The sequence below is a fragment of the Neofelis nebulosa genome, chromosome 5, assembly GCF_028018385.1.
Source record: "Neofelis nebulosa isolate mNeoNeb1 chromosome 5, mNeoNeb1.pri, whole genome shotgun sequence".
Classification (NCBI taxonomy): Eukaryota; Metazoa; Chordata; class Mammalia; order Carnivora; family Felidae; genus Neofelis; species Neofelis nebulosa.
This window is the reverse complement of record NC_080786.1, coordinates 148,707,645-148,850,719: the sequence shown is the minus strand read 5'-3', so window position 1 is coordinate 148,850,719 and position 143,075 is coordinate 148,707,645. Positions and strand designations below refer to the sequence as shown.

At 48.0% G+C, this 143,075-nt stretch overlaps 1 protein-coding gene and 1 long non-coding RNA gene across 4 annotated transcripts; both read left to right on the top strand.

Annotated features, from left to right (window-relative positions):
- Positions 1 to 24,401: 24,401 nt before the first annotated feature.
- On the top strand, positions 24,402 to 127,780 carry RCAN1 (regulator of calcineurin 1). 3 transcript variants are annotated; one of them, XM_058731924.1, is made up of 4 exons: positions 24,402 to 24,763; positions 119,204 to 119,377; positions 123,038 to 123,197; positions 126,010 to 127,780. In XM_058731924.1, exons 1-4 carry the CDS (start codon positions 24,521 to 24,523, stop codon positions 126,180 to 126,182), a joined length of 750 nt encoding a protein of 249 aa, XP_058587907.1. In that variant the 5' UTR covers positions 24,402 to 24,520; the 3' UTR covers positions 126,183 to 127,780. The 3 variants fall into 3 exon arrangements, with proteins under 3 accessions (XP_058587907.1, XP_058587909.1, XP_058587908.1); XM_058731926.1 differs by lacking the exon at positions 24,402 to 24,763 and adding an exon at positions 95,418 to 95,435; XM_058731925.1 differs by lacking the exon at positions 24,402 to 24,763 and adding an exon at positions 115,816 to 115,993.
- An 11,633-nt stretch (positions 127,781 to 139,413) lies between these two features.
- On the top strand, positions 139,414 to 142,736 carry LOC131512809 (uncharacterized). The gene is made up of 2 exons (XR_009262320.1): positions 139,414 to 141,053; positions 141,964 to 142,736. It is a non-coding gene; the product is annotated as an uncharacterized LOC131512809 (long non-coding RNA).
- The last annotated feature ends 339 nt before the right edge of the window (positions 142,737 to 143,075 follow it).

Sequence of the window (143,075 nt, the reverse complement as noted above, 5' to 3'; positions counted from 1 at the left end):
TTTTCTTTTGAGTGGATGTGAGATTATTTTAAAAAATTATTTTTTTTAAATTTTTTTTTAACATTTCTTTATTATTGAGAGACAGAGACAGAGCATGAGCAGGGGAGGGGCAGAGAGAGGAGGAGACACAGAATCCGAAGCAGGCTCCAGGCTCCGAGCTGTCAGCACAGAGCCCGATGCGGGGCTCAAACTCACGAACCGGGAGATCGTGACCCGAGTCGAAGTCGGATGTCCAACCGACTGAGCCACCCAGGCGCCCCTACAAAACTTTTATTTAAAAAAATTACTTAAAAAATTAGAAAAAATATATGTTGGCCTCTGCCCCCCCGTTCCCAAAGCTCCTAAAACCTTTGTAATTCCCTAAGTGATAAGGGCACGAGGAGCATCTCTTGTTCTAATATTTGGTCTTGGACCCCGGTTCCTGACACAGGGCTCCTGAAACACTTGCAATTTCCTGGGTAATCAGAGTGTCTTTTGTTCTCACGAGGTGACTCTGGATGGGCTCCTGCCTGGGCTCCTGGATGAGGGCTGGTCACCAGACAGAACAAGCCATGATTGCGAGCTTGCAAGTTTCAACCTGCACCCCACCCCCCCCACCCCCCCACCCCCCGCATTCTCTTGAGAAAGGAGAAGGGCTGAAAATGGAGTTAATGATTGACCACATCTCCTGGAGGAGGCCTCCATAAAACTCCCAAGGGGGGGGGGGGGTTCAGAGAGCTTCTGGGTTGATGAACATATAACACATCTGGAGGGAGCATGGGAGCTCTTCCCCTCCCATCTGGAGGGAGCATGGGAGCTCTTCCCCTCCCAACATTCCTTGCCGTGTGCACCTCTCCTGTCTGGACGTTCATCTGTATCCCTGATCGTAGCCTTTGCTTACTGGTATACATAAGTAAACTGTTTTCCGTGAGCCACTCCAGCAAATTAATCAAACCTAAGGAGGGGACTGTGGGAACCTCTGATTTATAGTCCACGGGTCAGAAGCACAGGTGACAACCTGGATTTACAATTGCCATCTGGAATGCGGAGCAATCTCATGGGACTGAGCCCTTCACTTGTGGGGTCGGATGCTATCTCCACGTAGACAGTGTCAGAACTGGGTTAAATTGTAGGACACTGGTGTTGCAGAATTGCTTGGTGTGGGGAAAAGCCTCACAGATTCGGTGACCAGAAGTGTCAGAAGTGAAGTGTTCTGTGTGAAAGTAAAGTAGGCAGGCAGTGGGGAAAAATAAGAGATTTTTTTTTTCTTGACTCAATAGGACAAGCCAGTAAGTTAAATATAAGGCTTCTGGTTTGACGTAAGAGAGAGAGAGAGACATAAAAACTTGTGACTCAAATGGTATAATGCTATAGAGGAGAATCGACATTATCTAGCAAATTTATCTATGCATTTGCCCTTTGACCCAGCAACCCCACTTCTGGAAATCTCTCCCAAAGATATACTAGCAAAATGCAAAGGAGACATATGCACGAGGCTATTCACAGAAGCACTGTTTTTAATAGCAAAGGACAGGAAAAAAACCCAAATGTTCATCAAAAGGGAATGGCTGAATAAATTAGAAACTGGTTGAATAAACTCAGTTACAGGTACACAATGCAATGTAGAAGTGAATGAGGAATAGTTCCCTGTGCGACTCTGGGGTGACTTCCAAGATCTAGCATTAACCAAAAAAAGCAAGATATAGAGAAGAAAAAAACACCCATGTATGAATAATGTTAAACATAAAAATAAAAACTGTCAGTTATTTTCCCAGCCTTCCCTCCCCCCCCCCCAAAAAAAGGGGGGTTGATTCAGGAATACCAAAGAATCACAATTCAGGGCAGGCAATGTACGGCAAAGGCATAGCAAGCCCACAGCACAAGAGAGAGGACCACTGTTTTATAAAGGAAAAGGGCCTGTTCTCAGCAAAAAGTCCATTGGAGCAAACTGGGGAGTTTGAAGTGTAGTGACTTCTCATTGGCTGAATTGTAACTATCTCTCATTGGCCGGGCTGTTGCCGGGGCGGGAGGAGAAAACCTTCCTTCCTCCCCATTGGTGTGATAAAGTAGTATCCTGGCAACCAGGCACCTCTCTTCTGGTTGGAGTCAGTTAAACACACGTGGGAGGGCGGGAGAGCTCCCCCTGCTGGCGTCACGACTCCACTGCAGCGCAGTTTGCCTTCATTAATTTTCACTTTAGATCCCTGTTCCTCGCCCTGGGGTGGGACTTGCGTGTAAGGAGTTCTAGGGTTCCCTGAAAGGTTCCTCTTTTCCTAGGCTGATCCTAAAGCCCTGAGTCCCTCGGTGGTCGTCTACTCTGACCGTCACCTCCAGGTTCTGGTCCCAAGGGCAGCCATCTAGTTATTTATATCGTGGTGACATGTCGCTTTCTTTTGAGTGTTATTGAACCATCCAGGGAGCTCTTCAGAGGAAAAGTTATAAAGGCACTGATGGTGTCTTATTATCCAGGCTTGTTCACTTGGGGCATTTTATAAGACCCTAAATGGCAATAGGCTGGGAGGATGAAATAAATGAATATATGTACAATTCTTCCACTATAACATTTGCAGCCTAAAATCTATCTGAACCCCTTACCATGCATCTGGAGGGAAGTGTGGTGTGCCTTGAACCTGTGGGTTGAGCGCTGTGAGCTCTTGCAAACTCTAGGGCTGGGTTGGTGCTCTCCAACACAACTGCAGGACTCTGGAAATTTCTAAGCTGTGCATCTCTGAAAGAGGGCCACCGGTCACCAGATTGCACCAGAGTCACAACATCCCTGTCCACCAGCCCCCGGGAATTTCAGAAACACACAAAACCAGCTTTGCGTCAATATCCCACCTGAAACCCAGAGCCGATGTCACCAGGCTGCTCGCTGAAACCCGAGGCCTCTGCCTGGCCCCCAGCGTCATCCTTGCACCTGTAACACCGTGAAGCTCGCATTCCACTCCTACCAAGGCGCTTGCTCAGGTGCCCTTGTGGTTGTTTATCCCCTGAAGTCGTCTCATCCCGTGCTGTTCTCGGCTCACTGAGTCGCCTTCCTGTCGTTACCCTCAGGCCACTGTGTCTGCGGGAACCGCCCCACTTTGCAGACACACCCCCCCCCACCGTCTCGCCCCGTCTTCAACGGGTGAAGACACTCCACCCCAGTGGAGACACTTGACCTCTACAGCCTCGGGGAGCTGTTCATCTTCTCGGGTGTCACCTGTGCCGCGGGTGTGACAGCCGCCATCTGTTTCAGGCAGGGTCCGCTTGCGGTTCCAGGAGCCGGTCTAGCTATTCTAGGCAGAAATGGATTTCGTAACAGATTTACGTGCTTACAAAATCTTCAGGAAAGCAGGTTGCAGCTGGGGCTTCCGGGAAGGACTCCCAGAACAATACCTCAGAACTAACCCACCAGGGGAGGTACCACTTTTTGTTTCTTCTTAGTTTATTTAATTTTTGAGAGAAAGAGAGACAGCAGAGGAGGGGCAGAGAGAGAGGGAGAGAGAGAATTCCAAGCAGGCTCTGCACCATCAGCACAGAGCCCAATGCGGGACTCAAACTCACAAATCTGAAGATCATGACCTGAGCTGAAATCAAGAGTTGGATGCTCAAACGACTGAGCCACCCAGGTGCCTCTTTTTTAAAAAAAATTTTTTTAGTCTATTTATTTTTTGAGAGAGAGAGAGAGAGAGAGCAGGGGAAGGGCAGAGAGAGAGGGAGGGGAGCTGCCACTTTTAACCAGCTCCACAGGAAGCTCTGAAATCAGGAAGCGGCACAGCCCTGGAGTTTCCAGTGACAGAAGCTTTGCCTTTGGGGCACCTGGGTGGCTCAGCGGGCTGAACATCTGACTGTGACTCAGGTCACGATCATCAGTTCGAGCCCCGCGTCGGGCTCTGTGCGGACAGCTCAGCTAGGAGCCTGGAGCCTGCTTCGGATTCTGTGTCTCCCTCCCTCTCTGCTCCCCCCCTGCTTGTGTTCTCTCTCTCTCTCTCTCTCTCTCTCTCTCTCTCTCTCTCTCTCTCTCTTAAAAATATATAAACATTAAAACAATTTTTTAAAAAGAAGTAGGCACCTTCAGATCCACCAGGCACCCCGAGTCAGCAGGCACCCCACCAACCTCCCCCTCCCCCGCCACGCTCCAAGGCATCGATGTCCTTCCGCGAGCACCTGTGACACCCTCTGAAGACTTCTCAGCCCCGAGTGCTGGGGAGTCGACATCTCCAGCAATTGCCTCCACTGGCAGTCGGAAGACTCACTCCCCAGCTTCCACACCCGTGGGTGGGCACCTGAGAGGTATGCTCCAAGGAGCGGTCGAGCTGACCACAATCACCCGCTCACTGATGCATCCAGTGTAAACTCCTTCCCCGCCTCGTTTCCCTACTCCCCCCAGTGTTTCCTGGGATCATTTCCTTGTCTTCAGGGCCCGTTATAGGGGGGACGCAGGCAGATCAAGGTGCCTGACCCCATAGGGGGGCCAGGGGAGATAGTGAAGGAGGACAAATAGGGAAATGACATTATCACATTTGTATTTTAACAAGACTATAGACCAAAATTCCTGTTATTCCTGCAGAATAGCGCCCCCCCCCCAAGATGTTCACGCCCTAATTCCTGGAATCGATGAATATGTCATATCACGAAGGGGAATTAAGGTTGCAAATGAAATTAAAGCCACAAATCAACGGACTTCAAGAAGATGGGGGCGCCTGGGTGTCTCAGTCAATGGAGCATCCAACTTCGGCTCAGGTCATGATCTTGCAGTTCACGGGTTGGAGCCCCGCGTCGGGCTCTGTGCTGTCAGCGTGGAGCTGGCTTCCGATCCTCCGTCCCCCTCTCTCTGCCCCTCCCCCAATTGCAGGAGCTCACACATGCCCCTCTCTCTCTCTCTCAAAATAAATAAACTTAAAAAAAATCCCAATGTGGGAACCCCCAGAAGTGATACGACCACCATCAATACCTGCTCGCCATCCAGCGGGGAGAACGCGTTCAAATTCATCACCGGCAGTTAAGGAGCCTCTCTGGGGTGGGAGGGCAGTCCCTCTCCTCCTGGAGGACCCCACCCGGCATTTGGGAACAGAACGACACCAACTTGCGGTTTTCCGTTTTAGAAGAACCGTTCCGATTACCAACCAGGTTTCAGGGTAGCGATGGAACAGGCTGCAGAAAAGCAGGCTTCCAACACCCGGCCCTCTGCTGGGACAGAAACATCCCACCAGAGATTCCCCTTAACTCAGAAGAGCCCAAAGTCACAGCACACCAAAGGGCCGGAAACACCAGCACCAAAAACCACTGTGTTTTCTGATGAGGTTTTTTTGGGTGACAGTGGGGTTCGTGGGGTCCGGAGCTGACGGCCAAGCAAGAATTCCTGAAGACGTCTTTGGTGCAAAAAGGTGGTTTTTGAGTTTTGTTTGTTTGTTTCTTTTCTACCAAACATTTATTTTAGTGATTTTATTTTATGTTTCATTTTTTAAATTTATTCTTTTTTATTTTTCATTTAATGTATTTTTTTAATTTACATCCAAGTTAGGGGTGCCTGGGTGCTCAGTCGGTTGGGCGTGTGACTTCGGCCCAGTTCATGATCTCGCAGTTTGTGGGTTCGAGCCCCATGTCGGGCTCTGTGCTGACGCCTGTCTCACTCTGTCTCTCAAAAATAAATAAACATTAAAAAAACTTTTTTTTAATTTACATCCAAATTAGTTAGCATCTAGTGAAACAATGATTTCAGGAGTAGATTCCTTAATGCCCCTTCCCCATTTAGCCCATCCGCCCTCCCACAACCCCTCCAGCAACCCTGTTTGTTCCCCATATTTAAGAGTCTCTTCTGTTTTGTCCCCCTCCCTGTTTTTATGTTATTTTTGCTTTCCTTCCCTTATGTTCATCGGTTTTGCATCTTAAAGTCCTCGTAGGAGTGAAGTCGTATGCTATTTGTCTTTCCCTGATCGACTGATTTTGCTTGGCATGATACCTTCTAGTTCCTTCCACGTAGTTGCAAATGGCAAGGTTTCGTTCTTTTGGATCGCCGAGTAATACTCCACTGTATATATATATACCACATCTTTTTTATCCATTCATCCATCGAAGGACATAAAAAGGTGGTTTTATTAAGGCACCACGGGGACAGGACCAGTGGGCACGAAGGAGCTGCCCCGGGAGAGTGGTTATACACCATAGGGCCGAGGGAGATATAGTCCAGGGGAAGTTTCCAATGAGCCTTTCATATGCTAAAGAAGACTCAAGGGAGACTGGAGGCCTCAGGATTGTCAAGCTAAGGTTGTTTTCTCCTCTAGCGAAGCATTAGCATTAAGATGGCAAGGGTTCCTGGAGAAACATTTTACTTTGTCAGTGGGCTACAGGTTCTAAGGAAATTTCATTTTATCTGCCATTTCCCTCTGCCTTTGTTTCCCACATCATTTTCCTGACATCACACACCGAACCATGCGCGGGTCTGGCACGAGGGGAAAGAACACAGTTCTTGGGGGATTATTCCACAACGCAAATCGGGCAGGAGAGTGACCCCAAAATGGAATGTTGGGGTCTTACCTCTCAGCCCTTGTGACTGTGACGTTCTTTGGAAACAGGGTCTTTGCAGAGGCAATCAACTCAATATCCGGTCACATTGGGTTGGGGCAGGGGGGCGCCTGGAATCCAGTGACTGGTGTCCTTATAGGTGAGGGGAATTAAGAGTCAGAGATGCCATGTGACAACAGAGGCAGAGGCAGCCGGGAGCCAAGGGGCAGCAGGAGCCACCAAAAGCTGGAAGAGGCCAGGCAGGCTCGTCCCCCGGAGCGTCAGAGCTAGCAGGACGCTGCCGGCACCTTGATTTCAGACTCTGGGCCCCCAGAACTGGGAGAAAGTACCTTTCCGTTGTTTTAAGCCTCCCAGTGCCTGGTGCTTCACTTCCACAGCCCTAGGAAACGGATACACGGGCTAATCTGGGAAAGAGCTGCGGGGCTGAAACTCTGCCTGGAGCCCCTTGTAATAGGGATTTTCCTCCGTGGAGGCAAAGCCTCCTACAACCAGCAGCTCGGCCAGCTAAGTGTTTTACTGGAAGCTGCTGAATCGGCTGGTCCCCGCAGGCCTGAAACAGAGCCAGAGAGGGGCTGACTCATTCTCCCCTCCTCCCTGCCTCTTGCCCTGTGGGTCTCCCATGCACCTGGCAATTGTCTCTCTAAATATACCCAGGGACTGCCGGGTGGCTCAGTCATTTAAGTCCAACTTTAGCTCAGGTCGTGATCTCACGGGGCATGGGTTCGAGCCCCGCATCGGGCTCTGTGCTGACAGCTCGGAGCCTGGAGCCTGCTTCGGATTCTGGGTCTCTCTCTGCCTGCCCACCCCTGTTCTCTCTCTCCTCTCTCTCTCAAAACGAAATAAATATTTTAAAAGTTTAAACATACCCTCTTGACCAAGAGCCCTAAGCTCCCACTCCTCCAGCTCCAGAGTCACACCCCCAGGTGTCCATTCCTGCTCCCTTTTCCCAGTCAGGGCGTCTATCTCTTTGCACCCAGGAAAGAGCTAGAAAGCTGCTCATACTTCCAGCCGACACGGGCAGTCTTCCGGACCTCCCGTTCCTTCCAAGCACCCATAAGAACGCCTGGCCCAGAATAGGCCCCCACTAGAGACTCAGTGAACGAGGGTATCTCTGCGCTTTGGCCTGTTGTATACAGCAGGAATCAACAACAAGCAGTGTGTACGAGCAGGATTACGTGGCAGAGATGCTTTTAAGCAAACAGAGCCTTCAGTGCCTTTTGAATCCCTCTTACACCTGTTGAGCGGCCTTCTGGGCTCCCCTCGTCTCACCCCTTCTGCCTTGGTGGGTCTATCAGATGGACAATGTTAGGTACGTGGCCACGTGGACAGCCAGGCTCTCCTTATCCCTCCCACTGACCTCCCTCCTTCCCCAAACCTTCTTTCCCCCGGCTTTTTTAAAGAAATGTGGGCATAGGGATAGTATCACCGAAAATGAACTGTGCAAAGCCGCGCTTTTGAAAGTCTGACTTCCACCACTAGGGGGTAGTGTTTCCACGGCTTGCTCGCCCTTCCCCTGCACCTGCTAAGAAAGGCTTCAGCAGAGGGAGCGCTTCCCTCTCTCCATATTTAAGTAGCTGGGGGGAGAGGGGGGGCACCCCTTTACAATGAGCCACTCTAAAACCAAATCATAATTTTTACACGTTTTCACCAATGCTGCCCTGGAGAGGTACCATTTGCAACTAGTTTGTTCCGGCAAGTTTCCCTGACTTTCTTTGGTTTCCATCAGGTGTTCCGTGGCCATCTTATTAGATGCTTTTTAAAAAATAAGAATTATAAAAATAAATAAATAGTAAAATAAAAAACAAAGTTTTAAGATTACAGGAAAAACTGAGCGCGAAGTACGGGGAGTTCTCATCTATCCCTTCTCCAGACGCAGCTTCCCCTGTTGGTAACATCTTGCCCTAGTGAGGCGCATCTCCGTTACCATCCCATCGTGAACTAAAGTCTGTAGCTCCCAGGGGTGCCTGGGTGGCGCAGTCGGTTAAGCGTCCGACTTCAGCCAGGTCACGATCTCGCGGTCCGTGAGTTCGAGCCCCGCGTCAGGCTCTGGGCTGATGGCTCGGAGCCTGGAGCCTGTTTCCGATTCTGTGTCTCCCTCTCTCTCTTCCCCTCCCCCGTTCATGCTCTGTCTCTCTCTGTCCCAAAAATAAATAAAAAACGTTGAAAAAAAAAATTTAAAAAATAAAGTCTGTAGCTCCCATTAGGCTTCATTCTTGGTGTTATATATTCTATGGGTTTGGACAAATGGGTAATGGCACATACCCCTCATTATAATGTCAGACAGGGGGCGCCTGGGTGCTCAGTCGGCTGAGCGTCCGACTGCAGCTCAAGTCATGATCTCACAGCTCATGAGTCCGAGCCCCTCATCCGGCTCTGTGCTGACAGCTCAGAGCCTGGAGCCTGCTTCAGATTCTGTGTCTCCCTGTATCTCTTCCCCTCCCCCACTCATGCTCTGTCTCTGTCTCTCTCAAAAATAAATACACATCAAAAAAAATTTTTTTTCAATAATAATAATGTCAGACAGTATTTTCACGGCCCAAAACATCCCCTGTGTGACCCCTGTTCATCCTTCCCCAACATTCCCACCCAGACCCTGGCAACCACTGGTCTTTTCATGTCTCCCTGGTTTTGCCTTTTCCAGAATGTCACGTCTTTGGAATTACACAGCATGTAGGCTTTTCAGAGAGGCTTCTTTCCCTTAGCAATATGCTGTTAAGATCCCTCCCGATCTTTTGTGGCTGGAAAGCTCGTTTCTTCTTAGCCCTGAGTAATATTCCATTATCTGCATGTCCCAAGTTTGTTAAGCCATTCACCTGCTCCGGGACATCTTATTGGCTTCCAATTTGGGGGTAATTATGAGTAAAACTGCTATAAACACTCCTGTGCAGGTTTTTGTGTGGACATAAGTTTTCAACTCATGTAAATATTAAGGGGCACAGTTGGAGGATTGTACAGTGAGACTGCGTGTTATTAGGTGATTTTTATCAAGAAGTTTGGCTGGTGGAAAGGGCTGGTTGGAACATTTTCATTTCAACACATCTATGACATTGGGGCCCTTGCTGTTTTCTAGCAAAACTCTTGATTCTTCCTGAAACAAGAAAGAAGTGTCCCAGGAAGTCTAAGAAAGGGAGCTTCCACCGTGTAAAAGCAAACCCCCAACACACACACACACACACACACACACACACACACCCCACTCACTCGGTCTGCCTTCTATTGACCTCAATCAATGGATCTGCCTTTTACATGCTAAGTGGGAGTCCACATTCAGAGCAAAATTAGCTTCTGACTCTCCTGGCTAAAGCTAAATTCAAACTTTCGGATGAAGTGGTTTTAATAGAAGAAAACACTTTTTTTTTTTTTTACATAAAACAAAATGGCAATGGTGCCTCCAGTTTTCAGAGAGAGGGCCTTGGTCCCACAGGGGACCCAGAAACACCCCGATGGGCCCTGAAGAGTAGTTGGGGGTGAGGGACAGGAGACTCCCTGGGCATGCCCACTCCCCGGGGCTCAGCCTGCCCCTCCTCCAGCCAGTTTAGGAAAAGTAACAAACCCAAACAACAAGTGTGGCCTTGGAGGGAGTTTAGAATCTGTACGGAGCCTTGTAGCCCTGAGAACGGAGAGGGGCCCCAGGGCCAGGATTCCCAGAGGATTGGGATGGAAGCAGGGATTACTTGAAGCTTCTGTATAGGGAACAGCCTTCCCAGTCAATGCACACGGGCATGGACACACGCACATGCACACATGGGTATGCATGCACACGTGCACGCACACACACGCACACGTACATATGACACACACTCATGCACGTGTGCAGATACACCTGCTCAGATATGCATACACACACGCATATGCACACGCAACCTATACGAACACACACATGCCTAGCACGCACAGACACGTACCCATGTACAACATGCATGTTACACCCATACACACAAGTACATGTGCTCATAAATACACATGCATACATGTGCACACACACATGCAAACATGTACATGCGCATACACACCCATACAATCGCACACACACGTGCACAGGCACGCACACACAGCGAACAGAATACAGCAAAAACCCAGATGCTTCTTCCAGTAAATGGAACAAACTCTCCGAGGGAAGCAAAATCTTGACTCGTTAGTATTGGCATCACGAGTGAAGGCCTCTCCCTCTGGCAGTTTGGAGGTCCACGGGCCGATAGCCGGCTCCATCCTACATCACAGGCCAACAGTCACCTCACCCAGAACCCCTGTCCCCCTTCGCACAGAACTGCCACTCGGCATCCCCACGGGGTGAGAGACCTTCAGAAAATGCGTCATTTAACAGCAAAGAAAATGAACGCTGTCCACCTAATCCTTCTTCCTGAAGGAAGTCAGGCTCACTAGACATCAGAGGGCAAGCATGATAATCATCAAAGTAAAATTGCTTGGGAGGCCACCGAGGTCACCCAGCAGACCAATGAGCTTTTGCTTAAGTTTATTTATTTATTTTTTGAGAGAGACAGAGAACACGAGTGGAATAGAGAGAGAGGGAGAGAGAATTCCAAGCAGGCTCTGCCCTGTCAGTGCAGAGCCGAACTCAGGGCTTGAACACACGAACCGTGAACACACGACCTAAGCCGAGATCAAGAGTCGGCCACTTAACCATCTGAGCCACCCAGGCGCCCCCTCTTCTAACAAACGTTTTTACTTGAATTAAAACTCTGGAGAGATATCAGGTAATAAAGCAATAATTTAAGAACAGGGAAGGTATGGGGGCACCTGGGTGGCTCAGTTGGTTAAGCATCCAACTTTGGCTCAGGTCATGATCTCGCAGTCTGTGAGTTCGAGTCCCGCCTCGGGCTCTGTGCTGACAGCTCAGAGCCTGGAGACTGCTTCGGATTCGGTGTCTCCCTCTCTCTGCCCCCGCCCCCCTGCTCATGCTCTGTCTCTCTCTGTCTCTCAAAAGAATAAATAAACATTTAAAAAATTACCAAAAAAAAAAAAAAAAAAAAAAACCAATGGGGAAGGTATGTAAAGAGAAGACAGAACAAGGAAGCCCTTGAAGATTAAGGGGCAGGGGGCAGGTCAGGGTTCACCTGGGGGTGCCCTGGGAAGGGGGATTACCAGGGAGTTTCCTCAAACTCCCTAATGAGCAGAGTAATGTACAGAACTGTTGAATCGTTATATTGTATACCCAAAACTGATACCACCCTGTACGTTAATTACCCTTCAATTAAAAAAAAAAAAAATGCTTGCTCCACAAAAAGCCACACAAGCACTGGCAAATGAAAGCAAGTTGGAGGAAACTGATTGGAAACAGACCCCTTTACCATGTTTAGCTGCCCTCTAAACTGGGCAGGGGGAGACGTGAAGTGGATGTATTGTCTGCAATACATCCACTGCGACTGTTACTGTGGAATAGTTTATTCTACGGGATGCATTACAAAAACGAGCTCCTGGATTGAGCCAGACTGTCTGAGGGCTACAGTGTCTGCTTCCTCACCAAACAGTGTACGAATCATACCCATCTTCGTGTACTTTGGTTCGTGTCCCCCAGCTTGCAAATTGATGGAAACTCTAAGAAGCAGTCTGATAAAATGTGCTGTTCTGTTTGGTGGAGGGATATTGCCGATCATCCATTCATTCCTACGGCAGTCACTCAGTGCGTAGGGATGGGATTCACAGATACTCACAGGAAGGTGCTAGAATTACGGAGTATTGAATACCTGTGTGCCTGGCATCACACAGCATACAAGGAGAACCCCCACTCTTCCTGTTGCTTGCAATGCAATGGGGAAGAAAGACAATGAAGGTGTTGTAATGCAGTACAATCACTGTATTTGATAAAGACGATAAAGAGAGTAACTTATAGGGGATGGCATAGGGACACCAGATCTCCTCTGAGGCAGGGGAGAAGAGGGAGGGAATTTGATGATCCTTATTTGGATGCCTGATCCTTGGAAGTTCCCAGTGATTGACTCATCCAGGAACAGAGAAGGCTCCCAAGTCCTTGGCTCTAACCTACCCAGCTTAGGCGATCCACATAAGAAATGCTGTGGTCCTGAACTAAGAGACTGGAGGTAGGGATAAAGACAATGGGGTAAACTGAGCCAGTGTGATTCCGCAGGAAGCGGTGGCCTGGACAGGATGTGGTGACTGGCCGTCCGGAGTGGCAAATGGGGGGGGGGGGGGGACGGGAATGTAAGTGAGAGAGAGCAGTTTACAGAATTCCCGCTTTCCTGGTGGCAGAGCAGATTGTAGAGTGCAAATTGAAACAGAACAGAGTGAGTGAGCTTTGATGGGAAAGATGATGACTTTCACTTTGGCCTTTTGATCTGAAGTGGTCTTTGAAAATTAGCCTGTGTTTTGGACCCCAGTAATGGGCTGGGAAGGTGGAAGGGACAGAGCTCGGTAAAGCCCGGTGCGCCCCACAGCCAGAAATCAGTCCCAGGTCAGAGTGAGACAGTTCAGGTGGAAGGAGCCGTCCCTGATAGAGTTTTATCCATTCTGTGTATTTGCCCTACTAGGTCAAGGTCACTCAATGGATAAGTAAAAAATCATGGGGACTCTTATTTATATTGGTTTCTATCTTTAAAAGAAAAGAAAAAGGGAGGAAGAAAGGAGGGAGGGAGGGGAGGAAGGAAGGAAAGAAGGAAGGAAGGAAGGAAGGAAGGAAGGAAGGAAGGAAGGAAGGAAAGAAGGAAGGAAGGAAGACATTATGCCCTGCCGCTTTGCCATGTGGGTTTGTCCTGGTGTCCACTCTTGCTGCAAGAGCCAGACTGGCAGGTGTCACAAGGATGCTCAAAGCACCCTGAAGGGACAGCGGGAGCTCCAGGTGACATGGGGGGTGACACAGCCCCACACACCTTCTTTGCTTTCAGAATCTGGCCGTTACTGTAGATCCCAAATTCCCAATTAGAGAATTTGCAGACTATGTTACCTAGCTTTTAACGAAACTAATCCTCATGAAAACAGACAAGTGCCTTACAAAGATGCCTGATAAACAGCAGTATGAAGCTATTTCTAAGGAAGCGAGCAGAGGTGGACAGAGAGAAAGGGACGGAGCTATCACTTCACTCCGGGTGTGACCAACTGCCAGCCAACTTGTGAAATTTGCACTTCATCAGTAGTTCAAATAGATTGACTTAACCTGGCCCTTCAGGGTCAAGACAACATTTACCAGTGAATGAGAAAGTAACCACTTTCTGCCAGAAACGTGTACTACGGGGAGAACACTTTGAAAACACTTTGAAAGAAAACTTTCTATCATTAGTGATTTTATTGCCAACAAACGGTGACATCTATCAAACCTCTCGTAGCTCACACTTTAAGACTTGGAAACTCCATTTCCCACCCTGTTAAAAAGCTTCCAGGGGATTCTGTGCATTTAAAAACCCATTTGTGAAACATATAAAAATGAGTAACTTCCAACTAATTTGCAAGAACAACACACGGACACCAAGGAGCATGGAAATTTACTAACTGCATCACAATAATAAATAGTAACAAACACTCGCATGTTTGGGATTGGGAAATGAATATCCTGATTTAGTAAGCAGAGTGAGTACATAACACCCACCAAGTGGCCCATCAGGATTTCCCGAAAGGATGAGGCCTGGGTAATCACATCACTCGCAGTAAGACATCGTTAATAAGTAATCGAGAGTTACAGAAGAATTTTGAGAAAACAAAAGATTTTTGATGGTTGATAAAGACTTTGACTTTTGGATCTTCCAAGCTGGAAAAGATGAGGGTAAAAACATAATCAACTTGAGGCTCCTGGCTGTGTCGGCTGCTGGAGGCTGCGACTGTTGATTCCGGGGTCAGGAGTTCAACCCCCACGCTGGGTGTAGAGCTTACTTAAAAAAAATAAACATGTAGGGGCGCCTGGGTGGCTCAGTCGGTTAAGCATCCGGCTTCGGCTCAGGTCATGATCTCATGGTCCGTGGGTTCGAGCCCCGCGTCGGGCTCTGGGCTGACAGCTCAGAGCCTGGAGCCTGTTTCAGATTCTGTGTCTCCCTCTCTCTGACCCTCCCCCATTCATGCTCTGTCTCTCTCTGTCTCAAAAATAAATAAACATGAAAAAAAAACTTTTTTTAAGAAACATTTAAAAATTTGTATTTATTTCTCTTTTCTTACACTTTTAATATTTCTATTTCTATGTATGCTTTATAATAAGCATCACATATGAATAGAGTGAGGGAGATAATTTACAAATGAATGTTTTTTCATTGTATATAGCATAGTTTATTAATGTTATTACATACATATCTGCATATATTTCTATATTCATAGATGATGGATGAACATGTATTCACCTACCATATTACATATAGTACATATTAGATATTATTTAAAAATTTTTTTTTAACATTTACTTATTTTTGAGAGACAGAACACGAGTGGGGAGGGGCAGCAAGAGAGGGAGACACAGAATTCGAAACAGGCTCCAGGCTCCGAGCTGTCAGCACAGAGCCCAACGCGGGGCTTGAACCCACGAACTGCGAGATCATGACGTGAGCTGAGGTCGGACGCTTATCCGACCGAGCCACCCAGGCGCCCCAGATATTATTGATAGTAATTATTTTGTGGTATGTTATATTACACATATTGTATACAGATATATTTGTTTACATCTACTAATGCATATGCATGTATTATAATCACACATTTACATATTATATGCGCGTATTACACTCATGCCACATTTGTGTGCCTATGTAATCACCCTACCCTCCCCTACTGTACTGACTCCCCTGCATTCCTGGAAGACGGCTTCTTGTTTTCTTCTCTTGCCTTAAACTCTGGATGCCATGTGGGATCTGCAGTAACGGCCAGATCCTGAGAGCAAAGAAGGTGTGCGGGGCTGTGTCACCCCCGTGCCACCTGGAGCTCCCGCTGTCCCTTCAGGGTGCCTTGAGCACCCTCGTGACACCTGCCAGTCTGGCTCTTGCAACAAGAGTGGACGCCGCAGAGAATTCCTCCCGCCTCCACCACACCGTCACAGCGCCCCCCACTCACTAGCACCCGTGCCCCGCTTGCTACCTGCTGCCTGTGGCAATAAGTGGGCTCCATTCTTCCGGCCGGACCCGCTCCCCACTCGGGTACCAGGTGCCCGCCCCTCCCATCCCCACAGAGATGGCTCCAGAAATCCCCCGTCCCACTCCTCTGCCCGCCTCTATAGCACAGCTGCTTGAAAGAGTTGCTGCGACCCATTGGATCGGATTATTCCTCCCGCTGGGCATTTATCTCCTGTCGTTCCATCAAAATTTTTCTCGCCAAGGCAGCATCGCCTTCCAAAGTGTGACATCCACGACTCCGTTCCCAATCCTCCTCAGAGCTGACTTTCTGGCAGCACGGGACGCAAAAGACCCCTCTGTCCTTGGTGAAGCCCTTCCGTCTCTGGTTTCCAGGATGCCCCCACCTGCCCCCGGGTTCCCTGGCCTCTCAGCCCACCTCTGCAAGCACCACTGATGACCGATGTCTGAGCTCAGGCCCCTCTCCTCACTCGGAAGGGGACCTCTACAGCCTCACGCCTTTACATTCCATTGAGAGCATCATCTCCTACATGTGTACCTCCAACCTTCTCCCCTAAACTCCAGATTTTCCACCCAACTGCCTCCTGGATGGCTCCACTTGCGGTCTAAGTGGTCTCTCCAGACTGAGCAGCCCCACTGTGAGGTCCTGATAACACCCCCTCCCAAACTTGCTCCTCTCGGAGTCTTTAACTAGGTAAGAGGTGACTCCTTCTCTGCGACTGTGTTGGCCCAAGACTCAGAGTCAACCTTGACCTCTCTCTTTCTTTAAGTATAGTAGATACAATAATGGTCCCCCCCCACAGAGATTTCCACATGCTACAACCTTGAACCTGTTAATATGTTACCGTACAGGCAAAAAAAGGACTTTGCGGATGTGATTATGGTCAGCCCCCTGACCTTAATCTTAGAGATGGGGAGATTCTCCTGGATTATTTGGGTGGGTCCAGTTGTAATCATAAGGGTCTTTATAAGAGAGAGGCAGAAGGGTCAGAGTCAGAGAGAGAGAGAGGCAATGGTGGAAGTGGAGGTTGGAGAGATGTGGGACCATGAGCCAAGGAATGCAGATGCTTCTAGAACCTGAAAGAAGACAAGGAAGTGAATTTTCTTCTGGAACCTACAAAAAGAACACAGCTCTGCTGACCCATTCTAGACTTCTGACCTCCAGAACTGTAAGTTAATTTTTTGTGTGCTGTTCAGCCACTAAGTTTTTGCTATTCTGTCATAGTATTGATAAGAAGCTAATACACGAAGGCAATTCCGTTGGCTAAACCTTCAAAATAAAGAGAGCATCTTACCACTTTGTTGGGTTATTGTAACAGACTTCAGACTGGTTTCCCACGCAGTGTCCCATGGGCACAGCTCCTGAGTGAGCCTTCCTGACAGTCGTAAGAAAGTCAGCTCGTGTTAGTCGGTCTCTGTTCAAACCCTCCACTGGCTCCTGTCGCAATGAGGGTAAAAACCAAAGTCCTCCGTGTGCCCTACAAAGCCCTGTATGACCTGACTCTATCATCTCTCTGACCTCAGCACCACTCACCGCCCTGATCACCTGCTCCAGCCACACTGGTCTTTGAACTATTCCTTCAACAGGCTATGGCAGCTGCTGCCTCAGGAGCATTGCACTTGCTCCTCTGCCCGGAATGCTCTCTCCTAGAAGTGAGCATGGCACTCTCTCCCTCTCTCCCTTCCTCAGGTTTTTACTCATGGTCTTTCCTGGCTGACCTAGCTGAAATCCTTTTCCCCGTACACACACACACACACACACGCACACACACACACACACATCCAATCCCTCTTCCCTGCTTTATTTTTTGCTCCTTAGTGTTTATCATCACACATCTACATTTTATATTTATTTATGACCCACATGTAAATGTTGCGTAAGCACTAAGCTATTATTTAATACACCAGGCACTGCTCGGCTATCAGAGGCAAATAGGGCTCCTATGCTATAGGGTAAAATCAAAGAAGGAACCCATCACCACGGTTAAAAAACCACCCGTGAGGGGCGCCTGGGTGGCTCAGTCAGTTAAGTGTCTGACTTCGGCTCAGGTCATGATCTCACGGTCCGTGAGTTCGAGCCCCGCGTCGGGCTCTGTGCTGACAGCTCGGAGCCTGGAGCCTGTTTCCGATTCTGTGTCTCCCTCTCTCTCTGACCCTCCCCCGTTCATGCTCTGTCTCTCTCTGTCTCAAAAATAAATAAACATTAAAAAAAAAAAAAACACCCCTGAGGAAAGGCCCTGGGAGAGGTACCAGTGATATCCTACCTCACTCCCTAAAAGGAAATCTCTCCTGTTGGAATGATGACAGTGACTTCAGCTAGATCTCAGAACAGGCTAGCGGAATGCACGCAGGCACCTTCCAAGGACGGGCTGTCGGTAGACCGAAGGGTGAGGGGCGACTAGTCATCAATGTCTCATCCATCCTGCAATCTGAAGAGAAGTGCTCACTGGTCTCTAGACCCTGTTGGTTGGCAATCTTCTTGGGAGCTTCCCAGGCGTGATCTGAAACCCACCCCCATATGCAGAGGGAGGGGAGAGACCAAAGAAAGACGCGGGCCACTCTAGGCTGGGAGGTGGCAGGTTTAATAGGCAACGGAATTTACACGCGAGGCTTGTCTTGGGTGGCAGCAAGAAAAATGGATCCCCGCACCTGCCCACCAAATCTTAGAAGCAGATAAAGAGGCCCTAACCAGCTTCAGTCATGTGTACTGCATAGGTGTCCTCAACACCGCATCACCATCTCAAGGTCGTGTCCTTGGAGCAGTCTCTGAGAGCAGGAAAGGCAAGGGGAACCCACATTCCAAGGAGAGGGGAGGAAATGAGGAACCTCTGAGTGCCTGGGGCCGGCTCACAACTCAGTGGGCAGTTACATCTTTTCAGTGACCTTCCCTAACTGGTGCAGAACGCCACGCCCCCCCACCCGTGTTCATTCCCTAGAAGCTCGCCAGAGGGGATCATCTTGTCATCCTACTGTTAAAAGACTTTAACACAGAAGAGAGAAGGGGGTCTTCAAGGGGGAGACCCAAGACCAGGAGTGTAATTATAATCGTCCATTCTGAGCCTCTCCTCTGTGCCGGGCAGATGGTTTTTTAACCGTGGTGATGGGTTCCTTCTTTGATTTTACCCTATAGCATAGGAGCCTTATTTGCCTCTGATACCCCAGCAGTGCTTAGTGTATTAAATAATAGCTTAGTGCTTACGCAACATTTACATGTGGGTCATAAATAAATATAAAACGTAGATGTGTGATGATAAACACTAAGGAGCAAAAAATAAAGCAGGGAAGAGGGATTGGATGTGTGTGTGTGTGTGTGTGTGCGTGTGTGTGTGTGTGTGTGTACGGGGAAAAGGATTTCAGCTAGGTCAGCCAGGAAAGACCATGAGTAAAAACCTGAGGAAGGGAGAGAGGGAGAGAGTGCCATGCTCACTTCTAGGAGAGAGCATTCCGGGCAGAGGAGCAAGTGCAATGGTCCTGAGGCAGCAGCTGCCATAGCCTGTTGAATAGTTCCCCAAGACTAGCTCCCCAAGACTTCTGTCAGGAAGCTGTTTACATCACCTTTCTACACAGGAGGATTTGGAGAGTGGGAGAGGGCGAGTGATCCCCCAAGGCCACAGTGATAGAAGGGACAGAAATGAAACATAGAACACACGTCCCTGGCTTGTGAAGCCACGCAGGAGATTGTGTGATACTATGACAGGACTCGTGATTTGAGCTCAGTGCAAAGGAAGACATTTTGAAAAATGAGTGCACACTGCAAATACGTGGCTGCCTGTTCCAGAAGTGGATACCCCTCTTCCTCTGCACCCATCCTCGATCCCTGATGGCCTCAAGATGGCCCAAAGTGACAGCCTGGCTTCTGGATAGCCATTGAAGTCCGGTTTCTAGGACCTTCCTGCAGCTTGCCTGCATGGCTGCCCTTAGCTACCACAAGGCACCTATATCCTTAGTTCAAATTCTCTCCTGTTTAAACTGGTCCCAGATGTCTCAGTTACTTGCAACCAGAAGAATCCCGACTCACGTAAAACCACACAAGGGAGGGGCGCCTGGGTGGTTCAGTCGGTTAAGCATCTGACTTTGGCTCAGATGATGATCTCATGGTTTATGAGTTCGAGCCCCACGTCAGTCTCTGTGCTGACAGCTCAGAGCCTGGAGCTGCTTCGGATTCTCTGTCTCCCTCTCTCCCCCCCACCACGTGTGCTCTGTCTCTCTCTCAAAAATAAATAAACATAAAAAATTAAAACACACACACACACACACACACACACACACACACACACACAGGTGTCAGCTACCCTGAAAAGAGAAGTTAGAATGATGTGGAAACCAGGGAATTTTCTAAACCTGGAAAGGCAAAGGAACCAAATTCCAATATCTCTCTTAAAACCTAGTTTATAACTCTAGCTTTCTGGTTTAAGAAGCATCAGAAAATCATAAAAAAACGATAGGGATTTTTTTTTTTTGAAGACAACAGGGATTTTAAGAGTAGATTTTAAGGGGTGCCTGGGTGGCTCAGTCTGTTAAGCATCCAACTTGGGTTCAGGTCATGACCTCACAGTTCGTGGGTTCAAGCCTCATGTCGATCTCTGTGCTGACAGCTCAGAGCCTGGAGCCTGCTTCAGATTCTGTGTCTCCCTCTCTCTCTGCCTCTCCCCTGCTCGCAATCTATCTCGCTCTCTTTCAAAAATAAATAAGTATTAAAAAAAAAAAAGAGTGGATTTTAGAATGAAACTTGATTAGGCTTGATCAGGGCAAAACGTTCCTTTCCCCAAAAAACAAAAACAAAACAACAACGAAGCAGCATATATTTTTATTTGTTTTATGGGGGGGGGGGGTAACAAAACAGAAATTTTCGAATGAGTTATTTAAGGGATTTACTCCTCTGAGCACTCTTTGGAAGAGTTCATTCTTTGTGACAGCAAACTCTCAGAAAGTCAGCTATTTGCCTTCTCTCTTAAATAAAATGTTTAAATGTCCGTAATGTCTCAAGAGCGTGCAGAAATGCCACTGGTTCATTTAAGAGGCATTCAGCGGAAGCCTACTGCACACAGCCCCCTCTCATTTCCAGAACAGAATAGAAAGCAATCAAAAGTGTCACACAGTGAAATTTTCCCACCTGGCAAAGAATATGCTGTCATCTCCGCGCACAGGGATGTTTGCAGAACTGGGCTGCGTTAACTGTAAGAGACAGATGCTAAGAACAAAAATAACCAAACATGGCTTTCTGAGTGCCTCTTCTTTATAGTCGGTGATGACAATGGCTGACACGAAGGAAGGGTTAGGGGACGAGAACGAACAGGAAATGGTAGGATATATTAATGAGAATTTTTGTCCCCTCCCTCATTTGAAAAAAGAATCCCCGAGAGCAGCTCTTCACGCTCGTTGCTTCCTTTCCCTTCGGGGTATCCGAGGATCTGGATCAAATCTGCTCCCACAAGCCAGGGAGAAGGGAAGGCTCTCTATCAGATGCCCCACCAGGGAGCAGGGATAGTTGTTTGATTCCGTTGCCACAGTTAGAAAAAGAGGGACAGGTAAGAGTTCCCAGGCACACTTTTGGAATTTTGTACATGTTGGATGGTAGGCCAGCGCTTAAGAGATTGCCCCCGAGTTTGATTGACTTCACCCCTAAAAATGTCTGCAGACTTAAGCAGTGTGTTTTGCTTAGTTTCCACCTGTGCTGTGGACAGCACACTTTCCCTGTTTTTTGCCTCCTTGGGAGAGGCCACTGATCATTAGCATTGGTGTCCGCGAGAGGAGAAGACACAGGAGTCTGCCTTTTTGAAATTTATAAGGCATGACCAAGATGGCAGTTACTGTCAAAGTTTATTTTCTTTTTTTATTTGATTATTTTTTATGTTTATTTTTGACAGAGAGACAGAGACAGAGACAGAGCATGAGCAGGGGAGGGGCAGAGGGAGAGGGAGACACAGAATCCGAAGCAGGCTCCAGGCTCTGAGCTGTCGGCACAGAGCCGGACGCGGGGCTCGAACTCACGAACTGCGATATCATGACCTGAGCTGAAGTCCGACGCTTAACCCACTGAGCCACCCAGGCGCCCCTAAAAGCTTATTTTCTAAGTGGAAGAAAGAATCTGACATTTTATTACGAAGTGTGCTGCCTGCAATAGGGCAGGAACCCCGCGCATGCAGCTAGATGCGGAAGGTGTGATCTTAATGCCCTTCATCGAGAGAGTCTGTCTGTCTCTCAAGCATCACGGCCAGGGTTGGCCCGGAGTATCTGAGAGTGTGCCCTTAGGATTGTCACCCTGTCCCAATTTGAATCACAAGCACCTTCTACCTTTGCTCTCAAATTCCTACCTCTCCCATCGCTTCATTTCTTCTCCTCTCCTTTTCCTCTGCTCTCTTTTCCCTCTCCTCTCCTTCTCCCCACTGTTTTTCTTTGGTTCCTTCCCCTTTTTCTGCGTCCTAGAGTCCCAACGGGCGGAGGCGGCACAGGATGAGAGCCGGGGCCTCTGTTCTGCTTTGTCATTTGCTGCCTGTTTGCTCCTGGGAAGGTCATTCAGTCTCTCCGAGCCTCAGTTCTAAGAGTCGGAAGTAATAATACCTGTTGGTGGGGATTACGTCAGCTGGTTTATGGGTACACCCATTAAGTAAAAGCTGCCTAAATGAAATCGGTATTATTATTGGAATCGCACAGACAACCAAGAGAAAATGTCGCCACCTTTACTTTGCTGCTTGGAGAGGGAGATACGGTGGTGGGAATCCAAAGTCACCGAAGGAATATGTGACTTTGTCTGTTGAGTCTTAGAAATGACGGACTCCTTTCCAAAGTCAATTACAGGTAACTTTGTCTTTATCACTTGCCTGAGGTTGAACTCCTGCTTTTCTCTCTTAGCTCAGCACCTGGCCCGCTCTGGGTACATTTCAGGTTTCTTTTTCTTAGCGTGCTTTCCCCTCCTACGCATTGCATTGTCCGCAGGCCCCCTCTGCCTGCTCTGAGTGGCTTAGGGTTAAGCCAGGATTCAAAGAGCATCCTGTCCTAAGGGTGATGACAACTTGGACCCACCCAGCAACCGTTTGGCTGGGTGTTGTTTTTCCAAAACTGGTGCCTCACCCCCTCTGTCATCCTTTTCATAATGTCTGGCCAAGTTTACACGGTTTTCGACTCTGCAATGTCACCCACTCTGCCACGATCCATCTAACCCCTTGTGGCCTTTATCACATTCTCTTTTCTGTAAATTCTAGCTTTATGGAGATATAATTCACATACCACAAAATCCACTCTTGAAAATACAACTCACTGGCTTTTAGTATATTCACGGAGCTGTGCAAACCTCACCACAGTCCAGTTTTACAGCATTTTCTTCACGCACGCCCCCCCCCCCCAAAAAAATACCCTGTAGCACTCGCTGTGTCTTCTCTCCTCCCCCAGCCCCTGACCACCACCCATTTCCTTTCGGTCTCTATGGATTTGCCTCTCTTGCACATTTCATATAAATGGAATCATACAGCAGGCGGCTTTTTGTGACTGGCTTCTTTCACTTAGCATAATGTTTTCAAGGTTCATCATGTTGTCGTATGTATCAGAACTTCATCCCTTTTCGTGGTCGAATAATATTCCATTACATGGCTATCCGGCTCCCTTACCCATTCATCTGTTGATGAATGAACATTTGGGGTTATTTCCACTTCGGGGCTATTTTTAATAATGATGCTACGAACCTTTGGATGTTGGTTTTGTGTGGACATGTTTTCATTTCTGTTGGGTTCATACCTAGGAAAGGAATTGCTGAGTCCTGCAGTAACTGTGTTGAACTTTCTGAGGAACTTGCAAGCTGTCTTTCCAAAGTGGCTGCACCATTTTACATTCCCACCAGCAGTATAGGATGGTTCCTAGATTTCTCGAATCCCGTATCGCATTGTATTTTATGAATTATCTCTGCATGCGGATTACTTACCCCACTTGGATTTAAGCTCCTCCTGACCACAAAACGTTCGTAAGATTGTCACAATGGCCACCCGGTCTAATTTCACACCTTCCAAAGAACTCTACACTTGAACAGAGTTACCAAGTATTGGGCCCTTACTGGATTCTTACCATACATGACTTCATTTTACAGATGAGGAAACTAAAATTCAGGTTACTCGTCCAAGCAATTAACAGCAAAGCTGATATTCAGACCCAAGTTTTGACTGTACCACGTGGTCTTTCATGGTGAAAAAAAATCTACCTATTTTGCAGGGGGAAAAAGAGAGTCTTAGTTGAGAATTCGTGCTTTCCCTCTATAAACTCCCCAAAGGTAGGGCGCAATGTTTTGCTTCTTTCATTATCTCCTCTTGTGCGTAGCACAAAGGGGTAACTCAAAAATTTACTTCTGATTACATAAACCTTGAACAATGATATTATGACGAATAAGCTGAAATATAACAGTAAGGTATTGTCGTCATGGTCTAGTTCAATCCTTACTGCGACTATATGTGATAATATACGGTAAGCATCTAACCACTTGCCAATGCCCTCGGAGCCACAGCCACAACTGAATCTCGCTTAAATCCCCCAAAGTTGGCCTTTGTGCCTCAAAGCGTCACCGCCTGGGAACCAGAGAAGCGCTGCCTCTCCAGCTACCATCCCGGCGCCCAAGACGCAGCCTTGCGCCTTTCAGGTGACACCAGCCGGCTGCAAAGCGGCACTGGTTGACGAGGCCCGTGCCCCTAACCAGCATGGCCACCGTAAAGCTTCGGGGTGAGGGCGGCCGAATGAGGATCACGTGAGGAGAATCCCGTTCCTTTATTGGCTTTCTCTCCTGGGAGGGCGGGATACAATCACCCAGCGGGGGGCCGGTCTTAAAGGGCCCCGCGGCTGTGTCCTTCCCGAGCTCCGCCCCCGGGGCTGGGCGGGGCCGGCGCGCGGAGGCCGCGTCCGGGGGAGCCGTGGTGACCGCCGCCGGCGGAGACGAGAGCCCGAGGGGGTTAACCGCCGAGTCGGCGCGCGGGAGAGCGCGAGGGGCGCGCGCACGAGCCCGGCTCAGCCGACGGGAGCGCGCGGGCTCGGGCGCGGGGATGGAGGACGCCGTGGCCGGGCCCCGGCTCCGGGCGGCGGCCGAGGCGGCCGAGGCGCGAGCGCAGCCGGGGGTGACGCTGCGGCCCTTCGCGCAGTTCTCGGGGGCGGCCGACGCCGACGAGGGCGGCGGCGACTGGAGCTTCATCGACTGCGAGATGGAAGAGGTGGACCTGCAGGACCTGCCCAGCGCCACCATCGCCTGCCACCTGGACCCGCGCGTGTTCGTGGACGGCCTGTGCCGGGTGAGGGCCGGGCCGGGCGGGCCGTCGGGTGGAGGGCGGACACTTGTTGCCCGGAGGAGGCGGCGCGGTTCGCGGCGCCCAGGTCCCGGCCGGCCCGGGGCAGCCTCTCCAGCCCGGGCCACCGGCGGGGCCGGGAAGCGACCCTCGGGGACGTGGCGATGCCCCCGGCCGCCCTGCCGCGGTCCACTCACGGCCCGGTGGGGCGGGGGCGCGCTCCCGGAGGGTCCCGGGTCCCTGAGCACCTGCCGGGCCGCGCGCGCAACCCTCAGGGGGGCTTTCAGCGCCTCGCCTTTGACGGTGGCCGGTCACCACCTCGCAGACAAGCTCCTGCCCCCGGGTGTCCACTCGGGTGGGGAGAGTAGGGGTTGGGGGGAGTGAAGTAAGAGACAATCTCGGGATGAATTAGCACCCGGCGTGTCCGGGAGCTCGCAGGGCCACCCCTGGGGCACGTAAGGTAGCTCGGGCGGCACTTACTCCTTTGGGGAAGGGGCTCCCCTCATTCACCGGGAGGAGGAAACAGACGTGGAGCGGCGACGTGACTCACTGTTCATAAATAGGACAGCGTCTCTGCATTCTCAATCTGCACTCTTGGAAGAAAAACCAATGTTTGGGTGAGGATCTGTGGTTGCTCATTATCCTGTGGCTGGCCAGTTTCGGTCGAATGGTGTTGAGGGGAAGGGACCCATTCTCTAGGCCTTTAGAACAGTCGGGAATCTTGCTCTCTGAAGGGGTGACTTGCCACCATTGGGACACGCTATACATGGGGAGTTGATTTTTTTTTTTAATCCACCCAGTTTAGAAATTTAGGAGGGTGAGGGGGCAGGTATGAGTAATCAATGGTGGTGGCAGGGAGGAGGAATCTATTTCCAATCTACAATTAGTGTGCGGAATAGGATTTGGACAACGCAGGCGTTGCAGAATAAAGCCCGTCTCTAAGAGATATGTCTCAGGAGGAGAGCAGCCGTCAAAAAAAGCGATGCTTTCCATGCTTGGCTCTGGGTCTGCGTATACTGTCTATGAACTTGTAGTAGGAGGCTGTTGCCAAGAGGTACGCCACTGTGGAGCCGAGAATGGTGTGCTGGAGTCCCATTTATTTGTAATTTATGTGCCCATCCGCTTTCAGAAAGGATTTACAAGGGCCGTGTGCTTAGGCAACTTCCTGTGCATGCTTTCTAAAGCAACAGTTGTCGTAAGTGCGGGGTCCCGCTCGTCTTACTCTCAAACCTTGTCTCTTCCCGCGGCCAAGGTCTAACTAGCATTTCAGGTCTCTTTCCCCGGGGGTCCGAGGCTGTCCTTCTGACGGAGCCAGGTCAGGTCATGTGAGACTGCGTTTATTTGCTTGGGTGTCTAGCAATTTGTAGTTTTCCAATTTTCCCAGTAAGTGTGGGGGACATTCCTGAGATCGCTTTGTATGAAATTTGGTCCGCTTTGCTAGCTATTCATTTATAACAAATGTTGGCAACTCTGCTTGGGCCAGGCGCTATTCTGGGCTCTGAGGGCACAGCAGTGAATGGAACAGCAAGTCTGCCTTTCGGGGCTGACCTTTTTGTGGGCGGCAACAGACAGTGAACAAATATTGAGTCTGTCACGAGGCGACAGTGCTATAGGAAAAAGTAGGAAGGAGGAGATAGGGGAGGGAGGAGTGGAGGTCTGGGAGGGGAGGGAGATTGATGTTTTAGTAATGACGATCGGGGAAGGGCTTACTAAGGAGGGGATATTTTGAACAGGCAGTGGGCTACCGTTCATTCCTTCATTTATTCTTTTGCGGTTTATCGAATGCTTACTACGTTCCAGGCACTGTTTTGGGCCCAGTGAGTAGAGGGGCGAACACAGTGAGCTTCCTGCTGATGTTCTAGCGGTTGAAGGGGGGGGGGGGGGGTTAGGTAGCAGAGGAATATAAGGGAACAAGGTCATTTCAGATAGTATGAAGTGCAATGGAGAAAGTAACATAGGATTGTAGGCTAGAGAGCCACCCAGGGGAGGATGGGGGCTGAGTCAGAATCAGTCCTCACGGGAGCACTGTGGTGGTTGAAGGGGTTTTAGTAAAGAACTGATTAATCGCAGCAAGACTAAGAGAGTCCACTGGGGGGGGGGGGTGGTATCGAGGGGAGGAAGTGGCATTGCTGGAGCCTGGGGAGAGCAGCGGCCCGGCAGGAGAGGCAGATGTGAAGGGATGGAATTGAGATGCTGTGGCAGGGACTGGCAGGGAGGAAATACCCCCCGCTTGCCCTGGCTTTCTGATCTCCTTGGCTGAAGCCAGCTGGCAGCCAGGAGGCAGGGGGGCCCCGAACAATACAGTCCCATAGGTGGGCTCAGCCTTCCAGAGCCCGGAGAAGGGGAGAGAGGGCAGAGAAGGGCCCTGGGGACGATGCAGGCAAAGAGGACGTGCAGAGGGGAGTCAGCATGGGGCCACTTTAGATGGAGTGGCCCTGGAAGGTGTCTCTGCACAGCTCGGACTGGGCCGGCAGGAGGAAGCTCCCGGTGCAGATCTCGCGTGGCTGGCCTCCAGGCAGAGGGAACAGCCAATACAGAAGTTCCAAGGCAGTGGTGGACTGAGTGAATTCAGAAGGCGCAAAGGGGCCCTCGTGGCCGAGTGGGAGATGGTAGGGGGAGACTGAGGTTCGACACAGCGGGGGGAATGGTTCCATGAGGGGCCTTGGTGGCCATGGGAGGGATTCAGATGTTATTCTAACAGCCAAGCCAAGTGGAGAAGGTCTCTTGGACAAGGAGAGTGGGGGGGTCAAGAGAGGAAGCAAGGAGACCCCCTAGGCGGCTCTTGCCTTTCCTTGTCCCAGGGAGCTTTGGAAGTGTTTGGACTCTGATGGGGTGTTGCAGATGGACCAAAGGACAGAGACTCTATTTGAGTCTGTCAGAATGGGGGTGGGGGAGCTTTATGAGCTTTGGTTGTGCATCCATAGGGTCCTGTAAGATGTCAAACAATTGGCGAAGACGCAAAATTCACTGGGCTAGTCAGAGGCTCGGAGGGCAAATAGTTCTGGCAACCGAGGCGGTGAGAGCAGAAATCCCCGTGTGGCCTTTGGTGAGCCTTCCAGTAAAAAGAGATTTCTCCTTTAGCTAAAACCATCCCTCTAGGTGGGAAGGTGTAGCTTCTGACAGCCTTATTAGTTTAAAGGCTTTTCTCTCTTCCACTGGGCCAGATCACCCAAAGGTGGTGTAATGAATATGTCCTTCTCCATCAGGTCAGTGTGGTCTGACCCCTAGTGGGCATGCCGCTAACTGCATTGCTGACAGAAGCCGCAGGGCCAGCAGGGGGTAGGGTGTCTGGTGGTCCCCTCTCATTCAACAGCCTCTTGGAAGGCCACCTGGATGAGTGATGGTGGCTTAGCTTGTTAGGGGACGCTAGAACAAAATGCCACAGACTGAGTGGCTTATAAGTAACAGACATGGGGGGCCTGGGTGCCTCAGTCAGTTAAGCGTCCGACTTTAGCTCAGGTCACGATCTCACAGTTCAGGAGTTCAAGCCCCGCGTCGGCCTCTGTGCTGACAACTCAGCCTGGAGCCTCTTCAGATTCTGTGTCTCCTTCTTTCTCTGCCGCTCCCCCGTTCGCAGCCTGTCTCTCTCTCTCTCTCTCTCTCTCAAAAATAAAATAAACATAAAAAATTAAAAAATGAAATAAAATAAATAAACAACAGACATTTATTCCTCACCATTCCAGAGGCCAGCACGGGTGACAGCCCTCTTCTGGAATGCAGACTTCTCGCTGTGTCCTGAAGCCATGGCAGGGATGGGGAGCTGGGGTGGGGGGCTCTTTCATAAGGGCACTGGTCCCAGCCAGAGGGCTCCATCCTTGACCTAAATACCCCCTAAAGTCCTCATCTGCTAATACCATCACCTTCAGGGGTTAAGATGTCGGCATGCAAAACTGGGGGGACCACAAACACCCAGACCATGGCAGATGGTGGGAAGGAAAAGGGCTGTGTCGGGCTGTTCACCCAGGCTCGTATTATTCTCTTAGTCCCGAAAGAAAGAAATCGACCTGAGGCACCAATTCATTTGGGAATGTATATCAGAGGTCATTTTCTAGCCCTGACAGTTAGGTCTGATAGGTGAAATCTGTTTCTATTAGCTGGGTCATCATCGATGCTGTAAATAATTTATAATGAACATGTTCATTAAATGCTTATCTAACACCTAACTGAAGCTGTATGGTCATTAATTTCAAGTAATATTACTGGAGATTTGCACCATTACAAATGAATGAAGACTTTTATGAAAATAAAATTAGTTCCTGTTGTACAAATATTAATGTAGCATATCCTATTACCGTCCTCTTTCTGCAAGACTGTTTTTGCTTTACTGAGAAAGCAAAGCAGCACTTTGAAGCAGTAATTAGAGGTGCTTTGGCTTGTCGGCAGTGGTCCACTGGTTCCCTAGAATAAAAGCTAACTAGAAACTTAGAGGAGTTCTCAAAAAATGCTCTGTGAGTTTCCCGGCAGCAAATATAATTCCATACGGTAATAGAAACGAATACCGCTTTATCTGTTGTCTGCAAGATGAATGCATATTTGATTCTTTTTAATGTTTATTGATTTTTGAGGGGGGGGGGAGGGGCCGAGGAGGGGGTGTGGGGAAACAGAGGATCCGAAGCGGGCTCTGTGCTGACAGCAGCATACAGCCCGAAGCGAGGCTTGTACTCGTGAATCAGGAGATCCTGACCTGAGCCAAAGTCGGATGCCCGACCACCTGAGCCACCCAGGCACCCCTGTGTGTTAGGTTGCTAGCGCTTTGCCCAAAGGCTAAGTCAGAACATATTAATCATCAAAAAAATGACTCTTCTCTAGTGAATAAACTCACCTTCCTTAAAACAGATGCCCACTTAAGATCTGTGATACAGACATGACTTTCTTTTAATAACAGGAAATATTCCGAGAGCCCTAAAAGGAGTTTGAGTGGTGGCTTTGATTTCTCTCTATCAGAGACGACTGATCGCACCTTAGCTACATACACGAGAGTCCCTGGGGAGCTCTAAAATCGTCCACAGACCCGGGCCGCCCTGACCAGCTGCAGTCTCAGGGACTGGGAACCGCCTGGAAAGAATTGCCCAGGGAAGCTCCCCCAGGTGATTCTAATGGGGAGTCCAGGTTGGGGACCGTTGTCCTACCTGGAAGGGGTTTTGCCTGACCGGAGGCGTTGTTGGGCCATGAAAAGATCCTTGAGTAATTGGCCCCTGGGTTCCATTTTGAGCCAGATCTGTGCCTCGATTGCCTCATGTCTAAACTAGAAGTCAGGCTCGTGGTCTGACGCCTCCCTTCTCTGAGTGGTGTTTGACCTCGTAGCTGGAAAGCAGGGTGATTGGCTGTCTGCCCTAGAGCCCTAGCCTTTGGGAGGTGACACGTGGGATTGGGGTGTGTGCTTTAACCTGGGGTTGCCTCCCTTCGCCTCCGTGCGCCTCCCTTTCCGCGGCTGCTCAGTCTCCAGATGTCACATGCTGGACTTGTCTTCCCAGAACCGATTTTTGTAGACAGGATACCATTCAATAGGAATTGGATGATGGAGATGGTTTTAGTGTCCGTGTCCGGGGTAGCACGGCTGATGCTACTTGGGGGCTGACTTCTGCTCCCAAGACTGTGGGCCCTTGGCCGTGTTTCTGCCTCTTCCTGTTACAAGTCAGTCTGTGGCAGCGTGTCGTGAGATGCGACATTCCAGCTGGACAGCGGCAGTCGGCTTCCTCTGCAGTGTCAAATCCAGGCATTCTCAGGCCATTTTTAGCCTCACCCGAGTGTCAGAGGCATGTGGTTTCTCAAACTTGAACCATGTGTAAACCGGCCCCGACACCCACCCCCAAAGAGTAGAGTGACGGTAAACCAATATGGTATGGTTTAATTTCTTTGGAAATGTTCAGCATGTTCTATGTTAAAAACAAAAAACAAAAAAAGCCCACAAAAACCCCAACCGTGTGTTTCATCCGTGCAAAGTTTATTTTAGAATTTATTCACTATATCCCTAATTTTAGAATTTCTGACTCTTACATGAATCAAATGATTTTTTATATCCGTGAGGTTCCTTGGACCCCTCCCCGTCACCCGTCGTGGGAGCAAGCGTGTGGGTCGCTTTCAGCTCTGTCCCCTACCACCGGGCACTCAGCAGCGGTAGCATCCGCTGTCACTGCCCTGCAGCCAGGACTTTGCGGGCCCCAAGACAGTCCCCAAAGGGAACAAAACACAAACCGGCCTCGTGAGAGGACAGAGTGGCTAAAGCAGAAGCTGCTGGCGTCTGATTCCTGTGTCCATATTTCAGGTTGTGTTCATTGCCTCTTGACTTTTGAAAAAGGTCCTCAGACAGTCCAGCCCACGCTTGTCATCCCCGCCGCCTGAGGGGACCCGTTTGCCGGGCTGCGTGACTGCATCACTCCTGGGGGGCAGCAGCCAGCTGTGCACACACAGCAGCGTCGCACATCAGTGTGCGCATTGAGGGTGGCAGCGGAGATAGGCCCCCGCGGCCCGCATTTTCGGTGCCGATCGTCAGGACCCCTTTCAAGGGCTGGGGGGGCGAATGCCAGTCATTTGAAATACAATTCGGCTGTGACAGCAAACTTTTTTCTTTTTTCTTTTCTTTTCTTTTTTTTTTTTAACGTTTATTTATTTTTGAGAGAGAGCGTGAGCGGGGGAGGGGCAGAGAGAGAGGGAGACGCAGAATCCGAAGCAGGCTCCAGGCTCTGAGCCGTCAGCACAGAGCCCGACGCGGGGCTCGAACTCACGAACCGCGAGATCATGACCTGAGCCGAAGTCGGACGCTCCACCGACTGAGCCACCCAGGCGCCCCTACTTACGTTTTTTTTTAAATTTTTTTTTTTCAATGTTTTTAATTTATTTTTGGGACAGAGAGAGACAGAGCATGAACGGGGGAGGGGCAGAGAGAGAGGGAGACACAGAATCAGAAACAGGCTCCAGGCTCCGAGCCATCAGCCCAGAGCCTGACGCGGGGCTCGAACTCACGGACCGCGAGATCGTGACCTGGCTGAAGTCGGACGCTTAACCGACTGCGCCACCCAGGCGCCCCGCTACTTACGTTTTTTTAATGTCAAAAGATTTGATGGGGTTTAATATGCTCCCCTCCCCACTGAAGTGTGCGCGAGAAGAGACAGTGCCGCCTGCTAGCAGAGGGCACGGGTCTGAAGCAAACCTTCACCACGCGGATCCACAGTGGGAGTCTGAGGATGCTGTTTCTCCCACCGTGCCTTAGTTTCCCCACCTGTAAAGTGGGGGTGGTGACAGTACGTGTTACGATGTACATAAAATGCTTATCACTGACTAGGACAGAGTAAACATAACCACCTGCGTTGGTGTATCAGTTATCTACAGCTGTGCGACAAACCGACTCAAAACATGGTCGTTTCTTTAGAGAGAGTTGGGGAGGGGCAGAGAGAGGGAGAGAGAGAGAATCCCAAGCAGGCTCCTCGGTGTCAGCACCGAGCCCGACGTGAGGCTCGAACCCACGAACCGTGATCTTGACCTGAGCCGAAAGCAAGAGTCCGACGCTTCACCCACCGAGCCGCCCAGGCGCCCCGAGACCTAGCGCTTGAAAACAATACATTTCATTATCCCACGGTTTCTGAGGGTCAGGATTCCAGGGACGGCTTTGCTTGGCGCCTCTCCCTCCAGGTCGCCCTCCTCCAAAGGCCACGCAGAAAGAGTGTCTGCTTCCAGCCTCCCTCACGTGGTTGGCCGCAGGATTGCCTTTCTGGGGGGCTCCTGTGCTGAGGGCCTCACCTCCTTGGTGGCTGTTGGCCAGAGGCCTCCCCGGTCTCCTTGCCACGTGGGCGTCTCCACAGGGCACCTCCCGGCCTGGCAGCTGGCTTCCCTCGAGCGAGCGAGGAAGGGCACGTGACAGGCGGGGGATCCGCAGTCCTAACCTCAGAGCGGAAGGAACCCCACCACTTTTGCTCTGCTCTGTGGGTGAGAAGTGAGGCTGTGCCAGGGGCAGGGGGCGCCCACCAGGGCGGGACTCCCGGGAGGTGGAGGTCCCTGGGCCGTCTCAGGCTGCCTGCCGCGGGAACTCATCTGTTAGGACACTGTTTTCTTTGTAAACTCTTCTGACTTCTTGGAGCAGCTAACCCTCAAGTGCTTATGAAGGTTTTTTCTAATCTGTTTTTTTTTTTTTTTTTTTTTTTTAAGCTTCAACCCTATAAAAGTCCTTTTCTCCACAGTTTTAGGTGGCACCACTGAACATAAAATACCCCATTGATAGGATTATAGCTCGGTTATTAGGTTTCTACAGTATCAAAAGCTGTTAGCCACTCCGTTTCTGAAAGGAGAGCTCGGGAAACTGGACCCATTGACGTTGGGAAGGGTCAGGACAGTATTTTTCCTTTCGGTGCTAATTTCAGCAGGTGTGGGGTGAAACTCCTGTGTTAGTCCTAATCAACGCCATAGGAACAAGTATTTGAGGCTGGCCTGAATTCAGATTTAAAAAATGAAAGTGTCAGTTAGTTCAGATAGCCGAGTTTGGATTAGTTTTCACTCAAAGTAACAGTAGCGTGTTTTCCTTCCCCCCTTTATATTTTTTTGTTAAACTTCCTGCTTTATTTATTTACTAAGTTTATTTCTGAGAGGGAGAGAGAGAGAGAGAGTGTGTGTGTGTGTGTGTGAGAGAGAGAGAGAGAGAGAGCTGGGTAGGGTCAGGGAGAGAGAGAGAATCCCATCCCATGCAGGCTCCACGTGGTCAGCGCAGAGCCCAACACAGGGCTCAAACTCACGAACTATAAGATCATGACCTGAGCCGAAATCACACGCAAGGGGCAGGGGGCTTAACGGATCAGGAGTCAGATGCTTAACTGACTGAGCCACCCAGGCGCCTCTCTGCTTTATTTTAAAGATGATAAAGTAGTTCCCATTCATTACGGTGAAGTTTTTTTATGTGTAATATATTTCTTTTCATCTTCTTATAAGAACTCTGCACAATAGGTGCAATAACATCCCCATTGCACAGATGTGGAAACTGAGGCCAGCAGAGGCCAAGTAGCCTGTCCTAGGTCGCATAGCCAGGAAGTGCTGGTCCTCTGATTCAAGCCTCGTTTTGGCAACCTCCAGAGCTTGGGCCCTCGTCATCTTACAGAGTACAGCTCTGCACATGAATTTTTCATGTCTTTCACATCTTATTGAAACCCCAGGGCTGCTCGGTGAAGAAAGTATTTTTATCCACAGGAAACGGAGGTTCAGATGAGTTACAGCTCTGTTACTCCTTCAGCCATTTATTTATACTTAACGGTGTATCCGAGTGCTCTTGGTATATCAGTGACAGCCATAGTGATGTTCTTGTGTTCAAGCAGAAGGCAGGGCCTGGGCGCTGGAGCCAGAAAGACCTGGATTTGAACCTTGGCTCCATCACTTCATTCATTCATTCATTCATTCATTCGTCTGTTCGTTCATTCATTCGTTCATCCATTCATTCAACAAACGTTTACTGGATGCCTATTCTGAGCACTGTGCTGGTTTCAGAACCAGTCCTGGGACCCCAGGTGAGTCTCCCACCCACCCTAAGGCCCCGCCTCCTTGGTTGCAGAATGAAGACAGTCATCCCCACCCCACGGTCATGGTGACGTCAGCATGAGGGGGCGCAGCCCTAGACAGCCTTTGGTGAGTGACAGACACCAACCATCCCCACCTTCGTGGGGCTCACAGGTTAGCAGCAAAGACACAGAATTAACTTTTGATTCCTGTGTGTTATGGTCAGTTGGTCAATGTAACCAAAGCACTTAGTAGATCCATAAAAAACCACATGTCGTTGGGCAAGTTATTTAACCAAACCTCAGTCGCTTCCTCTATAAAGTGAGCAGGTTGAATTGGATAATGTCTGTGAGGCCATTTCTGGCTCTCGAAACGATATGGGTGGCTTTACACTCTTACATCAGTGGCACATGGTTAGAACAGAGCCCATTTGCCCTTTGCTCCCCAGCACGCCCACATGTTAAAATCAGACTTTTCCAAGCAGGAAGTTGCTCAAGAAGGGAATTTCTCTAGTGTGAATGTAATTTTCCATCCGGCTCTCCCACCTGTAGGGGAGGCAGAACCTGACCTCTACTCATCCTGGGTTTTCGGCTGCGGCTCTTTAACAAAAAGACAGATTAATAAGAGAAAAAACAGACCGTTATTACTGGGTGCCGTGCATGTCACAAGGGAGAAGCCTCAGCGGAATGGAACTCGGCTTATCAATCCTCTTGAACAAAGAACGACATACTTGCAGAGGAACGACAGGGCGGAGAAAAGCCATTTCAGGCTTCCAAGGGCAGCCGACTGTGGAAAGGTAAAGATGTGGGAGGAGTAAGGTTCCTCTGGTGTCTTCTCTGGGCTGATAAAGAGTCTGGAGTTGTCTCCAGTAAAAGGAGACTTTACATGCTGCCTTTAGGCAGAAAAAGAGGGAGGAGATAGAACTTTATTGCCTTCAGCTCAAAATAACTTTCATGTCAAAGAGGGATACTTGGGGGGGGTGACATATTCTGCTTCCTTCACACCCATACTCGAGTCCTACACTGGTCAGTGAGAGGCCTGTCTGCGGGTTTGTAGCTGCAGAGGATGTGAATTTCAGTCACTTAGAAATTTACATGGGGCTGATGTGAAAGAAACCTGTGTCAGAGAGCGTTTAACTGACCACCGCATTGATTCTGTCCATTCAGCATTGGAGGGTCTGCCAAAGAGAGCCTCACAGGGCCGGGCCACTTATGTGAAATGTTTGTTCTTACAGTCTCTTGCTTACTTGGGACTTTTCCAAATCTCCTGATGGCTATTACTTATTGACAGGTGACAATATGTCCCATTTGCACGTCTGATTTATGCCCGGCGTCCCGGGAAAGTTATCAGTCATACCCCTTTGGCTCTTAAGTTTGGATGATAAAGTACAATTAATGATAGCACCCTGTTTATGAAGCACCATTTGTTCCAAATATTTTATGCACATCATTTATTTTTTTTAAGTTTATTTGTTTATTTTGAGAGAGAGAGAGGTAGGGAGAGAGAGAGGATCCCAAGAAGGCTCCACACTATCAGTGCAGAGCCCGACGCGGCGCTCGAGCTCACAAACTGTGAGATCATGTCCTGAGCCCAAGTGAGGCGCTTAACCGACTGAGCCCCCCCCGGGGTACCCAGCACATCATTTAATCCTTCTTACAACCTTCTAAGAAAAATACTATCTTTGCCTCTTTTGTAGAAGAAGGCTTCTTCCCCCTTTGCAAAACTACTCAGCACATAGAATCCTGCAGCAACTGGGCCTCTGACCGTGGGCACTCTCGCAGAACCAGGGCAGGAAGGGCCCCTCAGCCCACACCCTGCTTTTCTCTCAGGAGGAATCAAGGCTCAGAGAGGGGATGATGTCTCCTCAGGGGTGCTCCCGGGACATTGGCTGGAACTAGAACAGGTCTCCTGGCCCCTACCCGCCGCCTTTTGTACTGCCAGTGTAATTCCCCGGAAGTAACATCCTCCCCTCTCCCACCCCCGCCCCACCCAAAGAACCCAGAGCACATGAATAATGAGGACAGCTAGAGACAAGTCAGCCAGGACAGGCACAACTGTCCCAGTGCCACTGTTAGGGGGCTGCCACAGAGCAGGGTATCCAGGGCCTCTCCTGGCCCCGAAAGGCAGAGAGCTTTGCCCCTGAGCCAGTCCCATGCTGTTCAAAACACCGGCACTGGCCACCAGGGGGAAGTAACTTCGCGTATGTTCTGCGATGGAGCCTGTCTGTTGACTTAGACTTTAATTCAGGCATCAGGACAGAAAGTGCATTTTCAGCAGGAAGAAGTCACGCCTGTACCGCAAAAGAAGCTATTTAAAGATTAGTTTGTAGTTGAAACTTTCACGCGGAAGGACCGCCTCCCCTGCCCACAGAAGACCAAGGGAGCGAGAGCCACCTCCCGAGTGGCCCCTTCCCTGCCGCTGGGCCATGCCGGGCCTTCGGTGGGAACAGGAAGCACAGGGGCATGTGGTCCTGCTACTCCAGCCATGCCTGGTTCGAGTTTGGCACTTCCTCTGCCTCAGGCTCGGGTTTGAGGTTTGTCGGGACTATGACTCCAATTATCAGCGAGGGGCACCTGGGTGGCTCAGTCGGTTAAGTGTCGGACTCTTGGTCTCAGCTCAGTTCATGATCTCACGGTTTGTGGGATCGAGCCCTGCATCGGGCTCTGTGCTGACAGTGTGGATGGAGCCTGCTTGGGATTCTCTCTCTCCCTCACTCTCTCTACCCCTCCTGCACTCTCTGTCTCTCTCAAAATAAATAAATAAATAAACTTAAAAAAATAATAGTTAAAACAATCATCAACAAAGGGGCACCCGGGTGGCTCAGTCGGTTGAGCATCTGACTCTTGATTTCAGCTCAGGTCATGATCTCAGGGTTTGTGGGATCGAGGCCCGCATCAGGCTCCTTGCTGACAGTGTAGAGCCTGCTTGGGATTCTCTCTCTCCCTCTCTCTCTGGACCTCCCCCACATGCACGTTCTTGCACACGTGCTCTCTCTCTCTGTCTCAAAATAAACATTCAAGTTATCAGCATAAAGAAATACAAAGGGAACTCATTCAGATGAATCAGACACCATTTCAGAGATAATGGGAATTTTCTGAGCTGGCTTCCGATTTTAGGTTACCACATAGACTACTTATAAAAGTAAAGCTTGTGCTGGCAGATCGGTCTCCAGACCTGTGCAGCAGGAAGTGTTCTCTCACATGGGAGCCCCTGTCCTGGGGTGAACGTAGCCTTCAAACTCAGCCCCCTGTTGATCCCGACACAGGATTTCCAGACTGTTTTTATTTTTAAAATCAATCCTGGAGTGGTGTATTTCTTTGAAATGGCCAATACATTTGCAGGGGGCTAACACTTTGACCCTGATTTGCTCTGTTTTGTCAAATATTTATTCTTGACACGTACTGGGAAATAACTGCTCATCGGCAGAATACTTTGTAGCCTCCCCGTTTGGAGCATTTCAGTTGTGTAGAGCAAGTTGGGGAAAATGACCTGGTCCTCCACGTGGTGAGCCTGCCTGAGACGGTGGCGTGAGTGAGGCGGGGTGGGAGGTAGAGACATTGTATGGGGGGGATGACTCCCCGCATTTGCTGGGGTGGGGGGGCCATCGTGCAGAAGACAGAACGGGGCGGTACATGCCTCAGTAGCGGCTTGGTCACCTCGAGGGCTGTGGCTGAGATTCCAAGCTTCATCTTCAGTCTGTAAAAGGAGGGCGAGGGGGTGTGTTCACCTTTCCTGGATGCAGTGAGGTGTTAAATACAGCACAGCAGTGTCTGTACTAGTATCTGAAGGCACGAGATACTCCAAAAGTATTTGTTTTGTCTTTATCAACGACCCCACTTTAACAGCCATGATTATATTACTGGATGATGATTCGTGTTGGGTTGCCATTTAATTTGTTTGTTAACTCATTCCCTTTTCATTTATTTCCTTTTCCTCCTTCGTTTTCTCTACTAGATAGCACAGGGGCCACACTGGCAGGATCACCTGGTGGCAGGTTCCTTTGCTGCTTGGTATTAATCTTAACTCTTATGGCTCCGCTGAAAGTGGAAAGGTCCAGGCGTGTGCGCCTGGAAGATCCTTAAGTGCCATTTGTTACGGGCACATGCCTACCTTGCTTTAGAGTCCTGAGTGCTTAAAGGTGTTATGATGTTGGGAATAGGAGGGTGGGTCCCAAAGCCAAGTCAGCCTGAGTTCAAATCCCAGCTCTGCCAGCAACTGGCTGTGTGACCTTGGGCGAGTGACTTTTTTGTGCTTTGGTGTCTTTAAGTAGTCCTCACTCCCAGCCCAGAGCCCGGTGCGGGCCTTGAACTCATGACCCTGAGATCAAGACCTGAGCTGAGATCGAGAGTTGAACGCTTAACCAACTGAGCCACCCAGGCATCCCTGGTCTCTTTGTTTTTAAAGTACCTACCTCCCGGGGTTGTGAATATAGGGAATAAGGGCAGGCCACCCCAAAATGTGCCACTTTGGCATACTGACTATTTTTAAAAAAGGTTACTTAAGAGACGGCTCGTGCAAGAAGACACTCAGACTGCCCTCTGCCCCTGTGAAGGCAAGATATAATCCTCCCACGCAGAAGGTACCCTCCCTGTACTAGGAGGTAAAGAGAAGAGACATCCTTACCATCAGAGAGAAATTCGGGGCTGAGAAAGCTGTACAAATAACCCTGTTACTTTTTACTAACTTATGACCCTAGTCCAAATTCTGATTAGAATTCCTTACTAATTAGAGGCGACTGGGTGGCTCAGTCGGTTGAGCATCGGACTTCGGCTCAAGTCGTGATCTTATGGGTTTGTGGGTTCAAGCCCCGCCTTGGGCTCTGGGCTGATAGCTCAGGGCCTGGACCCTGCTTCCGATTCTGTCTCCCTCTCTCTCTGCCCCTCCCCTGCTCGCACTCTCTCCCTTTCTCTCTCAAAAATAAAAAAAAAAAAAAGAATTCCTTACTAATTGAAGCTCCCAAAAGTTAAGTTTTTCTTTGTCCTGTCAATTCCTTACAGATGTATTGTTTCTTTGCCTAAAAAGTATGAAAACTGTATGCCTTGGTCATTTCTCTGGGTCTCAATTTCACTATTGGGTCTCCATGCACACATAATAAAACTTCTCCTGTTAATCTGTCTCAGGTCAAAGTAATTTTTGGTCCAGCTGGAAGACTTTAAAGGGTAGAGGAAGAATTCTTCCTTCCCTAAATAAGGATAAATATAAATTGTTAACCTTAAAAATAAAACTCCATATTAGATGTCAAGCGTACTTCAATTAAAAAAAAAATAAACAGTGGTGTCCAGGTAACTAAAAATAATAAAATTAAAAATAAAATAATGTAAATAAAATAAATTAAATAAAGCTGTTAGTTATTTTACCAACAAAAATGCGTTAATTCCGGAATAACAATTGCAATTCCAGAGAAGCAAACTAAGGCTAAACCACAGAAAAGCCTGGAGAACAAAGGAGAAGAATGTTCCTTTATCAAGAAAGGGGAGGTTGGGAGGGCTATGTAAACAAAAAAGCCATTGGCCTAAACAGGGAATTCAAGTATTATGGCTTCTCATTGGCTGAGCTGTTGCTGGGGCAGGAGAAACCCTTTCTTCCTCCTATTGGCTGTGATCAAGTAGTATCCTTGTGCAAGGTTCCTCCCTCCCTCCATTTGATCGGAGGTAAGGTGTTAGCACTCCCCCTTCTGGCCTCCCATTTTGGCGAGGTTTCCCTTGATTAATTTTCACAAAATAAAGAGCTAAGAATAACACCAGGCTCAAAGTAAGTGTTTAGTACATGCTAGCAATTTTATTAAAACTAGTCTTAAAATCTAAATACTACGGTGTCTGAGTCGCTCACTGCTATTTATCCTGTGCCTAGGACAGTGCCTGCCACACAGTAGGCACTGAATAAATATTAAGTACGGCGGTAGAAGTAAAACACTAACATAAAAATGAAAGTATTGCTCTTTTAAGTCCATTAAATACTAAGCCTTATTTTCCCAGGAGGTTCCCGCACATGGGAGCATGTGTATGAGATTAACTGGGTGAGGTGCTGCTCAACATTAGGAACACTGTAGCAGGATGTGTCACACCAGGAGGCTAGCGTGGCCTGTCATCACTTGTAAAAGCTTAGATCAAGTATGCTTTACCATGAAATGAACTCAGCTACAAAGTTGAAAACAACTTAAACAAAACGCGGTGGGGCGCCTGGGTGGCTCAGTCGATGAAGCCTCTGTCTCTTGATCTCGGCTCACGTCATGATCTCACGGTTTGTGGGATCGAGCCCCATGTGCGGCTCTGCGCTGACAATGTGGAGCCTACTTGGGATTCTCCCTCTCCCTCTCTCTCTCCCTCTCCCCTTCTCTCTCTCTCAAAATAAATAAATAAACAACAGCAACAAAAAACCCCCGAAACACTGTAAAAACAAATCTCAAGACAATGGATGTAAAAATCCATGAGCCCTAAAGCATAAAATCATTAATGCTGATGATGAGAAATCCTAAGGGCGTCTGGGGAGTTCAGTCAGTTAAGTGTCTGACACTGCCCAGGTCATGATCTCGCGGTTTGTGGGTTAGAGCCCCGCGTCGGGCTCTGTGCTGACAGCTCAGAGCCTGGAGCCGGCTTGGGATTCTGTGTCTCCCTCTCTCTCTGCCCCTCCCCTGCTCACTCTCTGTCTCTCTCTGCTCTTAAAACTAAATAAACGTTAAAAAAAAAAAAATCCTAGACTTCCCAGCACAATTTTTATTCTTATTTTTATTATTTAAAAAACTTATTTTTAGACATTTATTAATAAATGTTCGAATTCGGAGTGACAGATTCCAAAGCAGGCTCCAGGCCCTGAGCTATCAGTACAGAGCCCAACAAGGGGCTCGAACTCACGAACCGTTGAGATCGTGACTAAGCCGAAGTCGGATGCTTGACCGACTAAGCCACCCAGACGCCTCTTTCCAGCACAATTTTTAAAAAAAATTCTGTAATTGAAAAGTAAATACCATGTTTGCTTGGGAGTCTTTCACTGTCTCTTGCCCTCCCTCTCTTCTTTCCTTATATCCTTTCGTTTTCTCTCCCTCTTTTCTCTTTCACTGTTCTTAGAATGCCTTTTAGGAGACACATCTTTTCAGAAATTCACTGTCATCTGCTAAATCTCCACTTACTGCACCAGCCAGACTCTAGCACCCTTGATGGAAGGTGGCTGGTCATTCTCTGCCAAATCTTGTCCCTAAGAGGGCAAAATCAACTTGTGATCTTATCTCTGAATGCTGCCCTGGTTTCCATTACTTCGTGCCAGGAAAGATGACCTTCCTTAATGAGATGCATGCTGTCTGCTTAGTACTCAGCGGCCTGCTGTGCTTTTAATTAAATGAACCAATCTTTAAAAGCTTTATGGTTAGCCCCACAGCAGCCTGTCACCCCGCAGTCTGTCCCCGGTTACAGTAATTCCAGATGATTACATCATAGGGTGGCACCAGTGGGGACTGAAGGTTGGACTTTAGCACTGTATGATCTGGGCTCATACTTCTTAGAGCTAGTTCTCTGTGCTTTGGGTCCGGGATAACTCACCCCTTAACCTTCTTGCCAGAGAGCACTGCCATTCTAAGCTGGCTTTAGCAAAGAGTTTACGCACCATTGCGTTAGGTCCACAGCGTGCTGGTGTAACAGTATCTAATGGCATTAGGGAGAACTTTCTGAAGAGCACAACTCATAACACATTTGTGAGTACCAACCATGGGTTTTTTCATTCGTCTAGATTGCTATTTGATCTGAAGAATAGTTCATTATAGAAGTAATAGTTGGCCATAAAAATAAATGAAGGCACTTACTAAAAATTCCCCATCCTCTTCTCGCAACCTGTTTCTTAAAGATAGCTTCTGTGAAGTTTTATGTATACTGTTTCATGCATGTTCTATGCATGCATCAATGTGTATGTGGTGTAGATAAAGAGATAAATGCACTTAGATATATATACCATGTATATATATTCATGGAATGTCATACTATACGCTCTTTTCCTACTTGCCTTTTTAAAATACTGTGGCTATCTTTCCAATAGACTGCATTTCTTTTGATGGCTACCTGGCATTTCAATATAAGAATATAACATTAAAAAAAAAAAGAATATAACATTTAACCACAATTCCTACTGATAGACATTTACGTTGTTTGTGGGTTTTCCCCCCTATATAAACATTCTTACAAGCAGCTCCTTATACATATATCTTTGTTTACTTGTGCAAATGTGTATATTACATTTCTAGAAGTGGAATTTCTGAGTCAGAGGGTTTAGTGATTTTGCGTCTCAATAGATGCTGCCAGCTTGCTCTCCAAGATGTTTACACTCCTGTATATTAACCCCTACACTGCATCAAACTTCCTCTTTCCCCACATGCTTGCCAACAAAAGGGATTCTTTTTTTTTTTTTTTTAATTTTTTTTTTTTTCAACATTTTTTATTTATTTTTGGGACAGAGAGAGACAGAGCATGAACGGGGGAGGGGCAGAGAGAGAGGGAGACACAGAATCGGAAACAGGCTCCAGGCTCCGAGCCATCAGCCCAGAGCCTGACGCGGGGCTCGAACTCACGGACGGCGAGATCGTGACCTGGCTGAAGTCGGACGCTTAACCGACTGCGCCACCCAGGCGCCCCAACAAAAGGGATTCTAAAGCATTTTAGATCACTGCCAAGATCGTCGTTCAGAGGTGAAAAATAGTATCTCTTTGTTTGAACCGGTTTTTCCTAAAGTAGGAACAGGGTTGATCATCTTTTATGCTTCTCGAACTCTTGTTGGGTTGTTGTTGTTGTTCCTGTGAGTTGATTGTTTATATCTTTTTGCTACTTTTCTGGTAAGTTTGTGGACTGAAGAATGTGTAAGAATTTCCTGTATATTAAAGAAATTGGTATTTTATCACGTATATTGCAGACATTGCCCCCAGTTTGCCATTTGAATGTATGTGGTTTTTATCCCACAGAAATGTTTACTCTTTTTATTTGTAGTTCAGATGTGGAACTTTTTTTTGCCTTCCAGTCTTCTGGGTTTGTCTCATACCTACAAAGTCCTTTCCTGGGCTTTGTATATATATATATATATTCTGATGTTTGCCATTAATTCATTGGGTATTTTGGTATAAGGAGTAAGGCAGATTTCTGGTTTTCTTTTTGCATGTTACCTGTGCATTCCAAATCCCACAGATTTGAAATACACGTCGGTATTAATCAGGGTGTTAATCTTTTTTCCCATTTCTGAACCTATTTCATGCTATTTTAGTGGCTGTGGCCTAACATGTTAGCCTTCTTTAACAATTAATGGGTCTAATTCTCCCCCATTCTTCTCTCTCAGCGTTTCATTTTCCAGCCAGTTTCATTTCTTACTGTTTTTTTTTTTTTCTTAATTTTTATTTTTGAGAGAGTGTGTGTGTGCAAGCAGGGGAGAGGGGAGAGAGACTCTCGAGGGGGCTCCATGCTCAGCGTGGAACCTGACGTGGGGCTCGATCCCACGACCCTGGGATCGTGACCTGAGCCGAAATCAAGAGTCCAGTGCTCAAGGGGCACCTGGGTGGCTCAGCCTGTTAAACGTCCTACTCCGGCTCAGGTCATGATCTCACGGTTTGTGAATTTAAGTCCCACATCGGGTTCTGTGCTGACAGCCCAGTGCTGACTGCCTCGGATTCTGGGTCTCCCTCTCTCTGCCCCTCCCCTACTCATGCTCTGTCTCTCTCTCTTTCTCTCTCAAAAATAAATAACCATTAAAAAAAAATAAGAGTCCGGGGGCGCCTGGGTGGCGCAGTCGGTTAAGCGTCCGACTTCAGCCAGGTCACGATCTCGCGGTCCGTGAGTTCGAGCCCCGTGTCGGGCTCTGGGCTGATGGCTCGGAGCCTGGAGCCTGTTTCCGATTCTGTGTCTCCCTCTCTCTCTGCTCCTCCCCCGTTCATGCTCTGTCTCTCTCTGTCCCAAAAAAAAAAAAAAAAAAAAAAAAAAAAAAAAACGTTGGAAAAAAAAAATAAGAGTCCGATGCTCAGTTGACTGAGCCACCCAGACCCCTCAAACTCAGCATTTTTTATAAAACAATGGACTCTTATTATTTTATTTTGGTTTGGTTTTTAAATGTTTATTATTTTTGAGAGAGAGAGAGAGAGAGAGAGAGAACTCGCGCACACACGTGGGTGAGAGGCAGCGGTGGGGGGGGGGGGGGGGTTGGCACAGAGGATCCCAAGCAGGCTCTGTGCTGACAGCAGAGAGCCCAGTGGGGGGCTCAAAGTCAGGAATGACGAGATGGTGACCTGAGCCAAAGTCGGACACTTAACTGACTGAGCCACCCAGGCGCCCCTCAGCACCTTTTAAATGACAGTATCTCACTTGATTTACGTAGCTCCGTCAAAACTTGCGATTTTGCTCAACCAGCTGAGCCACCCAGGTGCCCCTCATTTGCTTATTCTTCCTAAACTTCAGAATCATTCATTCTGTCACGTTCAAACTCTCCTCCACCCCCTACAAAGAATGGAATAAGAAGTGCAACAAGCAAACCTGTTAGGATTTGGAGTGAGATTGCTTTGGGCTTATCGTTATTTAAGTGAATATTCGCATCCGGAATGTTCCGTTTCTGTAATGTTCTACCTATTTGGGCCACCTTTTTGCCACCAATAGAGATTTGACATTTTCTTCATGTAGATCCTGTCTGTTGTTTGTAGTTTGTATTCATGTTTCAGATTGTTGGGTGTAAATATTTTTTATGCAAACGTAGGAAATGTATTAAAATGCGAGCTCTCTTTTACTATTATACTGACTTCTACTGTCATATAAAGAAAAGTGTTGTTTCTATGGATTAGCTTTGTAACTAACCACCACACTGAGCCTCTTACTGTTTCTAACAGGGGTTCAGTTGATTCTTTTGTATTTTCCAGCTGTAAAGTCATACCCTCTGAAACTAGTGATAATTTGACACGTGCTTTACAAAACTTGCGGCTTAATTTCTTAGCCACATGGCACTTTAACAATGATTATAGTGGTGTCAGATGGCATGTTTATCTTGTACCGAACTTTTTTTTTTTTTTTTTTTTTTTTAATTTTTTTTCAACATTTTTTATTTATTTTTGGGACAGAGAGAGACAGAGCATGAACGGGGGAGGGGCAGAGAGAGAGGGAGACACAGAATCGGAAACAGGCTCCAGGCTCCGAGCCATCAGCCCAGAGCCTGACGCGGGGCTCGAACTCACGGACCGTGAGATCGTGACCTGGCTGAAGTCGGACGCTTAACCGACTGCGCCACCCAGGCGCCCCTGTACCGAACTTTTAAGAGGAGTGTGCTCGTATCTTACCATTGACCATAACCTTGGGATGGCGGTATGGTAGTTTAACTCACCTGCAAGTTACTTTGATGAATATGGTCCTTTCCTGGTCTAAACCTGCTTGTGCACAACAAACACATCCAGCTCTCTTCTTGCTGTTTTTTTTTTGTTTGTTTGTTTCAATGTTTATTTTTTCGTTTTTGAGAGAGAGAGAGAGAGCAGAGGAGAGGCAGAGAGAGAGAATCCCAAGCAGGCTCTGCACTGTTGGCCCAGAGCCCGACGCGGGGCTTGCACCCACAAACCATGAGATCATAACCTGAGCCGAAATCAAGAGTTGGATGCTTAAGTGACTGAGCCATCCTGGTGCCCCAAGTTCTCTTGTTGCTTTTAAGTAGACTTGATCCTCCTTTAAAGAAGTGACTGGAAGGATGTTCTATGAACCATATGTCTCTGCCCAGTCTCGACACTGCCCAACCCACCAACTCTGTGTTGATGGAAAGGTTCTTTATCTGTGCTGCCCAGGGCAAGAGCCACTGAGCCTAAGAAACGTGGTGGATACGATTGAGGAGCTGAATTTTTTATTTTATTTCACTTAGATTACTTTAAATTGTCACATGCTATTGAGCGCTCAAAATGTGGCTGGTGCTGCTGAGAAACGGAATTTCTTATTTTCTGTGTAAGTAACTTTAACTGAAATAGCCACACACGGCTTGTGGCCACAGAACCGGGCAGCACGATTCCGCCTTCGTATCGTGAGAGGATAGGACGCGAGCTCTGGAAACCACCTGGTGGCCCCTCGGTGCGCTCAGAGAGGTTGAGATTGCAAGCAGTCTCGCGCGGCAAGTTCATGGCTAATGGCAAAGAGACGCCCAGGCAGGCGCCTCGTTCTCGTCTCAAGCTTTTCCCGCTAGGCCTGACCCCCACCTTCCTCCTCACTTCCTGTTTCCCTTCTTGAAGTGACAACCACGTCGTGGGGTGTGCAGACCAACAAGCGGTCGGTGAACGTGCCAGACCCCGCTGACTTCTTCACCGGGTGGGTTGACCCTGAGGCTTGCGCGGTTGGTGAGTTTCAGCTGAGTTTCCCTGCTCTGCTCTGCACGGTTCCCTCGAGGTTCGGGTGGTGCGGTGCTGGAGCCCATCCAAGAGCCCATCCGGGCCCTGCGCCTGGCCTCTCGGCAGGTGGGGTTGAAGGCAGCCCTTGGCACCGTGTTCTAGCATCCTCAGGAGATGCTAGTAACCGTGCCCTCTGGGTCCACATGTATTTTCTAGTCTTCTTCCTTCAAGGCTGTAAACATGCGCACTTCAGCAACACAGCAGCGTGTGGCTCCTACCCCTGTGACTGATCCAAACCGGAAAAGCAATTCGCGTCTGCTGAGTTGGGGTGTGGGGGGAGAGAATAAAGAAAGGAGAGGCTTTAGGAAGGCCCTCGGGGGGCGCCTGGGTGGCTCAGTCGGTTAAGCGTCCGACTTCAGCTCAGGTCACGATCTCGCGATCTCGCGGTCCGTGAGTTCGAGCCCCGCTTCGGGCTCTGGGCTCAGAGCCTGGAGCCTCCTTCCGATTCTGTGTCTCCCTCTCTCTCTGCTCCTCCCCCGTTCATGCTCTGTCTCTCTCTCTCTGTCTCAAAAATAAATAAACATTAAAAAAAAAAAAAAAAAAAAAAAGGAAGACCCTCAGGCCAGGGCTCCAGCCCAGGGTGGGTCTCCCGGTGACAGAGAAACCATAGTGGTGCTCACAAGTCACTTGGAATTTTCCTACTTGAGCCGACCCTCCGCCTCTCCCCATGGAGATTTTCTAGGCGGTCACTTTGGGCCACAGCTGGCATTCTCCTGGACTTTCCCTTCCTGCCGGCCACTCATTGACATGAAGCAGGAGTGACCTTACCCCATGAGGGACTCCTCACTGTTTCTGGCCGAGAGGAAGACCCGGCGCTCACACCCGGAGGTTGTTGGTGGGAGCTTAGTGGTGACGGTGCCGAGTGCTTGCCCTGCCACTCACTCGTCGTGTGACTCTGGGCAGCTTGCTCACCCTCTCTGTGCTCACCTTCTCTGTGCCTCGGCTCACTGGCCTGGAAGATGGTAATGGCCACCTCGTGGGTAGGGCCGCCGTGAACATTCCACGAGTCCGTAGCTGGAAGGTGCTCAGAGGGCCCGGCTCCCCAGTATGCCCTCCACAAATGTTAGCTCTCCACACAGGGGACACTCTCCCTGCCCCAAGGGCAGGTGACCTCTAGGCTCCGTCTGCCCCTGCCCCTCGGTGAGAGTCCTCCGTGCAGGCGTATTGAGAGCACTGCTTGGGTACGTGTGGATGGCTGCACCAGTGGCCCCCAGGGAGTCCCCTTTCCTGGCCGGGTCACATGCATGTCTCGGCGGGGCAGAGGGACAGCTGCTTTCTGACAGCAGGGTCCCAGGGCCCTGGGGGCGGCTTGTCCAGCACCAGCGACCCCACTGGAGCTGTCAGGACGCTGGCTCACGGGCCCGTCCGGGCGGTGCGTTGGTCTGGGGAGTGATGCTGTCCCAGGGGCCGGTGAAGGAGTTTGCATGTCTGAACCTGTTTGCCAGCTGGGAAGTCAGCTGCCAGCTAGGAAAAGGACCCGCCTCCCGGGAGCAAGCAAAGCCCAGGGGTTCTGTTTCTCCCGGTTTCCACAGTGGCTGAGATAGCAGGGCCTACCTGCAGAGCCTGGCCTTCGGACCGTTCCCAGACGCTGGAACTTGTGGCGAATAGACGGCTTGTGTTCACTCCGGGCCGAGTCAGTAATTTGCGAAAAGGTCAAACTCGGCTTGAGCAGAACACAAAGTCACTAGGATTCTAGTCTTCTGCCCCAGGTGCTCTTTTTTTTTTTTTTTTTTTTTTTTCCCCATGGTCAGGCAAGACCTTGAAAGGTCTTGGTGTACTTCCTTAGAGCTTAAAAACTAAGTCATTGTCCTCCGGCTTTGGTGACTCTCTTTTCCTGTCCCCGCCCCCAGCACATCCAGAGAAGGGCTGTGGTGACTTTTCCCCAGCCACCCGCTCAGCACCTACCGTGTGCCAGTCCACACAGCAGCTGGCTCCTCTGTGTGTTGTGGCCAAGTAAATGCTTCTAGAGCCTTTGTTCTGTGCCAGGCACTGTTGAACGTGCTTCGAAATATGGACACATCCTGACACAAACACACAGAAAAGCTGCTCTCGTCTCCATTTTATGGATGGACTAACTGAGGCCCCCAGAGGTGAAGTTGCCGGCTCCGTGTTGCACAGCTAAGTTGGGGGCGGGGCAGGATTTGAGCCCAGGCTGTTCTATCCCAGAGCCCAGAGTCCTTGACCACTGCCCCCTGCTGCCTCTTCATTCTGGTCCCCCGTTTAGTTTGATTCCAGCATCCCTGTGAGGTACACACTGTCGTTACGTGTGGCCTGGAAAGTTCCTGTGAAGGCCGGTAGCCGGCCTGGGATTCAGAAGCGATGCCCGTGGGCCCAGATCCGAACACTGCTGCTCCCCGGGCACCCGGCTGCCCAACCATCATTGCCATCCAAGTCCCTGGACTTTGTCTCAGCCCCTGCCCTCACGTTACACCCATCAGGTCGAATGCACCTGACAGACTCTCAGGGGCTCAAGGCTCCCCTTAAAGGGCACCTCTCTGCTCATCTTCATGAAACAGTCTCTTCCAGCTGTGTCTCTGACTGCAAAATCGTTCTGTCTCCCCATGTGCTTCTTTACTGGTTCTGTTTCCTCTGGGCAGTTCGTATCCTTTGCCTGATTCAGTGATCGGACTGTCGATTTTAGGTAGATCTAGTTTCCGACTCAAGGGTCAAGGTCCTCCAATCTCATCACTCGATACGTAACATTTCAGTACCATTTCTGTTTTGCCACGATTCTGAAAATAATCACTTGCCTGTCGTGCTAAATAAGAGCCTAAGAATGCAGATGTTACCCATCGCCCAGCCCTCCAGCCTCAGAACAAAAAATAGGTGTCAGCTAGCAGTTTTTTCCTACACGGGCGACAGAATTATAAGCATGCCTGGGGCCATGGTTGCCCAGAGCATGAGCCCCTTCTGTAGTCTGTACACCTGCTGCTTGAGGGCAGGACTCTCCCTGGTGGCCACCCTGTACCCCGACCTGAGACCTGGTGTGCAGGAACACTCCATTGGTGTCTGTCCAGGGAATGACAGCAGGCAGCTCACACATATTTGGTGGGAAGGGGGACCCAGGAAGCCAGGAACTAGCCCAGAACTTTCACAAAGAGAACGCCCACAACAATTTTCTTCTGTCTTCTAGACGTTTTACTAAACGTACCTGCTGTTCGTGTGCGTGTCCTTTCTCTGTGCTTGGCTCAGCAGCCAGGGGGCTCCTCACCCCGACCCTGTGGCCCATTGGGATTCCATGCTTCCATCTCTTGGGGGCTCGATGTCTTCACCTATGAAGCTGGCACGGCTGTTTCTATTCGGGCTGCCTCAAGCCCCCTCCCTCGCCTAGGAGAGAGGCCGAGCAGGCTCATCATCCAGGAGCACTTCCCATGCTTAGTATGCGCAAAACAGAGCGGACACGCTCGCTCGGTTAGGATCCCTTTGACACAGCTCTAAGGGAAGCTCGTGATTCGGGGTGACAACTCACCCGAGTCATAAACCAAATCTTATTCCTAACCGTTTAATTTATTTTATAATCTGTGACGACGCACTTAGAGGATCGGCCGAGGGAGGGTGAGCTGGCATATGATAAAAGTACGCTGTGCCTTGTCTGGCAGTCGGTCGTAGGCGCTCTGCAGGCTCGTGGCCGGGGGGCCGAGAGCTAATTAGTATCAGGTCGAAACACGTGGCATTGCCAGTGTCTGAGCATTTTTCACCCAAAGACGTTGGTGCTTCACTATTCTGCCGCTGTCCACGACCAGGCTGGCATTGGAGACCATCTCCGTAACTGAGCAAGATTGAAAGCATCATACGAAGTCCTACTGTGTGCAGACTGGGTCAAGTCCTGGTGTAATCTACCTAGAGGGAAGGTCGATCTCATTTTAGAACGAAGGCCACCGAGGTTTATTTGTGATTCCGCTCAGTGTTGGTGCAGAGCCCACGGGCACGGGTCTTCTGTGTATTGAAGCCCTCGTGACTGCTCAAGGCCCAGCGCCCATCCTCCGGGTCTTTGTGTCCCCACACACTTAAGAGAAACAGCGTTACAGTCCATTCCCATGTCCTCCTGGAGCTCCAGTTGAGTCCAGCCATTGAGGCTTTCCTGTTATTGGAGATTGGCATCTCTGTATTAATCACTAGAGCACGTAGAAGTTACATAGGAAAATCTGGTCGGGGACAGATGGTCCCAGCCAAGAAACGTGTGGTTGTTTTTTTGTTTGTTTGCTTTTTTTTTCCCACGGAATCAGAAAACACAAGGAACAGATGATTGGTTTCTGTTTGCTTTTCAAGGCTTCATAAATCAACGTGGGCCCTTGATAAATGGTTCTATTCTTAACAGACTTTGAGGCCTCGGTGTAGAACAATGACAGGCACCTGGATGGCCCCAGAAAGGTGGCTTGGGTGGAAAAGGAGGTCAGGGGTTTGTGTGGGTGTGTGAGGGGACAGACTGCCCCTAGTGCTGGGAAGGCGGGACATCCCCCCTCTGCTTGCACGTAATCACCTCCTGGCGGCATTTGATTCCGAAAAACAGCAGCCTAAATGCTGATCCTTGGGCTTAATCACATCTTTTCTTAGCCAATCAGAGGAGCATTTTAACAGGGTTTGGCCATGGGTTCAGGCACTACCATCCTGAAATAATGAAGCAGGGCTGACTGCGAGAGGGGGTCCTGACACCCAGGAGCACTTGCGAGGCTAGGAGCCCCCCACCCCCAACCCTGTAAGCAGAACATCCCTCCAGAATGCAAGTTCAGACGTGTGGGTGAATTGGGGCAGTTTCTCAGGTTTTCTGGTTCCCCGTCATTTTTCTCTCATCTCCATAAACCCAAACAGAGGAAGACTCTGTAAAGACAGGGGGGCCTGGGGGGGCACCTGGGTGGCTCAGTCAGTCGAGTGTCTGACCAGCTCAGGTCATGATCTCGTGGTTTGTGAGTTCAAGCCCCACATCGGTCTCTGACAGCTTAGAGCCTGGAGCTGCTTCAGATTCTGTGTCTCCCTCTCTCTCTGCCCTTCCCCCGCTCACGCTCTATCTCTCTCTCTCTCTCAAAAATAAACATTAAAAACTTTTTTCTTAAATAAAAATTTTTAAAAAAGACGGTGGGGTCTGACAGGGTGTAAAGGGGGGCGGGAGCACTTCTGCATTACCTGTGATGACACCTCACAGCTGGAATCCAGATCCTTCTCTAGTTCGGTACGTGACCACGTTTATTGTAAGGGGGGGGCGGTATTGGGGGCATGGGTAGAATTCCATGATGGCTTATTCTTTTTTTTTTTTAAGTTTGTTTCTGTATGTATGTATGTATGTATGTATGTATGTATGTATGTATTTTGAGAGAGAGAGAAAGAATTCCAAGCAGACTGTGCTATCAGCTCAGAGCTGATCTCACCAACCATGAGATTATGACCTTAGCCGAAATCAGGAGTTGTGGGCTCAACCAACTGAGCCAGTCGGGCGCCCCCATGATGGCCCGTTCTGCCCACACGTGTAAACTAATGGCCATTCTGGTATCAGCCTGACGGTCATAGGATCCCGCTTGTGGGAACCTTGAATCCTTTAAATAGATCAGTTAATCAAACTGGAATTCAGCGGTAGCTTGAAAGACTTAAGCGCCGTTTAGTCTTGAACTAGCTGTGTTTGAAGCTCACCTTTCATTTCTGTCCCTTTTACGTACGCCGTCCAAGGGCCCCTGGACTTCGGGGTATCCCTGCGGTAGCTGGCCAGCCCCTGTGCCCGCGTCCCCCTGCACGTGTTCAGTGAACACCTCGTGCTCCGAGGTCCCACCCCAGGCCTCTCTGCTTGCTCTTCCCTCCTCCTGGAACAGTTGGTGCCCAGAAGGCCATCGCTGGCTTCCTCACCTCCTTTGGGTCCTGGCTCAGATGTCACCTTCCCAGGGAGACGGTCCCTGGCCATCTTATTTCAGGTGTACCCCCTCCCCTGCACTCTCGGTCCCACGTGCTACTCCGTTGTCCTCCAGGCCGCTTCTCCCCCATGTGACACACCGTGTGTTTTATTTATTATTTATTGTCCAACTCTGCTTTCCAGACTGTGAACCGTATGCGGGGGGGGGGGGGGCGGGGGGGCGGGGGGGGGCGGTATTTGTGTTCACTGTCGTGTATCTCCAGTTCCAGAGCTCTCCCTGGCACACAGGATGTGCCCAAACCAATATTTATCAAATGAAGGGATGAATCCTTCCTGACAAAGATTTATACTGGCGTCGGCTGGGTAGCATTCTGGAAGTGAGGACTGGACCCGAGTTCCCACTTGAGTCCACGCCCTTTGTAAGGAAGTCCCTTATGTGGGTCCTGGCGGGTTTCTTCTCTGAACACTGTGCAGGCATCACCTGTACACAGATTATAAAGGTACAGCTTGATGGGTTTTTACTAAAGAAAGAATCTTCATCATTGCCCCTCAGGTCAAGACAGAGAATATTATTGTGCCCAGAATTTTCTAGGCCATCCAGATCCAGTCATCCTGATGCTTTGATTGGCTAGATACACTTTATCTTACAATAGGGGCATAGTTTGACTTATCCTTGAGGCTCCTGGCTTCTCAAGTAGAGGAAGCATGTCTTCTCATCTTTTTGTAAATTTCCTTCTGTGGCCTTGCACACAGGGACCGTCACGCTTGTGATGGATCAGCCCTTAGTCCTGGCTCTGCCTTAGGAGGGGATATGGGCTGAAATACAGGGTCCTGGAATGGTGGAGCCCTGTAGGTTACCAGGTGCTGACCATGGCTGGGATGGAGGGGCTTTGTCAATGTGGGGAGATGTTTCAGGATAACGTTGAAGAGATCCAATTTAGAAAGGGGATTCAGAACATTTTTTCTGAGGTTTCTAGTTCTTATTCCCTTCCAGATCAGAATGCTGAACTTAATACTCTGAGAGGTGTGCTCATTAGACATTCCTTTATTCATTCACTTGCTTATCCAACAAATATTTATTGAACGCTCCTGGCAATGTCCGTAGACCCGGGAGAAAACATAGCAATGTCTTTGCCCTCTTGGAATGTGCATTTTTCATGGGAGAGACAGGCTTGTTTTTTTTTCTTTAAGTTTATTGGTGATAGATTGGGATTACTGCCATGAATAAACCAAATGAGGGCCTGATAAGCAATAATGGGAGGCACCTAGTGGGGCCCCCTGAAGATCTTTTTGAGGAGATGACATTTAAACTGGGGTCTCAGGGCTGCAAAGAGCCAGTTAAAGTCCAGGAAGAGGTGGGGGCCTGCGCAGAGGCCTCTGGCAGAAAGAGTGTTCACACAGGAAACCAGTGTGAGCAGAAAATAAGGAGCAAAGGGGAAATGGGTAAGTACTGAAAAGTGTTTGCTGGACTTCTATATTAGTTGGGGTTCTGCAAAGAAACAGAACTAAGTAAGAGAGAGAGACATATACACAGAGATAGAGATACATAGAGATACAAAACTAATCCCCTTCCCTATATATTATATAGTGTATATTAAGTATGAATGTATAACTATATAATGTATATTAATAATATGCATATATAGACTATCTTAGATTAGTTTTGTTTGTTTTTAACTTAAATGGAAGCATGTTTTTAATTATTTGTATCTCGGTTTTTTTGTTCAGCATTCTGTTGCATGTGGTATTAGAGTGCTCCAGAGAGACAGAACCAATAGGATGTGTATATTTATATAGAGAGATTTACATTAAGGAATTGGCTCACATGATTGTGGAAGCTGGCAAGCCCAAAATCTACAGGGTGGGCCAGCAGGCTGCAGACCCAAGGGTGAGGTGATGTTGCAATTCGAGTCCAAAGAAAGTCTGGCTGGAGACGAGAGAGAGACCCGGTGTTGCAGTTCAAGTCTGAAAGCCTTCTGTTGCAGAACTTACTCTTGCTTGGAGGAGGTCAGTCTTTTTTTTCTACTCAGGCCTTCAACTAATTGGATGAGGCCCGCCACATTAGGGAGAGCAATCTGCTTACTCAAAGTTCACCAATTTAAATATTCATCTCTTCCAAAAACACACTTGCAGAAGCTTTCAAAATAACGTTTGACCACATATATGGGCACCATGACCCAGTTGACACATAAAATTAACCATCACACCTGTAGTAATAGTTCATTTTCATTGTTGTTTCTATCTATGAATATATCACAATTGATTTATTTATTATTCTGTTATTGATGCCATTTGGATGTTTTCCAGTTGGGGTATCATAATAATCCCTCTATAACATTCTCCTACATGTCTTTTGACATACATACCTTCATATTTCCTTGATTGTGGTACAGTGTTCCTTTTTTACAAGTCCAGCTTTGCTTTATTACTCTTTTGTTTTGGAATTTTATGTCTAGGTTCCTGAAAGACATGGGTCAGTAATTTTTTTCTTATGATATCCTTGTCAGGTTTTAGGATCAAAGTTATGCTAAAATCATAAAACAGGTGAGAAGAGTTCCCCTTTTTGTGTCTATTGAAGATTTTATGTAAAATTGATGTTATTTTTTACTTAAATGGTTGGAAGACTTCATGGGTCTTCTCTGAGGGCCTGGAGTCTTATTCTGAGAAGGTTTTAAAATTAAAGAGTCAGCTTCTTTAACAGAGATAAAACTAATTGATTTTCTCTTGTCTGTTTTGTTAAGTTGCAATTTTCTTGGAATTTGTCCATTTTATTTGAAATCTCAAATATATTTTCATAAATATTGTATTGCATTTTTATAGGCTTTTAAGTGTCTGTAGGACCTATAGTGATGTCTCCTGATTTCAACTCTGACAATGACAACTTGTGCTTCATGTGTCCTGTCAAAGGTTTATTGAATTTATTAATGGTTTCAAAGAGCCACCCCTGGACTGTTCATTTTTTTTCTATTGTATATTAATTTTCTATTTCAATTTTTTTTTCCCTCTTCCCCTCTTCCTTCTTTTCTGTGGGTTATATTTGTGTTCTGTTTTCTTGCTTTTTGAGATTAATAAGTAAATCACTGATTTTCAGTCTTTCTTCTTTTTCAATATAAGGCTGTAAGTTTCCCTCTACAATGTTAGTTCTGTTGCATCTTCCAAGTTTTGGTATGTCATATCTTTTACCTTTCACTTGAAGATATATTATGATGTCCATTGTAGTTTCTTCTTTGACCCGTGGATTCTTTATAAGTGCGTTGCTTCATTTACAAATATTTGGGAGTATTCTACTTATCTTTTGTGTCATTGATTCCCAGCATAATTCTATGTGATCAGAGAACACTCTGTCTCAGTCCCTTGACATTTTTTCAGATTTGCTTCATAGCTCCACTAAGGGCCGGTTTCGTGCGTGCTTGAAAAGCATGTGTATTTTTTTTTTTTTTTTAATGATTGTGTTTTTAAGTAACCTCTACACCCAGTGTGGGGCTGGAACTCACAACCCCAAGATCAAGAGTCGCGTGCTCTTCCGACTGAGCCAGCCAGGCACCCTGAAAAGGATGTGTATTTTGTAGCTTGTTGGATGCACTGAACAACAACTTATAGTCAATTGGGTTAAATTTGTCATTTGTGTTGTTCATATCATCTGTTGCCTTACTGAGTTTGTATTCATGATGCCAAGAGAAGTGTGTTAAAATTGAAACACAGTTAAAATAAAACTGTGATTGGGATGTTTTTCTCCTTTCTCTCCACTTTTACATGTTCACTCTTTCCTTCCCACACCCCCCTCCCCCCGTATATATAACAATAAAATAACCTTTAAAAATGAGGCAAAAGAAGACATCATTTTTAAAATTATTTTGTTTCATTATTTCATTCCCTCCCCTACTTTGTCCATTATGCATTCCTTTACTATTCTTTTTTTTTTTTTTAATTTTTTTTTTTTTAACGTTTATTTATTTTTGAGACAGAGAGAGACAGAGCATGAACGGGGGAGGGTCAGAGAGAGAGGGAGACACAGAATCAGAAGCAGGCTCCAGGCTCTGAGCCATCAGCCCAGAGCCCGACGCGGGGCTCGAACGCACGGACTGTGAGATCGTGACCTGAGCTGAAGTCGGACGCTCAACCGACTGAGCCACCCAGGCGCCCCTCCTTTACTATTCTTTTAGTGTTCTCATAGTGGTTGTTGTAGAGATTACAACATGCATCCTTGACTTATTAAGGTCTGATATGAATTAGAGAGTAGAAATACTATCTTAGCATGTGCTGCTTCTGTAGCTAATGTATTATTCTGGAAAAACATGTAAATTTGCTTTTTGTGTATGTGTGTCAGTAAGGTTCTTAAAAGACCTCTTGCAACTGTTAATGTTTTAATAATCACCAGAATGAATTAAGAGTAAAGTTGAAATCTTATATAATCTTTAGAAATCATTCAACTCTTTTGAAATTCTGCTATTAATTTTTCTAGAAAAAGATAAAATTCATCTTAAACAAGAATGATTTATAAATTATTTTTATAATAATCCAAGTACACAGTTGAGGTAAAATCTTGGAGCATTGCCCTTTCAGCATACAGAATTAGTATCTGTTAAATATGTATCAAAGCATGACCCTCTGATAACATATAATTCTCGTTTTAGTTCCTAATGCCACACATTTACATGCAGCAGTGGGGACTCGTGGTCAGTGTGCATTTGATTTTGTCCTTTGGATTCATGATGCTCTCATGAATCCTCTGGTGAAAAGTCAGACATAAAACATACAGGTTTATTTTCAACAAGACCCTGGCACCAGGCAAGCAGGTACATGCTTCTGCAGAGTTTGAAGAAGCCTAGCCTATGAACTCCTTCTAATTTGTAAGCACCTGACCCAAAGTTAAAAGCAACTTATGATCTTTTCATACAGAGGACTGATGTCCTCTGCATCCTTTGTAATTTTCCCCCGACCTGTTCCTAATTATACCATCTCACCTGGCAATTTGATGCAAACCTCAGTAGGTGTTAATATCAACAAGATTATATTTCATAGGGGAATGTAATTTTCCACTGCCGTCAGCAATGGAAGACGAGTAGGCTGGTAAAAGAAACCCTTTTGCAAGAAGGTTGTATTTGAGGAGTCATTCACAAGAACAAACTATAATTATGAAGCTTTATTTTTACAAAGGAAAAATTTTTTTAACCTTGGTGATGTCTGTTTTCTTAGATTTGGTGGCAGCATTTGGAAAGAGATACTTTGGTGTTGGAAGTCTTGTTTTCCATTATTATTTTGCTTTGAAGTTGTTTGGTGAATTCACTCTGAATGAGACATTTTGGTTATTTCTAGCTAACTGAATTTCTGATTTCCCTTCAGAGTCTTTTTTTTTTTTTTTTTTTTTTTTTTTGAGAGAGAGAGAGGGCACAAGTGAGCGAGGGGCAGGGGGAGAGAATCACAGGAGGGGCAGAGAGAGAGAGAGAGAGAGAGGGAGAGAGAAGCGGGGCTCACCCGAAGCAGGGCTCAAGCTCACCTGACGTGGGGCTTGAACTCACGAACCCTGAGATCATGACCTGAGCCGAAGTCAGATGCTTAATGACTGAGCGCCCCAAGTGCCCTCCCTTTGGATTCTTAATACCTTCTGAAGGCTAGGGAGGGATATTAACAGAGATTACTTGAAACAAGGTGTGAGATTTTTCTGCCTCTAGAATACGGGCAAAAGGTAAAGTCAACAAGTTGTTGCATGATGTCAGCCAGCAGGCTGGGGCACTCCAGATGGCTCTAGCAAGCTGCCTTTGGCCAGCCCTGTCCTCAGGTGGGGGTGGTTGGGTGGGCAGGAGGGGGGAAGGAGGAGGCATGCTCTTCAGCAGAAGGTTCAAAGAAAAGTCATTCTAAGGTATTTGGGAGTAAGCTGGTAGCTCCTCGTTAGACTTCATAATCCGTATGAACTTTGCTTGTGTGTATGTGTAGTTTGTTTCTTAATAGTCAGTCTTCAGGTCTCTGTTACCCAGTCTGGTCATGGGATCTCTGTAAATCAGGGTTATGTTTATCGACCTGTTGAGATGCAAAGCAAAACAGAGGCTCTTTGTGTTAGTTTACGAGAGCTGCCGTATCAAAGTGCCACAGACTGGGTGTCTTTAACAACAAAATACGTTTATTTTCCAGCAGTTTTGGAGGTTGAAGTCTAAGGTCAAGATGGTGGCAGGTTTGGTTCCTCCTGAGTTCTTTCTTTCTCACTGGCTTGCGGATGGCCACCTTCTTGTGTGTCCGGGTGTAGTCTTTCCCCTGTATGCATATGTCTGATGTCCCTTTATGAATCCTAATCTTTTTTTTTTTATTTTTCTTAACGTTTATTTTTTGAGAGAGAGAGAGAGACAAAGCACGAGCGGGGGAGGGGCAGAGAGAGAGAAGGAGACACAGAATCCGAAGTAGGTTCCAGGATCTGAGCTGTCAGTACAGAGCCCAACTCGGGGCTCGAACTCGTGAACCGTGAGATCATGACCTGAGCTGAAGTCAGACACTCAACCTACTGAGCCAGCCAGGCGCCACCCCCCACTTTTTTTCTAAGTAGGCTTCACACCCAGTGTGGAGCCCATTGCGGGGCTTGAACTCAAGACCCTGAAGTCAAGACCTGAGCAGAGATCAAGAGTTGGACCCTTAACCAACGGAGCCACCAAGGCGTCCCCATTTTTTTTTTAAAGAAGCTCTCTGCCCAACATGGGGCCTGAACTTATGACCTCACATCAAAAGTCACATGCTCTACAAACTGAGCCAGCCATGCACCCTTTCTATCTCTTCATAAGAGGACACCAGTCAGACTGGATTAGGACTCACTCTAAGAGCCTCATTTTAACTTAATTACCTTTTAAAGGCCCTCTCTCCAAATAGAGTCACATTCTGAGGTCCTGAGGGTTAGAACCTCAACATGTGAATTTAGGGAGGCAGGTGCAATTTAACCTATAACACTACTAGAGTAATCTATTGGTTATCAGGGGCTAGGGGGTGTGGGCAAAATGGGGACATGTTGGTCAAGGGTACGTTTTTGGTCATAAGAGGAATAAGGTCTAGGGATCTAATATACAGCATGGTGACTCTAGTTAATAACACTGTATTGTATACTTGAAATTTGCTAAAAGAGTAGATCTTAAGTGTTCTTACCACACACACACACAAAAGGGGGTAAGTAATGTTTTTTGTTTTTTTCAGAGAGAGAGAGAAAGCCAGAAGGGGAGGGGGCAGAGGGAGAAAGAGAGAATCCCAAGCCGGCTCCACACTCAGCACAGACTCCCATGCAGGGCTCTATCCCAGGGTCCTGGGAACTGACCTGAGTGGAAATCAAGAGTCCCTTGACCAACTGAACCACTCAAGCGCCCCAGAGGTTAACCATTGTTACGTAAATAAGCTTGGTTGTAGGACTCCTTTGACAATATAGATGATGATGATAGATAGATAGATAGATAGATAGATAGATAGATAGATTTATTCATCTTAAATATATAAGATTTTTATTAATCAGTATGGTTTTATCAGTCAACCAATAAACCCGGGGGGTGGTGGAGACTATCTGTAGGAATTTCTTAGCACTATTGTTCTAGAACAAGTATCAGGCTGTTCTCTGAAACTAGTGACCTTGGACCCAATTCCAACGTGTCTGGGTGGGGAGGAATTTCCCCACCACACCAGTTCTCAGACACCAGCTGGGTGTCCAACGATCCGACTCCATTCCGACACCATCTACTTGGAGGTGGCGTCGGATCTCACAGGTTCAGGGCTCAGCCCTACCAGACTGCCCCCCAGCCCCACACCCGTACACTTCAGGTGCCAGCCCCAAGTCCAGGCTGCCACCTGTGTTCCCGACCACCCAGCTATAAATCGGAGGCTCCCACGGCCCTCGCCTTGGGTCTGATTCATTCACTAGAGCGGCTCACAGAACTCAGAGGAGCATTTGACGTACTAGACTACTGGTGTATTATTAGAGGCTACAAGTCAGGAGCGGCCAGACGGAAGGGAGGCACAGGACAAGGTGTGGGGAAAGGGCACGGAGCTTCCGTATCTCTGGGCACGCCCTTTTGTTAATCTCTATGTGTCCCCCGACCCAGAAGCTATCTGAACACGGTCCTTTTGGGTTCTTACGGAGGCTTCATTACAGGAGCATGATGGATGAAATCCTTAGCCTCCAGACCCCCTGCCCTCCCTAGGTCAAGGGGTGGGACTGAAACTTCCAGCCCTCCAATCACCCAGTGGGTTCACCCAGCAACTTCAACCAGTCCCTCCGCCTCCCCCCCCCACCCCCATTCTGAGAAGTGGTCTAAAACTCGCCTCATTAACATAACAAAGACACCTTTCTGCCCTCCAACACTTAGCAAATTGCAAGGGTTTTAGGAGTTCCCTGACCGACACGGACACTGAGATATCTATTTCTTATAAATCACAGTCTCACAGACATTCTTTAAAATGGCACCAAACTCCATCCAGCCCGGGTGCTAGAGTAAATGCCTCATCTGGCTTGGAAGAGAGCAGCCCTGTTGGCCTTTTGATAACAAAATCAGAGCCCCCAGGTCACTCCCTGATTCTGTGACCTAAATAGGAAGGCACCTGCTTTGCAAGAATGTGGCAGGTCCCCTGGGAGGCACCCTTGCTGGGTGCACTCTCGGTGGGCACCAGGCCACTTGCCCATCTTCCAGACTTTTTATTTTTAGATTTTTTTTTTTTTCCCATGAATACTCCACCACTGAAACTGTCACGCTGGGTATCCTGATTGTGTTTCATACTTTTTAGGGCTGCAAACAATGGAGGCTTTTCATTCTTAGTGATTTCTTTGTCCTTAGTAATGGCACTGACGTCTGGGGATGACTGCTTGTTTTTCTTTGGGCTTCTTCATCTCCAAGGTCAGACTTTAGTACACGGAGAGCCAAGAGTGGGAACTTCCCCTTCCTCTTCCTCCTCTTCTCCCGTTTGAGGAAACTTTTCAAATAAGAGGAAAGAGAGGGTGTGAGTAATACTTTCTCAGATTCGAAAGATCATTAAGGGGCACTATCAACTCATTTTTTGACTCTCGGAGATGTTCATCTTCGTTCTGTTTGTTTGTTTGTTTGTTTTAAGTTTGTTCGTTTGTGGGGCGCCTGGGTGGCTCAGTCGGTTCAGCATCCAACTTCGGCTCGGGTCATGATCTCACGGTTCCGTGAGTTCGAGCCCTGCATCAGGCTCTGCACTGGCAGCGTGGAGTCTGCTTGGGATTGTTTCTCTTACTTTCTCTCTGCCCCTTCCCGGCATTCTGTCTCTCTCTTTCTCTCTCCTTCCCTCCCTCCCTCCCTTCCTCCCTCTCTCTCTCTCTCTCAAAAAAATAACTAAACTTAAAAAACTTTTTTTTTTAATTTGTTTATGTCTACACCCAACATGGGGCTCAAACTCACAACCCTGAGATCAAGAGCTGCATGTTCTTCCAGCTGAGCCAGTCAGGCACCCCTGTTCTGTTCAGTTTTTTCAATTTTTTTTTAAGTTTATTTATTTATTTTGAGAGAGAGACAGAGAGAGACAGGCAATAAGGGGCAGAGAGAAAGAGAGAGAGAGAGAGAGAGAGAGAGAGAGAGAGAGAGAGAATCCCAAGCAGGCTCCCACTGTCAGCACAGAGCCTGACGCGGTGCTGGAACCCACAGACCGCAAGATCATGACCTGAGCGAAACCAAGAGTGGGACGCTTAACCGACTGGGCAACTCGGGCACCCTTGTTCTGTTTTTTAACAAGACTCTCCTTCTAGCCTTCCTTCCTGTGCCCGGTCCTGGAGCTTTCTGAGCAGGGCAGTCAAGATCCTAGAAACAGCCTCTTCATTTGGCTGTTGAGACGTTGGAACTGGTATCTTTGAACTGTGAGGTAGTCTTTGAAAACAAAATCACAAGGAAGGCCGTTGGCTATTTAAACTCTCCAGCTTGAAGTGATTTCCAATATTGATCTTTCCCACAGAGCCTAAGACTCCCCTGAGGCCCCTGGGCCCATCCCTAGAAGGGCCTAGAACTCCGACTCACTGCTCAGTGTTTTTGGTTTTCAGGATTTTTCTAGTGCTTGTCAAAAGACATTTTTGAAGTCTTTTGGCCTAAAAGTCTCCTTCCTCGCCCTCCTCCTCGCCAGTCTTGTTTACAAACATCCCCTGGGGTGACTTTCTATGCTTTTTCTTGACTTGCAACCAGCCAGCTTTTATACATATGTCATCAATGGACAGGAGCCAAGGAAGGAGGAAGCCTCCAAGGTCTCGGGGGTCTCAGACTCACAGCGCCTGGGCTTTGGATCCCTGCTCTGTGCAACCTCGGGCAAGTTGGTTAACCTCTCTGGGGTTGGATTCCCTCATCCATAAAGTGGGGTGAATACTGCATGCCTCTTCGGACCCCAGGGTCAGAGGTGAGGGGCCGAAGAAAAGCATCCAGAGCCCCCAGGGCAACCCCCACACCCATGTCCCCGCCCCACGCTGGTTCCCGGGAGTCTGTCCAGTGTCCCGCGCCTGTTTTTGCCAGCGCTGCCTTTCGGCTGCGTCGGGTTACAGCATACAATCCCTGCAGCCCAGAGGACGTGACTGGATAATAGCCTGTCAAGTGAGCCACGGTGATATTTGAACATGAGCCCCGATCTGATTATTCTTCAGTCATTCAACCCCCGGCAAGAACGGATTCATACTTTCCACTGCTGCCTGCGCCAGCCGGTTTCCATATCAGCCGGAGTCTCAGGAAGATGGAGGGACACACTGTCATTCTTTCCATTCGTGCTGACCCCACTCGCTATCAGGCCTCAGCGCCAGCACGTTCAGCTCAAGGAAGCTCCAAGTGCCGACCGGGCTGCGCAGACCGGCGTCCGTTTCCAGCACGCTTGAGGGGAGATAAGGCGGCTCTTCGTGTTCTAAAGCCGGACTCACCTTGCCTGCAAAAGCAAGATGAACGGGGCCTCCTCCCCTCTCCTTGGGAACCTGTGGCCAAGTTCGCTTTTTATTTTGAGCCATTGAAGTGAGGGCAGTGCGGACACTTTGGGTCTGAAAGGAATGCAACGTGACCTTCTCCTCTCTGTTCCCTGATGCCTGCTGTCACTTGAAAAGAGTCAGACTGGTAGCAAATCCCATATGAATTCTTCCACGGGGGGAAAGATCGGTGGTGGTCATTTCTGTTTGATAGAGCGGACAGGCAATTCCAAAGAAAAAAAAAAAACAACCAAACCAAACAAAAATTCTTCAGCTCACGGTCATTACTGAAAACGAATGGCCCCGATGGAGTCGGAGCTCGCGGCCCTGAACCTGGCCAACCCCCCACCGCCCTCCCCTGAGCCCAGGGACGTAGCTGACACTCTGTTTCCGTTTTAGAGAATTCATTCCGGGGAACTGAGAGATGGGTCTATTTTAGGACCCTTGACTAATTCATTTTATTCTGTTTTCTGTAAAGCAAAGAGTGTTATCCATCAGCAAGTGTAAGTAACGTCTGAGGAATGCAGCTACACTGTGTTAGGTTTGGGGTCATGATTATTGAATGGGTCCTGAGCTCATGAGAAATTCAGAGGCCCCCATCCTTGCTCCAGGCCCGGGGCCAGTGATCTGGACTTGGCCTTCAGCACTGCAAGTTGAATAACCTTCCCAAGCAATCCCTAAACAGCCGGCCTAAACATCTCTCAGGGACCCACCTTCCAGAATCGCTAAATACAGATCCTTTTTCATTTCCTGGGTTTTTTTTTTTTTTTTTTGTCTGCTTGGTTTTGTTGTTCCTCACGCAAGGTGCCTAAGTACTGGGTGACCTTGCCCCAGGGGTCACAGGGACTCACAAGTGTTGAGTTGGGACTGGTAACTCAGCCCTGCTCTTCCCAGGCCAGGAGAGGCTGGTGGCCAAGACGCTGTGTGCACAGCCACACAGACCACCTGGAACATTCTGTAGTGTGACCGATGCCCCTGCAGTGTCGCTCCAGCCAAGATGGACCTCCCAGAGGACCCACTAAGTTCCAGAGATTCTTCTGTAACCCTTAGGAAGGGTTACTTGTAGGGAAGACTGTGTACAAAGTCTCCTCTCCCTCTCTGGGCGGACCCATCGCCCCAGGGCCCAGAGAGGGGCCGCCAGGACGGGAGCAGATGTCACGGTTGGCCCCAGAATAGAGCTGGTCTGTCCAATCCACCTGCTGCCCCGTGACGGCAAGCTGCATGGGAATCGAGCCTTAGACAACCAGTTCAGTTGTCTGTGACAAAGCATTTCCACTGTCAATGGCTTCAGCCAAATGGCCCATTTATAAAAATGATTGTCCAGTAGGCTTTGGATGCACACTGGTTATCTTCTTACTTTCTTGGCTCAGTGGAGAGATGATAAGAATATGTAGTGTGGTTGGGGCTCAGTCGGTTGAGCGTCCGACTTCGGCTCAGGTCATGATCTCACGGCCCGTGGGTTCGAGCCCCGCGTCGGGCTCTGTGCTGACCCAGCTCAGAGCCTGGAGCCTGCTTCGGATTCTGTGTCTCCCTCTCTCTCTGCCCCTCCCCTGCTCATGCTGGGTCTCTATCAAAAAATGAATAAACGTTAAAAAAAAGAATAGGTAGGGTGGCCTGTCGCAGATTTCTAGGGGGTCTGGCTGATTGCTACTCACAGCAGGAGACCTCCTGATCTTTGATAAAATACATTTCTAAATTTCCTCCTGCAAGGTAATTCGGATGTCTTTCCTCCACACCACCCCTTCCTGGAGTTTTTCAGTGCAATATTCTTTCCAGATTGGGCCCATCATTGGTATGCATTTAACATGGAGTCCAGCATGATGTCCTCATTCGCTTACCCAAATGATATATTCTGGGGGTAAAAATCCGGAGGTAAGTAGAGAAATACAAGGGTCAAGGACAATACAAAGATCTTACGTTTTCCACATCTTGCCCTTTCCCATTTTTGAATTATCACAGGTCGGCTGGTGGGCCCCTGGACCCCGACCTTAGCTGGCTCGGCCTCTTCCTCCTCTTCAGCCCCTGTCAGTAGTCTACAGACTGACATCCAGACCTCTCTACGGACTCCCGACACGTCCCAGCGGGACTTCCGTTCGGACGCTCACAAACCTCGCAAGCTGTGTGTGTCCAAACCTGGGCCGCCGGCTCTGCTCCTAAACTTGTCCACCTCTCCTTTGTTTTCTCCCAACCACTGAGCTGTTCGGGTCAGAAACAAGGGAGAGCGTTGTTGATACCTTCTCTCTCACCATCACTGATTCAGCCAAAAGTTCTGTAGATTTCACATCTAACCATGCGTCCCTCCCGTTTCTACTTCCCTGTCCTCACTGGAACTGCCTCAGTTCGGTCTCTGAGACCGTCCCTTGCCTAGGTGACTGCAACAGCCTCATACCTGACTTTGCCGTCCGCTCCTGTGACCCCCGGTCTACCTCCAGCCTGCTCCCTGAGAGATCTTTCTGAAGATCTGTTTAAGCATCTCACCGTCCTCCTATGAAGAACTCGTTCACACTTATCCACAGTCTAGAAGTTGAAGTTCAAGATCCTTACTTGGCAAACAGGCCTTTTGTTTGGCTCCTGCTTACGTCTCTGTTCCTCCCCTGCCTTTCCCTAGCATGGCTCGTTTAATGCAGGGGTGTGGACCCAGTGGGGTCCCCAGGATGCAGACAGGTGTATGATGAAGCTGGTGGTGGGTCTGCCTGGGATGCCTCTCCCTGCTTCTGCATCCAGTTGGCCCCCTTCGGTCCTTCTGGTAGCCTCTTAAGATTGTTTTTTTTCTTTAAAGAGACTTCGTGTTTTAGAGGGGCACCTGGGTGGCTCAGTCGGTTGAGTGTTCGACTCCTGATTTCAGCGCGGGGGTCATGATCTCGTGGATTATGAGATCGAGGTCTGCGTTGGGCTCTGTGGTGAGTGTGGAGCCTGCTTGGGAGTCTCTCTCTGCACCCACCTGCTCGTACACATGCTCACTCTCTTTCTCAAAGTAAACTTTGAAATAAAATAAAATAGGGGCGCCCAGGTGGCTCAGTCGGTTAAGCGTCCGACTCTTGGTTTCGGCTCAGGTCACGGTCTCGCGGTTTCGTGAGTTCCAGCCCCACGTAGGGTTCTGTGCTGGCAGCGCGGAGCCTGCTTGGGATTCTCTCTCTCTCCCTCTCTCTCTGCCCCTCCCCCACTCGTGCTGTCTCTCTCTCTAACAAATAAACTTTAAAAAATAATAATAAAATAAAAATCAAGAGACTTCATGTTTTAGACTAGTTTTATGTTCACAGCAAAATTGTACGGACGGTGCGGATTTTCCATATGGCCCTGCTCCACTCCCCCCTCCCGCCCCCGCCATGCACAACCTCCCCATTATCCACAACCTCCCCATTATCCACAGCCTGTACCAGAGGGTGCCTTTGCTACGGTTGATGGCCCTGCACGGACACATCATCATCACCCAGAGTCCACAGTTTACGGTAGGGCTCCCTCTTGGTGTCGTGTTGTACGTTCTGGGGGTCTGGACAAATGTACGGCGATATGCATCCACCGTTACAGCGTCACACAGAGTACTTTCGCTGCCCTCCAAATCCTCCTTGTGCGGCCTGTCGATTGTAAGACAGAGAGGCGGACTCTTTCCAGCTAACCTCTGATCTTCTCCAGTGAAAAGCCTGTCTTGGTACTGCCCTGCTCGTTCCTAACACACGTTCTCTGCTCGCCTTGTGATATATTGTTAGTAAGTGTTTGATGAATGAACGCATGAACGCATGCATGCATGAGTTGGCCATACGCTTAAAAGCCAAGTCATGACTGAGCCCAAGGGGATAGCATAAGTCGCTGGGTGTCTTTGCGTCTTCTCCCACCCATGCCTTTGTATTATAATATTCATTCGACTGCAATAGATTCCCTGCCAAGCAAGCCATTAGACCCCCTGGAAATCTGCCCAGTTTATACTTTAAGACATCGTTATGTGTTCACCCAAATGTGCAGACTTCTCTGGTGCCAGTGGCTCACTCTCAACCTACTACAATTTCTCTCTTCTGAAGACTCTAGTTCCTGGCTGGTTTGGGTTTTATTTGCAGTAAAATTCAGCATCCTTCCTTAAAAAGAAAGGCCGAGTGGAGAGGGACAGGAGGCATTCGTAGGTGGCTTTATTTATTTATTTATTTTTAACGTTTTATTTATTTTTGAGACAGAGACAGAGCATGAACGAGGGAGGGGCAGAGAGAGAGGGAGACACAGAATTGGAAGCAGGCTCCAGGCTCCGGGCCATCAGCCCAGAGCCCGACGCGGGGCTCGAACCCAGGGACCGCGAGATCGTGACCTGAGCTGAAGTCGGACGCTTAACCGACTGAACCACCCAGGCGCCCCGGTAGGTGGCTTTATTAAAGGAACAGGAGGACCCCGCCACGCTTGGAACTCCTCAGAGGCGCCCCCCGCCCCGGTTCGCTCGGGTCTGAGTTGGATGGTGTCCCGGAGGCTCTCTTCTCCTTGTCACAAGCCCCCCTGGAAGCCGTCCAGAGCCCGGTCCTCGCAGAGGCCTCGGATCTCCTTGCGGGAAGGAACGGGTCGGGGAGAGGGCACGGCCCCCCCGGGGGCGCGAGTGGGGCAGGCGTGATCCTGAAGGGCTCCCCGACTCCGTTACTGCGCTGATCCGGCGAAGCGCGAAACCCCCGCGCCCGTGTTGGGAAGCAGAAGGAAGAACTAGGAGGCCAGTTCTGAAATCACCGAATTGTGTCACCGGGCAGCGGCCTGGGACCGTCTCGGGTCAGCTCCGTTGTTGAGCTCCTGGACCCCAGGCCACATCTCCCTCAAGCTCTCCCTCCTGCTGACCTCCCCCCTCCTCCAGCCCCCACGTCTGGGCTGCGGCATCTGGGAGGCTTCACCGGACCCTGGCCCGCTCGCGCGCCCAGAGCGACCGAGAGCTGACCGTCCCGGACCGTGTGACGAAAGGAACCCGAGCTTTGGCCACGCAGGCCTGGGTCGGACCACCTCACTTTGTGCTGAGTTCGTTTCCTGGTCAGGGAACCGACACCCACCTCGAAGGGCTGTCCGGAGGAGGAAATGAAAACGAGGTGTTTGAGGCCCGCCCGGCGAGCTGCCTCCTCGTCCACCCTCCCGTGTCTCGGTTGGGGGATTTTTTTGCGCGGGTCCTTCCAATTGGCGGAATCCTGCTGAGGAAGGCCTCGTCGCTGCCCTTCCCGTGTGAAATGCCTTTTATTTTCACTTATTTTTTTTTTTAAATGTGTATTTGTTTATTTTGAGAGAGAGAGCCACGCACACTTGGGGGAGGGGCCGAGAGAGAGAACCAGAAGCCCCAGCCGGCTCCGCGCTGTCGGCCCAGAGCCCGACGTGGGGCTCGATCTCAAGAACTGGGAGGTCATGACCCGAGCCGCAATCAAGAGGCGGATGCTTAACCGACTGAGCCACCCAGGCGCCCCGCTCTGCCTTTTAGAAAACACTTTTACTTCACACTTTCTGCTTTGTCACCCTCCAGGCAGAGATTTCTCAGGCTCTGTCTGGACGTCCTTAAAATGGGCTCCCCTCAGGAGCAAGATCACCTCCACCATGACGTCGGGCGTCTACAAGAAGCTGCGTGATCAGGAGAGGGAGAGAGAGGGGTTAGGAAGAGGAGGAGGGAAGAAGGAAATGCTGTCGTTAGCAAGTTCAGTGTGGTAGTCCCCGGCGGGGCAGGGACGAGGTGGAGAGCTGGTGTTTTCCTGAGGAGTACCGCGCCCCTGCTGAGGGTGGGCCATGGTCGTGGGGGAGGGGCCAGGTAGCTGCTGCAGGGAGAGGCGCCTTCTGACCACCTCTCTGCAAAGCCCCAGGACCAGTTTGGGTAAAAAGTGACCCATGATGTTGCTTAAAAAACTCACCTGATGGAAGGGGACTAGTTTTAGGAGAGGCCCTCAAATTTTACAGCTGACAGCGTCCGCTTCCCTTTCCCTCTCATCTCTTCGCGATTTCCTCCCGTCTGTCCAGTTCCACCTTCTAGGGCCCCTGCTTTTATATTCAGGTGACTAATGTTTACATTCTGTGCCTGTGACCGTTGTCCATGTTTTGTTCATAAGTTGATTCTAAAACCGGAACATCAGTAAGCAGGGTTTATGCTATTATAACTATGAAAATGTTCTTCAGCACTGGGCCAACCAGTTGGTTCGGATTCATTTCCTTCTAAGTAAATCCAACTTCATGACTCAGGAGGCACTGGAAGAGAAAGTATCTAACATCAAAGGCAAATGGATTCTCCATTTATAACACTCAAAAATCTGCCGGTTTAAAATCCTGTGATTTTTGGACCTGACTTACTTGGGTAGTATTTTTATTTTTCTTAATTTCTGTGTGTGTGTGTGTGTGTGTGTGTGTGTGTGTGAGAGAGAGAGAGAGAGAGAGAGAGAATGAGGCTTTATCATAGTCTGAAATCTTTGTGTCTTCTCAATTATGGGAAACTTTCTATTATTCACATTTTTGCATTCTGGCCTGGCTCTTCTCAAGATCTGAGGCTTTCCTGCCACCTACCTAGGCACTTTTCTTCACTCCTCCCTGAGCGTTCCCGAGATCCCCTGTCGTTGTCTTCTGTGGTTCATGCCTTCATCTGGCCGGACTACATTCACCTTAACTCTCCCCAACACCCAAGAGAGAATGAAAAGTAAATGATGTGACTTCTTGAAATATCTCAAAAAAAATAGGCACCTTCCCACTTGATTGCTAGTTTTTCTCTGCATGTAGAATTGTCTAGTGAATACTGTTCTCTCCCAGAACTTTTCGGGAAGCTCGTTGTCCTCTAGAGACGAGTTTGGCTGATGTAAAGGCTGAGGTCAGTCTGACTCACACACCTTTGTAGGGAACTTATTTGTTTTTCTCCTAAAGCATTTTTCTTCATCATTTATGTTCTGAAATGCTTTGCAGATAGGTTTACATGTGAATCTTTATTCATGGTGGTCTTCATTTGCCAATTTATTTCCATCTCAACAATCATTTCCTTTAGGCCCGAGGAATGTTTGTTTGTTTTTTTTAAGCATTCTTAATCTCTTCCCCTTCATTTATTTCTCCTCTTTCTGGAACCCTGGCAATTGCATGTCAGGCCTCCTAAATTGGTACTCTCTCTTATATTTTCTATATGTGTTTTTGTGACACAGATAATTTTGACAGTGTTCTACCAACTAGAGAGGCAATGTATATTGTTAACAGCAATAATGAAAATTACCAGGAGAAGTTATTATGGGATACAGTAAGGCCTTACAGGAGGCAGGAGCGATGGTCCTTATTGGCAAGATAGAGAAGGAGCCAAGAATGAGTGAAAATACAGAAAAATGGTGTCGTACAAAGGGAGAAGTTAATTCAAGTTTCTCGGCTTTGGGCTTTGATAGTCTTAAAAAGTGGATGTTCAGGTCATTCACGGGGGCTAAAGTCTCAGGGGTAGAAAAAGGTACGGAAACACCTGCTGAGGCAACAGTGGTGAATGGAAGTTTGCCCCGGAAGCCTTGAAGATTCACCTGAAGTTGTATAGGATGTCTTTGTAGTGGGATTGGTTGGCCTGGCTTTATGTCCAATAATCAGAACCTGTGAGCAGGAGTGAGTTGGAAATTGAGCAAGGCCAGCATGTGACCGGACATTGATGAGGGAACTCAACCAAGGCAAAATATTGTCATCAGCGATGTGAATACGAGAGATTAGCTACCTAATCTTGACTTTATCCAAGTCCGTGATTCAATGTTCGCTCTGTGTCCTTCCCTGCTCCCTCAGTCACCATCACGATGCCAACCTTTGTCCCGGAAGCAAAAAGGAGGCAAAAAGGAAGAAGTTGGAAGCTTTTGGTCCCCCAGATTCGAGGCAGTCTGCTAAAATCTTTCCATATACCTCAAGTCTGTTTTCAGACATTATCCTTGGATCAGCATCGTAAATCCAAAGTAATTTCATCTTGTACCATAAATTCTAGGTGACGTTGGCTTGGATCTAGGAACAGAGACCAGATAAGTCAAATTCACTCACTTTCATTGACTTCAGAATTGTTGAAGCTGGAAGAAACCTTAGAGATCCAGCCAAGCGGTTTTGAAATGGTCTCATTTTTGGGTTTTGTTGTTGTTTTTTTTTTTTTTTTTTTTTTCAACGTTTTTTATTTATTTTTGGGACAGAGAGAGACAGAGCATGAATGGGGGAGGGGCAGAGAGAGAGGGAGACACAGAATCGGAAACAGGCTCCAGGCTCCGAGCCATCAGCCCAGAGCCTGACGCGGGGCTCGAACTCACGGACCGCGAGATCGTGACCTGGCTGAAGTCGGACGCTTAACCGACTGCGCCACCCAGGCGCCCCTTGTTGTTGTTTTTAATGAAATCAAGATTCGTTTTTCAAACGAACTCTCTCACTGAACCCAACACGTAAGCAGAGCAGAGAGGAGTTGCCCCGTTGTGCAGTAGCGGTCTGCCTTGGAACCCCCCACGGAGTTCCCCATCACATCCACAGACTCCTAGTAGTTCCCCATATTTCATTTAAAAAATTTTTTTTTAACATTTATTTATTATTGAGAGACAGAGAGAGAGCATGAGCAGGGGAGAGGCAGAGAGAGAGAGAGGGAGACACAGAATCTGAAGCAGGTTCCAGGCTCCGAGCTGTCAGCACAGAGCCCGACGCGGGGCTCGAACTCACAAACCGCGAGATCATGACCCGAGCCGAAGTCAGAAGCTCAACCGACTGAGCCACCCAGGCGCCCCAAGTTCCCCTTATTTTATAATCGAGGACACGGAATCCAGACGAGGGCAGGTGGGGTCAGAACTGCACTTCCTGCTTTCTCTTCTCTGTGTTCTCCCGCCAGCAAGAGACAGCAAACCCCAGACAGAAAAGAGCTGTGGATGAATCCAGATTTTGACATTCTAGCTCCTCACGGGAATGAAAGGAGCTGTCTCGGGAGAGTTTTAATCCAAGGCTTTTTTTTTTTTTTTTTTTTTTTTTGCCTTAGGCTCTTACCAAATCCCCCAGGATCTCATAAGGGACTTAACTGCTTGTGTTCTAGTCCCACAGACACATGCGAGCCCTTCAGAAAGTGCAGGTGAATTCTGCAAGTTTCCCAGCCTACATCCTGGGAACCACTGGGCACTGTGTTTCCCTAGCTTTATAAACCGGCTCTTCTGGCACTGGGATGACCATTCTCTGCCCTTTCTTGGTCACCTATTATGTTACTGATAATTAAATTAGGTCTTTGATTGGCAAGCAAGTAAAATCAGTTTGTTGTAATTTACCAAATTAGTCTTAGTGACTAATTGTGAAGTCATTTACATTTTTTATCTGTATTAGCTGTATTGTTTTAATTTTAAATGAATTGATTGACATTATTAGGGAGATTTAGTTTCATTAATTGAAAGTACATTCACGTTTTGACACAATACCTCTTTTTGAGAGGTAAACGTAAGTTTAAGTTCTATAGAATACACTTAATCAGGGGTTTTTTTGTTGTTTTTTCTTTAATTTTGTTTAACGTTTTATTTTTTAAGAGACAGAGAGGGACAGAGTGTGAGCTGGGGAGGGGCAGAGAGAGAGGGAGACACAGAATCTGAAGCAGGCTCCAGGCTCTGAGCTGTCAGCACAGAGCCCGACACGGGGCTTGAACACACGGACCATGAAATCATGACCTGAGCCAAAGTCGGACGCTTAACCGACTGAGCCACCCAGGTGCCCCAATAATTCAACCATTTTATACATTTCCCAAAGAGGAGAAATTTAAAAGGATAATACACATGAACACCTACCACAGTTGCTGGCACACAGGACATGCTTAAATTGTTCATTGCTTTCCTTTCCCTCCCCTCTCCTCCCCCTCCCTTCCCTTTTATCCAATCATCCCCACCCCTCACATGCCCCATCCTCACTGTGAGTTCGAACCCCACATCGGGCTCTGTGCTAACATCTCAGAGCCTGCTTCAGATCCTCTGTCCTCCTGTCTCTCTGCCCCTCCCCTGCTGGTTCTCTCTCTCTCTCTCTCTCTCTCTCTCTCTCCCTCCCCCCCCCCCTCTCTCTCTCTTTTACACACACACACACATACACACACACACACACACACACACACACAATAAATAAACTTTTTTTAAAAATGGCCTCTAATCTAAGATAGGCTAACTTGTAAAGAATCACACAGACTAAAGGCAGCATCCGTTATTTAGTGTTCGGATTAAATTATTTTAAATTCCTGGAAGGAAACGGACTCTTATTTGAGGATCAGTCTTTCAGGATTTATGGTGATTCCTACACAGCAGTTTCTCCAACTTCAAAACTAAGTTTTATTCCAAAGACTCTCCCTGTGAGCCTACCACTTAGTCCTCGAAAGGCACTTGGCCACCTGCCCCGTGAAAAGGCAGGTCCAAATGCGTCCCGTTCAGCTGGTTCTGCCCCACTTGTCCCTGAGCACAGAAGCTTAGAGCAACAAAGCTCCCTTCCACTGACAGCCCCTCACCCTTAACATACGATCCACTTGGGATTCCCGCGTTGGTGTCAGGAGACCCTTCTGAGGAGCCCGTCTACTGGAAATGTCCGGGAACTAAGGTGGCCCCAACGCACTTCTGCTCCCTGGCACCCTGCCATCTCTCACCAGCAGACACACTTTTTAGACTCAATTACGGCCTCGTTGTCATTGCGAACTTGGAACACTGAATTCTCACAGTTAACCGAAAGGTTAAAACACATTCGAGGTCAAGCTCTTAACAGCCAATCTAATTCAATTAGCAAGGTCTGTTGATGGCTTTGGTTGGAGGGGGAAGAGCTGCATCCAATAAAGAGTGTCTTCGGTTTGCCCTTTCTGCTGCCTAAAGCGAGTGCAGAAAAAAAGTGTGTGGACTTCCAGATGGAATTCTGACTTGAAGGGGCCCGGGAAGCATTGGCCAAAGCACGAGTAGCCAGCTGGAGTGCTGAAGCCGGAAGTCAGCTTTCAGCGTGCGTGTTGAACTTCCTCTTGATGGGACTGTGGTGGGCTTTCAAAGCCGGAGCCCAGGTCTTGAGTGGAAGGCTCACGTCCCCCTGGAAGCTGCGTTAAGTGCAGTGCCACACGGGTCCGCCAACACCTCCCTTGCTCTCAGAGCTTAGTCCTCCTATGCAGTCATCCATCGGGTGGAATTTGGTCCTGACTGTGAGAACCGACCAAATGCATGAGACACAGGACAACAATATCTCTTTCACTCTGATTATCTGCTGTCCACATAGCAGACAGAACTCTGGAATAGAAATGGAAAAAGAGAAGCACATGATTCCTCCCCGCGTTTCCTCTTAGGTTACTATTTCATTACAGCAGCGGCAGCAAGTAGGAAATTCTAATGAAGCCCAGACTTGCTAGAGACTTCTTCAGTTGGTTGTAGGTTAAACCTTACAAAGATTTTCCCAAGCATTTTTCCTGCCAGTAACTAGGCTGAAGTTTTAATTTTTTTTTTAAGTTAATTTATTTGAGAGAGAGAGAGAGAGAGAGCAGGAGGGGCAGAGAGCGGGAGAGAGAGAGAATCCCAACCAGACTCCACGCTGTCATTGTAGAGCCCCATGCTGGGACTCTGGGCTTGATCTCAGGAATGGCGAGGTCATGACCTGAGTGGAAACCAAGAGTCAGACGCTGAACTGACTGAGCCACCCAGGTGCCCTTGAAGTTTTGTTTCAAAGTTGATTTGAGGTTATTCTGAGTACTTGGGTTACCTTTTTGTAACAGAGTGATGCCTCTTAGAGCTTGTATTCCCAATCTTTTAAGTATTCCAAGTTTCTTTTTAGTGGAAACGATCTCTGCCTCTCTTGCTCGAAAGCATGTGGGTTGTGCCCACACGGAGCCTCAAATGCAGAAACACTCGGAATCATCATGGCGTTTGGGGGCTTGGGGGTGGGTGGAAGTCAAAGCAACACCGTGGGTCAGATTTTTAGTTTAAAGCCGTCCGGTCAAACAACTCTGAAGTGAGGGCGCAAACCACGATCCTGGCCCCCCCTCCAGGTGAGGGTGTGAGCCAAACAGGGCCTGTGTGTCTTGGGAGTGTGCCGAGCTCCCTCCGACAGGGGGAGCAAGTGATTGGTTTGCCACCTACGTTTTGCACCTACCTACCGGCGTGCGCTTATGTGCCTGGGCGCCCTGGCTGTGCGCGTGTGCAGAAGTCGGCCTGTGCGTATGCGCACGCTGAGAAGGGAGAAAGGAAAAGGGGCGGGGAAGAAAAAGCAAGGACAGTTTAGTTGTGCCTCGGAGAAGCTGGAGGACAGAGGAGCCATGTTTTGGGGGTTTGGGGCGGGGAACGTGGCGGGGTGTGGCTTGTAGTCAGCCTCCCATGGTGGACCCCGGCAGTGGGCTTCCCCGGTGGAACCCTCCTCCGGCCACGTCCCCAGTTCCCAAAGGGACACACCATCCAGGCCCTACACCTCTCCATTTCCGCCGCACTGTGGATACCCAGGACCCGGCACCTCCCTCGCTAGATGACCCAGATCCACTGCCAAGGTCTCTGTGGGTCTCCTACCCAGGTCCGTGGAGGAAGCCCCTCTAGGCCACAGGACAGCTGAGCAACAATCGTCTTGGGGTTGTGGGCATAGCTTCAACGTGTCAACTTGGGTGCCGGTCTGGGGTGATCAGGGCCCCATGGACTATGACCCCAGGGTATGGGGTGCAGGCGGTGTTAGGCAAAGAAGGGGTTAGTTCTCTCTTCTTGGCACGTCCCAGTTAGGGAACCCGGGGAGTCTGAGAATCCGAAATTGGTGCCTGGCCTCGCAGGTCACTATGACCGTCAGCTGGAGCTGCTTTAACAAAGTCCCACAGACCGGGTGGCTTCTAAATCACAGAAACCTATTTCTCACAGCCCTGGAAGCTGGAAGTCGGAGATCGGGGTGCGAGCGTGGTTGGGGTTTAGAGAGAGCCCTCCTCTGGCTGGCAGAGGGCCAACCTCTCCTCGTATCCTCACGTGGCAGAAAGAGTGAGCGAGCTCTAGGACCTTTGGTAAAAACACCAACCCATTCATGACGGCCCCACCACGGTCCTCTAGGTACCTCCCAAAGGCCCCTCGCCCAGATACTGTCACATTGACATTAGCGCTTCAACAGATGGCAGAAGGGGGCACGTTCAATACACTGCAGTAACCTGTTTTTTTGTTTTTTTTTTTCAAGTTAGGAAGACAGAACATATTTTATTTAAAACTTTTGACTGATGAAGGCTTTTAACCATTTAGGTGCCTGGTATGCGGGCCTCCGTTTGTTCAAGAAAGGCAGCTCGCCCTCAACCCAAGTGCTGTGATATGGAGCAGGTGTGGGGTTCTCCGTGCAGGATTGGGAGACCCGGGGTTGGGAAGAGGCTTTCCGGGTCCCGAAGCCACGTGTGCGGGTCTGCCTTGCCAGGCCCGTGCCCGTCCATGTTCACGGTCGCCGGGCCTCTGCTGGGGCAAGGGCAGCTTCCTGTGTTCGCCGGCAGCCCTCTGCATCCTTACATGGCTCTGAGATACTTCCCTCTTCTCTTCGGCCCAAGGCATCCCCGTTTCCACCGTGGCACTGTCTAGTATGATCCAGAAAGGCGGCAGTTCAGGCAGGGAGTCGAAGGTGTTCCCGAGAGAGGGTAGCAGCCAGCCTTGGGTGCAAGAGACGGGGTGCAGGTCCCTGAGACGATACGCAGGAAATGGCCTTAAACAGTGACGTGCCATTGAAACGTGAGGGGGTAGCCCTCGCTCTGTGTCCCTGGCCGAGTGATGGGAACACAAGTGTCCCCCCCGGAAATGGAGCAGCACCCGGGTTTGGGGGGCCGGGGATGGGCTGGGAGGCGGGGCTGGCGGGTGGCTCTGGGCGACCCGCTCCGCCGCCGGGATGGCGGGCCGCGCTTCCTAAACTGCCTGTGACTTTGACCAGATTTGTTGCAGTTTTCAACCCCTTGCCAACTAAAGGCAACATGATAAAAATACATTGCTAGAAGAATGGCGTGGAACAGAAAGACCTACAATACACAAGCCTCAACGTCTTATTCTCAGATGCAACAGACATACAATTTTTCTGATAAATGGCTTTTAAAAGTTTCTAAACGCCTTCCCTTGGTTCTCTTCTGACCTCATTGCAGACCGGCCCCCGGTCACAGACACACTTGGGCAGCCTTATGCTGAATGACAAGTAGAGGTCAAAAGCCGGGATTTAAAATACGTAGATTTATGATTATGAGGTTTTCATTAAATTTTCAGGAAAAAAAATCAATGCACATCATATTCAATTTGCTTTATTTTTAATCTGCTTTCAAATCTTTTCTGGTTAGCAAGCACACATTTTACGGTGTTATAGCCCTCAACTGTGTTTATATTCTGCTTTTACTCACTGGCCCTTTTCTCACATGTACACCCCCAGAACCCCTTCCTGGGTCTGAGCCTTCTCACCGGCCACCCAGTCACCTGGTGGCTGTCCCAGCTTGCGCACTGTTCTCCCCTCTCCCCTCTGTTCCCCGTTCAAGCTCTCTGAGGTGCCTGAGTATCTGCTCGAGTCACAAATTGGTCTCCTCCCTTCGCCTCTGGCCCCCTCTTGCCTCTCTGGCTTCATTTCTTATTTATTTCCTCCGCTGTGACCGCTCCCACCCCATGTGCTTCAGCTGCTGAGCCCTATGCAGTTCTGGAAGGTTCCTGCCTTTCCATGCCTCCCTGCCTGGGGCTCCCCGTAAACCAGCCTCTGCACTGGCCCTCGGCAAACGGTAGCTTGTTTGCTCTTATGGAGAACTCTGCATTTTGTTGCATTTCCCCCCAGATATTTTTCTATCACAAACAGCACTGAATTAAAACACTTTTCTACAACCTCTTTTTTTTTTTTAAAAAACATAGGAATTAATTCCTCCAAATGGAATTAGAGAGTCCCAGCTTATGGAGCCTTTATAAACGTTGTTGCAGGGGCGCCTGGGTGGCGCAGTCGGTTAAGCGTCCGACTTCAGCCAGGTCACGATCTCGCGGTCCGTGAGTTCGAGCCCCGCGTCAGGCTCTGGGCCAATGGCTCGGAGCCTGGAGCCTGTTTCCGATTCTGTGTCTCCCTCTCTCTCTGCCCCTCCCCCGTTCATGCTCTGTCTCTCTCTGTCCCAAAAATAAATAAAAAATGTTGAAAAAAAAAATTAAAAAAAATAAAATAAAATAAAATAAACGTTGTTGCATATTGCAGACTTGTCTTCCAGAAAGGTGGAACCACATTTCAGTGTCAACATCAGTAAATCCTGAATTTTAACTCAGAAATATTGTGCCACCCTCAGCCTCAAAATAAGTTTTAAGCTACAGTGTATGGTGGGTTCTTATGCTTGTAATAGCTAATGTCAAACGGATTGGCTTCCCACTTTAGATGCTCGTTCTACAAAGGTCAGGGCCTGTCTCCCAACATTCCTTTGCCCTGAAAACAACGGACACGTAATCAATACATGATGATGATGACGTCAAGTGAGGTGAGCAGAAATGAAGATAAAAGCTTTGTTTTCGGAAGATGTCCCTCGTTGTGCGTCCGGCAAAGCGGGGAGAGGAGTGATAACAGACGGCCAGTTCACCGCGTAAGATACGCCTAGGCGCGCTGCTGGCAGGGTTGACCTGGGTACGCCATCACCGGGGTCTTTGATTATGTGTCATATTTACAGATGAGAAAACTAGAGCGCATAGAGCTTCCATACCTCGCCCAAGGTGGTGAGTTCGTAGCACACACAGCGAGGCTGGGATGCGACCCTGGGCAGCCCAGAGCCCCCCACCACCCTGAGACGATGCTGGGTTTAGCCTCTGCCCAGCTTGATGGCATAGTTCTTCTGTGGGGCTTTTTTGGGGGCACTTACCATTGTGAGGGTTGTTATTACTCTAGAAGAGTTTTTTTTTTCAACTTTTTTTTTTTTTAACGTTTATTTTTGAGACAGAGCATGAACGGGGGAGGGTCAAGAGAAAGAGCGAGACACAGAATCCCAAACAGGCTCCAGGCTCCGAGCTGCCAGCACAGAGCCCCGACGCGGGGCTCGGACTCCTGGACCGTGAGATCATGACCTGAGCCGAAGTCGGACGCTCAACCGACTGAGCCACCCCGGCGCCCCTCTAGAAAAGTTACAAGTTCAGCACAGATAACTTTTTTTTTTCTGAGCTGCCGGAAAGTGGTTACCCACCTGGTGCCCGAACACCGTGGGATATCTCCTCACGACCCGGCTGTGCTTCTACGTAATCATGATGAAACTCTCAGGATCAGGACGTTAGGGCTGATGCGTCACTGCCATGCCACCGTGACATTCCCCTGACAGCGCCCCATTTGTCTCAGGGATGTCCGCCGTAATGAAAGGATCCAGCTGAGGCTTGAACATTGCAGTGGGCGTCTTGTCTCGAGTCTCCTTCAGCCCAGAGCCGTGCCCCAGTCTTTCTCGTGCATTCTCATGACCTGGACACTTTTGAAAGCTGCAGCCCATCGTTTTGTAGAACGTCCTTCAGCCTGGATCTGTCTGATGTTTCCCCGGGACTAGACGGAGACTGCGTGTCCTTTTTTTTTTTTTTCAATTGCGACAATACATATGACAAAATTTACCGTTCTTTTTTTTAAATTTTTTTTTTTTCAACATTTTTTATTTATTTTTGGGACAGAGAGAGACAGAGCATGAACGGGGGAGGGGCAGAGAGAGAGGGAGACACAGAATCGGAAACAGGCTCCAGGCTCCGAGCCATCGGCCCAGAGCCTGACGCGGGGCTCGAACTCACGGACCGCGAGATCGTGACCTGGCTGAAGTCGGACGCTTAACCGACTGCGCCACCCAGGCGCCCCCAAAATTTACCGTTCTTAACCATTTTTTTTTTAATTTTTATTTTAAGGTTTAGTTATTTAGTTTTGAGAAAGAGAGAGAGCAAGCAGTGGAGGGGCAGAGGGAGGGGGAGAGGTAGAGAATCCCAAGCGGGCTCCGAGCCGTCAGCACAGAGCCCCCTCTCCGTCTCACGGACTGTGAGATCATGACCTGAGCCGAGATCAAGAGTCAGGGGCTTAACCGACTGAGCCACCCAGGCGCCCCAATCATTTTCAAATGGACAGTCCAGGGGGCGCGTGGTGGCTCAATCGGTTAAGCCTCTGACTTCCGCTCAGGTCATGATCTCCCGGTTCGTGAGTTCGAGCCCCACGTCGGGCTCTGTGCTGACAGCCCAGAGCCTGGAGCCTGCTTCAGATTCTGTGCCTCCTCTCTCGCCGCATCCCCCACTTGCGCTCTGTCTCTCAAAAATAAACAAACATTTAAAAAAAATGTTTTTTAATGGACAATCCGGTTGTGTTAAGTTGTTGTGTAAAAGCGTGCTTTTGTGAGCGTGCTAGACGTTTCAGGTAGGCGAGACCAGCCCTCCCTCCCCCAGTCTTCCCCCTGTATGGTCCTGTGGCCCTTTGCAGGTGCCTCCCCAGGGCATTTGTCCCGTGACTCCGTGTGCCACTGTGGGTCTGCCCCCCGCGAGAAAGACACTTTCTTAGCAACGCCTGGCACGTAGTAGGTGTGCAATCAGTGATGACATAATAAAGCAAACCCTTGGGGGAAATTATAAAATAGAGAGTAATTTGATTTTCCAGGAGCATAAGAAGTTACCCAAACTGATGTCACTGCCGAGTACATCAGTGCTCCATGAAGCCTTTATTGATTCTTAGCCAAAATGGAACCTTAAGAAATTACCCCTGAGGGACACCGGGGGAAGATGATTGTTTTTATGTGCTTTCATTATGGAATTCACCGAGCGTTCTGTCAGATTTCCTTGAAGTGCTTCTTCTGCGTGACCTCCCAGAAAATATGCGGCTGATCTGGGAGTGCTCCACGTCAGGTGACGCGCTCACGTTAGAGAAGATGTACTTGAGTGCAGCGCAGCCTGGAATTTTCTGGGCAGATTCCTGAATTGGAAAAGATAGCATCTTGGGCCTTTTCAGGAGCCCAGAACCCGAATCCTCAGTGCCTGTGGAAAATGGGTCAACTCTTCAGAACAGTAGGACTATTGTGCCCCCCCCCCAAATGGGGCCATTATTGACGATATTTCAGCGTTAGAATTCAGATTTTCTTGGCATTGACACTGTGTATTAGCTTCTCTTCCTTTCGTAAACAGATTACTCAGGTAACTAATTTCCATGTGAAATAATCCAGAAAGAGGTAACCATTCTCCAGAAAGTGCTTGCCCTCTGCCATTGTGCTTTCAAGCGTTCAACCAGCTGAGTGAAACCAACGACAATATTTTTTCACTCTTGGAGGAAGATAAAACTATTCAAATGTATTTTTGTTCACCTACGGAGCATTCGAACGCTATTTAAAATAAACAGGGTATGAGGGCAGATCACTATTTCTGACATTGCAAACAGTCCAACCAGGCTTACAGATATACTTGGGGGATTATTTTTCTTTGTACTAAAAATAAAAGTTTTAAAATAACCCACTTGTCAAGAAGAGTTTCTTGGTGCTGGAGAAAAGGGCAGAGATTGGGAACTTTTATCCTGTATTTACACTGATCGCGATCTCAACACAGCATTAGTTTGTAAGGACAGGTTCCCCCACTCTCTGAACGTGGCGTGTCCCTGTGAAAACTTTCGGAAGCTGAAGTGGCGTAAAGCAAAGAAGCAATTAGCATTTGTATGGAAAAGTTTCGGGCGTTTCCAGACACCCCCAAAACTCCACTGTCTTTGCATTTTCTTTTCTTAGGACGTACCTTGCTAAATAAAGGATGCGCAAAATCAATCAAGATAGAGCACCCAGAGGCAAGCTCCGTGCTCCAGGGACTAATCCCCAAGATGCTGGGTGTAGTTCCTGGGGAAGGCGCTTGGGGGCGTCACTCTGGTCGCTCAGGGCGCGCGCCGCCTCTATGTGACTTGCTGCAAAACCAATGCTGAACGCTCTCGTAGCTTTTTGCCTTCTTTCATAGAAGTGAAGGTCCTGTTCAATTTCTTGTGGTTAAGAGAAAGCAGGTACTACATAGGTCTTTGGTAAACGCAGAGGGCCGGAACGCGAACTTCCGAAAAGTGGGGTATATACTGCTTTGCCGGACATTACTCTTATTTATTCTTTTATTTCGCCACTAATTCTCCATTGACGTCCCCCCCCCAGGCACTCACAGCGTTTCCCCAACAGACGTAACGTTCTTCTGATGTCTTTGTGAAATCGTGTCAATAGTTCCGATTTTTAACACACTATTTTTTTGTTGTCGCCACTTCAACCAAATGTTCTTCTGGTACATCTTAAGCTATTATATTAAGTATTAAAATTATTAGAGAATTGCAAAATAGTTTCCATTATAAAACCCTGCTTTCATCATTTACAACTTTACAGCATTCCTCTTACAACGAGGTTTTCCAGTAAATGGAGGTCCCACAAAAGTCAACAACCTTGAGCTGAAGATCAGTCTGGATATTCATCGTTCGCTTCTGTTCTTCTTCCTCATTTTTCCCTCAGATTCTCTATTCCCTGTTTGTTCTAAGTGTAGAATACGGGGAAATGATAAAGGAAGATCCTGCTTTTAAATTCTTACAGATGTTGAGGTTGGTATCTTTATGTGGAACAGTTCACAGAAGGAGTTTTAACATTTGCCTTCAGGGCACTTGGGTGGCTCAGTCCGTTAGGTGGCCCGAGTCTTTTGATTTCCGCTCAGGCCACGATCTCCCAGTTTCTGAGTTCGAGCCCCACATTAGGGCTCTGCACTGACAGCGTGGAGCCTGCTTGGGATTCGGTCTCTCTCCCTCTCTTTCTGCCCCTCCTGTGTGCTCTCTCTCAAAGTAAATACATAAACTTTAAAAAATAAAATAAAATTCGCCGTCTCACAGGTACTTGCATCCTTTCCTATGTGTGTTCTTCCTCACTAGCACCTTCGTGGAGGCCGGTGTCTGTGCCAATATATGCCTTTGGTCAGCCACACGCTCAGACTAAAGCCTTATGCTTTCTTGTTAGTCATAAATCGTGCAACCTCTATTCCTCACTTAAGCAGATTCTAGGTTTGTATCAGAGTGCTCAAAAATACCTAGCATCTGACTTCTTGCATTAAAAGATACATTCGGGGGGGGGGGGGGATTTTTTTTTTAGCGATCCTATCCCTATGTCGGGTCAGAGCCCGAGACCTAAATGAGCTCACCAAAGTTCCTGTTAAGTAGTGTTTGCTGACTCACCACTGTAATCTGAGGGCGGGTCCACGTACCCAAACCGTCGTCCCTTTTTCGGTACTATCTCGGGGATTTACAGGAAGGCGTATTTGGGTACAGCCGTCTTGGGTCACAGTGAGAGGGCACGCAAGTGCATGTAGACTCCGCCAGTTGTGAGCTGCACGACCTTGGGCGACTAATCTGAGCTCCCCGAGCCTCTCATTTCTGCGAAGGTAAAGATAAGAATGCCTTCCCTTCGTCCTCTCCACGGGTTTCGGGAAACTCAAATGAGTTCATGCGTTTGAAAAGACCTTGTAGACTGCAAAGCATAGTTTGAGTGTAACTTAGGATCATTATGTCAGAGCCGGCGTAATAAACTGGAAATACCTGAGCCACGTTCTCAGAGGAACATCAGGACCTTCTGTGGGACCCAGTTCCGTGTATTTGGAAGGACTTAATCCGCTGGAACAAGGGGACGTTTGAGAGCGTGGCATTTAAAGCATTAGGCTGATTAGACCATTACCAGCAGGACATTTGTGCACCTCACAAACAAGCCCTTTATCTTCTTGCTTTGCCTGTGAAATTTACAGAAACACCTACATAATAGGATTCCTCACGGAGCTTGTGCTTGTCTGAACTCATTTGTGAGCATATCGGTCTTTATCCAGAACAAACAGGCTTTAATGAAAGTTCTTACAGAAAGAATCCTGTGCTGTGTGAATCAAACAGCCTGTATGAAACTTCCTGATGCTACTTAATTTGTCAGACAAGTTTCTTTTATTTTTTTTCCCGATCCTGGCCTTGTTCTGAATTTTCCAACGATTCCTGGAATAAGTAGGCTACATTTATTCATCTATGCCTTCTCACAATTTCCAGTGACTCTGATGGGAGTTTCATGCAGCTGGGTTGACAGCAATTTATGGGGTTTTTTATTATTATGATTACTTGGAAGCCTGTTTTTAGTGTCCAGGTAAAATGTTTTTATAGCGCTCCATTAGCATAGAATTTAATACACTTGAGTGTTACTATCTCTGCCTGCTTTCCCGCACTTGGTTCCATTATGTAAGCTGAATCATATTATTCAGGATTGTAATCTTTGCCATCTCTGCCATTGTCCTTTTAGATGCTCTGGATTCAGAGCGCTGGGGCTGAAGGATCCTTTACCATCGACTTTGCAACACATGAGACCGTGATCCGGGGAGATGGAATGTTCTGCCCAGTGCAACTCAGCTTGTTTTTGCCAAAGCTGGGGCTGGAAACCAAAGCCACCTCCTGGACCAGCAGTCCTTCTAAGACGCCATGCCTCTTTGGAAAGCCAGAGTAAAACCTCTGCTATTCAAAACTCTTTAGACAGCCAAGTTTTCTGTAGAGAAGGGAATATATAACAATGGTCGAAAGCTTAATATTTAATCATTTTGAGATCAGTGTGTAAAATGGACAGTCTGGGGGCACCTGGGTGGCTCAGTCAGTTAAGCATCCGACTCTCGATTTCAGCTCAGGTCATGGTCTTAGGGTTGTGGGATCGAGCCCCACATCCAGCTCCGTGCTGAGCACGGAGCCTGCTTCAGATTCTTTCTCTCTCTAAAATAAAAAAAGAAAAGAAAAGAACTGTGCTTTTTTCCCACCAGGAGTACATGAGACCACAGGCACCTCCTTGACAGCTTGAACTGTCAACATGGTTTTCCACCGGCTATGATAGATCGTTCTTCACTATTTTAAGAATTTGCGTTAGCCTGGGTACAATTTCATTGTCGCCTTTCTTCAGATTCTGATTCTGAGTCAAACATCCGAGAGAATTCAGCACGAGGCGCAGCCTTAGTTCCTCATCCGTGAGAGAGGAACGGTGCCTCTCTCACGGAGTAGGTCGGTGTCTGCAGAGTACCTGCCTTGGAACCCGGGAGACAGGGAGCTGTCAAGTTCACGATGGCTACTGTTGCCATCGCCTTCGCCATCGTCACCGTCGTTATTTGCTAAGTCTTTCAATGTCACTGCCGGTGACAGATGGACACCACCTTGCTCACCTTTTAGGTACCGTTAAATGCTAACGTTGAGTTAGTGTTCGTTATTTTTTAGAATTATCTGGAAATTTGAAGACCCACCACCTGTACTGACTAACATGCATGCTAACATGTCCTTCAGCCTCGCGGCTTCCCCCTGCACCCCCTGGCCTGGGAAGAGTGTGTTGTGATGGTTGAAGTGGGACGCCGGGATTTCGCGGTGTTCGGGTCGGGTTTGATTTCTGGCCTTCCTCTTGAGTCACTCCCTTGACTTGAACCTTCACATGATCTGCGTCAGCCTTTCCATGGGTGAAAAAAGACATCCACGGGTGAAACAAGCCACACCTGGTCGGATTGTTGCACGCGTCAGGGGCTGCTGCCTCCCAAACGGGCTCCAGGAATGAGCCGTGTGCGCACCAAGGGTCTGGGCGAATGGGCATTGCCTTTCGATGACTCTGGTGTGGGTTTCACAGCTTCAAATTAGAGTACCATAAAGTGGGGGCGCCTGGGGGGCTCAGTTGGAAAAGCGTCCAACTCTTGATTTCGGCTCAGATCACGGTCTCACGGTTGGTGAAATCGAGCCCAGCATCAGGCTCTGCACAAAGAGTTGCAGCAGAACTTACTTGGAATTCTCTCTCTCTCTCCTTCTCTCCCTCTCTCTCAAAATAAATAAATAAACGTTTTTAAAAAGGAAACACTCACAAAGTATCCAAATGTCTCACCAGCAGTGCAGTAAAAGCATCCTTCTGAACGTGGCCCTGAGACCACTCAGGTCACGTGACTGACCTGACACAGGTCTGTTACACAGCAGGAAACAAAAAGGTCCATATTACTTGGTCCTCCTCCAAAAGGTGAGCTGAGGTGTTTCTCCGCTCCTGTTTTCCAGCATTTGGAAACGTGTTCTCAATATTTTCCCTGCTGACTGTATTGCCAGTCATTGCAAAAGGAAACCAAATCCAAGAGAATTCTGTTGTGTACTTTTAGCGTCAAAGGATGCAATTTTTCATCAGAGACCTCACTCTCTTGAAAAACTGTTAAAAATTAAATTACGTATTTTCACCTCGTGTGAATTTATACATTTTATTATGAAGACCATCTTACGCATGTCTGTGTAGAATTTGTACGGAGTGCTGACTTTGTTTTAAGTCACTTACCAGCTCTTTACCTTTTTTTTTTATTTGCCTTCGAACTCTTTAAAAAGAATTTTTCGTCTATGTAGTTTTTCAAATGTGTGCGAAAGTAGAGATGAGCCAATGTATCCCATGCACTCAACTCATCACCCAGTTTCAACAATCGTCAACACATGGAACCCCCCTTCCCATCCTCACTCCATGGGGTGATTTTAAACACACTTCCAGGTATCATATCACTTCAACTGTATGCATCTCAAAGAGATAAGGACTCTTTTCTTTAAAAAAAAAAAAAAAAAAAAGACTAAAGTGCTTTCTTTTTGTTTGTTTCAGTGTTTATTATTGAGAGAGAGAGTGAGAGACAGAGTGTGAGCAGGGGAGGGGCTTTCTTTTTGTTTGTTTCAGTGTTTATTTATTATTGAGAGAGAGAGTGAGAGACAGAGTGTGAGCAGGGGAGGGGCAGAGAGAGAGGGAGACACAGAATCTGAAGCAGGCTCCGGGCTCTGAGCTGTCGGCACAGAGCCCGACGCGGGGCTTGAACTCACAGACTGTGAGATCATGACCTGAGCCAAAGTAGGACTCTCCACCAACTGAGCCATCCGGGCGTCCCCAAGATTTTTTTTTAATGTTTATTTGTTGGAGAGAGAGAGAGAGCATGAGTGGGGGAGGAGGGCAGAGAGAGAGAGAGAGAGAGAGAGAAAGGAAAAGAGAAAATCTCAAGCAGACTCCACACTGTCAGCACAGAGCCTGACTCAGGGCTCCATCTCACCAACCGTGAGTGAGATCATCACCTGAGCCGAAATCAAGAGTCAGACATTTAACCAACTGAGCCACCCAGGCCCCCCCACCCCCGATAATTTTTTTTTAAGAGAACACAGTGATTTCAGGTCATTTATCCCCCTTAAAGCACAAGCAAGTCAAGGCAATTTAAAATACTCCATATTCCTTTTGGTAATACTGTAAAAAAAAAAAGTCGGTGGTTAAATATTGAAATACCCCTTTAAGTAAAGCCTAATGGTGCACCTTCTCATAGAGAGGTACATCTCCACTGGTTCTACTCCTCTTTGTATCCTAATCATCCTTCCTAAATGCAGACCTCCCTTTGGTTCTGAAAAGATTTTTGCTTTATAGCTTCTTTGTTCCGTCACAAGTAGATCTGATTCTGGAGCGGAATTCAGTGAGTTTTGCTCATGAGCCCGGCATCATGCTCCAGGCTCTTCTACTGGAGTACATGACGCCCTTTAGAACCCAGAAACATGGGCCCATCTTATGAATTTATGGCCAAAAGCTTATTCAGGACCTACAGTCAAGACTTCAAAATTCTGCATAGGTTTCTGGGTTTTATAGATCATTCCACTTTTTATGTGGAATAACCTTCATCCGAATCACTTCAGGAAATGAGAAAAGTAGGATATGGTTATGAGTCAGACATGGAAAACTACAGCATGGAATGAATTAGTCAGAAGAAGGGCTTCAGTGGCCAGCATGAGCCGTGTGCTATCAGGAAGTGGTGCGACTTTCCATGATTTTATGTGCTGTAAATCATGTGGCATAAGGCTCCAAGGCACCTGGAGTCTTTTTTTTTTTTTTTAATCATATTTTTCGAGATAAAACTGGAAAGTGCTATATTCCTTCCAGTAGTTGGCTGTCCCTACAGTCAGCTTGAATGGATTTCCACCCATCCCCACTCCGGTGGAGACAAGGACATTCACCCCCACAGCCCTATCAAGTTGAGAAAGCAGTTGGCCTTGACAGAGTCACATTACAAAGGGAGGAATCCGTCTCTTTCTTTCGTTTTCTAATACTTTCTCTGGAACCTCAGGTCTTGCAGGCTCATACAACCATGCCCTTTGTGGTCTACAGCAGAGGTCTTCCTCCCTGCGTTGTGCGTGTGTAGAAAGGCACTCGGAAATTCAGAATAAGGCAGCGTGTTCCAGTCTCCTGTCGTCCTGTTAAGGAGAGAAGAAAAACTTATGGAAATGCAGTGGATTGAAAGTTTGAGTCATGTAAGGTGTGGAAAACTATATCATTAGAGGAAAATGCTGAACATATATAGTCACCTATTAAAACTGTACGGGGAGGGAAATAAGGTTGTTGTTTTTTCTGGAATACGAGTCACGTAATCACATCACCTCTTTCCTGCCTCCTATGCTTGACTGCTTGATAAGTACACATGGCATTCAATCATTATAGCTTGGGAAATATATATATTATATATATATATATATATATATATATATATACATATGACATATATGTAATATATATTATATATCATATATATTAGATATATGTAATATATATTATATATATCTAATATATATTATCTATCTATCTATCTATCTACATATATATATTATATATATAATATATATATATATATATATATATATATATATATATATATATATTATATATATATATGTAGAGAGAGAGTGCAAGGCAGGGAGAGGGGCAGAGGGAGAGAGAGAGAATCTTAAGCAGCCTTCATGCTCAGCATGGAGCCCAGTGCAGGGCTCGATCCTGGACCCTGGGATCACGACCTGAGCTGAAATCAAGAGTCGGACGCTGTACTTACTGAGCCACCCAGACGCCTATAAATATATATATTTTTTATTTATTTATTTACTTACTTATTTATTTATTTATTTATTTACCAGTGTATCTAACGGGAGAATTCAATAAGAGTGGAACCTATCTGTGAGCGTTCACACTCCCCATTCAACATCGACGAAATTCTAGTTGACTCTGATGTCCTTGGCAACCTGGTAAACATTTCTCTGGAAGAATCCTGTAAACCAGGTTTGCCTTGTTTGGCATTTGTGGCAATCTGGCAAGATTCCCCTGGAGAATTATTGGTCCACAAGTTATCCGAGGACAGTTGAACGTGCTTGTCACATGGTAGCACTTAGCGATCAGATGGTAATTGGCAAATCTTCCTCCCCCTCCCCGCCCCCCCCCCCGCAACCCTGGACCAGTGCCTCTCACACCTTACTGTGTGCCATGGATGGAATGTTTGGGTCCCCCCACACTGGAAACTCAAGTGTTGAAATCCTAGCCTCCCAAGGTGATGGTACCGGAGGCAGGGCCTTTGGGGGTGATTAAGTTATGAGGGCAGAGCCCCCACGGATGAAATTAGTGCCCTTACCAGAGAGACCCCAGAGAACTCCCTCTCCCCTTCTACCGTGTGATGACACGGCAAGGAGATAGCCTTCTGCGAACCAGGAAGGGCACCCCACCAGACACCAGATCAGCTAGTGTCTTGACCTTGGGCTTTCCAACCTCCAGAACCATGCAAACTCGACATCTCTTGTTTATAAGCTGCCAGATAGCGTGCATAGGTGACCTGGGCGTCTTGTTAAAATGCAGACTGTGCTTCGGTAGATCTCAGGCAGGGCCCGGCCGTTCTGCCTTTCTCACAAGCTCACAGGTGATGCCAGTGCTGCTGGCTCAGGGCCACCCTGTGAGAATCCAGGCCGTCCTGGCCACTTGCTGTATAAATGAGCCGTGTCTGCAAAGTTAGCAGGGAGCCAAACCTTGCTACCCTGTGCCAATGTGTGCAGAACCCTTGTGTGTCCGTGACCTCACGTCTCTTTACGTCCCAATAACACTACCCCCGGCAGGACCAGGAAACACCCCGGGACGGAGGAGCCCTCAGAGGCCCATGGCATGAGTCCCCTGCTGACCTTCCCACCTAGCATCTCAAACTCCATTTCATCCTCTCAGTACGTGACTGTGTGCCCCAAATTCTGCCAAGGCCTTGGAAGGTTCTGGCAATTCCCTCCCTTTCTCCACTGACTAAACGCTTCCTTAGTATGAGGACGATTTCTACAACTATTGGTCATCCAGGTCTCCTCATGGGACCCACAGGACCTACACTTAAGCCTCCATTCTAAAAATGTGTTACGTACCCCTCGTCTTTATCCTCTGACATGCAGGGAAAGGGCTCACAAAGTTCAGAAAGACAGTAGGGGACTTCAACTTCACGGACCAAGGGGGCGGTGCTAGATGTTCTGGGAAGGAAGGTCTAAGAGATTTATGAATTCCTTAAGGCTGATTTAAAGAAAGAATCAAGAAAGAATATTCACAAGGGGAGTATCCCAGCCCAGAAATTTGAGCTGTTGCTGTGCTTAAGAACCACCCATCATCAGAATATGCGTTTGGACCAGCCTGAAGAATCCTTAAGCCAAAGTGACAGGGCTGATTTCCGCTGCCTTTTCCCCCTAATTGCCCCAGTGGAAGTAGGTTAGATCTTTAACTGGTTATTTTAGTACCATGGAATTTACAAATAAACCGGCAAATCGACCTCATTATTTTAAGATCCTAGGAAATATGATTCAGGATTTGTCATTATTTTTTCCAAGGAAGAAACTGGTATAGATATTTTCTGGACGGGTACATTTCTGTGACTTTTCCGGTTAGAAGGCAGCCGGGCTGACCTTTCATAAACTCTGTTTGAAAAGAAACAGTGTTCAGAATGTAAGAGTAAAAATAGTCACCACTGGCATGTGTGTATATCCTTGATGGTTTCCCTGAGTGTAATGGGTGCCTCTGAAAGCCTTTCCACTGTTTTCTTTGGGTCTTTGTTTAGGGGGAAAAAAACAAAGTCCCCATTCCAAATGGTTGCCAAGAAGGCGGCATTTGAAAAAGTGAGTTTAATCACTATCAGAATTGCTGGTCTTACTTTATCAACATCAGAGTTGTGTGGTTTTGCATCCCTGAAGGACAGACTTACAGCGTGGTGCTGGATGATGGCAGGAGGCGAATCCCATCAGATGCACCATAAAGCTCTGCCCACACCACCAAACTTCTCCAGAGACAGCCGGGTGTGCCTTCCAGTGGTGGACTGGGGCTGTCGTTACATTCCTATCTGATCATTTTCTTCCAGAAAGTTCTCCCTGAAGATGTTAAGACAGACCATAGGCAGGAAAGCTGTGCTCTGCAGAGTCCTTATGTGAGGATGTTGACGTAGGAGTGGTAGTTCAGGATGGGCGCATTGTATACTGTCACATACTCTTAAAGTAGAGGTTGGGGCGCCTGGGTGGCGCAGTCGGTTAAGCGTCCGACTTCAGCCAGGTCACGATCTCGCGGTCCGTGAGTTCGAGCCCCGCGTCGGGCTCTGGGCCGATGGCTCAGAGCCTGGAGCCTGTTTCCGATTCTGTGTCTCCCTCTCTCTCTGCCCCTCCCCCGTTCATGCTCTGTCTCTCTCTGTCCCAAAAATAAATAAAAAACGTAAAAAAAAAAAAAAAAAAAAAAAAAAAAAAAAAAAAGTAGAGGTTGTATTAGGTTCCTGTGGGGTGGGGAGGGGGACTTAAACAGCAGACATTTATGCTCTCACGGTTCAGGAGGCTGGCAGTCCAAGTTCAAGGTGTCAGCAGGGATGGGTTTTTTCTGAAGCCTCTCTCTCCCTGGCTTGGAGAAGGCGGCTTTCCCCCAGCGGTCTTTCCACTGTGGGTGCAGGTCTGGAATCCTAGCACAGAAGTTAAGAATCGCAGCAACAGGGGCGCCTGGGTGGCTCAGTCGGCGAAGCGTCCGACTTCGGCTCAGGTCACGATCTCACGGTCCGTGAGTTCGAGCCCCGCGTCCGGCTCTGGGCTGACGGCTCAGAGCCTGGAGCCTGCTTCCGATGCTGTGTCTCCCTCTCTCTCTGCCCCTCCCCTGTTCATGCTCTGTCTCTCTCTGTCTCAAAAATAAAGAAACGTTAAAAAAAAATTTTTCTTCAAAAGAAGTGCAACAACAGCAACATAATTCTCGAAGCGATAGTGTAACCCACTGGAGATGAGAAGATTTCTGTAGAAATAGGCCCAGGTGTTTTGCAGAGAACAGGGTGGACCTTGGCCACTTACGAGGAGTCTTGGTTGTGCTTCCTCTATTCTGACTTGCTCGTCCCCACGCTGCCCACCACCAGGCAGGAGCACCTGGGGGAGGGGCATCAGGATCACACACGGATTCTGCGTTCAGTAGCTCCTGGGCTCAGTCTGCGGGCCGATCGGCACCTCAAGGAACCCTGGTGGAGTCTGTTCTGGGCCCCAGCACCCGGCAGAGCCCATGCCGGGCCTGTAGTAGATGGCCAATGAGTGGATGAATGAGCGAATGAACGAATGAATGACAACGGCAACCCGCACATGGCAGCATTTCGGAAGGTCAGCCACGGAGGCTGTGGCCCTCCTGCCAGTCCCCCTCCCTTGGGCTCCCAGTGCAGTCCTTTAGGGAGGCTCTGCTGGGGTAGATGCCACCAGTGGAGTTGAACCCTGTTTGCTTTGCGGATGGTGGAAACGAGGCAGGTATCGTGCAGCCCCGTGTTAACCCGGACTCGAGGGGTGCCAGCACCATCCTGGCTGTGAGTGTTAATCTTCCAAGCTTACCTCCATAAATTGTCACTTTGGTGTCTTTTGGTTAGGCGGCCGCCACTAATGCCGATCTCGAACAACCACGGCGAATCATCTAGCAGACCCATTTCGCAACTCGAAAGCAAATTAGAGCGTCACCTGAACCGCCACCGGGCTAGCAAGTGAACACCGCTCGAAAGAACTAACAGCAACATTCCAGAAAGTCACAGGCTCTCCTAGAAAGTGCCTCCGTGGCAGATTTCATCTTCTTGCATGCAGGCTGCCGCAACCACGGCCCCTGGCTGGCTGCCTTCTTCTGCCCAGTGCCTTCCAGGGTCACTGCCAGCATGGGTCAGAGTGCCCTGAGCCCCCCCCACAGCGTGCCCAGCAGAGCACCTCAGTCACTGGCCAGGGACAGGCAGCCTCCTCTCTTCACGGAGGATGGAGACCGCAGAGAGCAGGAGGAACAGAAGGCAGACGAACGAGAACTTCAGACATGACTGCTTGGTCACATCTCAGCATGCAGCAAACGAAATCTCCCAACTCCTTCTGGGTGATGGACAGCAACAAGCCAGCTGGCAGTGCAATTTAGCAAAACCATCCAAACTACACAAAATAAGAAAGAAACACACAAAGTAAGTGCAGACGGGAAAAGCGTGCATTTCTCTGTAATTGCTTAATACCCTGTTACTTGGATTTGCAATGTGACTTAGGAGAAATAACGTGTTATCTAGGCGGCATTCAAACAGAATTCAACGTTCTTCTGGCCGGCGCATTTTGAACCAGACAGACCAGATTCATGGATAGATACAGAGGTTAATAATCGTTTTTGAGGGGTGCCTGGGTGGCTCATTCGGTTAAGGGTCCAGCTCTTGGTTTCGGCTCAGGTCATGATCTCACGGTGTCGTGGGTTTGAGCCCCGCAGGGGGCTCTGTGCTGCCAATGCAGAGGCTGCTGGGGATTCTCTGTCTCTCCCTCTCTCCCTGCCCCTCCCCCACTCGCACTGTCTCTGTCTCTCTCAAAATAAATAAAACAGACTGTAAAAAAAAAAAAAATCGCTTTTGAAATTATCGTGAACAGTATTTTTCAGTTATACAGTATTTCTTACAATGTTAAGCAAAATACCGGTGTATAACGATATAGCTAAAGGCAGAGATTTTCAAGGTAGTATAATGATTTTTAAATTACATCTCAAATAAGGCTGTTTTTAAAAGTAGCATACTCATATTTGGAAAATTTCGATATTGCAAAGAATTTAAAATCCCGAGCACGAACTGACTTGACATTTTTTTAAATCGTGTGTACCCTTTTGAAAACTCTACCTTCCCAATTTAAGTTTTTTTAAGCTTTATTTATTTTTGAGAGAGACAGAGAGACAGAGCGTGAACGAGGGAGGGCAGAGAGAGAGGGAGACACAGAATCCGAAGCGGGGTCCAGGCTCCGAGCTGTCAGCACAGAGCCCGACGCGGGGCTCGAACTCACGAACTGCCAAGATCATGACCTGAGCTGAAGTTCAGTGCTCAACCGACTGAGCCACCCAGGCATCCCGAAGATGACTGCCTTCTTGCTGTGTCCTCACGTGGCAGAGAGAGTGAGGCCTGGCCTCCCTTTCTCTCCTTGTGAGGACACCAATCCCATCTTGGGGGCCCCATCCTCATGACCTCGTCTAGACATCTAATTAGGTCCCAAAGGCCCCACCTCCTAAGACCACCACAATGGGAGTTTGAGCTTCAACATACGAATTTGGGGAGGACACAGTTCAATCCATTGCAGTGGGCAAGGCACTTAATTTATCTCATTTTCTTGGCCTTTTTGCTTTTCCTGTCGGGACTATTTTTTCCAGATTCTCTGTCTCCTAGGGGCTCTTTGCCCGCGTGGCAGGAGTGGGTAAAGGGTGAGCAGAGAGGGGGATGTGTGGTGTGCACAGAGCAGTAGGCCTGAGTGCCCGCCTGGTTGCCCCTGAAAGCTCTCCTCTTGGCTCCACCGGAAATGCCCCTTTCTCTTGGGTGTGCTGGGGGCTCCCCCTCGCCTGGGTTCAAGCTCCTGACACTCCTGGGCCCTTGGGGACTCCACCGCCCCCTTGATTCTGGAGGCGGCGTGGCTGCGGCCTGGTGGGAATCTTTCTGTGACCCTTTGGGTTCCAAAGAAAACATCACCCCGGGAACCCACTATGTTTGTTGACCACGTAGAGCCTTCAAGAGCGTGGACCCCAAAACAGAGCTTCCGGGAAGCGTTCACGCAGGTCCCTTTTAATAAGTCACGCACTCGCGCCTAATCATTTTCCCCATCGGTTTCATTTTCCAGACACGACATAGTAATGGGTCAAGCAACTTCTGCCTTTTCCTGTTTCCCCTTTTCATGGGAAAAAAACACTCTGTCTTTCCATATCTCAAATGAAATTGAACCCTTCTTGTAAAGTCTACATCTCAGGGAAAACCCCGCTGCTGTGCTTAGCTACTTCCTCCTATTCTCTGGTTCCTGGCACAGTGGAAGTCGCCATGCGCTCTGACTTCTATTTTCTGCTCTGAGAGCTGTCATAACTTATTTGCCTATTAGTATTTGAGAATGCTGTGTTTATTTGCAAACCATGAAGACGGCTGGGCTTTGAAGCCACGGTGATTGTTCTTTCCTGTGAACATGGATGGTACGTTTTTCACATCAGCTTCTGAAATAGGTGGTAGTTACGTGCCTTGCTGACCATACTGGGATTTCTCGAGTAACTCAATGCTCCCTTATACCGGCTAGTGACTTGAAGTTAAAAGCTATTTAGTTTGAAGCAAAGAAAGTGTTTTAATGTCCACATTTAAAAAAAAAAAAAAGGGGGGGGGGAAATTAATGATAATGAAGAAACCACGAGCAAGTACATAGAATCAGTATTTTTAGGTCATTTCTTCTTAAAGCCAACATCTAATAAATCCGGAAAGTTCTTAGGGCCAAAGGTTAGTGAGTGTGCGGGTAAATGTTTGGATGCAGAGATTGCTATTAGGCGGAATTTTGGGTCTGTGTGGGGGGGTTTTTTTATAGAAAAAAATGAACTTTTGCCTCATGTGACTGCTAACCATTTTCTGAGTCACAGAGACCCTTTGCTATTAGCCATTTTATTTCTGTAAATCTCTTTCTTTTGCCATCCTTCAGATATCAAAGAGCATGTTATATCTCCGAAGGATTTCATTTTATTCAGGGTCGACTGAAATCTTTTCACCATTTCTGCCTGCGTTTCTCAATGCAGATGATATCTTCTTTGGACCCATTTGAAATGACATGTTTTAAAGGAGCCCTGTATGAAGAGAGGCCACCCTTGCCTTTTGAAAAGAAATTAACAGAACGTAGGAATGCGTTGGCATGCTGGGGCTAGTCTTAGCGTGTTAGAACAAACCAACTTCATCTGGGATCCCAGAGTTGTCTTCCCAGGGGCACTTGAAAAGCCATGGGAGACATCCATCGGGATCGCAGCAATGGCGGGTGAGCTGCTGGTACTTGGCGGGGGTGGGGGGTGGAGCCCCACATAGTGATAAACATTCTAGACTGCAAAGCACAGGGCCACGCAAGGAAACATGATTTCATCCCAAACATGGTTAGTGTAAGTACTGGGAAGCATTGGGAGAAATCCTAGGCTCAGAAAAATTGGGATATAAAGCATCTTCCCCATCAGGCTCATCTCCCTCTTCTACACAAGAGCAAACAGCACACACATCTGGTTGTTGTTGTTGTCGTTGTCGTCGTCGTTGTTTTTCAAGGTTTCCCTTTTTTTTATTACTATTTTTTTCATTTTATTTTTTTAATTTGCATCCAAATTAGTTAGCATCTAGTGCAACAATGATTTCAGGAGTAGATTCCTTAATGCCCCTTCCCCATTTAGCCCATCCCCCCTCCCACAACCCCTCCAGCAACCCTCTGTTTGTTCCCCATATTTAAGAGCCTCTTCTGTTTTGTCCCCCTCCCTGTTTTTATATTGTTTTTGCTTCCCTTCCCTTATGTTCATCTGTTTTGTCTCTTGAAGTCCTCATATGAGTGAAGTCGTATGATATTTGCCTTTGTCTGACTGACTAGTTTCGCTTAGCATAATACCCTCCAGTTCTATCCATGTAGTTGCAAATGGCAAGCTTTCATTCTTTTTGATTGCCGAGTAATACTCCATTGCATATATATACCACATCTTCTTTATCCATTCATCCATCGATGGGTATTTGGGCTCTTTCCGTACTTTGGCTACTGTTGATAGTGCTGCTATAAACATGGGGGTGCATGTGCCCCTTTGAAACAGCACACCCGTATCCCTTGGATAAATACCTCATAGTGCAATTGCTGGGTCATAGTAGGGTAGTTCTATTTTTAATTTTTTGAGGAACCTCCTTCTAGGGTGGCTGCACCAACTTGCATTCCCATCAGAAGTGCAAAAGAGATCCTCTCTCTCCACCTCCTTGCCAACATCTGTTGTTGCCCGAGTTGTTCATGTTAGCCATTCTGACAGGTGTGAGGTGGTATCTTATCGTGGTTTTGATTTGTATTTCCCTGATGGTGAGTGATGTTGAGCATTTTTTCATGTGTCAGTTGGCCATCTGGATGCCTTCCTTGGAGAAGTGTCTATTCATGTATTTCGCCCATTTCTTCACTGGATTATTTGTTTTTTCGGGTGTTGAGTTTGATAAGTTCTTTATAGATTTGGGATACTAACCCTTTATCTGCTATGTCATTTGCAAATATCTTCTCCCGTTCTGCTGGTTGCCTTTTAGTTTTGCTGATTGTTTCCTTCGCTGTGCAGAAGCTTTTTATTTTGATGAGGTCCCAGTAGTTCATTTTTGCTTTTGTTTCCCTTACCTCTGGAGACGTGTTGAGTAAGAAGTTGCTGCGGCCAAGATCAAAGAGATTTTTTTGCCTGCTTTCTCCTTGAGGATTTTGATGGCTTCCTGTCTTACATTGAGGTCTTTCATCCATTTTGAGTTTATTTTTGTGTCTGGTGTAAGAAAGTGGTCCAGGTTCATTTTTCTGCCTGTCGCTGTCCAGTTTTCCCAGCACCACCTGCTGAACAGACTGTCTTTATTCCATTGGATATTCTTTCCCGCTTTGTCAAAGATTAGTTGGCCTTATGTTTGTGGGTCCGTTTTCTGTTCTGTTCCACTGATCTGAGTGTCTGTTTTTGTGCCATCAGGGTTTCCTTTCACCCCTGCCCCACATTGCTGCAGTTTTCACGAGAAACCACAAGGAGCCTGAGATCTACTTCCTCATTTCTAGAACGACTTTCTTGGTTATGGCTCACGTCATTTTTCTGTGGGGGACCAACACGCAAGTACTCCACCAGTACAAGCTTTTGTTAGCAAATGCCAGGCAGTGTTCAGACCGTCCTCTTGCTGGTTCTGGAAGCGTGGGGAACACATGCTGACCGGCTGGTGCAATGCTGTTATCTCCCACATGAGCAAGAGGCAAGCTTGAGATGACCTTGAAACAAGGCTGGGGTGGGGGCGGGGGTGCTGCTTTTGTAACTTTGCTGTGCTTTTGCTTTCTGATCTGGTTTCTCTGAGGGATCACATCCCACTGAGAAGTATATGGGCTGCTGAACCAAGGCCAGTCTAGCCTGTCCCTGACTTCAGGCACAAGGTTCAGGAGAGGAGGTCCCAGCAGCTGTCACACCAGTGACAGCGGGCCGGAGAATTCTATTCAGCTTTGTCAACATAAAGTCACATATAAATGCCTCCATCAGGGCGCCTGGGTGGTTCAGTAGGTTGAGCGTCCAGCTCTTGACCTCAGGTCTGGATCTCAGGGTTATGAGCGTGGCCCAAAGCCCTGCGTTGGGCTCCTCACTAGACATGAAGCCTACTTAAAATACATACGTGCATAAATAAATGTTTAAAAAAGAAAATACGTTTAAAAAAATATATTACTAAGGTTGATGTCCAAGAGCTTACTGCCTGTGTTTCCTTCTAGGAGTTCTATGGTTTCAGGTCTTACATGGAAGTCTTTAATCCATTTTGAATTATTTTTGTATATAAGAAAGCGGTCCAGTTTCATTCTTTTGCATGTAGCTCTCCAGTTTTCCCAGCACCATTTATTGAAGAGACTGTCTTTTCCCCATTATATATTCTGGCCTCCTCTGTCATCCATTAATTGACCATATGCCATGGGTTTACCTCTGAGCTCCTCCATTCTGTTCCATTGAGCTATGCACCTGTTTGGGTGCCAGTACCATACTGTTTTGATTACCACTGTTTTGTAGTGTAGTTTGAAATCAGAAAACATGGTGCCTCCAGCTTTGTTCTTCTTTCTCAACGTTGTTTTGACTCTTCAGGGTCAGCCCTGTGTTTTAACTCTTTAGCAACCATTCTGCCTTTCACTTATATTCCCATCATGCTATGCAAATGTACATTAAACATCTAAACATATATACGCACATTGGAGCACCTGGGTGGCTCAGTCAATTGGACGTCCAACTTCGGCTCAGGTCATGATCCCACGGTTCGTGGGTTTGAGCCCCACATCGGGCTCTGTGCTGACAGCTCAGAGCCTGGAGCCTGCTTTGGATCCTGTGTCTCCCTCTCTCTCTGATCCTCCCCTGCTTGTGCTCTCTCTCATTCTCTCTCTCTCTCTCTCAAAAATAAATAAACATTAAAAAAAATAAACATATATCCACACATATTCCTAATTTTAATTTTTTAGGACCTCTTCTGAATTCATTTTCAATGTGGCAAGATAGCCTAGCTATATAATTTAAACAGAGAGTTCAATAGGTATTCTATTCCTGTAGCAAATTCGAACCCTTGACTTTGACACACTGTACTTAGATCCCACCCTCCATATAAGTTGTTATGGCAAAAGGAACAACTGTGGTGCAGACCACCAGCATAAATCTACTGCAGAATTCAGCACAGTGTGCTGGAGTCCTGTACCCCCAACGGCACGTGTAAATTGCTAACTCCGTGCTCTATGTCACGTTTTCAAGTCATTGAAAACATGGTTGGACGGCTATTTTCCAACTCTTGGGGAGTGCACAGCAGGGAAGACAGATGTTGAAAAGATAAACCCACAACCAATTATAGTCATCATAGGTGCCAGGAAAGAATAGGAATGCTTAACAGAAGAGTTTGCCACATCTGGGGGCCCAGGAGCAACTTTTGTGCCCCCAGAGATGATATTTAAATTATTATTCAAGTGGGACTTGGCTAGGAGGAGATGCAGGAGGTGATCCAGGCGGAGGAAGAAGCTTGGATGAAAGCCCTGAGCCTTAGAAGCCTGGGGAGCAGTGATGAACCAGGTCAGTGTGGCTGGACCTGGGCTGTGGCAAGGGCAAGGCAGGACCTGCGCCGAGAGGTCCCAGGAGCCACTCGTGGTCTGGATGCTGGATTTTCTCCTGAGAGTGAACGGAGGCCCAAGCAGTGCTGGCAGGAAGAGAGACACAGGCTGTTTTGTAATATCCAAGTTAGGAATGTCTCAAAGAGGCTGTGGTGGTGCATTTTCCAAGACTCACCTTCTAGAATGTTCCCGAGGCACGTCTTCCTCCTTGTATGCCAGGTCCTATTGCTCTACTGCTGTCCAGTAGCATGCAGAGAACTGGGCGAGGATTTCCGGACATCCGCTCCTATAAACAGAGCTGCCCTAAGCTTACGTAAAGGCGCCCATGGCCATCCACAAGACGGTACCCACAAGACGGTACCCTCAAGGCGGTGCCCGCAAGATGGTGTCCTCCATGTCACTCCCGAGGCAGCCCCAGGTGAAGGCGCCCTCCTGGCAGTGAAAGGGGGGTGGAAGAACAAACTAGAGAGATGGAAAGAAGGATGGGGAAAAGAAACAGGCAGGGATTTTAGCAAGAGCCAGAAATTATAACCAAAATGGTAGCTATGAATCCAACTAAATGAGCAATCACTTTGAACACCAGGGGTCTTAACGACAGGGATTGTCAGAGGGGATGAAAAAACAAGACCCCACCAGATGCTGTCAATAAGAAACCCACTTTAGATGTGGAGACACATGGAGATTAAAAATAAACGTGAAGAGGGGCGCCTGGGTGGCGCAGTCGGTTAAGCGTCCGACTTCAGCCAGGTCACGATCTCACGGCCTGTGAGTTCGAGCCCCGCGTCAGGCTCTGTGCTGACAGCTCAGAGCCTGGAGCCTGTTTCCGATTCCGTGTCTCCCTCTCTCTCTGCCCCTCCCCTGTCCATGCTCTGTCTCTCTCTGTCCCAAAGATAAATAAAAAGCGTTGGAAAAAAAAAATTTAAAAAAAATAAAAATAAAAAAATAAACGTGAAGAAAGAGAAAGAGAAACCGTGGTAACACTAATCGGAAAAGAGAAAAAACTAGAAGAAATGAGTGGTGTGCAGAAGGATGGATCGGAGGAAGGGAGAAAGGGGAGTGCGCTCACAGTTCCCCCCGACTGCAAAGCCACTACGAGCCAGGCCCTGTGCTGACCCCGGGTGGGGTCCTCTTAGGGCCCCACAACCACCCTGTGAAGTAGGTCCTACCTTCATAGTTTCAGAGACTCAGGTCAACCTCCCTCTCAGCCTCTCAGAATATGGGACACGGTCCACCTTCCTGGTCCCGCTTCCATTAGAACTTTTCTTCTGCAGCTATTTTATCAGTATTAGCTCTAACTGCCCGTGACCCTTAGGTTGAATGGGGGGAAAGGGAATTTTGCATGGCCCCCTTGTCTGGCATTTACAGAACGTCCAGCAGTCAGTCTGATCTTACACCTGAAGGGCAAGTCGAGGGTTTTTTTTTTTCTTTTGTGCTCTTTTTTTAAAAAATTTTTTAAAATGTGTATTTAGGGGCGCCTGGGTGGCGCAGTCGGTTAAGCGTCCGACTTCAGCCAGGTCACGATCTCGCGGTCCGTGAGTTCGAGCCCCGCGTCAGGCTCTGGGCTGATGGCTCGGAGCCTGGAGCCTGTTTCCGATTCTGTGTCTCCCTCTCTCTCTGCCCCTCCCCCGTTCATGCTCTGTCTCTCTCTGTCCCAAAAATAAATAAAAAACGTTGAAAAAAAAAATTTAAAAAAAATAAATAAATAAAATAAAATAAAATAAAATGTGTATTTATTTTTGAGCGCGAGAGAGCACGAGCGGGGAAGAAGAAGAGAGAGAGGGAGACACAGAATCTGAAGCGGGCTCCAGGCTCTGAGCTGTCAGCACAGAGCTGAACACAGGACTGGACCTCACGAACCTCGAGATCATGACCTGAGGTGAAGTCAGATGCTTAACCGCCTGAGCCACCCAGGCGCCCCTCTTTTGTACTCTTAAAAACTTTTTCAGAGCTGCCTGCCGAGCTTTGCTGTGTGGGCCCTTTATGTACACCAGAGGTGTTCCAACTTGAGTGTGTATCCTATCACTTAGAGGACTTATAAAAACCCAGATCCTGATTCATTAAATATGTTCTGTAACTGCATAATCAGTTACCGCAGATTCAGTGGCTTAATGCAACACGCATCTATTAGCTGACAGGTCTGTAGTCAGAAGTCCAAACGTGGGCACCTGGGTTCTCTGCTCAAGGTCATACAAGGCTGGAGATTAACAAATGATAGTTGAATGAATACACAAATGAATCATTTTTCTTGATGCTCGAATGTCTGCTCTATATCCCAAACAGCTCACATAAGAATCTACTCAATATAGGTGCTCAAAATATCTCCACGTAGGTAGAACCCTGCCTCAGAAAAGCCCACCTGTCTAGGGGACTTTCCCCCCTGTAACCGATTTGCTGTCTGGAATTTTCCTCGTAGCAATGCAGTCATTCCTTTGGGGACGAGACTTTGATCACCATAATATGCTGATTAAATACAAATTCTCTGAGAGCTCTTATACTTGAACAGCTGTCATCATTAACGCTGTAATGGGGGGGAAAAAGCTCATTAGGTAACATTCCAGTCTCGTTAGAAGGGAGACGCAGAGGGCAGGGCCGTCCCAAGGAGAAAGGAAGAGCTCCGATTGTGATTCTGGGTCAGCAAGAAGAGTGGGGAAAACACAGATGAGGAAGGGGTAGATGTGGGGACATGGGAGTGACAAGAAAGAATCTGACGGCTCTGCTCGGAGAAGGCATCATGCTGGAGGTCATTTGCAAAGCCCGGATAGGAGATTTTCCAAAAACCAGCAGATAACTCTCTGCCAGCCACCGCCCTAGAGCCTGCTGAGTTGAGTGTGCTGCCCTAGAGCCTGCTGAGTTGAGTGTGCTGCTTAAGATCTGGTCATGCTAACGCGCAGCTCAACACCAGGGAGCAGGACAGTCACGTGACCGTCTCCTGGCACGCGGTGGCCCGGACTCCGGTGAGAATGTCCCAGCCAACACAACTAAGTGGTTGGTCACTTCACGGGATAAAAATGGCTGGCCAAGGAGGTTATCGAAGAAAACACAAAAGGAGTATTTTCTGGTGAAATCCCTGTTTTTGAAAAGTATTTAGGTAAGTAAGAAAGGGGATTCTCTCAACAGTTGGCACCCCCAAAATATTAACGAGTTAAGAACACCAGGTTTGGAAATCGTGGGTAACAAACATTCACAGGGCAAAGAAATGAAAGCCACAAGCCACACACCGCCGTGCAAGAAATAGGGGGGTAAATTTCCTCTCCCCCTAACCGTCTAACTTTGCAAGAGTGTTATCTGTTAACCACGGTTTCTGTGACCATTGATACATAAGAGAAAGTGAAGGGAGGGCAGACAGAGAAGCCTTCGTGTTATTACAAAAGTAATAAATGTTCACTGTAAGCCCAAACAGTAATACTAGTCAGTCCAAATAGGCACAAAAGGAAAACCCTGCAATCGTAACTAACATGCATATTTTTTCTTTTCGCCACAATGGATCCCAGCAATAAACGTCGCTTTGTAACCTGCTTTTCTTTTCTCTTAACAGTAAGTTGTGAACATCTTTTTTTTATGTCGTTAGTTTTCACCTCCTTAGTGTGAAGGGCTCTGTAGCCTGTGGAATGGATTCAGCATATTAGCCGGCCACTGGTTGGTTTTGGTATGTTATTTGCACAAGCAGGATTGCAGGGTATATGTTTGCATCTAAACCTTTGCCCACAGCTCTGTACTTTCTGTAGAATAAATTCGTAAGAGTAAAATTGTCGGGGCTTCAACTGACATGGTAAATACTGAGATTCTGAAACTGTTGAGTTTACTACCTTTTTTTTTTTTTTTTTTAACTGTATTTTTTTCAAGTCCCTTAACGTGGATCAATGACCTAATGATCTGGAGTAAAATCAGTAGTATTTTCATGGAGTCCAGTTTGAAGTCTGTCGTACTTGTGGGATAGTTCAGATGATTAACTTAGTGTAAAAATCTTTGACCTTGGAACTTGTTGGTTCCTTGATCTTGGGAACGATTGGTGGTTGGTTGTGATGAAATTATAAAATGGGGTTCGTGAGCGAATGGCTAAGAAAGAATTCTCGAGAGGCGTCTGGGTGGCTCAGTCGGTTAAGCGTCTGACTCTCGATTTTGGCTCAGGTCATGATCTCATGGTTTGTGAGTTTGAGCCCCGTGCTGGCAGCGTGGAACCTGCTTGGGATTCTCCCTCTCTTCCTCTCTCTTTGCCCCTCCCTTGTTCTCTCTCTCATTCTCTCTCTCTCTCAAAATAAATAAACTTCAAAAAGAAGGAGAAGACGGGGAAGAGGAGAAGGAGGAGGAAGAAGAGAAGAATTCTTGAGACGTTTTTGGTGCAAAAAGGCGATTTCATTACAGCATGGGGACAGGAACCCTGGGCAGAAAGGGCTGTGCCAGGATTGTGAGGAGGGACTGATTAAATACTTTCGAGTTTGCGGAGGGAGAAGGGATAGAGAGACAGTAAGTTTCTAGGGAATTTGGAAGCAAGGCTTTTCAGGACCTTGAGGGGCTGGCGCTGTTAAGATAAGGTTACTTTTAGTCTTTAATAAAACACACACGTTAAGGCACTAAGGCAGCCATGAGGTCCTTGAGGAAGGTCATGCTTTCCATGTTTCAGACGTCTACCAGTGGGCTGCAAGCTGTAAGGACATTTAACTTAAACTATGTTTTTCTTGCCTTTGTTTCCCTCTTCGGTTGGTTGGTTGGCGAACACAGTGACACGCTCCGGGACCCTTCAGGAATAGAGGATTTGCCACCAAGCTGCCCTTGGCGGTTGTCCCTTTGGGGGATTATATCAGCTGAGCAGAGCCACCCATCTCTCTAAGTTCCCCACCCCTTCTCAAGGTCGCTGCCTTCCCAGAGCTGACCAGTGTGGGGGCATCAGCACGAGCCCTTCTTCTGCTCCAGTGAGGGTCGCGTCGTCCTCAGAACCCCCACCCCCACCCCACCCCCCAGCGGTTGATGACCCTGTATTCCATCTTCAGACTCTTGGGGGAGGTTTCTTTAAAGGATGAAGTCAGGGGGCACCTGGATGGTTCAGCACGTTGAGCGTCCAACTCCTGACCTCAGCTCAGGTCGTGATCTCACGGTTTGTGGGATTGCCCCCCCCCCCCACATTGGGCTCCGTGCTGACAGTGTGGAGCCCGCTTAGGATTCTCTTTCTCCCTCTCTCTCTCTGCCCCTCCCCTGCTCATGCTTTCTCTCCCTCTCTCAAAATAAACAAATAAACATTAAAAATAAAATAACATAAAGGATGAAGTCAGGCACCATCTTCCTAAGACTTATTTCAACATAAGAAGTTCGATTAAACTGGATCCTAGATTTTTACAAAGGCAGTTTAAATGGTCTGTTAAAGAACTGTCTTAAGGGGCGCCTGGGTGGCGCAGTCGGTTGGGCGTCCGACTTCAGCCAGGTCACGATCTTGCGGTCCGTGAGTACGAGCCCCGCGTCGGCTCTGTGCTGACAGCTCAGAGCCTGGAGCCTGTTTAGGATTCTATGACCCGGTCTTGGGGCGCCTGGGTGGCTCAGTTGGTTAAGCGTCCGACTTCAGACGGTCTGTGAGTTCGAGCCCCGCGGCGGGCCCTGGGCTGACGGCTCGGAGCCTGGAGCCTGCTTCCGATTCTGTGTCTCCCTCTCTCTCTGCCCCTCCCCCGTTCATGCTCTGTCTCTCTCTGTCCCAAAAATAAGGTTGGAAAAAAAAAAATTTTTTTTTAAATAAAATAAAAAATTAAAAAAAAAAAAAAAAAAAAAGAACTGTCTTAAAAGCCTCACTCTGAAAATACCTGGAACTCTGTCTACTTTCGGATCATCTCTAACCCTGTCTTCTAAGGCCATTCATGACAGAACCTTTCTGCCTCCGTCAATCACAAACGAGTTCTGCAGAAATCTGTAAGTGGGTTAAGGTTCTGATTCTTAGCCATGCTGGCTGTGTCTCTGGTATGACCCAATGTCTTCCTAACAATTGCTAAAGAAACCAACTGTGGTTTGTAGTTGTTTGAGCAGAATCTACGTAATCCCTATAATAATGTCTCCACCAGTCGCTTACATTACTGTATAATTTCAGAGGCGGGAGAGAACGTTCAGCAAATGCCCAGGAAGTCACTTATGAAAATGTGTTGTGCCAGTGAATGGGCCAGAAGGAAAAAGACGAAGAATTGCCTTGTGAGGCATAACGGACATGCTCTCTAAATGTATTATTTGTGGGGCCCCTGGGTGGCTCGGTTGGTTAAGCGTCCAACTTCGGCTCAAGCTGTGATCTCACGGTTCGTGGGTTCTAGCCCCGCGTCGGGCTCTGTGCTGACAGCTCAGAGCCCGGAACCTGCTTCAGATTCTGTGTCTCCCTCTCTCTCTGCCCCTCCCCCGCTGGAGCTTGCTCTCTCTCTCTCTCTCTCTCTCAAAAATAAATATTTAAAACATTTTCTTAACAAATAAATGCATTATTTGAAGTAGATTATGTGACATAAAACACTTTGAGCCAGGGGGGTGGATGGGTGAGCGCCTTCGTGTGTATCCCTATCTCTCAGTGTCTGGCTCACAGCAAGGGACTAAGCTATTTTTGATGACTTCCTAAATTAAGCCAGAGGCCAAAAGCTCAAATGCCTTTGGGGTCTGGAGTGATGGGGACAATGATATCTGGAGAGCACAGGGTTTAGCCACCAGTTCAGCCATCACCCTATGGGTCTCTGGGCCCTGAGTTGACACATCTTCCCTTCCCCCCCCCCCCCCCCCCCGCAAAGAAGCCAGAAATTCTATTTCTAGGGCCACCTAGGTGTCTCAGTCGGTTCAGGGTCTGACTTCGGCTCAGGTCACGATCTCGCGGTCCGTGAGTTCGAGCCCCGTGTCGGGCTCTGGGCTGACGGCTCGGAGCCTGGAGCCTGCTTCGGATTCTGTGTCTCCCTCTCTCTCTGCCCCTCCCCTACTCCCCCCCCCAAAAAAAAAAAATTAAAAAATTTTTAAAATTCTATTTCTATGTGAAACTTCCCAGTTTTTCAATATTGACAACTAACTTTTTTAAGTGTTGGGGAGCTGGCAATTCTAGACCTAAGGGGACAGCTCTTCCATCCCAGATGCTACAGAGTAAGATGTGTGCCCAAGTTCTAGTCACTTGACAGGAATGCCCAAATTTCCTTAACAACAAGCCTGGTGCAATGATTCTCCTTTTTGATGGTGTGTGTTAATATCCAAGTTGCGGTGGAGTCTCCTTTGTTCTGTGTTGATAATTTTTTTCTTTTTAAATATACTTTAGTACATTTCTTTTTTTTTTTTTTAATTTTTTTAATCTTTAATTTTCAGAGAGAGAGAGTGGGGGAGGAACAGAGAGAGGGAGACACAGAATCCGAAGCAGGCTTCAGGCTCCGAGCTGTCAGCCCAGAGCCCGACGCGGGGCTCCAACTCACAGACTGTGAGACCGTGACCTGAGCCGAAGTCGGACGCTTAACTGACTGAGCCCCCCAGGAGCCCCAGTATATTTCCTTTTAAATATACGTTAGCGTATTTTAAATCATTGTGCCATTCTTACGAAGACAGGATATACTTCCTCGTGCAACTTATTTTCAGACTTTAAATAATCAGGGAAGAAGGCAACGAAAGCATAAAAAGGCAACCTAAGCTGTGGCCTTGTTAGAAACTTCTCGGCTACAGACAGGAAAACAGGGCCTGGGGGCGGTAATGGAAATAGTAGGAAAGCACTCATGACACAGTTTTCTCTTCTCCCGCATTTGGCAAGGAACAATTTCTGAGCTGACTCCTGAGTTTTTAAATTGGGTGTGGATACAAACTCTGCAGAGCACAGGTTTTGAAAACTGTGTTTTCTATCTGGTTTTACGGATTTTGATTTTGCTCCCCTCTTTCCTCTCTCTTGCACAACCTTCTCACGTTTTCATCTTCTGCTTGTTTAACCAGACATTCACCGGGTATCGATAGATAGGCTGTTGCGTGACCCCAGCACTGTGCCAGGTTCCTCGGGAGAACCTACTAGAATGACACGTGGCCTCTGCCTCCCGGCGGCCCACGTCCTGCCCACGTCTGGTTGGGTCAGTTCTTCCGGATGAGCATGGAATATGCAACGAAAGGATCCGGGTTCTTCCGTCAGCATTCACACAAAAAAGTAGAGCTCGTACTTTGAATGGAAGGGGGTTTATGGGGCGCCTGGGTGGCTCAGGTCGTGATCTCACGGTTTGTGAGTTTGAGCCCCAAGTTGGGCTCTGTGCTGACAGCGTGGAGCGTGCTTGGGATTCTCTCTCTCTCTCTGTCTCTCTGTCTCTCTGTCTCTGCTCCTCCCCTGCTCTCTAAATAAATAAATAAATGAACTTAAAAGGGGGGTTGGTTTAGTTGATGGGGATGAATCAATGCAGGGCTGGAATGAGAGATAACCAGCCCCATGAGCGGTAAGCACAGGGGCAGATTGTCGCTAGCCTGCTCCCATACACTTCCTGCCCAGGGGTTTTTGCTGCCACAAGATTGTGCCCCAATTGAGGAAGGCATCAAGGCAGAAATTAAAATCAGTAATTAAAGCGAGGTGGGTCGGGAAAGGACTCGACAAAAGAGAGCAAATAAGGGATGATTAATTAGGGTGGCTTTGGCCACAGTCACCTCTGAATAAACGTTACCTCCCTTAATCCACGTCTGCTGGTCTCCAGGCCACTCATTAAGCATAGTTCCGATTTGCCTATGGCTGTTTTCTCCGTCTTCGGCCTCCTAAACCGTGCATTTCCAAAAAGTCACAGAGGGTTGTTTAACCTTTCTGTACTAAGGAAAGATTGAGGTAATAAGGAAACAAAAGTTAATGGGATTTTGAGCTCACGTGGAGTTTAACAACCGAGATGAAATCTTGCCTGAGCCCTGACCTCCTTTTTAAGCTATAAATTCGAACATGCTTCTCATCCCTAGTTTTTCCTAATCAACTGATTATTTCATTTTATTTCTTCTTCTTCTTCTTCTTCTTCTTCTTCTTCTTCTTCTTCTTCTTCTTTTTGATGATTGCATTTTTTTTTTAACACTCTACCATAACCTTTAACAGAGTATGCCTGCCCTTCTGCTAAAATACATTGATCCTGGGGTGCCTGGGTGGCTCGGTCGGTTAAGCGTCCGACTTCGGCTCAGGTCATGATCTCACGGTCCGTGAGTTCGAGCCCCACGTCAGGCTCTGTGCTGACAGCTCAGGGCCTGGAGCCTGTTTCGGATTCTGTGTCTCCCTCTCTCTCTGATCCTCCCCCATTCATGCTCTGTCTCTCTCTGTCTCAAAAATAAATAAACATTAAAAAAAAAATACATCGATCCTTTTTGACACTGGCTTCAATACGCCACCCATATTCTATATTTAAGTCCTTGAAAGCTCTGTGTTCTCCCAGAAATACTAATTATGTGTATACTCTCTTGTACTAATCCGTGCAAAGTAGCAGATCCGTCAGACTCTTCTATTTTTCAAATTATCAGAAATGTGCCAGGCTGAAGCTTAGTATTAGTATCATTTCTTCTGCGTTACCCTGCAGATCCAGAGGATTAGTGCTTATTAAACATAGAAGTGATCTTCACTTAAGACGGTTTTCTTATTGCAGATTTGGAATTCTTACGGCAGGCGTCACCCTCTGTCGTGGAAGAACCCCAACCTGCCTGTTTTTTTAGGGGGTTCTGGTTAGAACCTTGGAGCCCATTAGCAGAAAGGCCACCTGCTTTGTTTTACATTTGCTTTGAAATGGAGGCCCCTCCTTGTGACACAGCCGATCTTACCAGTAATAAAGTAGTGCTAAAAGCAATAAATACCTGAGCCCAAATCTGGCCTCCTCCCCGAGCTCATTCCCTGATTCCTCCTGACAGAGAACAAGAATGGAGATTCCTTCCGAGATCAAGAAGAAGAATATTTTTCCTGCTCTCCTTCTTCTCCTGGATCGTTAGGGCGAAGCTCAAAGAAAAATGGGGATTTAATCACACTGCCGCATAGACAAATGGTCTCCGTGGGTTTTGATCATGAATCTCATTGGTAAAAGAGTTTTTAGTACATCTGCCAGTGAAAGCATTTTTGTTCATAAATTCTACACGATTTCAGCTCTACACTGGGCACCTTATAAAACATACCCTAAAAATAGGCATTTTAAAAAGACATCAGTGGCATTAAAAGAAGTGAAAATATAGTAAGCTGAATATGTTCTTCCCACATGCAGAAGATTTTCAAGACGGCTGCCATAGACCCCGAAGAATCATAGGCCTCCAGTAGCATCCCAGGGGTGGGGCCCCCAAGTCTGGACTTGATGGCTCAGTGTCCCCCCACCCCCCACCCCCGACCCCGCCTGGGTGACCTGCGGGCTCCCGCACAGCAGGGACGGAGAACATATGTCCTGGAATGGGACTGGCACCCTCTGAGCACACATGTGCCTTTACCGATGCCACACCATGTCCTGTGACAAAAAGGAGTGGCATGGCCTTTGCTTAAACCAAAGACACAGGGACACTGTTCAGTCAGGAACACCAAGGGCCATGGCCCTTTGATGCCTGGTGAATTCTGGCTCTTTGTGGGACTCAGATGGGCCCTCCCTGGGGCAGTCTCTGAATGTCACAAACATTTACCAGCATCTCCAGGAAGCACAGAATGAGTGCTGTTGCCCCCATGTGGCTTTCACTGCAGTCAGGGAGATTTGCCAGATAAGAATGTAACTAGGAGGAGAGCCCAGAGGGTCACTGGGTTAACGGAAGGGCGTCTCCTAGAGAAGCAGTGTTTGTGATGGGCTTTAAAGGATATATAGGGGTCTGATGGGCAGAGGAGAGAGACAAGAGAGTAGCTGGCTGAGGGCAGTGAGGAAAACAGGCACAGCTGAGGGTTCCATGGCCGGGAAAGGCCTCAAGCCTCACTGGGCATCTTGCTTCCACCCTGCCGTTTGCTCTATTCTGAACTAAGATACTGGAGTGGTTCTGTTGTATGGAAGTCAAGTCCTGCTCAAAACCCCCTGATGGCTGCCACCTCAATCAGAATTTAAGCCAGAGTTCTTTCAGGGCTCAAAGGCTCCCATGGCCTTGTTCCCAACCGCTTTCTCCACCCTTCTCCCCTGCAGGGCCTTGAATGTGCCAAGATTCTCTTGGCTGGGCGCCTTGGTGTATTCTGTTCCCAGGCCCAGAATGCTGTTCCCCAGCATCCCACAGTTCAGTCTCCCACTTCCTTCAGATCTGATGCATCGACATGTCACCTTCTCAGGGATGCCTTCCCTGACCAGTCTCTCTTTCAACATCTTTCCCCAGCTTTTCCTGTCCCCTCTCTGTGCCTTTCCCCCAGCACTTAAACACTGTCTAAACACACTGTGTACTTTACCCAATTATCTTGTTTCTTTTCTTTTCCTTCACTTCCCATTTAGAATGTCAGCTCCGTGAAAGCAGAGGGTTTTGTCTGTTTTGTTCACCCTTGAATCCCCAATACCTAAAAAACTGCTTGGGTGAAAGAATGGATGGGTGGATGGATGGGATGGGTGGGTTGATGGGTGGATGGATGGATGGATGGATGGACAGATGGATGGATAGTTGGATGGGTGGATGCATGCATGCATGCATGAATACTTAGTAAAAGTCGTCATCTTCAACCTAAGGAACAATGGGAAGTCGCTGAAGTTTGTCCCATGGGAGAGAAACATGATCAAGCTCGGCTTCGGGAAGTTACCTGTCGTGGGAATTATGTACTATCCTGGAGCCATAAGAAATTGGCCACCGTGAGGCCTGTTAGAAAGGTGTTGTAGTTGCAGAAGCCGCCTGAAGTGCTGTGCGGGGAGTGCAAAGTGGAGGGTGGTACAGAGAATCCACAGACCTCTCCCCGGACCTGCGGGCAGGGCACCTAGAAGAGGAAGACATCCAAGATGCCCTAGACAGTCCAGCCAGAGCAACTGAGAGAACAGAGGTGGGGAAATGAGCTCCGACACCAGAAGGTGCAGCTGCCAGGGGAGCAGGGTGCCGTGGTTCCCTGGAACCAGCCTGGAATCTGCCGTTGATAGACCAGGGTGAGTCCTGGCTCCCTTAAATAAACTGTGCCCTTCTCAACCTCAGTATCGCGACAGGGGAAGTAGGAAACAGAGACGCGGTAGTGTTTCAGGCGCCCTGCTCAGCGCTCTGCCAACATCACATTGTTCGATCCCGCTCCACCGCTGAATTGGATATTAACCAGGGTTACAAGCTGAGGACAGGAACACCCCCCTCGGTTAACAGCATCGATCAGACTGGGAAAACGGTAAAGATGAGTAAGCGTGAGGTCCTAGGTCTCTCCATTGTACAGTAACCGAGGTTGGAGGAACAAAGCTCCACGTCAGAGGCAGAAAGGGCTCCAAATATGAAGCAACAATAAAACAATTCCATTATCTCAGAAGCTGAAAACTCACCTAAGCCCTGAGTTTCATTAGCGTTCAAGATGAATGCTCTTTAAACGGGTACCTTTTATCTCAGTCAGGTATGTCCCCCGCCCCGCCCTCTGGCCCCACCCCCACCCCCCCACCCCCCCCCCCCCCCCCCGCCCCGATCTTTTGTGAATTGCCCCATTCTTTGCTCTGCTTTGGTTTGCACATCAAGGTCCACACTCAGTTTCCCTTTCTGGTCGTTTCGTAGAACCGTTTCCCTGGTGGTGGCACATTCTTGGCAGAGGTGCAACCTCCTTGGGGTTTATAAGGACGCGCTGAGGTCATCCTAACTCTGCTTCGGGAATGCTGTAATGGAAATGGTGGAATTCACCCCAAACCTCAGTTTTTCCTCCCTGAAAATAAAAAAACTTCTTAGTGAAAATATGCTCTTACTGCAAGTTAAAGAGATGAATTTAGGATTTTTATGGCACGAATGGAAGAAATGCAAAACATCTAAAGCTTTCAGTTGACTAAAGCATTTCATTTCTTCTTCAACTTCTGGTGTCGGTTTTACTATTTTAAGTGCAATTTTTGGTATGCTTGTCAAGAGCTCTAATGAGACATTAGGCCCTGCTTTCTTCAAATCACTTCTATCCGACTAGCAAACAAGAATCAGGAATGCACTTGTCTCCCAAATGACAAGGGATACACATGTAGGAACGTCTACTTTTTTTTAATACTTGTTTTGGAACAATTTTTATCCTCCATGAGGACAGGCACTGTTTACAATGTAATGCTTTTGCATAGGACATTTAGAAATCCAAGTTCCCGTATAATAGACAAGCAGCTGAAGAGCGGACATTCCTAAAAAAAAAATTTTTTTAACGTTTATTCTTGAGAGAGAGAGAGCATGGGGAGGGGCAGAGAGAGAGGGAAAAACAGAATCTGAACTAGGATCCGGCTCTGAGCTGTCAGCACAGAGCCGGACGCAGGGCTTGAACTCACGAACCGTAAGATCATGACCTGAGCTGAAGTTGGACGCTTAACCGACTGAGCCACCCAGTTGCCCTGAAGAGTGGGCATTCCTGATGAGAACTGTCAGATTAGCAGATGAAGGGAAACTGAGATGCGTTTAAAGCAGTGTTACCTCTGGGTACAGGGACGAGACAGGTGTCCTATCCCTTTATAACGTCCCTGCAGCCAGGGCTGGAGTGCCACGAAGGAGCCTTGCCACTCAGTGACGTACTTCGAAAACCCTTACCTGCTCCATGCCTCTCACACAGTAGCTGAGGAAGCCGGTGCTGGGGGACCGTAGGTGCCCCTCTCTGGTCCAAGGCCCTGGTCACTTTGTGACCCAAGGAGTTTTGCCGAAAAAGCATTCTTTTCAGCCCCCCTACAGTTGGTCACTGGTTTGAGCGCCTCTTCTGGGTGTAAAAATGGGAGCACTCAGTATCACAATTTGATCCAAATGGACCTTAAAATCAAGTCACAGGCAGGTACAGAATCACACATTAGGCTTTTGGGGCAGCCTAGTGAGAGAGCAATCATTTATCATTTATTTTTCAGAGCAGAAATTTGCCTCTTCTTTCTCCTCTGACCACCGTTTAACTCTATTTGCTAAGGTGGATTCCAGGAGAAAGAGAAAAAGCAGGGGGTTAGGGGGTGGGGGGTGGAGGGGGACCATGGGGTGGACGTGGACGTGGCGGGGCAGGGGGGAAGGGCGGTGCACCTCAGAGCCCTCCCCAGCCTCTCTGGAGGAGGCTCCTGTGTCCTACCTCCCCCTCCCTTTCTTTCCCCTTGGCGCGTCCCCCCCGCCCCCACCAACGCCTCCCATACCCGCACTACCACCGCCACAACGTGCGTGTGTCAGGGACAGGCTGCCGACAGCACTGAAAATACGGCACGCCAAGCGCCATCTCATGCGACCGTATCCCCGTGCGGTTTGAGGCATACCCGTACTGTTCACAGTGTTCCAAACTGTTTTAGAATATATGCATTTAGATCTTTTCGGGTTGGGAGTTATGGGTAATTTGGCAAAGCGAACACCATAACTGGTTTCTTACATAACTCTACAGTTGGCAGTAAGGCAGCGCGCATTGAAATTAAGCAATGCTCATTCATCCAAGAAGACTTGACTTTTCCTCCTTTGGAGGGATAAATGCTCCGGTTTCGTTTTGCTCCATTATTGGAGACTGTAATATTATTGGCTAACTTTAATGGTTCTCTGAAGTTAATTCTTACATGTGAATGGCAGAGTTCTAGTTAACTTCTGGAAGCTTAGGAGGTGTCTCTGTGTGCCGCTGGACTAGACAATGCTTTTAGAAGCAACTTGAGTGCTTTTAAGTGATGATGCAACTGGGGAGATAGGGAAGGACGGAGGACCCAGGCTGCCACAGGGATCTAAACTGGAAAAGTGCTTAGCACCTCAGAGTTGCAGCCTTTGGGAAGTAAGGGGCGGGTATTTCACCTGAAGAGGGGCCCGTTTTCAGGTACGCTCTCCAACCTTAGCATGCATTCCTTCCATTTCTTCTTCCTTTTCTATGAGAAGAAAAATGCAACTTTCAGTCTGTGTGTCTGAAAAACAGGACAGCTGATCTCAGTGTTTTCTTTTCTCAACTCCAGAAGCTAGATTCTCTAAAATGTGTTTGTATCTTTTTCTGAATCCAGTAGCTCCTAGAAAATGATCAAAGTGTTGCATCTTCCTGGTTTCCAGATTACAGTAGTAAAAATTTCCAGTGAAGAATCCCAGGATTGCTTGAGGAGCTCTTCTCACATTCCCACTGTGGAATACAAGTGAGAATGGGGACATTCATCCAGTAAAGTTCAATTAGGGTGGAAAAAAAGCGCCATATTTCAAAATGAATTCCACTTTCTTTTTTCTTTAAAAACAGAGTTCATTGACCAAGAAAGATTTCAAAACGCTTTCTCTAATACCCCAACATGAAACTTGGATTGAGGTTTTCAGGGAATTACAGGGATCAAACAACTAGCCAAGGCTTGAGTTTCCAGGTTTCCCAAAGGCTCAAAACTCCCCCAGAGGCTAATTACTGTTTACTGCTGAGACCTTCCTCATTTTTCTTCTGTAACATTTTCCATCTTAAGAAGGGTGGTCCCATTCAGCTGAGGAGCATGGTGTCTGAGTGGCTGAATGGAATTACTACCAGTGGAAACTATGTTGCAAGAGGAGTTGATAAAGCAGCTGCAAGGCAAACCTTGGCTGTTTTTTCCATCCTCCCCAAGCAAAGTTAATTAGCATAGGGAAAATGACTAAGGTGTTGACGTCACCTCTTTCCAGTAGAAACTTACACTCTGTCTCTGTCTGCCTAAAAGCATGCAGGACTTGACTCAGGAATTTGCTGTCCAAACAGGATGCTCTAGAAGCTGTGCTTTTTTTTTCCCAGGGGGCTGGACTTCGGTGCTTTATAAGGGCCTGCTGGAGCGACAACCTCCAGCCTCTTGCAAGGGACCGACACTTGGGGCTTGACTGCCTGAGTCGCTAGTGCTTTCGCCCTAAGAAAGCAAGATGCACTTTAGAAACTTCAACTACAGCTTTAGCTCCCTGATTGCCTGTGTGGCAAACAGTGATATCTTCAGCGAAAGTGAAACCAGGGTAAGGCTTCTAATATAATGTGATTTTTGAGAGGTTTCAAAGCACTGTGTTAATTGGAACTAGCAGCTGAAATATTTGCGGGGGTGTGATGTGGCTGTCTTGCGGGTTTGGGGGTTTTGAAATAAGTCCAAAATATTTGGTGCTTTATCAAACAAAGCTGTTGCCCGAGGGATTAACTGTGAAGGAATGTTTAAAACTCTCAGTATTTGACAACATCCAGGTCCCTTGACCAATCAGTAATGCAACGTTTTAACATGGTTTGTATTTTTCATTCTGTGTAGGTTGTAAGCAAACTTTTAGACGGAAGCTTTTTCTGGCCGTGAACAGAGCGTTTCACTTTGACATCTAGAGATCAGAACAATGTAATTTTATCTTAGGAAATAAATATCGCAAAGATATTTGTATGTCTGTGGTAATTACAAGGGCCTGTCCTCAAGTTTTCAGCTTCCTTTAGCTACGGAAAATGCAGCCATAGCAAACAATAAAACTGGATAAATATCTTAAGTTTAAGTGTGGGGAAGCAGCTCTCATTGGTGATAATCAGTATAATTAGTCATTGTAATCACCGTGCTTTTCTTCTTCATTCGATTAAGATGTAAGATTTCCATCAGTAGCTACCCAGCTGTCTAACTGATCTTTAACAATATTGTATATGAATGAGTTCTGTGTGTTGTGTTTGGGGAGTGGTGTTCGTGCTATAGGCTTTAGAGCCCATGCCATATTGGGACATGCGAAGGATTTTTTTTTTTTTTTTTAATCAAATTGAACTGCACGAGTGTGTATGATGCTTGAGAGCTAGGACTGTGGTTTCTGAACGAGATATCAGCACGTTCTATGTGTGAAAATCCCACAAAAGCTACGTATTTCATATTAGCCTTATGTGAGTAAAATCATTCTTTATTCAATCAAAGAGGGACAGCGTCCAGCAACTATAAGAGCTAGATCCCAGCTGTCAGAACAAATAAGATTATTTTTTTTAGGAGAATGGCGTCATAGTGATGTGGATTTAACAGACTCTGTGCTTTCTCTTGTGGTCTGGTCCTGAGCCCTGACTTGTATTCTAAAAATATTCCTCAAAGTCATCTCCCCTAAATTCTGAATCATAACTCCAAAACTAAACAGTGGGTCACAATGCCTATTGATGAGGTCATGCAAAATTCCAAATATATATGCACAGACCCTGCGCCAGAAACTTGCCTGAGCTCCCGCTGGAGAGAGGTGGGGAAAACGTCCGCCAGCAGCCCAGATGAAATCCTCTGGGAAGCATCTGCTGTGTAACATTTTTCTCATTCTTTGCCTCTGCAAAACCCCTCAGAGGTTTTCATAAACGAAAGCAAAGCCACGGGATTCAGAGAGAGAAAGTTGGTGAGTTGTTACCACCCCCACCCTTGGAACAACCTGCCTGGTGCGCACGGGCTGACCGCCCCCGCCCCCGCGCTGGAACACAAGTCCTGTCCTGCCCGTGAAGCCTCTTGCGCCTGGAAGTCCCATGCCCTTGCCTCTCTCTAGCACTGAACATTCTTGAAAATGTTCTCTCTTGTAAGGCGTCCCCTCTCCCCTCTGCAGAAACTGCTTTCCGCAGGTTTCCAAGGTACTCGGTGCGCCCCGCCCGCCTCCTCCTCGACCTCGGTCCCCTTTGTAGAAGGCGCGCCCCTCCCCCAATGGGACCCTCAGCCGGCCCTTTCTGCCTTGCGCAGACTTCCCACCACCTGTCCTTCCTGTTCAGTCTGGAAGAAAAGGCTCGGAGGGTAGGACGCCTCACCGTCCATACAATCTTTCTGGAAGTTTTGACTGTCTATCAACTCGGTCTCTGGTTGGAGCCTTGAGACCTCGCTGTGGTCTCCCATCTCGCCCCACACCCTCCCGCAAAAGCCACCACCCTAGGACCCAGCCCAGCAGGGGACTCTCCACACAGCTTCTCCCAGAAAGCTGATGAGCTCCTTCCTGAATCTAAGCCTAACACCCTTGGACTTGGGCATTTCCATCCTAAGAACTCATGCTGTTTTGTAATTTTCACTAGGCGTTGTAACACTAGAGCTAGAAATATACATACATTGTAGCCCGCATGCAGAAATGGATGCATTTGTGGGAGGCAAACCGTAAGAGACTCTTAACTGCAGAGAACAAACTGAGGGTTTGCTGGAGGGGAGCAGGGCGGGGGGATGAGCTAAATGGGTGCTGGGCATAAAGGAGGTCACTTGTTGGGAGGAGCACTGGGTGGGGGTTCTACTCCTGAAACCAATACTACGCTGTATGTTAACTAGCTTGAATTTAAATAAGTAAAAAATTTTTTTGAAAGGAAAGAAAGAAATGGGTCCATTAGCAGTACATTAATTTTTAAACCAGTATTATTTTAGAGAGTTAAAAAGTAACAGACTCAGTGGGAAAATAATAGGGAGATTTCTTTTTAAACCTCTTCCTTTACCCTGAGAAATGCAGGGTTTCTTATTAACTTCATTGTTTCCCAGTGCAATAAAATTAAAAAGAAAAAATTTTTTAATGTTTATTATTTGAGAGAGAGAGAGACAGAGACAGAGAGAGACGGAGAGCAAGCAGGGGAGGGGCAGAGAGAGTGGGAGACACAGAATCAGAAGCAGGCTCCAGACTCTGAGCTGCCAGCACAGAGCCTGACTCGGGGCTCAAACCCACAGACCACGAGATCATGACCTGAGCTGAAGTTGGCTGCTTAACGGACTGAGCCACCCAGGTGCACCCCCCCCCAGTGTTTTTTGGGTTTTTTTTTCAAATGAGTTCCAGTGTTTTTAAGCCCTAAAGAAACATCTGATATACACAGCCACTCCCTGTGTTGATCAGTGAGGGTGGGAGTTCACTAAGCCTGGGAAGGTTGTTGGACATAAGGAATTGTTGGGGGGGGGGGTGACAAATTACCAAGCTGGACATCCTTGGAATGTCCTCCTTTCCTACTTTCAAAAGAATGTTTCTGCCACTGGTAATTGTTTCGCTGACTGAATAAATTTAAGAAATCCTACATTCTAACTTTCTGAGAAACTCACCTGTATTAGAATTTAAAGGGGCCAAAAGCAAATCTTCCTTGAAGGGGTAAGGCTGGCTTTTCTTGTCTAAGAAAGAAGTTGGGTGTTCTCGAAATGACACGAATAATTCCCTTCCTCAAGTGGAAATGCGATGTAGTCGTCAGGACTCCTATGCGGGTATATTTTAACTCCTTTTATTTTTGTTATTACTTTTCAGGCCAAATTTGAATCCCTCTTTAGGACATATGACAAGGATATCACCTTTCAGTATTTTAAGAGCTTCAAACGGGTCAGAATAAACTTCAGCAACCCCTTATCTGCGGCGGATGCCAGACTCCAGCTGCATAAGACTGAATTTCTTGGAAAGGAAATGAAATTATATTTTGCCCAGGTGAGTTGAATGCAGTGATACACCTGCTTCTCCCTCTCACCCTTTTTAAAAGTATCTTAGACATTGATTATGTTATACATTGATTTTTTTTTTAATGCATACGCATTTCAATTGCAATGTTGGAATTAAAAGTATATCCTGGGGGCGCCTGGGTGGCTCAGACAGTTAAGCGTCCGACTTCAACTCAGGTCATGATCTCACGGTTCATGGGTTTGGGCCCCGCGTCGGGCTCTGTGCTGACAGCTCAGAGCCTGGAACCTGCTTCAGATTCCCTGTTTCCCTCTCTCTGCCCCTCCTCTGCTCACACTCTCTCTCCTTGAAAATAAACATTAAAAAAAAAAAAATTTGTTAAGTAGATCTTATTCTGTACCCTTCCTTTTTCACTGTGTATCATCCGTGATCATTCTACCACAGCATTAAAATGTGTTTAATAAGATCATTTCCAGGTACGTAATATTCTACCATATAGATATTTCAGACATATTTAAGCAGTCTTTACTGTCAGACATTTATCTTGTTTTCCAATGTTTCACTATCACAGATAACCCTGCAGTGAACATTGTTACATCTCCACCCTTTTTTTAAGCATGTTTATTTTGTCATTTAAATGACAAAAGCAACACAAATTAACTGAAACAATCCAAGTACAGTACAAAAGTCCCTAAAGTAAATAGGTAGATACATTTCTCCACTCCCCCTTCAAAGCCATGGCCTAACATAACCACCTTTGAAAATCTAGTGTGAATCCTCACACACTTTCCCCTTCACATATACAAACACACAAGTGCATGAGTATGAGTTAATTTGCTTGCACAAAAAAAAAAAAAAAAAATGGAATTACTACAGCCTTCTCTTTTACTTAGCAGTGTATCGTGGACAGCCTTTCTGGTCAACGTGCCCGGCTGGGTTGATTAAAAACTCTTAAGAATTCATTTTGAGGAAGGCAAAATTCATACTCTAAATTTTGAATGTCCCACCTATTTAAGAAAACATCAACATGGGGTGCCTGGGTGGCTCAGTTGGTTGAGTGCCGGACTCTTGATTTCAGCTCAGGTCACCATCTCACAGTTTTGAGATCGAGCCCCGTGTTGGATTCTGCACTGAACGTGGAGCCTGCTTGGGATTCTCTCTCTCTGTTCCTCTCCTGCTTGCACGCTCTCTCTCTCTCACTCTCTCAAAATAAAAAAGAAAGGGAGGGAGGGAGAGGAAGAGAGAGGAAGGAAGGAAGAAAGGAAGGAAAGAGAGAGAGAGAAAGAAAAAAAGAAAGAGAAAGAGAAAAAAAGAAAGAAAGAAAGAAAGAAAAGAGAAACAAAAGAAAGAAAGAAAGAAAGAAAGAAAGAAAGAAAGAAAGAAAGAAAAGAAAGAGAAAGAAAGAAAGAAGAAAAGAAAAGAAAGAAATCAAACAACAGCATGTGTTTAAAAGCAAGCGACCTCCAAAATGGCCCTTGACCTTGGGATGAGTAGCGCTGGGAGAACCTTTCCTGCTCATTCAGGAGGGTGGTAGTTAAGAGTACAAGACTGTGGGCGTGGCTAGTCTAACACTCTAAGATTTGTGCAGCATGTTTCCAGGAACTGGCTCAAGGGTTAGGGTCTACTGACTTGTTTCAGACCAAGAGCAGACCTGAGCGGGGCCTCACTCTATGCAGGTTCTCAGCAGCCCCGAGCCTCCCTCGGTGGAGAACCAGCCTTCTGCCAAGTGCGGGCAGCCGCGTCGGCACAAGGCTGCCAGGCCTGGCTGGAAAAGAAAAAAAAAAAAAAAAAGAGTTAACCAGACAGGTAGCAAAGGCGAAGAAAGCCTCCTGGTGGCAGGAGTCCCAGCCCCGGGTCGCTCTCGAAGGGCTGTGAATGGGTTTGCCGTTTCTCCTGCTCACCACCCTTCTGGTTCTCCCCCACCCTCCAGACCTTCAATGATAAGGTGACCCATTTTCAAGGCAGCTCACAAAGTTCTATATGCTGTTGCATCTGGGGTCCAACAGGTTGGCCGTGGAAGGAGAAGGAGCTTCTCGGGTGCAGCTTTCTGGTTATGGCTCGTCCCCACGGGGGCTCTGAGCTCCCCAGGCCAGTAGAGGAGCAGAACCTGTGGAGACACTTCCTGACCCTGGGAGGAGGCCACCTTGCAGGCCCTTCAAGTATAAATTAGAGCTAGGATGCGCTGCCCCCTGGTGGCGGAGCAAAGCACGGGTGTTTGACCTTGGCTCTTTAGAATGACTTTGTCCTTCCACTTTTTCTGATTATTAAAGTAAATGCACGCTCAGTGTGAAAATTTGGCGGGGGGGGGGGGGGGAGTGGGAGATTAAAATACAAATAAAACCCAAACTGGTAAGATTTTGATACAACATCTTTCTGGGCAGCCCTCTAACTGCACGGAGAGGACTTCTAAGCCCAGACTAGAACCATGGGTTATCGTTTCATGCTATTTTTTAGTTTTTTTTAATTTAATTTAACTTTTTTAAGTTTACATCCCAGTTCATTAGCATATAGTGCAATAATGATTTCAGGAGTAGAATCCAGTGTTTCATCCCCTACGCACCACACCCAGTGCTCATCCCAACAAGTTCCTCCTCGATGCCCCCTGTCCATTTAGCCCATCCCCCCAGCCACAACCCCTCCAGCAGCCCTCAGTTGGAGTCTCTTATGTTTTGTCCCTCTCCCTATTTTTATATTATTTTTGCTTCCCTTCCCCTATGTTCATCTCTTTTGTATCTTAAATTCCACATATTCAGTCTTATGATACTCGTCTGTCTTTAACTAATTTCACTTAGCATAATACCCTCTAGTTCCATCCACGTTGCAAATGGCAAGATTTCATTCTTTTTGATTGCCGATACGTACATACATACATACCGCATCTTCATCCGTTCATCAGTTGATGAATGACATTTGGGCTCTCTCCATACTTTGGCTATTGTTGATAGTGCTGCTATAAACATGGGGGTGCATGTGTCCCTTCGAAACAGCACACCTGTATCCCTTGGATAAATGCCTCGTAGTGCAATTGCTGGATCGTAGGGTAGTTCTATTTTGAATTTTTTGAGGAACCTCCATGCTATTTTCCAGAGGGGCTGTACCAGTTCGCATTCTCAAGATAGTATTTTTTTTTTTTTAATCTCCTGGCAGGTGGATCTTTTTTTCCTTCTTTGCTTTTGGCATCTGATTTGGAACCGCAGAGGAAGGGAATTGCGGGGTACCACTGGGTGGGCGGGGGCCCTGGCACCCCAGCCCCACTTTGCCCTCCCAGAGGCTGTATCATCTTAGAGCTGTCGCTTAGCCTCTTGGAGCCTCTGTTCTGCCTCTGTGACCTGAGGAGCTAGAAGAAATGGCTGAGATCCCTGTGGCGTCAGCAGCAGTGCTTTACTTGGTCCATTTCTACTACGACGCTACTCCTTTTCCACCAGTCTCGGTCCGTGGTGATTCCTGGCAGTCCCTGTGCCTGTGGGTCCCAGTCCTGGGAGGGCGCTCTAACCATGTTTGTGCCGTCACCCCTTTGCCTTCTCCATACGGACTGGGTCACGAGCCCCCTCCGGAACCGCATGCGTTCTGCCGCCCAGGCGTAGGCTTGTCCTTTTGCGCCTGTCCTCCACAAGCTGTCACTGAGCGCTGCCGGCTCGCTTGGGTTCTTTCCTCCAGAAACCATGCGCCTGTATTTTTTTCTCTCCGCAGACGTTACACATAGGAAGTTCCCACCTGGCCCCCCCGAATCCGGACAAGCAGTTTCTGATCTCTCCTCCGGCCTCGCCACCCGTTGGTTGGAAACAAGTGGAAGACGCTACTCCTGTCATAAATTATGATCTGTTATACGCTATCTCCAAGCTAGGGCCAGGTAAGCGGTGCTCTTGTGTGGGAGCAGGGAGACAGATGGGCAGAGGTGGCGTTCACGGGCCCAGACGGAGATGCTCACCTGCCTCAGGGAGCGCCTCCCCCCACCGTGGCCCCCCGCGTGTTTTGTGAATGGTTTCTAGTTGCTTTCATCTGCGACTGTAACTCAAGTTGCTGGGGACACGCACACCTGCCTGCTTCTGGCCTCATTCCTTAGCGGGTCATGGGTACCAAGCACCGTGACCCCTCCTTGCCAGCATCACGGGAATCCTTCCCGTCACCCACTGAGCACCAGCCCCAGGCCCTGTCACTCCAGGATGAGCAATTAGACTTGGAAAGGGAAAACAAACCACCCTACACGTTAGAAATTTCATCTTTAGTCAAGGTGGTTGGTCTGATTCTCACCTGCTCCTTTGAATGTTCAAGGGAACCGTAGGGCGTAGTGAAGAAAGGGCCCCAGTCATGCACGCCTCCTCTTGGCCCCATTGGGGTGCTCCCCAGCTGAGAAAGAAGAGTCTCCAGTCCTCCGATGGGACGAACGTGTGAGTGTTCGGGGAGATAACAGGTGTTCTGGCCTCAGTCTTCTTCTCCATACAGTGGGTATTACCCAGCAGAGCTGTGAGCCATACATTGAGACCGCTGTGTAGAAAGCACTTCAAAACGTGCCTGGCCCATAGGCTGCGCCTATGATTTTTGGAAACAATCTGATGTTGGTGGTTCCTGTCCTACCTGCTGGGTTTGGGGTGAGCAAGCGGGCAGGTTCGTGAGGATGTCTTGGGGTGAAGCAGTTTGAGCTCCTGCCCCATCCACAGAGCAAACAAATACTGAGACCATTTCTTCTGGACCAGAAATCTGATGATACTCCTTTGGATTGAGGGTTTTATTTCACGGACCATCAGCAGTTTCGTGTTGAAAAGATTACATTTCTGAACACACTGCCCCCAGCAGAAATCGCCTCCGTGGGAGAAAGCTAGAATCCCATTACTCACTGCTGATGGTGGTGTCAAGGTCAAGGTGGACCTGGCCAGTCTGAGGAAGGGCGAGCTCCTGGCTGAGGTGCCTTAGCCGAGCTGAGGGCTGGAGTCTGCCGGGACACTAGACAAGAGAAGAAACGGGTCCTCCAGCTGGGGGAGGTGACAGACTCCTCCAAGGGCAAGGAGTGCTGCTGAAGGCAGTTCTTCCCACTCCAGAACCTACCCCTCCTTTCTGATTTGAGAAGCCCTTTCAGAAAAGACATAATCCAATCCATTCGCCCTTAGTTTACGTGACAGTGAGCTGGAACCAGATCTCATACTGGGCCGTGCTTTGCCGCCAGCAAGATTGCAAAGAGTTTGCAAATGTGGCCCTACACTGAGGCCTTCTGGACCCTGGCTGATGGGCAGGTAGATAAGGACCCTGACCGGACGGCCGTGATCTTGTGACCCTCCACCTCAATTCCCTCCCTGACAGAACTGAGGCTCGCTCACCTTTTCAGATGCAATTGCCATGAACGTTCCAGATAGAGAACAGGCAATTTCCTTTCTTATGAGGAAAAGTGCCTTCTGTGTTCAGAGGCGTCCCCAAAGCAGCAGGAGGCGAGAAGGTCTGGAATCCTGCTGGGGAAGAACACACAGAACTTGAAGGAAAACCCACCTCTGCACCCCGAGGGGGCAGAGCCAGCCGAAGCAAACCGCCCCCCCCCCCACCTGCTTAAATCCTAGCATTTCTACTACTCCCCGCTTCCCACCAGTCAGGATCCGCGCCCTATTTGTCAACATTAGTAAAACCAGGTGACACTTAACGGGCCTGTGGACCATGCAGCAGGTCCCAGGCACTTAGCTTGTACTTACCTGAGCAGCTCTGTGAGGTCAGTGCCATAATTATCCCATTTCTCGGAGGAGGCCGTGGAGGGTCACAGGAATGCGAAGGGACGTGCCTTCGCACGGGCTCCAGGTCCTGAGTGGAGGGAATCAGAGGCCACGTGTGGGCCCCCCTTGTGGCCTGTCTCCAGTGCAAACCGCCTCGGTGGGAGCCTCAAGAGGGAGGCTCATGGGGTGCCTGGGTGGCTCAGTTGGTTAACCATCCAACTCTTGATTTCTTTTTTTTTTTTTTCTTCATAATGTTTACTTATTTTTGAGAGGGAGGGAGAGACAGAGTGCAAGCAGGGGAGGGGCAGAGAGAGAGGGAGACACGGAATCGGAAGCAGTTCTCCAGGCTCCGAGCTGTCAGCACAGAGCCCAACGAGGGGCTCGAACTCACGGATCGTGAGATCATGACCTGAGCCGAAGTCTGACGCTCAACCCCCTGTGCCACCCAGGTGCCCCCCGACTTTTGATTTCTGCTTGGGTTATGATCTCACAGTTCATGAGTTCTCTCTCTCTCTGTCTCAAAATAAATAAATAAACTTAAAAAAGACGGAAGCTCTCGATGTCCTTTCCTAATGCGTTTTATTCGTGCACTGTCTCCCCGAACACATCGCACCACAATGGGGAAGCCATCTGGGTATTTTAGGAGGCCTGGTGGACACGTTAAGTGTCATTAAAAAATATCCTCCTTCCGTTGCTTTCATATGCCTGGATTCAGTGTTTGAAAGCAGAATAATATATAACGGTGACTCTGTGTGTGTGTGTGTGTGTGTGTGTAATTTTTTTTTTTTTTCCCCACTAGAGCCACCAAAGAAATACCAATCCAGAGCATATCTGGCTGTGTCCCTCGGTCCCCATTGAACGTCCGCAGAAGCCAGGCCGAGCAGACCCATACATGCTCTTCCGTTTGCTTTTGTTTCTTGGCTCTCCGGTCCTTGCCCGAGTTACCCTGCATTTCTCTTCTTTCCCCAGGGGAAAAGTATGAATTGCATGCAGCGACCGACACCACCCCCAGCGTGGTGGTCCACGTCTGTGAGAGCGATCAGGAGAACGAGGAGGAGGAGGAGACGGAAAGAATGAAGAGACCCAAACCAAAAATTATCCAGACCAGAAGGCCAGAGTATACGCCTCTCCACTTAAGCTGAACTGGCGCCCGGAGGAAGAAGTATTCCGAATCACACTCACGGAGAGGAATCTTTTTCTGTGCAAGTGGCCTCTCACGACTGGGGAGGTGGCAGCCGTGATCGCTGCGGCAGAAATTCCAGTTTGCGTTGCTCAGAAGAGAATCAAGGCTTTGTCCTCTGGTTCTAATGCTGGGCATCCGTCAATGTTCATGGCTTCCGGGAATGTCCTGGGCCAATCACTGAAGTTTAAGGTGATCGCACGAGGACATTTGGGCACGTCTCGAGAAAACCGATAACCGATCGTGTTTTGTACTTGTTCTTTTCTGGTAGGTTCTGTCTTTTGTCAAGGGCGGCTTGATCCCTGGGTGTGGGGAGAACCTTCTGTTTCCAACCAGCCCAATGGGCAGACTCTCTCTACTGGTAGGAAAAGGCACTGCGAAGCCACAAAGCGCCCGGTGCAGACAGGCTGTGGAAACAACAATGCAGTGTGGGAATTGTAGTGTTTCATTTTTCTCCCCATCACGTTCTAATGTTTGTGCATGTATATTACGGATTTTCAGAACTAACCTCTGTTTGTGTATAGTTATGCCATTGTTGTGTTACATCTTTTGGGAAGATAGGAAAGCTTGAACAACCGATCACCTTTCCAGATTCATGATTTCTCTGCGACAGCACTCACACGTGGAATGCACCTGGAATACGTTCATTCAGCATCCTATCCATTGCAACATAGCCCTTGTGCTTTGACAAAAGAAGTCGATCTGAAATTCCCACGTAGAGTTTCACTTCGTAAAGTGCAGAGAACAGCAGTTTCACTGCCAGCATTTAGTGGGTGAGAAATTTTAGGTTAGGTGTTTGGGGTCAGACATCGGTTCCATTTATTCCTTTTCCGTGGTGGTTTGTACACATGAATCGTAGCCAAAATACCTTTCTGGGGAACCGTTGGTGGAGATAGTTGATTTTTGTTTTTTTAACCCCACTAAAACATCGAGATAAACCTGTAAATAAAGCCGATAGCATATTTTCATTCCCATTTGTACACTCGGGTGAAAAATACGGCAGTGGAATTGTAGTGTCAGAATATTACCCTACCTGTGACTTGTATGTTGTAGAAAACGCTGTTAAATGTCGGACAGGACTTGAATTCAAAGCATGTCAAGTGGATAGTAGATATGTGGTGGAATGCTAGGGACTCAGTGCCTTTTTCCCCATTGATTCCTGATGGAATTGTTACACTAGGTTAACGTCTGTAATTTTTTTCTGGTCGTAATGTGTGTGTCTGGTAAACAGGTATTCTATTTTGGCCTTACAACACCATAACGAAATTTGTCATTTTGAAATCCCTAACGCCCAGTAACAGTGCATGCTTTGGAAATTTGGAAGGTGGTTTTCTTTAAGAAGCAAAGGCATTAGGTTGTTCGTGTCAAGAAATTGACGGGATGTTCTCAAAACCCTGTTTACAGTACTTGGTGAGGTGTTGGGGGGCCGTGAGGGAGAGACCATTGCCTAGCTGTTCAAGTGTTCCTGGCTAAGTGCTTTTAAACTGGAGAGGCTAACCTCAAAATATTTTTTTTAACTGCAGTCTATAATAAATCAACACAATATCCTCTTTACGGAAAGCTTGATCTCTGTGCCCTTTTATTTCTGATGATCGGTCTGTGAACCCTGTGAACCTTGCCGTCCCCAAAGGACTCCTTCCTTCGTCAGCTGCCATTGAGAAACTTGTGATGCTTTCCTGTGGTTCGTGGAGGGTTAACCGCACTAGCACCTAGTAAAGCGGAAAATGGAGAAAACTGAAATCGGGAGTCTGGGTATTTGCTTTGTGGAGGGAGACGAGGAAAACCCTGTTCCCCAGCAAAACCACCAGCTCCAATAAGCAACAACGTTTCTGATCGGTCATAGGAGGAGCTGTCTTTCCTGCTAGAAGCCCAGGCAAGACACTGAATGACAAAGGCCAGTTAATGTTCCGGAAGTCTGTCTCTGAGCCTTCCGTCTGAATCCCAAGCAGCCTTTCCCCCGGAGCCCTTATGACACGTGGCGGCGTGCTTTCTGTGCGTGTCCACAGAGGCCCAGACAATCCAGGGTTTATTGGCAGACGACATTAATCTTGATCAAGGTTAACATTGGGCACTTTTCCGTGAACGCTCACATGCTCTTGTGTTTTTTCCTCTAAGAATAGCTCCTCTGGTCGTGTCCAGGAGAATTTACATATTTTCAACCCATCGATGTTTGGCGTTTAAACATGTTGGAAAATCCATCTTTCAGTCGGGTAGCCAAATCTGATTATCGAGCAGATTCACTAAGTGACCGCCTCGTGAGGGAGGGGTCTGCCATTCATCGTCTTGTTGAGTAGCTGGGAGCCCAGTAAGCCCAGTGTGCCAGCCCAGGATCCTATTTCATAAATAACCCTGGAATAAAATCAAACCGTGTTGTCAGCTGTCACCCTTCGCCACTGATTGAATGTGTCCCTTAACTAGATTTTGATAGGACGTATTTCTGATCTGGGGGTAACCGGCTTAAGGGTCATCCGAGGAAAGAAACCCGGCCCCCCACGAAAGGTATGCTAAATCCAAGGGACGGGTCGTGATGGATGGAGAAGTGTTAACATTAGTCAGTAAACTCAGATTTCCCGTCGGTCCACTTTGCCCACCTGGGAAAATGTAAGCAGACGGTCCCACTGCCCACAGAGCCGACAAAACCTAGAGTAGAAATCACAAGTCAACGAACATCTTCACTCAGGACAGTGATGTCAGGTGAGCAGTTCTGTGGCAGCCTCAGCTGAGCTTCTGAAACCCACAGTGCATGTGATTGCTGGTTACCAGGCTGATAGCCATGAAGGGCCCCCGGTCACAAGCGTGCTCAAGACTCAGACATCTCTTTGGCCCTGCTCCTCAGAGGGCTCCATGAAATGCAAAGCAACGGACCCAAAACAGGCGGAACCGTGCAGAACACGCCCTTTGCCACTGATTGAACGTGTTCCTTAGATAGATTTTGATGGAATATATTTCCTTTTTTTTTTTTTTTTTTTTAAGTTTATTTTTATAGGGCACCTGGTTGGCCCAGTCGGCTGAGCGGCCGGCTTTGGCTCAGGTCATGATCTCACAGTTCGTGGGTTCAAGCCCTGCCTCGAGCTCTGTGCTGACAGCTCAGAGCCTGGATGGAGCCTGCTTTGGATTCTGTGCCTTCCTCCCTGTCTGCCCCAACCCCACTCGTGCTCTGTCTATCTCTCAATAAGTAAACATTAAAAAAAAAAAAGTTTATTTTTATTTATTTTGAGAGAGAGAGAGAGCAAGCAGGGAAGGGGCAGAGAGAAAGAGGGAGGGAGAGAGAGAGAGAGAGAGAGAGAGAATCCCAAGCAGGCTCCGCTCTGCCAGCACAGAGCCTGACATGGGGCTCCAACCCATGAACCGCGTGAGACCATGACCTGAGCAGAAATCAAGAGTCTGTCACTCAACTGACTGAGAGCCCCCCAGGTGCCCCGATAGGATATATTTCTGATCTGGCAGTAACCAGCCTAGGGTCATCCAAGAAAAGAAACCCAGCCTCCGTGAAATGTATGCTAAATCCAAGTGAAGGGTGGTAATCGATGGAGAAGTATTAACATTTCATGTGGCTATTAATATTTGGATTATGAACATTGATTTGCAGTCAGCAAGCATTTAAGATTTTATATTTCCAGAATGGAGTGTGAAATCAGTGCCCACAGGTGATGGGGGTTTTCGGAGAACTTTAATTTTCAGTGACATGTACAGAATTCACTACAAAGGAAATAGATCTTATCAAATATGAAATTGCAAAGGATTAACTACAGTATATGGACATGTTATGGCCAAAAAATGAATCAGCAGCTGGGGCATGTCATGCTTTAAATGTATTGTCATAGGTTTGCAGAACTCTGTGGAATATTTGCCTCAATATATTAAGTGCCTATCAAGTAACAGTCATCGAAAGGTCAATTCAGACCTGAAATTATAAATAACCTGAAAATTATTTGAGAAGAAGTCGGAATATATGTAAGAAATACATTCTTTCTCCCCTAATTCTCTGGTCTTCTGATTCCTTAAAGACATGTAGGGGATGTTTTTTCTTTTCAAGTAACGCCACCCCTCTTGGCAATCTCTAATTCACATCTGAAATTCTCACTCTTGTGACTCACCAAAGCTACATGGCAATCAGGTAGATGGATTTTATTCTCACATACCTCATTTTCTTCAGTGCCGCCTCTCTGCTGTGCGTGAAAGGTCATTTTAATTGTGGCTGTGTTTATGAACGGCAGAAGGAAATTATGTGAAAGTGATTGAGATGTGGTGTCTACATTCAACATTTCTTTTTCCAGATTCTGGTTAGGGATACAATGACCGTTTGACACAGCGAATGAGAGCTGACCGGCTGCCGTAGCCGCTGCTCACCGTTCTGTCCTTCGGTGTCATCAGGAACCCCCTCCTGGCTGACATTTAAGCTCTGGTCACATGGAATTTTCAGTGTGTCTAACTCACCATATTATCTCTTTCCTATGCACCATCCCCCATGTTCCCTGTGCCTAGACCCTTATCCCATTGCCCCATCCCAGCCCAGGCTAACTCCGTAATGATGTGACCCCCACGAGAGCAGGCCCATGTCTGTCCTAGTCACCTCTCTCTGAATCACTAGCAGCTACCACTGTGCCTGTCCAGTGGCGACCAATAAATATTGCTGAGATGATTAACTGACTCACTGATAGTTGTCCTACAGTTGCATCACTGATGTCTCCTTCCCTCTGAGAATCATTTCCAGCTGCTACTGCTGAGTCTCCTATACTTCCCCTTTGTAATATGTATTGACTTCTTAGCATAAGAATTAAATTGTTTGTCTTCCTTGTTAGAACTAAGTCAAGTGGAGGCAGGATTTCTGGTAGTCTGTGCCTCAGAATAGACATTCAACACAAGTTGGATGGATGGATGCATGGATGGATGGAAGGATGGATTGGATGGATGGAAGGATGGATGGATGCATGCATGGATGGATGGATGGATGCATGGATTGATGGATGCATGGATAGATGAGTGAATGGATGAGTGGATGGATGCATGCATGCATGCATGCATGGGTTGATGGATGCATGGATAGATGAGTGAATGGATGAGTGGATGGACAGAAGGATGGAGAGATGAATGGATGGAAGGATGGATGGATGCATGGATGGATGCATGGATAGATGGATGCATGGATAGATGAGTGAATGGGTGAGTGGATGGATGGGTGGACAGAAAGATGGATGGATGGATGGATGGATGGATGGATGGATGGATAGATGGGCGGAAGGATGGACGGATGGATGCATGGATAGATGGATGCATGGATAGATGAGTGAATGGATGAGTGGATGGATGGATGGATGGATGGATGGATGGACGGATAGAAGGAAGGATGGATGGACAGATGGATGCATGGATTGATGGATGCATGGATAGATGAGCGAATGGATGAGTGGATGGATGGATGGATGGATGGGGATTTCAGATGCAGAGGAGCAAGAGGTCATTGAGAAAGAATAGGAAAATAATGGGGCATGTTCTCCTCTCCCTAGTCAATAGAGCATTAAGCAGCTGAGTGTTTTAATACAAATTGCCAGGCTGCTAGAACAACAAGAATGAAAGAGGGAGAAAAAGAGACATAATTGTGTTGGGATAGGGCAATAGATGAGAAAAGAAAAGCTTTGTTTTTAAATTTTTATTCTCAGAGTGATTAGCTAAAGAGTGAGTGACTGAGAAGGGCAGGAAAGAACGTGCCAGAGGATGGAAATGCTCCATGCCTTGACTGAGCAACACGTGGAATAAAAGCAGCAACAAGTGTGCATTTGCCCAAAACTCACCAAACTGCATACTTACACTGGGTGCATTTTATTATATATAAAGTACACCTCAATAAAGTTGACTTGAATTTTAAAAATCAAGATAAAGGGGGAAAAAATTCCAAAACCTGTTCCGTGGACAACAATTGAGGGAAAGTCTTCGTTCTCCACATCCTAGTAGAAATATTTCCCAAGTGTATAGTGCTTTTTTTAATGTTTGTTTAGTTATTTTGAGGGGGGAGGGGCAGAGAGAAAGAGAGAGAGAATCCCAAGCAGGCTCTGCACAGTCAGTGAAGAGCCTGATGTGGGACTCAGTCCCACAACTGTGAGATCATGACCCAAGCCAAAGTCAAAAGCCAGATGCCCAACCTGACTGAGCCACCCAGGCACCCCTAAAATGCTTTAATATTTTTAAAACAATATTATACAGCAAGGCAAAGCAGCATCCCAAATTAGAGTGTAAACATTCGAATGAGCTTTTCTAGAAGAACTTGGTATGTCCAAGTTGATTTTTAAGTCATATTTATTTTCTTAAAATTTCATGTACAGGACTAATTCTTTTTACATGTTCAGAACGAACACATTGCTAATTCAATAATTACATACATATAATCAGTGGTAAATGAAATGGACTTTATAGAGTGTCTTTAATGCCAACCCAGACTCTCATGAGGCCTCGGGCCACAGTGACATATGGGACCAGGAAATACATTTGCAGTGATGAACCATTGGAAATAAACCACTGGGAAAAGACACAAACAAAAACCCCACTTTTCTGCTAGGTCAGTTTTCTTTTTGAAGCTTCTAAAACATTTTCCTTGCAAATTACGCAAAATGTGCATCATCAATCTTTTGCTAACAGAGATAAAAAAAAAAATGTTTAAGCACCACAAATGATGGAGAAATAATTTTTAAAAGATACATAGGATCACCCATAACCATTACAAATAATGGCTTGTACCACACACGCATGTTTATGCTTTACAAATTCTGGCATTCTTCATGTGGTTTTATTATGGGCTCAGTTGCCAAATATCCTCTTTTAATTGAGTTAAATTCACAATTTTTACACAGTACATAGTTCCAGTTGGTCTTTATAGCAAGTGTTTTGTGAAAAAGCAACTGTTTGCAGAGGTGCTAGCAAGTGAGTATGGAGAATTTTGTTAAAATACACTTATATTGAGGGGCGCCTGGGTGGCTCAGTTGGTTAAGCGTCCGACTTGGGCTCAGGTCATGATCTCACGGTTCGTGAGTTCGAGCCCCGCATCAGGCTGTGTGCTGACAGCACGGAGCCTGGAACCTGCCTTTGGATTCTGTGTCTCCCTCTCTCTCTGCCCCTTCCCTGCTTGCGCCCTGTCTCTCTCTCTCAAAAATAAATAAACATTCAAAAATTAAAAAAAACACAAAAAACCACACTCATGTTGAATAACCAAGAATGGAGAACATCACATAGATTAAATTGCAGCTGGCACAATATAGCTCGTTTCTATGAACGCATTACACCCGACAAACCCAATCACGGGGAATGCTATGGAGGAAACAAATGTGATGAGGGCAAATGCATTCACCGCCTTCACCCCCAACACCCCCCAATCTGGGTTTGCCACCAGCTCCCTTGCTGATACTGGGCACTAAGGAAGCCGAGTACCTAGGAAGCTCAAGGCACCGTTTACCTTTGGGAAAATAGGCGATCACATGGAAAGAGAAAGTAAACAGGTGGACTGAGCTGCCTGCCAATCTCAGAAGGTGAGTTCCTGAACCAGACTTCATTGCATCTTGGGCTTATTGGTTTGGTTGGTTTTTTTTCATTCATTCAGGCAAAATGTGTCCAGATCCAAACTCTTTTTTTTTTTTTTCTTTTAATGTCTTTATTTCTACGCAGGACCATTAGGCCTGTCCCTCCTCCACTGTTCCTTGTCCCCGGGACTGGTGATACCCTTCACCCAGATCAGCCTGGAAATCCTGGGGTCACTCTGACTGTCCTCTTTTGCGCTCCCCCCCTTGCGATGAGATTATCCTGGATTAACAGGGTAGGGCCTAAATGCAACCACGAGGGTCCTTATAAGAAGGAAGCAAAGAGAGTTGACTACAGAAAAGACTGAGATGCTACGCTCCTGGCTTTGAGGATGGAGGGGCCCTGAGCCCAGACATGTAAGGAACACGACCCCCGAAGCTGGAACAGGCGAGGAAAAGGAGTCTCCCTTCGAACATCCAGAGGGAGGTCAGCTTTGCCAACACCTTGACTTCCGCCCTGTGAAACTCATTTTACTCTGGCCTCCAGAAAGAACCAAAAGAGAATGAATGTGGATTAAGCCATCAGGTGTGTGGTAATCTGCTACAGCAACAGTAGGAAGCTAATACCCCCTCTGACTTAGAATGCAATTTAGGGGCGCCTGCGTGGCTCAGTCAGTTAAGCACCTGACTCTTCGATTCAGGTCATCGTCTCGTGGTGCGTGAGTTCAAGCCCCGCATCAGGCTCTGAACTGACAGAATGGAGCCCGCTTGGGATTCTCTCTCCCTTTCTCTCTGCCCCTCCCCTGCCTCGCACTCTCTCTCTCTTAAAGTAAATAAATAAACTTTAAAAATACATGCATACGTACATACATATATATAATGCAATTTAAAATCCTTACCTGGCTCTGAGACCTCCTCACGTGCTCTCTCTCCCTGGCGCGACCCCGTCCAGCTACACCAACATCCGAACACTCCCTCGTGTTCAAGTTTGCCAAAGATAATGCTTCCGTGCAGTTCCCAGCAAACATGCTGACAGAGGCATGGATGGCAAATTTCAGGCCTTCACCGTGGGCCCCGAATACTAGAAATCCTGAGTTCCTTCCGGGGGAGGAAAGTTCCCCACGGACGGATGGTGTCAGACCCCCAGGGCGTGAGATGACCCCTATTGTCCCATCCTGGTGATGCCAGGTGGGCGAGGCAGCAGGTGGACCTCCGAGCCAGCTTTGGAAATCCTGAATCACCAAAAAAATTCAGAGTGCTTTCTGGAAATAAAGTTTCCTCCCCAGGGAGCAGGTCATTTGAATCTTGCCGGGGAGTCACGCCTGGGATGCTCCGAACGAGGATAGCGGTTTTCAGTGAGGCAGAAGCAAGTGACCGACAGATGGCCCTAAGGGCTCAAGTTTGGGGGACATTCCCACTCCTAATGCTCAGTCTTGGGTGCTTGCAGCAGAGAACCCAAGTCACTTGAAGCAAGGGTCTGGGTGGGTTGGGTAGGGAGCTCTACAAGGCCACACGGACAGATCCCTGGCAGAGACACGGGCTGGGAGAGAGGAGGCCTCAGGCATACGCGCTGCCTGCCCCCTCCCAGTGCCAGGGTCCCGATGATGGAGGACAAATGACTGGGAGAAGGCTGAGGATCTAGGAAGCTGAGCCTGGGCCTGGGGGACGCCCCTGAGCTGCAGCCCCGGTGCCTGCCCGCCGGCCAAGCCAGCAGCGCCCCCTGCTGCCCGAACTGAGCCGTACACACTCAGAGAGCAGGAAGAGGAACCGGAAATTCTCAGGGGGGCTCCGGAAGGGGAGGCAGAGAGAAGGACGTGGGCAGGTCGTGGGGGGAGGTAAGAGAGGTCCACAGCGGGTTGTCCCTGGTCTGAAGAGCTAGCCCCTTTATCCCCAGCCACCAGAGAGTTCCCTGGGCTTAACTGGGCTGAGGCGTGTGTTCCAGGGTTGGACAGTGAAGCTGTGTGGGGGTCGAGGGGGTGTGGTTAGGGCAGCATGGTCAAAATGGCCCCCAAGATTCCCAACCCTGCTCCCGGTGAACAGGACCTGAGGGGATATCACCCCTCATGATTATATTACTTTATGTGGCAAAAGGGATTTTGCCTATAGAACTCAGTGCCCTACTCACTGACTGGGTTAATCAAAAGGAAAATTGTCCTGGGTGGGCCTGGCCTAATCAGGGGAGCCCTTAAAGTTGAAAAGAAGCCGCAGCAAGGCTCTCCTGCTAGCAGGAAGAGGTGAGCTGCCCGGTTGTGAGAGGAGGACCAGGTGACAAAGACCCTCACAGGGCAGCTTCTAGAAGCTGGGAGCTGTCCCTGGCCAGCAGCCAGTAAGAAAAAGAAGACCTTGGTCCTAAAACTGCAAGGAAATGAATTCTGCTAACAACTGCATGAGTGTGGAAAAGGGCCCTGAGCACAGGTAAGACCCTGGCTCTGCCTAACACCTTGATTTCATGGTGGTCTCACCTAGGGAGAGACCCTAAGCAGAGGACCCAGCCAACCCACACCGGGACGCCTGACCCACAAAAACTGCGAGGTGATCAATGTGTCTTGTTTTAGAATTCTGTGTTGTTGGTAATTAGTTGTGCAGCAGTAGGGTGTAAGGTGTCACCTCAGAGGGGGCGTGTGACCTCTTCATTGAGGCCAGGCTCACATGACCAGAAGGCCAGCACCCCTCTTGGGAGGCCACTGGGCTCTTGGGAGCCATCAACCCCAAACAGACCTGAGCCGTCCTCAAACTATCCCTGTACTGCATGCCACAATTTAACTTTTTTTTTAACATTTATTTATTTTTGAGAAAGAAGGAGAGAGAGAGTGCACAGAGGAGGGGCAGACAGAGAGAGACATAGAATCCGAAGTGGGCTCCAGACTCTGAGCTGTCAGCGCAGAGCCCCAGGTGGGGCTCGAACTCATGAACCGTGAGATCATAACCTGAGCTGAAGTTGGACACTTAACTGACTGAGCCACCCAGGTGCCCCAGGCCATGACTATTTAAACATTGATTTCTTGCCTCTCTCTCTTTTTTTGAGAGGAAGGGAGAGAGCGTGAAGGAGAGGGACAGAGGGAGAGAGACAGAATTTCAAGCGGGTTCCATGCTCAGCATGGAGCCCGGTGTAGGGCTCGATCCCATGACCCTGGGATCGTGACCTGAGCCGAAAATCAAGAGTTGGATGCTCAACTGACTGAGCCAAACGCGTGCTTCTCTTGCCTCTTTTGTAACTAATACGTTTACAAAAATATTTTAGTAAGCTGTTTCCTAAGCAGTTCTGTGAAAAGATATAGCTATGCATGAGTGGTAGGTTTCATTTCTGGTTTTGTTTATTTTTTTATTTTTTGAGGGAGAGCAAGCCATGGAGGAGAAGAGAGAGACAGAGACAGAAAAATCCCAACACTATGGAGCAGGCCGTGTCCGTGTGGCTGGTGGGACCTCAGGCAAAGCAGATGACAAAAATATCTTACAGGAGGTGTTTTCTTAAGGGAGACCATGCATCCAACACGGAAACTCCAGCCTGGTTTTCCACAGGTGCTCCGGGGGCCGGGGGTGCCAGTTCTCATCTCCACAGCCTCTGGCTGTGCCCATATTGTGTCCGTATCTGCCCCGTCTATCTGGCCAGTGGAACTGAGCTGAAGTAGGACATCACTGAGTGATGAGAAAACATTTCAAAGACATGATTAGTCGAGTGGTTGGATCTGAGCTGCTGGCGCATCAGGTTGCAGGAGCCCAGAGCAGGGACACAGAGAGTAGTTTAGTGCGGCTTGAGGACGTCAGACAAGTGTCCCCAAAGGAAAAGACGCTTGAGAAGGGTCCTGGAGAATGACTAGAAGCTGGAAAATCAGAGAAACCATTGCAGGTGAAGACACAGAGGGAGGGGAGGCAGGACCAGAGCAGTGTGGGTGCCCCATGGTGCCTGCTGGCGAGAAAGAATTCCCAGGGTAGCGGAAGGTGTGTCGGGAGATTGAGTTTGGCCTGGGCATGAAGGTGAAGGGGAGTATGAAGATCAGACATATGTGTTAGAAAGCTCACTCTGGGGGCGCCTGGGTGGCTCAGCCAGTTGAGTGTCCGGCTTTGGCTCAGGTCATGATCTCACAGTTCGTGAGTTCGAGCCCCGCCTCGGGCTCTGGGCTGACGGCTCAGAGCCTGGAGCCTGCTTCGGACCCTGTGTCTCCCTCCCTCTCTGCTCCTCCCCCGCTCATGCTCTGTCTTTCTCTCTCTCCTTCCAAAATAAATAAAAACATTTAAAAAAATTTAAAAAAAAAAAAAAAAAAAGAAAAGAAAAGAAAGCTCACTCTGGCAGGAATGTGAGAGTGGATGGGGGAGGCTTTGCTGAAAACGAAGTGAGAACTGAGGGGGCCCTGAATGAATGAAGCGGGGACAAGGAGACAGGACACCTCCCAGCGCCCTACCTTGAGTCACTAGGGGCAGGGCTCCCCATCGGAGATGTGGAAACATGGAGAATATCCAATTGTGGGGTCCCTGGGAGAGGGCTGGGGGCAGTGTCGTGGAGAACAAGGGTCTGGGCCCCCCGGGCATGTTAAGACTTCCCTCCGATGTCAGAGAAGTTCATCTCTAATGGTGACAGAAACAAACACACATCTGCGTGTCAGCCTTGAATCTCTTTCTTAAATGAGGGCCTGGGGTGGAGTATCCCAGGACTTCCCTTGCCCCCAAGAAGATCTAAGCCAGGATGGTGAGGAAGCTCTGAGCAGGTCATAATTGGTTTAATGCAATGCCTTGCTTCAAACTCCACTGCATCAGTGACAAACCAGATGAAGGGCTACTATCCAAAATCTGTGAAGAACTTATCAAACTCAACACCCCAAAACCAAATAATCCAGGGAAGAAATGGGCAAAAGACGTGAATAGACACTTTTCCAAAGCAGACATCCCGATGGCCGGCAGGCACGTGAAAAGACGCTCAACATCATTCATCATCAGGGAAAGACAAACCAGAATCACAAAGAGATACCACCTCACACTAGTCAGAATAAATGCCTAAAACTAACAGCTCAGGAAACGACAGATGTTGGCAAGGATGAGGCGAAAGGGGAACCCTTTTGCTCTGTTGGTAGGAATGCAAGCTGGTGCAGCCTGTCTGGGAAACAGTATGGAGGCTCCTCAACAAATTAAAAATAGAACTCTCCTACGACCCAGCAATTGCACCACTAGGTTTTTATCCAGAGGATAAAAAGTACTGATTCAAAGGGGCATATGCTCCCCCATGTTTATAGCAGCACTATCGACAATAGCCAAATTATGGAAGAGCCCAAATGTCCATCAACTGACGAATGCATAAAGAAGATGTGGTGTATATACACAATGAAATACTACTTGGCAACGAAAAAGAATGCAATCTTGCCATTTGCAACAATGTGGATGGAACTAGAGGGTATTATGCTAAGCGAAATAAGTCAGAGAAAGACAGATACCATATGTGACTTCGCTCGTATGTAGAATTTAAGAAACCAAACAGATGAACATAGGGGAAGAGAAGGAAAAAATAAGAAAAACAGAGAGGGAGGCAAACCATAAGAGACTCTTAAATACAGAGAATAAATTGAGGGCTGCTGGAGGGGAGATAGGCGGGGGGATGGACTAACTGGGTGACGGGTAGTAAGAAAGGCACTTGTTGGGGACGAGCACTGGGTGTTCTACGTACGAGATGAATCGCTGAAGTTCTGCTCCTGAAACCAATAGTACACTGTGTGTTAACTAACTTTTTATTTTATTTGAAAAAATAAACTGGGGCTCTGGGGTGACTGAGTGGGCTAAGCATCCGACTCTTGATCTAGGCTCAGGTCATGATCTCACGGTTCGTGGTTTCGAGCCTGAAGTCGGGCTTTTCAGAGCCTGCTTGCGATTCTGTCTCTCCCTCTCCCTGCCCCTCCCCTGCTCGTGCTCTCTCTCTCTCTCTCTCTCAAAATAAATAAACCACCTTAAAAAAAGCAATTGAATAAAACAAAGCAAAACGAAACCTCCATTGCATCATGAACCAGAAAGGAGGCAGGAGGGCTTACCGGTGACTTAGCAGTCTTGGCATGCGTCTGAAAAAATTTAAAGACACCCACTCTGACTCTTAGATATCGTTACAAACAGGGACTATGCATGATGACACCACTAGCTGGAGTTGTACGTCATCTTTCTTTGGAGTCTAAGACAGTACCTCAGGTCTAAGTCAGCTAATCTGTCCCACTCACACTTTCAGCATTTCTGGAAGAACATGTAGGAAGGAAGTCTCTCAGAAGCTTTCAGAGGGACCAAGCTGACATTTTGACAGAATATGTTTTTTAAAGCATGGACGAGGCAAAGAGTGAGGGAGCAGCCAATAGGCAGCTTCATAAAAAAAAAAAAAAAAAAAAAACCAAAAATCCATGGAAGTGAATATAAATGGTAAGAAATGCAATACAACGAGAGAACGTTCTTCCCTTTTTATGAATCTGTTAAGCATACTCACCCTAGTGTTCCCACACACAGAGAGACTGGGGTCATTTTCTTCACCACAGCGTCTGTTCTCCCAGTAGCTCAAACAATCACGGGAAGCCCGATTTTGAAAATCACAGCAACTTTATTTTGCACATTTCACAAAAATGCTTTATACTCAGAGTACTGAACCCTTTAAACAAAAAACGAAAATGAAGGGCACTCGGGTGGCTCAGTCGGTTAAAGCCTCCGACTCCTGGTTTTAGCTCAGGTCACAATCTCACGGTTCGCGAGTTCAAGCCTCGCGTCGGCCTCTGTGCTGATGGTGTGGACCCTGCTTGGGATTTTTTCTCGCCAGCAGGCACCATGGGGCACCCACACTGCTCTGGTCCTGCCTCCCCTCCCTCTGTGTCTTCACCTGCAATGGTTTCTCTGATTTTCCAGCTTCTAGTCATTCTCCAGGACCCTTCTCAAGCGTCTTTTCCTTTGGGGACGCTTGTCTGATGTCAAGTCGCACTAAACTACTCTCTGTGTCCCTGCTCTGGGCTCCTGCAACCTGATGTGTCCCCAGCTCAGATCCAACCACCCCGAACTGGTGGCCGGCTCCCCTTCCAACCCCCAGCCGGTTTGCCAAGTGTTTCAATTTATTTGTCTCTGATTTGCTAGCACCCCACAGGAAGCTTGGAGAGAAATAGTCATTCAATAAATACTTGTTGGCTGAACTGCTTACGAACCAACTTGATTCTTTTTTCTTCCATAAAGATACAAAGCCTCCCCAAACACTATGGAGCAGGCTGTGTCCGTGTGGCTGGTGGGACCTCAGACAAAGCAGATGACAAAAATATCTTACAGGAGGTGTTTTCTTAAGGGAGACCATGCATCCAACACGGAAACTCCAGCCTGGTTTTCCACAGGTGCTCCGGGGGCCGGGGGCCGGGGGCGCCGGTTCTCATCTCCACAGCCTCTGGCTGTGCCCATATTGTGTCCGTATCTGCCCCGTCTATCTGGCCAGTGGAATTGAGCTGAAGTAGGACATCACTGAGTGATGAGAAAACATTTCAAAGACATGATTAGTCGAGGCACCCTGCAGGTGTCTGAAAAGTTGTCCCGGTGGGATCTGCAGGGCCCAGCTTAAAAGAGCTGGCACAGAGGGGACACTGCTGAGCTGCTGACCTTGACCTGCAATATGCAACAGCTGCAGCCGCTTGCTTCTGAATGCACAATAACAATTCATTCCTGAGCACTTTCCTATAGGGGCTGAGAACCAAATAATCCCCCGATGTAAGCCATTTGACATCCAAGTGCTTACACAACTCAACTGACAAAGATTATATGTTGAAATCATTGCCAAGCAATGTCTTTTTTTTTTTTTTTTTTTCTTAAAGAGAGGGAGCGCACAAGCAGGGGAGAGGGGCAGAGAGAGAATCCCAAGCGTGTTGTGTGGCACAGCACCTGATTTGGGACTTGATCCTGCGGCCCTGGGATCATGATCTGAGCCAAAATCAAGAGTCAGATGTTCAACCCACTGAGCCACCCAGGCACCCTAGCGACATCTTTCTTTCTTTTTTTTTTTTTTAAATACTCTAAGGAACTCCCCTCCCCGCCCCGCCCCTGGCCCCAGACTCCTCTGTCCTGTCTCACGAAGCAACTCCATATACTTGGGAATTTCCAGCAACTTGGAAGTGGGAATTGCATGTCCTGACAGGTGGCAGTGACTGGAGCAGACACCCTAAGCCGGGTCCTTCTTGGGGATCTTGTCCAAGCCCTCCCGAGATGGATTGGCCAGTGAGAGTTTTGGCACCCACTCGATTGTACCTTTTTCAGGCGAAGTGAGGGATGGAGAAGTCTGCACGGTGATGCTCCGCGACCTTCAGGACACACGGTCAGAGCACGAACAGGAAGACACTGCACATCGCCCCGGAGGATTGTGGTGTCGCTTGGAGAACGTCTGTGTGCGACCCCGATGTCAAAGCATCCTGCCAGGGTAAGAGCAAGGCGCACTCGCCAGCTTGGGGGAGCCCAAGGCCTCGTGTGGCGCCTGTTTGCACTTTTCCCACCAGCCTCTGCCTCCCTTTCTGCCACACCTCCCCGGTCGCAAAGTGTGCCTCCCTCGTTAATTTCCACAAGAAATCAACAAGATGGGAAGAAGACTTTTGGTTTCATTTCGCTTTGTTTCTTCGTAAATGGTTTTGTTGACACGTAATTGCACATGATTCACCCGTTTAACGTGTACAGTTCAGGGCGTTGGGTGTATTCACACACGTGTGCAACCAGCACACCACCATCTGTTTTAGAGGATTTTTGTCACCTCAAAAAAACCTCCGAACCCTTTAGCTATTATCCCCCAACCTTCCTCCAACCCCCCGCCCCAAACCCCACCCCCAACCTAGTCGTAAGCAACCATGAACCTACTTCCTGTTCCTGTAGATTTCCCCGTGCTGGACTTTCCTGCGAATGGAATCCTAGAACATGTGATCTTTTCATGACTGGTTCCTGTCACGCATCATGAACAGTTACGTGGTTCATCCACGTTGTATCACGTATCAGCACTTCGTTCCTTTGTATGATGGAATAATACTCTGTTGTATACTTTGGCACATTTTGTTTATCCATTAATTAGTTGAGGGGCATTTGGCTGTTGACACTTTTCGGCTATTATGAATCATGCTGCTATGAATACTTGCATAAAAGTGTGTGGACACACTTTTGTTACTCTTGGGTCTATGCGTAGGAGCAGAATTGCTGGGTCATATGGTAACTCTATGTTTAATCATTTGAGGACTGGCCTGTCTCCCAAAGCAGCTGAACCATTTTGCACGCCCACCAGGAGTGTATGAGGGCTTGGATTTTCTCCACCTCCTCACTGATGCTTAGTGTGACCTGACTTTTTCAGTCTGGTCACCCAGTGGGTATGAAGTGACATCTCACTGTGGTGT

What these genes read in the sequence shown, in the direction of transcription:
- RCAN1 (XM_058731924.1), top strand. Translation starts at nt 24,521, where the DNA reads ATGGAGGACGCCGTGGCCGGGCCCCGGCTCCGGGCGGCGGCCGAGGCG. An exon ending in TCGTGGACGGCCTGTGCCGG is followed by an intron (nt 24,764 to 119,203) that starts GTGAGGGCCGGG and finishes ATTACTTTTCAG; the next exon opens with GCCAAATTTGAATCCCTCTT. An exon ending in TGAAATTATATTTTGCCCAG is followed by an intron (nt 119,378 to 123,037) that starts GTGAGTTGAATG and finishes TTCTCTCCGCAG; the next exon opens with ACGTTACACATAGGAAGTTC.